At 38.5% G+C, this 144,179-nt stretch overlaps 3 protein-coding genes, 1 non-coding gene and 1 pseudogene across 4 annotated transcripts; 2 read left to right on the top strand and 3 right to left on the bottom strand.

The window, feature by feature from the left end:
• Window positions 1–37,096: 37,096 nt before the first annotated feature.
• Window positions 37,097–40,567, bottom strand: LOC111882699 (ERBB-3 BINDING PROTEIN 1). The gene is made up of 10 exons (XM_023879063.2): window positions 40,399–40,567; window positions 40,173–40,277; window positions 39,632–39,716; window positions 39,386–39,535; window positions 39,119–39,272; window positions 38,110–38,325; window positions 37,864–38,000; window positions 37,683–37,774; window positions 37,432–37,611; window positions 37,097–37,347 (listed from the first exon to the last, which is right to left on the bottom strand). Exons 2-10 carry the CDS (start codon window positions 40,264–40,266, stop codon window positions 37,277–37,279), a joined length of 1,179 nt encoding a protein of 392 aa, XP_023734831.1. The 5' UTR covers window positions 40,267–40,277; window positions 40,399–40,567; the 3' UTR covers window positions 37,097–37,276.
• Window positions 40,568–57,734: 17,167 nt separating this feature from the next.
• Window positions 57,735–61,962, bottom strand: LOC111882710 (wall-associated receptor kinase 2-like; annotated as a pseudogene).
• Window positions 61,963–73,895: 11,933 nt separating this feature from the next.
• Window positions 73,896–74,002, top strand: LOC111882758 (small nucleolar RNA R71). The gene has a single exon (XR_002847231.1). It is a non-coding gene; the product is annotated as a small nucleolar RNA R71 (small nucleolar RNA).
• Window positions 74,003–93,637: 19,635 nt separating this feature from the next.
• On the bottom strand, window positions 93,638–98,865 carry LOC111882685 (wall-associated receptor kinase 2). Its single transcript, XM_023879051.3, has 3 exons — window positions 97,930–98,865; window positions 95,508–95,675; window positions 93,638–95,158 (listed from the first exon to the last, which is right to left on the bottom strand). Exons 1-3 carry the CDS (start codon window positions 98,822–98,824, stop codon window positions 93,945–93,947), a joined length of 2,277 nt encoding a protein of 758 aa, XP_023734819.1. The 5' UTR covers window positions 98,825–98,865; the 3' UTR covers window positions 93,638–93,944.
• Window positions 98,866–123,345: 24,480 nt separating this feature from the next.
• Window positions 123,346–126,134, top strand: LOC111882721 (receptor-like protein 7). Its single transcript, XM_042898107.2, has 2 exons — window positions 123,346–124,842; window positions 124,918–126,134. Exons 1-2 carry the CDS (start codon window positions 123,534–123,536, stop codon window positions 125,817–125,819), a joined length of 2,211 nt encoding a protein of 736 aa, XP_042754041.1. The 5' UTR covers window positions 123,346–123,533; the 3' UTR covers window positions 125,820–126,134.
• Window positions 126,135–144,179: the final 18,045 nt, after the last annotated feature.

Genomic DNA, 144,179 nt, shown 5'->3' with positions numbered 1-144,179 from the left:
AGTGTTTGTGTTCTCAACTAGAAAGATGTGTAGGGAAATCCAAATGTAAAGATTTATCCCACAGAGTAGGTAGTTGTCAATAATACTGGTATTACAGATGTAACGAGTTCAATGAAAATTGACCTAACAGTAGGTCTTACATCATACCGTACGGAAAGTTTGACAGTTCCTAGATTCCTAATTAGAGTACTGAAAGTTAGGAATATTTTACAGATAAGTGCTACTTAGAGCACGGATGTTAAAAGACTAATCCTTAACCCAAAAGATAATGATGTACTAGACATCATCTAACGGCGATGAGTATTCCTCGGGAGAACCCTGAGGTCTCTCATTTGGCGTACCACCTCTTGAAGGTGTCGTTCATGAGCCCTTTGACGAGCTCGAATTCCATGACCTCAGCTTGAGAGGCAACTAGACGTTGCTGCAGAGTTTCATTGGTTCTCCGGGTCCGTTCCATATCTTCTTCGAGACGGCGAATGCGGACTGTGTTGACACCAGAGTTGGCATCAATCTCCACGACCCGGTCGATGGCTGCTCGACCTTGCTCGACATTACGAGCTATTCTACGGATAAGGACAGGTAGAGCTCGGTCAGCAGAGCTGCCATCGCTGACGTTGTAAAAGGTTCGGTCCCCAAAGTATGGTAAGGGTTGACCCTGTTCGCCACTCCAGCGATTCAAGTTATCTACCCACAAGGGAGTGGGACCTAGAAAAGCTGGTCGAGGGTTGTTGTTCGCGGCTTGACCTACAGGAGGTAGGTTGTTGACTTCAGGCTCAGAGTCTGATCCATCTGAGAAGCCTTCAGCTTGATGATCATCCAACGGGATTGGGTGTTCATCGTCAGACTCTGCTTCGAGCCATCCTGCGTTGCCTTCATTTGGAAAGTACGGGTCGCCGTGATGGAATCCAGCCATTTAAATCTACGCGAGAAGAGAGGTATAAAGATATAGTATACAAGTAGTTGGTAGTACAAAATACACCTATAGTATTTTTAAGTTTAAGTTCTATTGAATCTTCTTGTGGTATTGTTGGTAAGTTTTTAGACTTGTTAACACATCACAACCATTCTAGGGCATATGCTAATCACTCCTCGGACCAGCATAGTTGATCAGGCTATGCCATTCCCAGGACTGACCATATATCCCCGAGCTTACCTGTGATATTTAACAAACGTAATACTTTTGTCCTTGTCGTTGTGACACTGGTTTTAGTATGAATGTAGACTAGTATACTTAATTAAATATTTTAGTATTTTAAGTATAGACTCTTGGTCAGAGTGTTTTAATCCCAAATGGGTTTATAGTTTAGTATATCTTTTATGGGTTGATATACTTGATTCACTATAAACAATGCTCTGATACCAATCTGTCACACCCCAAAACCAAGAACGGCGGAAACGTTCTGGGGCGGAGGACGTCATTATGTATCACAACACAGTAAATGTAAATAAGCAAACAACATCATCCATTGCATTAAATATATAATTTTAATACAAGTGTGTTCTGTACATTGTAGACACCAAAAATAACGTATATCAAAATAATAAGATGAGTCTTGAATGCGCTCCATCTTCTCAAAAGCTGGCCTCGGTACCTGTCTACTGATGACCTGAGAATACAAGTTATTTTGAAAGAGTTTATCAGCATTAAGCTGGTGAGTTCATAAGTATTTTAGTGTCTGTATTTGTCATTCAAAAATGTTTGAACATGTATCAAGTATAAGTTTGTAAAATGTATGTAAAAGTTTGCAATTGTTTGTAAAAGTTTGAATCTCTCAGAAAAACCTATATTTTCTATTAAAGACGCCTTCTACCAAGGCTTAACTGTTTTGGTATGTTCGTTTGATGTAAAAGTGTGTAATTTCCCAAATGTAACTATCATTTAACAAAATATAGTTTGTACATAAACGTTTAAATGAGGTTATCACTAAAAATATGTAATGGGTAAATTAATGTAGTACTGTAGCCTTGTATTATAAGAACTACTGTGGTACTAACTACCTTAAACCGGATTTATATTAAGGCATTACGTGATAAATTGCACCATACTATCGACTAGTAATAACGACAAATGAATGGTCGTAATAACGGAATGACGTTTGGCACCCGCAGACCTGCAGGTCCGGCTGTAGCTAGCAGTAAGGTGTAGGATTGTCAATCCAGTATAGATCTATACGCAAACTCACGCTCTCCCTTCAAGAGAATTCTGGCTACAACTCGAGCCATGACAGTTAAGTCATGCTCCGATTTAAATCACAATAATAAAGTATTCATGTATATGTACTGTTTCTTGTTCTAGTATATGTATATGTACTGTTTCTAGCATCATTGTATATGTATTGTTTCTAGTATATGTATATGTATTGTTTCTAGCATCATTGTATATGTATTGTTTCTAGTATATGTATATGTATTGTTTCTAGCATCATTGTATATGTATTGTTTCTAGTATATGTATATGTATTGTTTCTAGCATCATTGTATATGTATTGTTTCTAGTATATGTATATGTATTGTGTTACCCCGATGGTAACTAACTATTGATGTACTGATAAATATGAATATGGAAGTACTTTTATGTCTATACATGTATATATGATATATAACTAATGTTAAAACGACCTTCGGATGGTCACCCGAAGTCCCACCAGACCCCATCTCAGTGCGCGAAAAGGAAATAGGGCGGATGGCCTTCCTAAGCCTTTTAAACATTACTTATATATATATATATATACATATATGGGCATGCAATTTATAAGAAGTAAAACAAAGTTATATAAAAGCATTTGATAAGTAAAAAGAGTTTGTAAAACATTTGAAGTGAAACAGTTTGATAAACAGTTTGAACATTGGTAAAAATCGTTGTTTTCCTAGTTATTAATCACATGTGATTAAATGAAATCACATGTGACTGAAGCAATAACTATAAGTATTTGACTTGTATCCCCCCCCCCCATAAAGTGTTTAAAACATTTAAAATCATTTCAAAGGTTGATTCAAGGGGTAATGAACTCACTTGTGGTGAGTCGTTTGAATTGATGTATCGGGTACCGTGCTAAGTGTCAAACGGAGACTTGTTCACACGTTCGAGCCTAGTTATCATATAATAAGCATATATATAACTAATTAGACAAATAATAACTTAAATTAATAAGTTAAGACACTTAGGAAACATGTAAACACTTTTATGAGTGTTTAGGGTTCAAATGGTTGCATCTAAGTGGCTACGGGACAAGGCAAAAGGGTTTGAAACATCAAATGGCCTTGCATAGGAGTTCACCACCCAACAAACCCCACACCTTGGAGTTTACGGCCGTAAACTCATGGGTTTATGGCCGTGAACTCCTCAAAGGGTGGTTTTGGTTGTTTTAGGGTGCTGTCTTGATCCTAGAACACTCCTAGCTTTGTTGGAATAACACATGAAGTAGTTTAAGGCTCTAGTATACTCCATAGTGGAGTTTTCGGCCTAAAGTCCTCTCACACTAGAGTTTACAGCCGTAAACTCTTGGATTTTAATTGATTTGAGGCTCTTAAACATCAAGGATGGCTTCCATGAATTTATCTAAGGCTAATGGGGACAAGATGCACACATTTAGGGCATCACTTGGAGTTTACGGCCCAAGATATGTTCATTGGCCGTAAACTCCTTTCAAGGAGTGGTTTTGATGTGTTCTACTCTCCATTCTAGTCCCAAGTATGCAAGGTAAATTGTCTTAAGGCCTAAGGTGTGCTTGGAATGATTTTTAACATAAGAAAGAGGGGTTTACGGCCCAAGATCCTTTCCTTGGCCGTAAACTCCTAAAAGTCTATCATTTTGAAGTGTTTTCAAGTCCAAAACAAGCACAAGTACTAGTGGTTAAAGTCCTAAGGCTCAAGGAGGCAAGTTAGGGCATGTTTGTCCATTTGAAAGGGGTTTACGGCCCAAGAGTTCTTTGGCCGTAAACTCCTCTAATCTTGTGTTTTTGGACATATAAATGATGTTATAAAGCACATAGCAAGTATTAAAACATGTTTAGGAAAGCAGACTCACAATCCGGGATGAAAACCCGAAGATCCGTCAGAGAGAATTGGCTTTTCTCTAGTTGGAATTGTAAATAATGAATTAATTTAGTTCAGAAAACTATTTATAGTCCTGGAATATTTTGACAGAAAATATTTTTATTCCAGAAGTCGGACTATAACATTGTGAAACTTACAATGTTCAAGTTTCACGATCACAGGAGCATCCATTCTCCGGATATGTCCAGAAACGTAAACCCTAATGTACACAAACTTGTTCGGACAAGTCTGAAATTTACAGAAATTGAACTAGCTTGTATTGAATAGATGATGTTCGTACAAATGAAAATTTCGGGTTGTCACATTAATCATATGTTACACACTACAAATACATATGATTACCTATAAATTAATACGTATAATCAGTACAGTATATGATTAATCATATAAGACAATGTACAAACATATATGATTTAACATCTAATAATATATTAATATTTATAATCATATATGATTTTTCAAACTAAAATATAATTAATAATATATTACACTATATAAATACATATTGTTAATCACATATGATTGTTACATCATAAAATTGTATAATAACATATTCGTCATTTCCTTTTGTATCAGGTGAAAGTTCCAATTCAACAAATGAATCGTATTGCAGTAACATAATTGAAGAATCTGAATATAAACCAGAAGTCCCTCCGAAATTTGTACCAGTTGTAAACAATGTTTTCAAATCACTAAATTTGGCAGTAAAAATGTATACTGATTATGCAGAAATGGCAGGTTTTCATACAAAACAAAGTAGCCAATCAAAATACAATAGCCAATAAATAAAAGAAAAATATATTATACGCAATAGGGGTGGCAAGGATAAACCAAAACCTTGTGATACATTGGCTACAAGTTCTATCATGAGGAAACCAAATTCGAACAAGATAATTACTAGGTGTACAACAAAGATTATATTTGAAAATGTTTATGGAACAACATATTACAAAGTTAAGAAATTCTTTGAATTACACAACCACCCACTGGAAAGTATTGAGGAAAGACCTTACACAAAAAATGCAAGAAATATGTCATATTCTGAAAAAGAGTTTGTAGTAAGTGTATCAAAAGCTAAAACTGGTCCAACAATGGCTCACAAAATACGAGCAGTTTTGAAAGGAGGATATGAATATGTAGGGGTGAATGTAACAGAATACAAACACTTGAGGAGAAGAGTAAATAGAATCTTATGTTACAAGGATGCTCAAATAATGATAAACAAAATGAATGATCATAGAGATCATTACCCAAATTATTCATTTGAGTTCCTACGTGATGGAGATATGTTGGTTGTTATGTTTTGGGTATATAAAAGACAAAAAGGCTTTTTATGCAGAGTTTGGAGAAGTTATATCTTTTGATGCAACTTTTAGAACAAACAAGTAAGTTGACGTATATACTTTACATAATTTATACATTTATGATTAAAATAAAAAAACATACTATTAATCAAATATGATTGTACTAAAAAAATTTCTTTATATAGGTATAAAATGGTATTTGTTCCATTCACAACAGTTGACCACCACAAGAAATCAGTTATTGTTGGCATTGGGTTGATTAGTAAAGAGACAATTGAGTCATATGAATGACTAATTAAAGCTTTTCTTAGAGCTCATGAATGGAAAGCACCAAAAATTGTTCTAACTGATCAAGATCCAGCAATAAAACAAGCAGTGGAATCTATCTTACCAAATTCAAGACACATAGGTAAGTACTTGTCCCAGTTACCACCGAACTCCAAAATGCATGCACGAAGCATATCTTCTATTGTTTGGATTGATCTCTCCGTATGACTGTCTGTCTGAGGATGATAAGTTGTGCTGAGAGCGACTCGAGATCCCAATTCACGTTGCATACTCGTCCAAAAGTGAGAAGTGAAGCGAGTATCACGATCAGAAATGATCTTTAATGGCACACTATGTCTCGCAACAATTTCATCAAAGTATACTTGTGTGTATTTCTCTATTGTAGCCGTTTCATGCATGGTAAGAAAATGAGTGCTTTTATTCAGGCGGTCGACGATTACCCAAATGCTATCATGTTGTCTAGCAGTTTTTGGAAATTTGGTAATAAAATCCATGGACAGTTCTTCCCATTTCCATACAGGAACATTAAGACTTTCTAGAGTTCCGTAAGGCTTTTGGTGATCTGCTTTGACTTGTAAGCATACTAGACACTCTTGCACATATTTTCCAATGTCTCTTTTTAATCCAGACCACCAATAATCAGCTCTTACATCATAGTACATTTTACTTGTACCTGGATGTATTGATAGTTTTGATTTATGGGCTTCATCTAAAATCTTATGTCTTAATCCGCCGGTCTTTGGAATCCATAGTCGATTCTTAAATACCTTCAGTCCTCATGGATCATCAAGTAAAACATCAGTATAATATATCATCCCTTCTTTCTTCACATTTTTGGCTTTAAGGCCTCTTTTTGCCATTTCTGTAGTGTGAGTAATAGTATAACACATACTGTTAAGATAAAATTTCCTGCTAAGTGCATCGGCAAATACATTGGCTTTTCCAGGATGATACAGGATTTCACAGTCATAATCTTTGATCAGCTCCATGGCTCGTTATTGTCTCATATTCAAAGTTTGCTGACTGAATACGTACTTGAGACTTTTGAGGTCGGTAAGCAATTGGCATTTTGTACCAAAAAGATAATGTCTCCAAAGTTTTAGGGCAAATGCCACTACAACAAGTTTAAGATCATGGGTGGGATAATTCTTTTCATACTCTTTCAGTTGTCTTGAGTCATAGGCTATCACTTTACCACGCTGCATCAACACGCAACTGAGACCCAATCTTGAAGCATTGTTATACACAGAGAAATCATTATCACCTTCTAGAATTGATAAGCTTGGAGAATGAGTCAAAAGATCTTTTAGAGTTGAGAAAGCTTTTTCTTGAGTTTCACCCCATTCACACTTTGATTTATTACGTGTAAGACTAGTGAGAGGTACATCTATACGAGAATAATCTTTTATGAACCTCCGATAATAACCCGTGAGACCCAAGAAACTGCGAATTTCAGAAGCATTATGAGGTGCTTCCCAATTCTGAATGGCTTTGATATTGGTAGGATCTACGGATATACCGTCACCAGAAATCACATGGCCGAGAAATTGAACTTGGCGAAGCCAAAATTCACATTTCGAGAATTTAGCATACAGTTTCTCCTTTTGAAGAAGTTCTAATACCACGCGAATATGAACGACATGATCAACTTCAGATTTAGAATAGATTAGAATATCGTCAATGAATACGATGACCGATTTATTGAGCATTAAGTGGCATACCCGATTCATCATCTTCATGAATACGACAGGGGCATTTGTTAAGCCGAATGGCATGAAAAGGAATTCATAATGCCTATATCGAGTAGGAAAGGCAGTCTTCGGTACATCCTGCTCATGTACTTTCAACTGATGATAGTCAAATCTCAAATCAATCTTCGAGAAATAACTAACACCCTGAAGTTGATCGAACAAACTGTCGATGCGAGGTAGTGGATACTTGTTCTTGATAATGACCTTATTTAGCTCACGGTAATCAATGAACATTCGCACCGATCCATCCTTCTTCTTGAAAAACAATACTGGAGCACCCCAAGGAGAGGTACTTGGTCAAATGAAGCCTTTGTCAATAATTCCCGCAGTTGGATCATCATTTCCTTCATTTCGGCGGGTGCAAGACGATAAGGAGTCTTTGCAATTGGAGTAGCATCAGGTACAAGGTCAATTCGGAATTCTACTTGCTTGTCAGGAGGAAGTCCAGGAAAATCTTCAGGAAAAACATAAGGATATTCGTTAGCAACGGGAACATCATCTACCGTTTTCTTTTCCTCTTTTGCTATATTGACGGTGTAAGCTAGATAGATAGAACACCCCTTCGCTATGAATTTACGAGCTTTTAGGAAAGAGATTATTTTTAAGTTTCTTTGTTCACCGTAGACATAAATAGGATTCTCCCCTTCAATAGGAATACGTGTTATCTTTTCATAGCATAAGAGTTTTGTGTGGTTCTTTGACAACCAATCCATGCCGAGAATAATATCAAAGTTGGGCAAGGAGACAGGAATCAAGTTAGCAAGGAAATTATTGCCTTAAATTTCTACGACACAATCCTTATAGATTTTATCAGCAAGTAATGATATACTTCCCGCAGTATTTACGTGAAATGGTTGCGCGAGTGCATAACAAGCAGTTTGAAAAGAATGGGAAAATTCATGATACACAAAAGAATCTGAGGCACTAGAATCAAATAAGATGTGAGCAGGTCTAGAGTTGATAAGAAATGTACCGTTCACAACATTCGGGTCCTCGCATGCCTCCTCCGTGGTAATATGGAATGCACGACCCTTAGCTTTTGGCACCTCCTCCTTTTTAGGTTGAGTACTCTTTGATTGTTGAATAGGAGCTTGACTTCTCGTTGGTTATTGAACAGAAGCTTGACTCCCCGTCACCTGACTAGTAAGAGTAGGATAGAAGTGTTATATGTGGCCACAAGCAAAACATGTAACATCCTTCATGGGACAAACGGGCTTCTTGTGGCCTATTTCTCCACATCCAAAACAGACCACTGATCCTTTTTCTAGTCTGCATTCGCCCGGATGATTCTTTCCACAATTTTGACACAATGGTGATTGAAGAGAAAAAGATTGTGATCTACCACGACCACGAAAACCACTCTGAGATTGTGCTTGCTTGTTATGTTCAAATCGAACAAATTGAGCTGGTGGAATAGAGGGAACAGAAACAGTTTTTTCAGTACGTGGATGCTTTGGAACAGTAAGAGTGGCACCACGTATCTCCAAATCATGTTTGCGTCTTCGAGCATACTCGATAGCTTTATCAAAAGATAGAACATCCCGATTACTCACAAAATTGTGGATTTCATATCGTAATCCTTCCATGAATAACTGAATTTTATCATCTTCAGTTGGAATATATTTTGTAGCAAACCGTGCTTTTTGATTGAATAGCGTTTCATATTCATTCACGGTCATTCCTCCTTGCTTAAGTTCAAGGAACTCCTTCTCCAATCTTCTTCTCATATCTATAGGAAAATACTTCTCTAGTAAGCAGTTTTTGAACATTCCCCAAGACAAATTCTCCTAATCATATTCTTTAAGAGCTTCAAATGTTGCTTCCCACCAGTCCATAGCTTCTCCGGTGAATATTGCGGAGGCATAATTGACTTTGTCTTCATTTATTACATGAGAGATACATAATACTTTTTCCATATTCTGGATCCAGGTAAGTGATGGGTTTTATACAAACAATCTTATGTGTGCATGCAACCCTAGATACGGATCTATGTTTTCACTACTAGTCATACAACTTTAAGAACACAAAAGGATACCTAGCATGCATCTACTATTGACATAGGAGAATAGAATACATACCTTTTGTTGTTATATAGTAATAACAACTAATTTCTTGAGTTTCCTTAGCTCTTGAAAGAAAGTACCACAAGTGTAGTACCTCTAATGGCTCACAACACACTTTGATTGAGAGGATGAATATGAGAGAGAGGAGGAAGGATAATAAGCTCCAAAATTCGGCCCTAGTAGGGTTTTTCCAAGGGATAGCCGAATTCTAGTGCCTTAGGGTGCTATTTATATTTGAGGCTAGCTAGGGTTTCAAGGTGGAAACCCTAATCCTTTAGCTTAGGGCCTAAGCAAGTCCATGGACTCCTTTCCTTAATCCCTTGGATGAAAACTCCTAGATCCTTCTAGGATTTTCGTTCAAGCTTTAATAAAGGTGATCCAATAGCCCAAAGTCTCAACTATCAAATAATTACAAAACAACCCCTGTACTTTTAATTAAATCCTTTAATCCCAAAATTAATTCCTAATTAATTTATGATTAAATACTAATCAATAATATGATTCCAATTTAATATATTATTCATCAAATAATTACAAAACAACCCCTGTACTTTTTAGTTGTTTACTGTTATACCGAAACTTGTAAAAATCATAACTTCCTCATACGAAGTCAGATTTTGACATTCTTTTTATGGAAATTATTGGTTTAACGAATACTACGCCTTTAATTTAGATCATATAGGCTAAAAAGTAGTTTATCAAAAACTCACTTTTTACGTCATCCGGTGTCGTATCGGTTTTGTCGCGAAACTTTAAATAGTTATAACTTCTTCGTTATAACTCGGATTTCGATGAGGTTTTCGCTTAAACATTTCTAACGAGATTCTTTACAACTTTCAATAATAAAATTTTACTTATTTCAAATTTTATATTTTCGTTAAATTTCAATATTATATTGGAATCTCATAAGACTTCCAATATTTTCCGAGTGATTCTAAACATAGTTTTACTTTAATTCAAGTAATAAACTATCTGTTAGAACTCAATACTCAATATCACATAATATTTCATAATATTATTTATTACAAAACGATGATTTCAAAACGTGTATGTTACAGCTGAAGTTGGATGGTTTAATGTACCAGATGATTTATTAATCAATAGAATCGTGTGCATTGAAAGTTATTTTCGTGAAATTGGTTTTGGTATTCATTGTGTTTATCGGAAATTCAAATATCCAATGCACGAATATTAAGGGAGTTGGATAAAATTTAGATTTTTTTTTCTGTTAAAGATTAGCATGAAGGGTTTATGGAATTTACGGAATTTACTGTCAAATTTGGAGTTCAAGGTCAAACATTTAAGGTTAACGGATTCTCTTTTGTCAAAGCCTTAGTTTACGGTCAAATTTGGATTTCACGATCAAACATTTAAGTTTTACGGATTCTTTTTGGTCAAAGCCTTAATTTACGGTCAAATTTGGTGTTTACGGTCCAACGCTAAGCCTAAGGGATTTTCAGATTCGTTTAGAGTCAATCCTTAATTATTTTTTGGACGTTTTCAAAGTCATTAATTTCAAAATGGAATCTCAATTCACAAGCTCAATGCATCAAGAGTTGGACTCTTTCATGGGAACTACCACTCGTATTCCTCGATTTTTTTCAGCTGATGGATTTCCGGAATGGAAATTCAGACTTAAGAAATACATCAAGATGAAGGATCCTAAGATATGGAGGAACATTCTCAGAGGTCCAGTCAAGATTACAAATGTGGATGAAAAGGCTAAAACTATGATAAAAAGAAGATAGAGGACTACACAGATGAGGACTTTGAAAAACTTGAAGAACATGACAGAGATCTTATTACTATTTCTATGGCTTTGTCTCCTGAAATTGCTCAAGGCTTTAGGGAATACACATCTGCAAAGGATTTATGGGAAGCTTTGATTGAGGTTTATAAGGGAAATGAGTACATAAGACAGAGCAGACATGACTTACTTTGACAGAAGTTTAACATGTTTAATCACATTCTAGGAGAGTCTCTGGAAGTTCAACTGCAACAATTTATTACCCTAACTACTGAGATGAGCACCGCTGGAATTAATCTATCTCACTTAGAAATTAATAAGAAGCTACTGAAATCTCTTCCACGAAGTTGGGACATGAATGTGGCAGTGATCAAGAAGACTAGAGATTTGAGCAGTCTTACCCTTACTGAAGTTATGGCCATTATCAAGGCATATGGCATAGATGATAAACAACGTGAAATCAACCATGTGAATTCCTACTCTACTGCAAATCTAGGAATCTCATCAAATAATGCCTTCTCAGCTCAAAAAACATATATTGCTCATCTTGTTGTGCCAACTCAACAAACGTATATTGTCTTCCTCTTGTGCCAGCTCAAACTTTGATACCCTCAAGTCCTTCTGGTTCAAATTCTAAAGTCACAGCTACAACTCAAACCTCATCAATTCATAAGGAACCTGAAAAGAACTTAGCCCTAATGGCTGGGTTTATAAACTGTTACAATGCTCTTCTGGCAGGGGATTTGGCCCCTCCAATCATGGTTGGAGAACTTTATCAGATTCACCTTGAGGACGCGGAGGAAATAGCCATCACATGGAAACTAGCTATGGCCGTGTTCAGGGCAAAGAAATTTACTCAGCGTACAGGAAAGAACAATTGGGGAATGAATGTAATAAGAAGGTAGGATTCAACATGAGCAAGCTTTGGTGTTTCAACTGTCATGAGCCAGGTCACTTTGCTCGTGAATGCACCAAGCCAAATACCATAAACAATTCTGATAGGCCACTGCTGCCTACAGGGAACAGTAGATCAACTGCAGTTAACGTTGAAACCGCTAACTTGGTAATGGTAGCACAAAGCTTCAACTGGGAGGATCAAATGCAGGTGTTGAATTTGACAGGACATGAAGCAACAAACTTGGCTCAGATCGGTGAGAATTTAAAGGTGGACGAAGCTGAAGAAGAGATGATGGAACTGCAATTTGCTTTCATGATCTCCACCACACCTGCCACAAAAGAGGTTAGTGAAACTCCTTGTTCTCAAGAATGTAGTGATAAAATTAAACTTTATTGTGATCAAATTGATTTATTAATTAGGCAAATTAAGGACCTTAAATATGAATGATACAATCTAAGAAAGGCCCAAAATCCATTAAAAGAAAAATTAGAAGCTCAAACCAAAGACCTGAAAAGAATTAAGGAAGAATATAGTAATAAATGTGAAAAATATAATTATGCTCAAGTAGAGATTGCCAATCTCACTGCCGAGCTTGAGACATTAAAAAATAAGTTTGAAAATGCATATTTTAATTTTAAAAATTTGATGTGTCAAGTAAGAAGGTTGAGACAATGATTGAGAAACAACTTAGATGGAAAGGTAAAAAGAATGTAAGTCTTGGTTATGATAGTGTTCCTCCCCCATTTAATGATAATTACAACTTCTTCCCCTTGACTGAGGAAGAAATAGCAAGGGAAGCACACATGCAATATGGCAAACCAATTGTTTTTGAGACAGTGGATATTGATAGGATGAACAATACTAACGTTTCTACCTCACATGCAGATGCATCCCTAGTGCAATACGAGAAGGAAGATGGAAATAGTACTTGTGTTTTAAAAAATGATACTGCTTTTAAAACTAATGTTTTAACAACTGATACTGCTATTTCCATTGACTCTGTTGATTGTTTAGACAATATCTTTTGAAACCTGATGTTTCTTTTATTTCTAATGTGTGTGATGATGTGGTTATTAATCCAAATTTGAATGGGCCTATCCTTAGTAAATGTAGTCCACCAAGACAAGTCAAACAGACTACCAATTATAGGTGTACTTATAGACATAATCAGGAATCACAACCAAGTAAAAATCACTTCTATGTGAGGAGGAAAACATGTTTACACTATGGAACCCCTGGACACATTGCCAGAAACTGTCTGAATCATGCTTATAATCCTCATTATACACAAAGTAGGCAAGATGTATCGCGAGGAAGATCTTTTAAAAAAAATCCCTCGAGGTCATGTTCTAGTGATGATGATTGAAATGCAAACAAGGATAGAAAACAGGTTGTAAAGGAAAATAAAAACAAAACGATTTTGAAAAAGAAGTCAAGAGATAACTTGATGAAACCGAAATTGATAAAATCAAGATTGGTGTCACCAAAGTCATCTCATGGGCCTCCATCTAGATATAGATGGATACCTAAAAGGTCCAACATAAAAGACCAAAAGACTTCAAAATCAAATGTTAAATCTTCCATCTACGTCAGCAATAAATTCTTTAAACCTAACTATAGATGGGTGCCCAAAGGTAATGCAGACCAATCATCTCACAATCCTTTAAATTCTTCATGTACAATATTTGATGCAAAGGATATGGTATGGAAGGAAGTTAAATACATGGATGGACATGGTTAACCCAGTGTCTCTATGCACTAGGTTCCCAAATATAATTAATCCTGCACATTGTGCAGGAACAACTATGGAGGAATATCATCAGACCTTGGTATGTTGATAGTGGTTGTTCCAGGCACATGACTGGAGACATCTCTCAGTTGCATGGCATTCAAAAATTTAATGGAGGGTATGTTTCCTTTGCGGGAGGAGAAGGAGGAAAAATTACTCAAAAGGGTACGGTAACTAATGGAGTCTTGAGTTTTGAAACTGTTAATTATGCTCAAGAGTTGAAGCACAGTTTGTTGAGCGTCTCTCAGATATGTGACAAAGGTTTTTCAACTCATTTCACAAACAACGAATGCTTAATCTTAAAACCTGGTATCATCATACTAGAGGATTGGATTCTGGTGAGTTCTAAGCGTGAAGGAAATGCATACATTATCGACATGAACCATAATGTTCCTGAGCAAGTAACATGTCTATTCTCAAAAGTATCATAACACAATACTATGCTTTGGCATCGTCGTCTCGGTCATGCAAATGATAAGAACCTAAATCGTCTTGCTAAGAATGATATTATTTGTGGACTACCAATAAAGGATTTTATCTCCTTTGAGAAATGTGTGGCATGTGCTTAATCAAAACATCATTGTAAGCCACACAAGCCCAAACTGATTAACACAATCAGCAAAACTCTCCAACTACTACACATAGATTTATTTGGACCTACGAACGTTCTGAGCATTAGTAGAAATTCTTACTGTTTGGTGATAACAGATGACTGCTCACGTTTCACCTGGGTCTTCTTCTTGTCAAATAAAAGTGAAACTGCTGAACTTATCAAGATTTTTGTAGTGCTCATTAAAAATCAAACTAACAAGAGGGTGAAGGGGATTCGAAGTGACAATGAGACAGAATTCAAGAATGTTGTCCTGGATCATTTCTATGCTGAAAAGGATATATTGTGTCAGTACAGTGCTGCTAGGACACCTTAACAAAATGGTGTAGCAGAGCAGCAAAATCGCACTCTGGTTGATGTAGCAAGGACTATGCTTTGTGACTCCAAATTACCAGTCTTCTTCTGGACTGAAGCCATAAGCACAGCTTATTATGTTCAGAATCGTGTTCTAATTAACAAACAGCAGATGAAGACTCCTAATGAAATTCTATATGGTCACAAGCCAAATGTAGCTCATTTTAGGATATTAGGATGCCCATGCACACTACTTCACGTGCAATCAACTCCCAAGTTTAACTCAAAAGCTGGTGATTGTTATTTTGTAGGATATGTTGGACGCATTGCTTATAGGGTATACAACAAGTCCACTAAACAGATTATGGAGTCATTCGGTGTGCACTGGCTTGAAGAAAACACGACGGACGCTCGAGTTGGACTAGATTGGTTATCTGATTACACTTCATTATTTAAATCATTTAATGTTTTTTCAGATGATATTTCAGGAAGATGCTCAGGTTCACGTGCATTTTTTGGAGATGATGAAGAAGAAGTTGTAATTGGTTCATTCAAACCATCTGTAGTGGTTCCTGAATCCTCCACTATGGATGCAACTATACCCAACATATCTTCTTCATCACTAGTCCAAAAGTCTATATCTGTCTCTGAAAATACCATCATTACTCCTGGAGAAGTTGAGGTTCACTCAAAGGACTCCTTACCATCAAGTGAATCCGCATCATCAAGCGATTGTGTGCCTTCCACACAAACTTACATGGAAATTCTCTTTCCAGAGTCGTTCGCAAGTGAATTTGTGGCAAGTACTTCTCATGATCACAGACAGTCTGAGGGAGGCAATACGACAGCAGGAATATTTGACAACATCATAAATCTTCCAATCACAATAAATGATATCAGTAATCCAATTCCAACTAGTGTTCAACGCGGTCATCTTATCCACAACATTATCGGTCCACTAGAAAGCGGGGTTCGGACTAGAAGTCAAAGTGGAGATGTAAATAAGTGTCTTTATTCGTGCTTCATATCCCAAATTGAAATTAAAAATGTGGAAGTGGCTTTGAATGAACCAAGTTGGGTAGATGCAATACATGAGGAGTTAAACTAGTTTGAGAAACTGAAAGTATGGCAGTTAGTGGAGCTACCGAAGGGCAAGAAATCTTTGGATACACATTGGGTGTTTAAAAATAAGCAAGATGATAGCGGGGTGATTGTGCACAACAAAGCTCGTTTGGTCGTTCGTGGCTTCAGGAAAATAGAGGGTCTTAAATACACTGAAGTCTTTGCTCCTGTGGCTCGTTTGGAAGCTATTTGTATATTTCTTGCTTATGCTTCCTACATGGGATTTATAGTTTATCAGATGGATGTCAAGATAGCCTTCTTGTATGGTGTACTAAAGGAGGAGATTTATGTTAATTATCCCCCAGGTTTTATCAATCCAAAATTTCCTCATCATATTTACAAGCTGGACAAGGCTTTATATTGTAACGACCCAATTTTCACATCCAAAAATTTCGTTTTTAAAACATTACTTAGAAAACATTAATAATTGAAACATTGTTTAATTAAACCATTTCACATCAAAAAATCAAATTTGAAATCCACAACATGTAAACGACCAAAATATCAGAGTATCAGACCCAGAATAAACTCATATCTGCGGAAACAAGAGTGTGTGTGAGATGCTGCTACCGCGCCGGCTCCTTTCCCTTAGCTGAAGAGGTACCTGAAACCAAAACTGAAAATTGTAAGCACGAAGCTTAGTGAGTTCCCCCACTATACCACATACCATAAACCACATAACATACATATATTGTCAGGCATATCTGGGTGCCCGACCTACCCCTTCGGTCCTCTCGACCGGACATTGCCTAGCATACCTGGGTGCTGGCCTCCCCTTCAATCCTCTCGACCGGATATTGGCTAGCATATCTGGGTGATGGCCTCCTCTTTGGTCCTCTCAAGCGGATACTGGGGAACTATTTCTCCCCTCTACTACTACCACATAACATGTGTCACAATATCAGAATCTATCTAGCATGGCTGGGTATGACTACCCCTTCGGCCCTACCGACCGGATATCTTGGGGACTATCTCCCCCCTACTGTCACAAGCACATAGCATCATATCATACTAGCACATAAACATAACACAGGTAGTAGCAACCCTAGATGAATATCATAGAGAAAATCATCTATCATAGATATCCTACTGGTGAGCCGACATTGTGGCCTTAGACCCACCGCTACTGGAAGGTAACTCACCTCAAAGTAGCTGCTGATCTGATTGGGAACTGACTGCCTACTGCTGCTGCTCCGGACGTCCTCTGGCTACAAATCCCACAAAACGATCAGTTAAACACTGCTAGATGTTCTTAGGGTAAAATGACCCTTTTACCTTTGACCAAGTCGAAATCCAAGTCAAAGTCAACTTCCAGTTGACTAGACTCGCCGAGTCCACGAGCAACTCGCTGAGTTCCTCGAGCGGATCCCCTACTTGCTTCCAATCCACACCAGAACACCCCATAAGAGGGTTTGGGGGTTTTGGGGACTTCGCTACACGGTTAATTCCGCGTGCAGGTACGAAGGGTTGACCTTTCAACGCTTAAACCCTTCTTGCTCTGTGAAAGTTCATATGACTCTCCGAGTTTGAAGAACAACTCGGCGAGCTCCAGGCAATCTTCATAGGACTCGCCGAGTTGTTCATCCAACTCGCCGAGTCTAAGACCATCTTCATGGAACTCGCCGAGTTCAACTTTGGGACTCGCCGAGTCCCTCGACCCATTTCCCGAGTAGGCCAGATCTGAGACATGCAATGCTTCAAAACCATAGATCTATGGTCCTAGGGCATGTTTACCACGTAAAGTTGCAAACTTTACGTGCATGCACGGCCCTATGAGCTCAAACACGCAATTCCAAGCTCTTTAAGAGGTCCTACACTCAATAGGGACCTCAATCACCTCAACCACATAGACTTTATGCTACTAGGATGTCCTAAAGGTCCAAATCCAAAGTCCTTGCAGAACATTAACCATAAACACATAGAGATTTAGGTTCTTAGGGCTTAAAACCTCTTTTTAGGGACAGGAAGGGGGGTTCAATGAACTAATGATCAAGGTAGGAACTTTTCTTCCTGAATAGAAGCCCCTCACAGAGTAGATTCCGGATCTTCTTCTCTTCTTGAACTCTTCAACCTTCTCCTTCTTCTCTCAAGCTCCAAACCACCTTCACAAAGCTAAAAAAATCACCCACAAGGACACAAAGAGCTAGGGTTTCGTTCTACAGATCTTTGGGAGTGCTAGGGGAAATGGAGGTTGGGTTAGATCGTTTAAATAGGGTGAAAACACCCGGGTTAGGGTTTTAGTCCAGACAGGGTCTACTCGTCGAGTCCCACGAGCCTACTCGCCGAGTAGACAGAGTTGATCCCACGTCTAGTCCTGCTTCTACTCGGCGAGTTAATCCTTCAACTCGCCGAGTCCAAGATTAAAATGCAATACATAAGGAGAGTTAATAATCAAGAATACATACCAAGAACCATGTGCTACAAATCTCCCCCACTTATTTTAGACTTCGTCCTCGAAGTCTGTTGCTTGCTCCAAAAATAGCTCATGGTAGTGCTCCATCATCTCTTCCTCCGGCTCCCAAGTCCACTCCGAACCCTTCCGGTGTTGCCACTGCACCTTCACGAGTTCCACCTTTTTGTTCCTCAGATCCTTCGACTTCCTGTCGAGGATTGCCACAGGCCGCTCGATGTAAGTTAGACTGTCATCGACCTGAATATCTTCCAAAGGCACCACTGCCGAGTCATCCACCAAACACTTCCGCAACTGAGAGACATGGAAAGTGATGTGGATCTGGCTGAGCTCGGCTGGCAGATCCAGCCTATATGCCACCTTGCCCACCCGGGCTACAACCCTGAACGGTCCAATGAATCTCGGGCCCAACTTGCCTCGCTTCCTGAATCGAATGATGCCTTTCCAAGGCAACACCTTCAGGAGAACCATATCCCCAACTTGAAATTCCAAGTCAGATCGGCGCTTGTCGGCGTAACTTTTCTGCCGACTCTACGCGGTCTGCAACCTACTCCGAACCTGCTGAATCCTCTCGGTAGTCTTGAGCACCACTTCGGTGCTCCCCATAACTCTCTGACCAACCTCTCCCCAGCATATCGGGGTCCTGCACCTCCGTCCGTACAACATCTCGAATGGAGGGCGGTCGATACTCACGTGCTAGCTGTTGTTGTATGAGAACTCAGCCAAGGGAAGATAAGTATCCTAGCTACCACCGAAGTCTAGCACGCACGCCCGCCACATATCCTCCAGAGTCTGGATGGTCCGCTCGCTTTGACCATCTGTCTGCGGGTGAAAGGCGGTGCTAAAATGCAAACGAGTACCCAACTCGTCATGAAACCTCTTTCAAAACCTGGAAGTAAAACGCACATCCCTGTCCGAGATAACAGATACTGGCACCCCGTGCCGCGCCACAATCTCCCTAATATAGATGTCGGCCAATTTCTCGGCCGAAATGCTCTCCTGAATCGGAATAAAATGAGCACTCTTGGTCAATCGATCTACGATGACCCAAATTGAATCTACTCCACGCGCGGTCCTAGGAAGCTTCGTGATAAAATCCATCGTAATATCTTCCCATTTCCACAACGGAATATCCAACGGCTGCATCTTGCCGTGCGGTCTCTGATGCTCGGTCTTGACCTTCCTGCAGGTCAAACACCGGTCGACGTACCACGCCACGTCCTGCTTCATGCAGGGCCACCAATAGTCTAGGCGAAGATCCCGATACATCTTCGTCGCCCCTGGATGAATAGAGAATCGGGATTTGTGCGCCTCCTCCATCAAGATCTGGTGCACGCCTCCATGATACAGCACCCACACCCTATGGTGTAGTGTCAATAATCCCCGACTATCATAATCGAAGGAGGTGACTTGACCCACTATTCGCTCACTCTTCCGATGCTCCTCCTTCATAGCCTCCTGTTGAGCCTCTCGAATCTGCTCCAATAGAGGAGTCACCACGGTCATCCTCATGCAAACATCCCTGATTGGCATCGCCTTGTGGCTAAGCGCATCGGCCACCACATTGGCCTTCCCCGGGTGGTAAAGGATCTCGCAATCATAATCCTTTACCACGCCCAACCACCGACACTGCCTCATGTTCAGATTTGGCTGATCCATGAGGTACCTCAAACTCTTGTGGTCCGTGTAAATGGTACAACGAACCCCGTAGAGGTAATGTCACCAAATCTTGAGAGCGAAAACCACCGCCCCCAACTCCAAATTATGTGTTGCGTAATTCACCTCGTGAGGCTTCAGCTGCCTCGAGGCATAAGCAATGACATGCCCCCTCTGCATCAATACTGCGCCCAGGCCTGAGATCGACGCATCACAATATACCATAAAATCCTCTACGCCCTCGGGCAGGGCTAAGATTGGGGCCTCACAAAATCTCTGTCTCAGCATCTCAAATGCAGCCTGCTGCTCGGGTCACCACCGAAAGACCACGGCTTTTCTTCGTCAGCTGCATCAGGGGTACGGCTATCTTGGAGAAATCCTGAATGAATCTCCGATAGTAGCCTGCTAATCCTAAGAAGCTCCCAATCTCAGATGGAGACTTAGGAACCTCCCATCTCATCACGGCCTCGACCTTGGTCGGGTCGACTAGAATCCCGTTCTGGTTGACAAGGTGTCCGAGAAATTGCACCTCGCGCAACCAAAACTCGCACTTGGAGAACTTGGCATACAAGCTCTCCCTCCTCAGGGTCTCCAAAACCTCTTTTAGATGCTCCTCATGCTCGTCCCGTGTCTTGGAATAAACCAAGATGTCGTCAATGAAAACTATCACAGACTGATCCAACATCGGTCTGCATACGCGGTTTATGAGGTCCATGAACGCGGCAGGAGCATTGGTGAGCCCAAACGGCATCACCACGAACTCATAATGGCCATAGCGCATGCGAAACGCGGTCTTCTGCGCATCCTCCTCTCTAACCCTCATCTGATGATAACCCGAACGCAAATCGATCTTGGAAAACCAAGATGCTCCCTGAAGCTGGTCAAAGAGATCATCAATCCTCGGGAGTGGGTATCGGTTATTCACCGTTACCTTGTTCAACTCCCGGTAATCTATACACATCCGATGCTAACCGTCCTTCTTTTTCACGAACAAAATCGGGGCTCCCCAGGGTGAACTTCTCGGTCGAATGAATCCCTTGTCTAACAGCTCCTGTAGCTATGTAGACAACTCCTGCATCTCAGGAGGAGCCAACCGATACGGTGCCTTGGCTATTGGGGCCGCACCAGGAACGAGGTCAATCCTGAACTCCACCTGTCGCTCCGGAGGTATCCCAGGAAGCTCCTCTGGAAAAACATCTGCGAAATCTCGCACCACCGGAACCTCGCTCACCGTCACCTTACCCGCCTCCCGGGTATCCATCACATACGCGACATAACTTGCGCATCCCTGCTGAAGGTATCATCTAGCCCTCGCTGCTGAACAGACTGAGGGTCCACACTGTGGCCTCTCGCCATGAATCACTAACTCTCCCCCACCTGGGGTCCTGACTCGCACCAGCTGTTGTGCGCAATCTATCACCGCCCCATTGGGGCTCAACCAATCCATGCCTATAATCACCTTGTTCCCACGCAACGGAATGGGAACCAAGTCTACTAGGTAGTACTCCTCGAACAAACGCAATACGCAATCCCGAAACACCATCGATGCTCGCACCGATCAATCATCAACAATTTTTACCTCTAAAGGGCAATCCAACATGCCCGATGACTCAGCGAACTTCTTGCTAAGCGCAAGGGAAACAAACGCTTGGGTAGCACCCGAGTCGAACAACACCTGGACTGGGATACCGTTCACATGGAAAGATCCTAACACATATAGATACATAAACCGAGCACATATCAATATCATAACATCATATGAATACATGAGAAGGAAAGAATCATACCCGTCACCACATCGGGTGCAGCGCGTGCCTCCTCGTCAGTCAGCTGAAGTGCCCGGCTCCTCACCACTGGAGCCTCTGCCTTGCCCTGCTGGCCATCTATGATCCGTAGGGTTGCTGGACCTGGCGCCTTTACCGGCGCTGAAACTGTCAACTGGGGGCAATTGGCCTTCTTGTGGCCCCTCTGGTTGCAATGGAAACATAGCAACTCAGACGTTTGAATAATTGCTGCTGGAGAAGTGCAATCCCTGCTATAGTGCCCAGACTTGTCGCACTTGTAGCAGCCTGATGATCCCAACCTGCACGCCCCCTCGTGTGTCTTGCCGCATTTCCTGCAGCGGCCCCGACCCTGTTGGCCTTTCGGCCCCACATCTGATCCCTTGGGCTTCTTCCCCGAAGCCCCTCCTGACTATCCCTCCTCCACCTTCCGTTTCCGGATGTGCTCCAAATCTATCTCCCTCTCCCTCGCCCTAGGAATCATGGAGTCCAAGGTGGGGCAAGCTGAAAAAATAATGTGCTCCCGGATATCAGCACGGAGCATGTCATGATAGCGGGTCCTCCTCATGTCCTCATCGCCCGCATATTGGGGCACCAACAGTGCCCTCTCCCGGAACATGGCGGTGATTTCTGCCACAGTCTCCGTCGTCTGTCTCATGTCCAAAAACTCCCTGGCCAGCTGTTGAAGCTCGACAGCCGGTGCAAACTCTGCCCTGAATCTGGTCACAAAATCTGACCAAGTCATAGCCTTGATCGTTGAGGCTCCCAACGAGTCACCGACTGACTCCCACCAGTCTCGAGCTCAGTCTGGTAAGCACCCTGCTGCATACCTCACCTTCGACCCCTCGGGGCAGAAGCTAGTCAGCTGTGCAAACTCGATGTCTACAATCCATCGTCTGGCGGCAATGGGGTCTTTCACCCTGTGGAAATCCGGCGCACCACTGCCCTGAAGTCCTTAAAGGACAGTGTGCGAGATCTCGACTGGCCAGATGCCATGTTGCTCCTGAACGCCCGGAGGCGATCTTCCATCAACTCGATGATCCCCTCCTTGATCGACCCGAAGATAATGGGGGTCGACTCAAGGATACCCCTGGTGATCTCTAACGCGATGAACTCGCGTAGTCCGTCATCCACTGGCTCGGAACCTGATCCCGAACCTGACCCTTCACCTGAACTGCCATCTATCAGCCTCGATCGTAGTACCACCATTCTGCAATACATAAATAACAATCATTAGTTATACTGATACTTCTTGAGGGATCACAACCACTTACAAGTTCCCTGGTCTTATCTTAGCTTTCCTTGGTTCGGGTACGGATCCTCTGCTTTTAGTAGTACGGGCCCATACTACCTTCCACATCTATCCGTACCTTCTTCAAGGACTGCCTCGACTCCACCAGATTCCTTCCAGTGCTGCTGATCACCGCTATACTCATCCTAGGCTTGCCCTGGGAAATCTCGGGATCCACCCTACCAGGTCCTCACCTGCTGAAGGCCTCCTAGTAATGCCAGTTAACCATTACCTGAATACCATCACACGTGGTGAGGCTCGAATAATCCTTCGAGTAACAGAATCGTCCCTACAACTGTTAGACTCAAACGAGAGCTACGCAATAGGGCTAAATCCAGCACTCTAAGATTATTCAACCTTGATCACATTTGACGTGACGTATTCACCTAATGGCTAACCCCCACCACTCAGAGTCCCACAAAGCACAAAGCAGGCATCATTCGAACTAAGGGAACAATCTCAAGCAAATCCGCTCTCATAGAGAGAAGCTGATCTAACATACAGAGCTAATACTGATACTATCAGGCATAACCTAACAGTCTATCCTACTGCTGTCTACTCAATTCTAGCATGCGATTTTCATACACTGGAGCACATAAAGCAGGCACATAAGGCATCACTACTAGATCCTTAGTCCTATTCTAGCATGTTGTTCTACTGAAACTGATAAACACAACATAAGCTTGTATGGGTACTTTGGGGAATACTTACTTGAGCTCGGTCGGTTGCGCACATCACACACTTCATTTCTTCTCAAACCCTTTTCTTAATTCTTAGAAAACATTTCTTTTTGGAAAATCTTTTACTCCCTCGATTTGAGTTCAGACACCCCCGAAGGTGAGTCCGAATCCATTAAACCAGGGCTCTGATACCAACTTGTAACGACCCAATTTTCACGTCCAAAAATTTCATTTTTAAAACATTACTTAGAAAACATTAATAATTGAAACATTGTTAAATTAAACCATTTCACATCAAAAAACCAAATTTGAAATCCACAACATGTAAACGACCAAAATATCAGAGTATGAGTCCCGGAATAAACTCATATCTGCGGAAACAAGAGTGTGTGTGAGATGCTGCTACCGCGCCGGCTCCTTTCCCTTAGTTGAAGAGGTACCTGAAACCAAAACTGAAAACTGTAAGAACGAAGCTTAGTGAGTTCCCCCACTGTACCACATACCATAAACCACATAACATACATATATTGTCAGGCATATCTGGGTGCCCAACCTACCCCTTCGGTCCTCTCGACCGGACGTTGCCTAGCATACCTGGGTGCTGGCCTCCCCTTCGATCCTCTCGACCGGATACTGGCTAGCATATCTGGGTGATGGCCTCCCCTTCGGTCCTCTCGATCGGATATTGGGGAACTATTTCTCCCCTCTACTACTACCACATAACATGTGTCACAATATCAGAATCTATCTAGCATGGCTGGGTATGACTACCCCTTCGGCCCTACCGACCGGATATCTTGGGGACTATCTCCCCCCTACTGTCACAAGCACATAACATCATATCATACTAGCACATAAACATAACACAGGTAGTAGCAACCCTAGATGAATATCGTAGAGAAAATCATCTATCATAGATATCCTACTGGTGGGCCGGCATTGTGGCCTTAGACCCACCGCTACTGGAAGGTAACTCACCTCAAAGTAGCTGCTGATCTGATTGGGAACTGACTGCCTACTGCTGCTGCTCCGGACGTCCTCCGGCTACAAATCCCACAAAACGATCAGTTAAACACTACCAGATGTTCTTAGGGTAAAATGACCCTTTTACCCTTAACCAAGTCGAAATCCAAGTCAAAGTCAACTTCCAGTTGACTGGACTCGCCGAGTCCACGAGCAACTCGCCGAGTTCCTCGACCCATTTCCCGAGTAGGCCAGATCAGAGACATGCAATGCTTCAAAACCACAGATCTATGGTCCTAGGGCATGTTTACCACGTAAAGTTGCAAACTTTACATGCATGCACGACCCTATGAGCTCAAACATGCAATTCCAAGCTCTTTAAGAGGTCCTACACTCAATAGGGACCTCAATCACCTCAACCACAGCGACTTTATGCTACTAGGATGTCCTAAAGGTCCAAATCCGAAGTCCTTGCATAACATTAACCATAAACACATAGAGATTTAGGTTCTTAGGGCTTAAAACCTCTTTTTAGGGACAAGAAGGGGGGTTCAATGAACTAAAGATCAAGGTAGGAACTTTTCTACCTGAATTGAAGCCCCTCATAGAGTAGATTCCGGATCTTCTTCTCTTCTTGCACTCTTCAACCTTCTCCTTCTTCTCCCAAGCTCCAAACCACCTTCATAAAGCTAAAAAAATCACCCACAAGGACACAAAGGGCTAGGGTTTCATTCTACAGATCTTTAGGAGTGCTAGGGGAAATGGAGGCTGGGTTAGATCATTTAAATAGGGTGCAAATACCCGGGTTAGGGTTTTAGTCCAGACAGGGTCTACTCGCTGAGTCCCACGAGCCTACTCGTCGAGTAGACAGAGTTGATCCCGCGTCTAGTCCTGCTTCTACTCGGCGAGTTAGTCCTTCAATTCGCCGAGTCCAAGATTAAAATGCAATACATAAGGAGAGTTAATAATCAAGAATACATACCAGGAACCAGGTGCTACATATATGGTTTGCATCAGGCTTCTAGAGCCTGGTATGCTACCCTAACTGAACATCTGCTTAAATACGGATACACAAAGGGAACGATCGATCAGAACTTATTCATTAAAAACTTGGATGCAGACTTGATTATCGTCCAATATATGTAGACGAAATTATCTTTGGGTTTACCAGTTCAAAGCTATACAAAGAGTTAGAGGATGTAATGAAGAAAATATTTAAGATGAGCTCGCTAGGGGAGATGACAATGTTCCTAGGGTTATAGGTTCGACAGGATTGGACCAAAATCTTATTGCATCAAGGCAAATATGTGGAAGACATGCTAGAAAAGTTTGGTTTTAAAGACTCAAAAATTATTTTGACTCCAATGGTAGAAAGACCACTATTGGCTCCAGTTCCAGATAGGGAACCCGTAGATCAAAAAGAATATCGATCGATGATCGGATCTTTGATGTATCTGACTGCCAGCATACCTGACATCATGTTTGTTGTTTGTCAATGCGCTCGTTATCAGGCTAATCCTAAACTTTCTCATTTAATTGTTGTTAAAAGAATTTTTAGGTATATTAAAGGTAGCACTAAACTAGGTCTTTGGTATCAAAAAAAATTCCGATTTCGATTTATATGCTTTTGCTGACAGCAATTATGGAGGATGTGATCTTGATAGGAAATCTACGTCTAGTGGATATCAGTTTTTGGGGTACAAATTGGTGTCATGGCAATGCAAGAAACAACAAACAGTGTCAAACTCAACGGATGACACTGAATTTGTTGTTGCGTCAGCCTGCTGCTATCTGGATTCAACACCAATTGTTGGATTACGGTTTGAGCTTTCTTGAAACTTTCATTTTTTTATGATAATGATGCATCCATTCATATTGCTAAAAATCCGGTTCAACATTCCAAAACCAAGCACATTGACATTAAAATTCATTTTATTCGAGACTGTTATGATTGTAAACTCATTCGTTTGGAACAAATCGACACTGATATTAACATGTAGGATTTGTTTACCAAACCCTTCAGTAAATCTCATTTCGATGTGCCTGTGGGCTTTCTAAAAATGATTCGTTTCGAAGATTAAGTTAATAATTATTTGTTTACAAATTAAAAAAAAAACTTTTTCGTAATTATTTTTGGGAAGTGATATAAAGTTTAGTGCTAAAGGTCAATACGAGAGATGTGTGATGCACTAATAGCTAAATTGTTTAGATTCTGTGTCCAATGCACTGGTAGCCACGAAAGATTCAAAGGGACTAGATGGAGATTGACAATGCAGGCAGTTGACAAATAGACTTAGATAGCTCTGCATGGTCTGACAATACGACGCTCGGGTAGATGGAGGAGTGAGATAAACATGGGAACCTGCAGGATACATTAAAGTCATATGCATCTAGAACTATGGCTTAACATTTCCTCTATGTATGGATTCGTGTCCTTAATTCTCGTACTAATAGGGAAACCGAGGGGTTCTGATAAAGTAAGTCTATAGGAAATTATCTTCTTGCTTTCTATCTGTCAGTCATATGTTTCCTCCTCTGCGTGATTGGAACATATCTGACCTGGACTGCAACATATAGAACTCTATATTTATGTATCTTATTATCTATGGAATTCTTTCTATCTGTTAGCCATATGTTGTCTCCTTTGTGTGATTGGGAGACATCTGACCTAGAACACATCATATTCATCATTCTACCTCTCAATCCCTCTATTATGGTTAGTCATATGTTATTCCCTCTACGTGATTGGAAGAGATCCGGCCTAGGTATACAACATATGCATTCTGAATCTGACTTCTCCCTAAATAATTGTCTGCACACTTAAAGTAAGGTTCTTTGGAAGTTTTTGATTACCGGGGTATATCGGGAAGTAGGGAACATGTTTTAGTGCATCTAAAGTTGAACCATTTAATAGGTTGTATGTAGATCTCGCTGCTAAATTCAAGTGGACTACAATATCCTTGGTCGTCGTCAGCTAAGTGGTATGTTTAGGAATATAATAGCAAATGTCTTGTCATTTATAATCTGTCTAATTTGTCAATATTTTTTGTGTTTAAGTGGACCACAATACCAATGATTGACCAGATCTAAACATGCAGGTGTGTGTCTGTCATCAAACGATATTAAAGTGCTTGACAACTTTGATCCCAAAAGTTTAAATTTAGTCATAAATTTTTGTTTTTATAAAATTTGTTCATATTTTATTTTTTTTCCTCTATGCACAAATTTAGGGGGAGAATTAAATAAAATTAAAAATTAAAATTAATTAAAAAAATATAAATAAATGCCTATTTGTTCAATTTATCTTTGAATCAATCATTTTAAGCTTATTGGAGTTATTTTAATTTGAGCCTAATGGACTATATGGACCGAGAAACCTATTTGTTCAAGTATAAAAGCCTTATTTTTTCTCTTATTTACTTCACTTTCAAAGTTTTTCACCGTAAACACAAAAACCCCAAACCCTTGACGAAAACTGTTTGTATTCTCCGCATCTCTTTGTTTTCAAAAAATATTCAGTTGATTCAACATTTTTCCTCGAGGTATGTCTTCATCGAGCATCATATTCCAAGCTTTTTTGTGTTTTGAGGTATTTTCAGGTTGTTAATGGAGGGTTTTGATTCTTGACAGTGGTTTCCGACTAAGGCTCTGACAAAATGTAGACGATGAATCGTCAGGTTAATTTAGGGTTTACGCCTTGATGCGGATTCAGATAGAAACCCATATACCTAACCGTAAACAAGGAAAAACCTTTACCTGACCGTAAATGAGGACATCCATTGACTGTAAACGATTAAAGTTTGACTTCACCGTAAATAGTTAAAGTTGAACTTTGACCATAAACGTTTAATTCAAGGAAATTATTAAGTTTAATAAGAAGTTATTATTCTTATTACTCTTAATAATTAAATTTTAATTTGTAATTAATATTGTTTAGACAATTATTTTTCCTTGAATCATTCTTACTTGACTCGTTTGGTGCAGATAAATGGCAAATCAATTAAAGTTCAATGAAAATCACAATGTTGTTGGATTTCTTATGGATCCTCCTGCTGCTCATTGAGAATTCAAATCCATGATTATGGGCTTGAATAATTGTAGAATTTCACATGTGTTACGTTCTAATCCATTCGTTTTCAAGGACCTAATTGTTGATTTCTGGAAAAATGCCTCTGTTAATAACAAGGGTGAGGGTGGAGTTGGCAATATTGAATCAGTGATAAAGGGAATTAACATAGTTATCTCTGAACAAATTATTCGAGATGTGCTTGAATTTGGTGATGCTCTTAAATTACCAACTAAATATCCTTCTAGTAAAGTAAAGGAGGTGCTTGAGAAAATGTGTTATGAAGGAACTTATCCTCCAACTATCAAGAAGCAGCAACCACCTTATTGGAGGTTTCTAGCACATTACTTTATAATTTGTATTTCTGGAAGGAAGTCAGGTTTTGATGAGATTTCTCAGACTGCGACCTCGGCTATTGTCGCTCTATCTATGAACTGGGATTACAACTTTTCAAAGTTTGGCTTTGAAGAAATGAACAGAAATCATCAGGGGATGAAAAAGGACCAATTCTTAATGTATCCCAGGTTTCTTCAAATGATCCTAAATGAAAAATATTCCCAAATTGAGAGGTCATCTAACACATTGGAGATGAAAGCTTTAGGTCCCAGCACTTTTGGACTCATGAAGCAGTCTAGAAAAACAACTAAGATCACTTTTCAAGGAGCAAGAGAGTTGGTTTAATTTGGAAAGTTTGTTGAAAAGGAAGATACTCAGACTGCTAGTACTCCAATTGTAATAGTAGCTAAAGAACATACAGCTCCAACAAAACCAAATCTCAGTTCCTCGTTTGAGATTTCTAATGATGACAATGACAATGATATTGATGATGATGTTGGTGATTTTGACAATGATGATGATAGTGATAGTGATTATGGAGATTTTCGTATGCATGTACCACTGCAGAAGTTTGATAGTAAAGTTTTGGATACTCCAGTTGAAACTTAAAAGGATGTAAATATTTTCAAGCAATCGAACGATCCCACACCCGATCGGATGGATGCTCTCATTGCTCAACTACAATCAACTGCAAGGAAGCCTCCCTAAGCGGTTCCTGTTATTTCTGCTTCTCCATCTGAGAATGATAAAATTGATTCAGACGTCTCCTTATTTCCAAGAAAGCAAAGCCGCAAAGATTCAAGGCCGGGAGTATTTGTTTCTGAACTAGTACAACCATCAAGCCCTAATGAAGTACTGACCCTAGTTTCTCAATATAATCAAATTCTTTCTATAGGACTAGCCCAATTGGCTCAAGATGATCAAAGCCCTATTGTAGAACTAGTTTAGGTTTCTCAAGATGATCAAGGTCCCTCTATGGATCAAGCCCAAGTTGTTCAAGAAGATGCTCAGAGCCCGATTGTTGAACCATCCCAGGTTCAGGATAATGTTCAAAGTCCAGTTTTTGGCAAAGGTTTCAACTTTCTAGCTGAAGAAACGTTTGCCTCAGGAAGTTCCTCTGCTCCATCACTTCTAGAGCATTATGTCTCATCTGGCAAGCTAGCCATGATACTTGCTTTTCAAGATTCTATTTCTCAATCCAAAGGAAAAGGAATATCTATCGGCTCTAGACAAGGGAGTGATGAAGATTCTCATCAAATTATCTTTGAGGTTAAACAGGAGATGGTGTCTTTGAGGTAGGAATCAATGGAGAAGGACTTTCTAATTGGTAATTTGGATGTAAGAATATCTAGTCTTGAAAAAGAGAACTCTATTAAATATGCGAAGATTTATGAACTTCAAGCAAATCTTGGTGGTATAAATGATTTACTCTTTGACTTGAAACAGCATTTATATCAAAAGTTTGGTGATGATTTCCAACCTTTGAGCTCTGAAGACGAAAAGATTACAGCTTCTACTTCTAATCCAGTTAATCCATCTTCTCAAGGTGTAAGTGAGAGGTTTGTTAGACCTGCTCTGGATGCAAATCTTGACACTTTTTTATCTTCTGGTCCTTCTTCTGCTCAAGAAAGGAGAGAGAAGCAAGCACGAATTGAGGAGCTAAAGGGGAAGATGTTAGTTATAAAGCATTCAGATCAGAATGTTTTGGGTGATCACCATGAAATGTTTTTGAGGGAAATAGGAAAGGATTAGACTGACAAGATGGAGATCGATCTGGCATTTTGATGTGGGGATATGATGCTGACACGAAAATGTGGGTGGTAAAGCGAAAGAGCAAGCGAGTTGAGTACTATGAGAAGTCAGTTGACTTTATGTCCTGGACTAAAGTTGATCTTGCTGAACTTAATCATGCTCCCTTCCACAATCCAACCAATAATTATGTGGCCTGGGATTTTAAGAGATTTCTTAAGACTCAAGTTAAAAATAAATTTGAGGGCATGAAGACTGCTTCATCATTCACGAGAAAGGCTAAATATGTCATTGATCCTCGAAATAATAAAACCTTGGTGAACGTCATGTGGCCACCCACAAAGAAAGTTAAAAGGATTCCAGTTCCTAAACGTGTTCCAGAAGGCTCTTTGGACTCGATGTAGTTTTGGGTTTATGATGAAGCTACCGCATCGGCAGTAATCAAGCTAAAGAAGGGCCAATATCGCATTTTCGATCCAAGAGATCTGTTAAAGTTTGGAAAACATGATATTCATACTTTGTCACATTTTCAGCTTATTGTTGAGAATGAATTATTTGAAGCTGCTGGAAAACGTTTCACTGGAATGGTTGCCACTATAATTAAGAAGAAGTTGTGGGTTGGGGCACTTAATCAGTCTGATGTTCATCTTATAGACAAGCTTTAAAAGCAGCCAGCAATAAAACCAAGGGGGGGGGGGGGGGGGTTGGGTTATATATTTTGGTTTATGTTGGGCTCATAATTCCTTAGTGGGTCTAGATTGTTTTTTGTTTATTAGGCTTAGGTTGTTACTACTTTAATGGGTCTGTATGTGTTCACGGCTAGTTTAACCATGAACACTTAGTATTTATATGGTGTTTACGGTCTTGATGGGTTGGGCTTTTGAGGCCTTGGACTGATATATATATATATATATAGTGTTCTCAGCCGTGACTTAGCTAGCAATTTTTGCCCATTGGTTGTTCACGGCTAAAGTTAGAAGGTTTAATGTACCAGACGATTTATTAATCAATAGAATCGTGTGCATTGAATGTTATTTTCGTATGCTTGAATCTCTATTTAGTTTATATTCCGCATTCTCTAAATAGATTGATTGATATTGCGTAAGATTCATAGTTTTGGGACTTACAGCCTGGATTACCCTAAAATCATACTAACCATGGTCAAAGCATAAGACACATCAGGGATATTACATGTCATATCACACATGATCGATCCTATAGCTGAAGCATATGGAACTCGACTCATGTCATCTATTTCCTCATTGGTATTGGGACTTTGATTCTTACTTAATTTGACAGTACAGTGAATGGGCAAATCCACTTTCTTAGAGTTCTCCATATTGAAACGCATCATAATTTATTCTAAGTATGTACTCTAGCTAAGTCCAATAATGTGATTCTTTCTATCCCTCAAAATTCTTATCCTAAGAATATAGGCCGCTTCCCCTAGATCCTTCATAGAAAAACACTTCTCAATCTAATATTTCACTTCTTGTAAGGTTGGAATCTCATTTCCTATAAGGATTATGTCATCAACATACAACACTAGGAAAGTTACTATACTCCCACTAGCTTTGACATACACACATGGCTCATCCTTATTCCTAGTGAATCCAAACTCTTTGACTTTCTTGTGGAAGCTAAGATTCCTACTATGAGATGTTTGTTTCAATCCACAAATGGATTTCTCAGGCTTACACACTCTCTCAGGAAATTTGGCATGTACAAAACCTGGTTGACTCATGTCGACATACTCATTTAACTTCCCATTTTGGAAAGTGTTTTTAACATCAGTTTTCCATACCTCATAATCATAAAAGGCAACAATGGAAAGCATTATCCGGATCGATTTGATCTTAGCCACTTGCGAGAAGGTCTCATCATATTTAACCCCTTAGGTTTGAGTAAAGCCTATCGCAACCAGTTGAGCTTTGAATATGTGTACCCTTCCATCCATGTCGGTCTTCTTCTTAACGATCCATTTGAAACCTAATGTCTTTCGGTTGGGTTCATGATTAACCAATTGCCACACTTGGTTATCATACATGGACTGGATCTTGATATCCATATCCTCTTTCCATTTTGCAGCCTCAGGGCCTTCAATCGCTTCCTTGTAGTTAGCAGGTTCATCCAAATTCACCAGTGTGTTATCACTAATGAACATATCTCCATTTGCAGTTATATGAAAACCATAGAACTCAGGTGGCATGCTAACTCTACTGAATCGATGAAGAGGTAATAAATTGTCAGTCGGCTCAACATGTTTCTCACATTTAAGGTTCCTTTATTGGATGACTCTGTAATTTCTTCCAGATCAATAACACTCTTACTATCCACTTTGAATATGGTCTCTCTCTCTCGCGTAAGACTTATCTTCGAGCTACAAAGACCACGTTCTAACTAGGTTTATAGAATAATTATCTTAAGGAATTTTATGGGTAGCCAATGAAAATACACTTCTCAGCTCTGGGCTTAAGTTTGTAATGAGTTTCTCTTTTTACGAGAGACTCACAACCCTAGACCTTGATATGTACGAGCGATGGTACCTTCTTTATCTGCATCTAATGAGGTGTTTTGGCAACCTTATTATTAGGAACAGGATTCAGGATATTGGTGGTTGTCTCTAACCCATACCCCCAAAAGGATATTGGAAGAGAAGCCTAACTCATCATGAAACGAACCATATCAAGTAAGGTCTGATTACGCCTCTTAGCCACACCATTAAGTTATGGTATTCTGGGAGGAGTCGATTTTGAAACAAATCCACATTCCTTAAGACGTGGAACTCAATACTAATATACTCTCCACCTCTGTCAGATCGAAGCATCTTTATCTTCCTTTCCAATTGATTCTCTACTCCATGTTGAAATTCTTTAAACTTTTTAAAGGTTTCAGATTTATGCTTGATTAAGTAGATATACCCATATCTAATATATAATCATCAGTAAATGTCATATAGTAGCGATTAGCATCCCTTGTAGTAGATATGAAGGTCCAACACACATTCGTATGGATAAGGTCCAATAATTCTTCACCTTTTTCACATGTTCCAATGAAAGGTGATTTTTTCATCTTGCCAAATAGACAAGACTTGCATTCATCATTTGACCTTAAGTCAAATGATTCCAACACTCCATCATTTTGGAGTTGGACGATGTATTTCTTGTTAATGTGCCCAAGATGATAATGCCACAGGCATGTTTTATCTACACCGTTAGACGAATCGATATGGAATATACTACTACCTAAGTTATCAACACTTATCATTGTTTCATACACACCATTACAACATAAATCTTTGAATATAAAAACACTATTTTATAAACCAAAATCGAACCATCATCATTATCAAATGAATATTAAAAACCTTGTCTAAACAATGCATGAAATTAAATAATGTTTCTAATCATTTATGACGAATAAGAGCAATTAATCAAATCAACCCTAACACCACCATCGAGCACAAGTCCATAAGTCCCAATCTTGGTAATAGATGAAGAATGCTTATTTCCCATGACCAGGTTCCACCTTTCATTAGGGGTGTTATTCGGTTCAGTTTTTCAATTTCGGTTAAATCGGTTCATTTTATCGGTTTTTTTATATTTTAAATCTAACCATAACCAACCAAATAAGGTTCAGTTTAATCGATTTTGGTTTATTCGATTACGATTTATTCGGTTTGGTTAACGGATTAATCTAAATAAAATTCCACACGTAAAAATAAATATTAAACTAAATGAAAAAAAATAGTTATTAAACTATTACCACATAAAGAAAATACACAAATATATAACATATTATATTTAACCTTTCGTGATGTGTTGTCTTGAAAAGTCGATGCAGATACACAAGTTGTAGAGATATGTTAATATAACTTTAGTCGTATATTAGTCATATTTGAAGATGAGAGAAATTATTGAAGGTTAAATGGCATTTGGTTAATTTGTTTTTGCTTTTTAATATAAAATATAAACAATTATAAATTTATAAAGGTTAATAACTAAATAATAAGTTATAAAAATCTTAGTAACTAATATATATATATATATATATATATATATATATATATATATATATATATATATATATATATAATGTTAATTCATAGATATAAACTATATATCTTATAATCTATTATAAATCATATTAGTCATATCTTGAATTTTAAGAGATACAAGATACAAAGCTTTTTGTACAGCTTCTTCTCCGGTGCCATATCAGGGCCCTAAAATGAGAAAGTTGTGTCTTATTGATATGAATAGTGTATGTACTTGCTGAGGAGTTAGATGGCTTGATCTTTCCCTCTTTCAACACTTGAAGGTACTTTAGGGCAGCTTCTTCTCTAATGTCATTTTCCTCCACAATGAAAGCAAGTGGCCTCATTTGGATCACTAGTAGCTGGAACATCAAAGTTGGTCTTCCCCTTCGACCCACTACATGACCCTCCAACATGGGACTTACCCTTCCAATTAGGTTGGGAGGTGGCCTTCTTCTTCTTTCCTATGTTATGACCAATAGCTAGGACAAGAACACTTTTCGCAAAAGGAACATGATTTTTCTTCATTTTCGATTAAGCCGTCTACAACAAGTTGTGGACTTGGGTTAAATGTTGTCTTCGTTTTGATTAAATGATAAGTCAAGATGAAATGGTCATAACTAGGAGGTACAAAATTAAGGACCGTATCAATGGCTAATTCTTATCAAACGACACATTATGAAATGGTCATAACTAGGAGGTACGGAATTAAGCAACATCACATTCCGTGTAGTTTAAGGTGAAAGATTTTGGGGTGAAAATTTTCTTCCTTGCTCCTCTCCTTTCTTGATTTGCGGGAGCAATTTAAATGAAATTTTATTAAATTATATATGCTAAAAACTATATATATATATATATATATATATATATATATATATATATATATATATATATATATATATATATATATATATATATATATATATATATATATATTAAAATTTAAGGCTTTTAATTCTCTACAAAAAGATAGTATACTATATTTATAGTTTTTAATTTTTATTAAATATATTTAGAAAAAATAAAAGAAAATGAAAATGTGACCATTTCCTCAATCTTGATTTTTGAAGAGTGAAATGAAAAATAAAAAACTGACGCAACATTAAAATAATAATATTAATAATAATAATATTAATAAAAAAGTAAAAGGTAAATAAACCTTATGGCCTAAAATATTGTACCATCATTTTGTTGTGGCTTAAATTTTCTAAGTTTAACTGTTTTTTCTTCAATTTGCTTTAATAAATAGATATACATAAATGCACGCATCTTAATTTTTTTGAGGATGTCCTACTAAAAATACGATATAATCTGAAAAAAAATCAAAAAGTGTACACGGACATCTTTTCTAAAAGTGTAGCATCACCCTTGTCCTCATCGGATTTGTATTATAGCATTTGTAATTATGTCCAATAATGTTTTACCACATATCCACTGTTAGGCTCGAGGAAGTTGTGTTACAAGAGTCACTTCCTATTAGGCTCGAGTGAGTTGTGTCACAATAGTCTCACTTCCTCCTCTGCCACATAAACACAATATAAGTATCATGTTAATTTTACCGCACAAAATATAATTCTTTGCCGCACACTAAGTGTGGTATACCACAGGGCACAGGGAGGGGACGGTGTTTTGGGTGATGATGTGGCGAAACCGCACCCACTCCCCCTTGATCTTACATTCTTAGTACTTTGGCTACTTCCATCTTCCTCTCAAACCAACATTTTCATATAGCATAATTTAACCCCTTCTCTTCCAACATTGTACTCTGTGTCCACATGGACATTGGATCATGTCCAGAGTTGAAATTTTTAATCCATCTCAACTTGTTATATTGGTTGATAATTGATATCAAGTTTGAAATTTCAATCCCATCTCAACTCATTTATATAAATAGATTAAACAAATCGACTTATTTAACTAGAGTTTGACTAATTATTGGATCGGATTTATAAATAACAGATTGTATCGCTTTTTGTCAATCCTAACATAAACATGGTCGCCCATGGCATACAATTCCCATCTCCCTGGCTTAAAATAGGTGATATTATTATCGAACATAAAGAAAGAAGATGATACAAAAAGAGTCATGATATTCTAATTTAAAACTCTTTAGATATTCTAATATATGTATACTTATATATTTGTTTAAAAGTAATTATCTAAATGTCTCGCTAAAGGGACGAAAGTAACAAAAACAACACAAAGATTGATCCTCCAACAAAACATGCCAATATGTTATATCAAGAAAGACTTGGTTTTATGGGTTGTATTTCCCATCAAAGAAAACAACTCAAATGAAATGCTCTCATCATATCCTTCAAGAAAAACCAACTCTGGAGGAACCAAAATTTCATTCAAATTCTCAAAATTACACAAATCAAAATATTCAGCTTTCGCCATTTGTTGTTTCCTCCATTGCCACCGCTTCATCACCTTCTCCCTTTTCACCTTTCTTACCTTCATATTTATTAAAAAAAAAAAAAAAAAAAAAAACATGTCACACTTTCATTATATAAATTATAAAAAAGATTAAATTATTACCTTTCTTCTTCTTGCCACCACCTTTCTTCTTGCTCTTAACAGCTAAAGCTAACCAAGCTTTAATTTCAGGATCATCAACGGTTTTTGTAGGCTGCAACTCCTGCAGACTATGTGAAGTGATACGATCCGATCCATTTGGCATCAGTAGAACCGTGAATTTGATATGTGCAACAAAATCACCTGACATAATTTATTAATTATTATTATTATATATCCTCAAAATAATAAAAATTTCCTTCCTACAATCCTACCAGGCTTTTCATGAAGAACAGGGTATGGCTGCAAAAGCTCATGATTCACACATTCAACCAATCCTAATCGAGCACGCTTCTCTTCCAAAGCCCTATCACAAATTAAACACATAATATATATGCAATTTTGAAAATTATAAAATTAAAACATAAAATAAAAAAAAAAAAAAAAAATACAAACCTAGCAGAAAATGGCATGATTGGGAACTTTTGACTGATTTCACTGAATATGAAACGTGATGCTTTCATTTTCAAGTGATAGTTTTTGTCAACTGCTCTTTTATAAATAGTCGTCTGTTTCTCATCCAACAACTTTGGCTACAAAACAGATATGGATACATGTAAATATATTATTACGGATTGTGGATTCCGACGGATTTGGAATTTGAGATTCCATTCCGGAGTTGAGTGAGAATTAATTAATTACCTTGGCATCTCCTGTGGTTGTGACTATATCGATTGCATAGACTTCATTCTCCTCAAATTCAGCATCATCAACTCTTGTATCAGGATTTGAGACACTTAAAACCACTTTGTTTCCATCAATCACAAATTGCTTCATTTGATGACTTAAAACCCCTTCAACGATTTTGCAGTCGTATGCAGCTGCAACCTTTTGAATGGCTTCTGTCACGTCTTGGTTCTGCATTAAAAAAAAAAAAAAAAAAAGGAATAAATACATGAATTTTCTTTAAAAAAAACTTCAAGAACAGGTTTATTTCATATAAAAATATGAAAGAGGAGGCCTTATAGAGATCAGAAACAACTTAAAGAGTGTATATTTGGAAATATACAAAATGACTATGAAGGATTAGAAAGGGAAAAGGAAACATGATTCACTATCAGTGTAACTATGACTATTAAAAGCATCATAGGAGGAAACTCCATAGCCTATAAATAAATACATCACATAGAGAAATCATGTGGTATATACACCATAGGAGACCTTACAAAAGCCAAAAACAAAATAAAAGGTGTATTAGACTAATGAGAACAAATAGAAAAGAACAAAACAGCTTTTAAAAAAGAAATAACCGAGTCATTTTAATATAAGATACAGATAGTAATCAGATGGAATCCTTAAAAAGCTTAAAAAGGCAAAAAGAAATCATTTAGAAAAAACCATGTCATCCGTAAAAAGAGAGACGATTTTATATTTGAAACTGCTAAATAACAGGAAAAAGAGATCCATAGAGTTATTGGAAGACAAAAAAAATTTAAAACATGGTAAAAGTCATGATGCTCTCTATCAGTGTAACTATGACTATAAAAAGCATCACAGGAGGAAGTACTCCATAGCCCAATAAACACTGCATCATTTAGAGAAATCATGGCTTATGAAAAACATAAAAGTAAAACAAAAAGATACACTTTATTACTTTCACAACACAATAAAGAGAAATAAATGTGGTAATGAAAAACATCAAATAAATTACCTTTTTTCCAGGTCTCACAAGCCTTAGTGCAACCTCAGCAGCAGTATTTGCAGCAGCAATAACATCAGCTGCTCTTCCTGTGACTGGACCTTGCTGAAGAACATGTGTATGCCCCACAACAGCTATGAAACCATCAATATGGCACCCCATGTCACTGAAACCAAAAAAAAACAATCATCTGATTCCATTTTTTATACTAATAAATAACAATAACAATAGCCTCAAATCATCTCATTAACTTTTTATATAAACAGTATAAAAACTTACATTTTCAATATGTCGCCTTCTTTTAAGACTGTCTCATCGCTTGCAAGAGGAGAGTAATGGCAGACTGTGTTGTTCACAGACAGACATGTTGGAAATGCAACACCTCTTTCAATCTTCTTCTTTACATTCTTGTACATACTCCCAGTTTGCCTGTGTTAAAAGATAATGCAACTATCAGGTCAAGGTAAATTAATATAAATCTCTAGTAGCATATTTAGGTAGAAAATGAACAAGATAAAAGCTTACTCTCTGATATATGAATCTCCTTTCTCACAAATGTCAACAATCTTGGTGTTGGGCTTGCATTCTGACAATACCAACTGCAACGCCTCTGAAAAATTGATCAAGGTGTATCGTATTTAGCATCGAGAATAAAAAGACTATTTTGTATGATGGAAGGGAAGAACCATTCATGTAGAAAATCACATTTGATTAAAGCATCGTATATGTAGATAACATGATCTCAATAATAAACCTTACTATTAAGGACCTGGTTTATCAAATTTGATTCTGTCGACCCTAAATACCCAATTTGATTGTTTCGACCCTATAACAGTACATTTCCCTAATTGCATTGTAAATTTGGTCCTTTTCTGATCCTAATTAGCAAAAAGAAACATGATTGAAGTGAAGATAAGTTGCCTGCTTTCTTGAACATTTCTCAAATGACTCAAAAATTATTAAAAAATGCGTAGACACGAAAAATGACACTTGTAGAGCAGAAAATCAAGATAAATGGCATAATCAAAATCGGACATGTGAAAATTAAGCGATGAATGGTATTTACTGTTAACAATCTCGGCCGCCGATTTGTATTTGGTTACAACTTCAGGAGAGGAAAGATCCAACTCCTTCTCTTCCCCTCTTTCATCGTCCGACATGTTTCTTCAAACTACAATTACCGTTACAAAAGCCAATAATCAGGTAAAGAAGTTACAAAGAAAAACAAAGGGGATCATTGAAATTGTGAATTGGGAAGAAAAACGAATTGCAATTTGTAGAAGATAGCTTACCAGAATAAATCCGCAGAGAAAATATGATAGGGTTTAAGGAAAGAGAAATGAACGACAGAGAGTGGCTCGGTGTTGTGTTTGCACTTGAGGTTAGGGTTTGGGGATCGGCCGCGGTTTTGCTTTTATACTGGGTGTCCTATGTTAGGTTGCACTGTTTTTTAGGGTTTTTGCCTGGTTCACGTTCATTGTGCAACTATTTACATCTATAAGGTATTAAATCACTACAAGATCCTAAGTTATGAGGAATGAGTATGTGGGTATCCTACGTACATGGTACATGGTTGATAACTGATCGGTTTTAGTGTAAAATCGAATCCAAATCTTCATTTTTTTTTAATCACAAAGAAACGGCAAGTAAACGGTTTTTTCGGTTTGAAATTTAGTTTTTTTTTTTTTTTTCGAAAACCGTGGCGCGACTCCGACTATGGATAACATGAGCGACTGCCGAGAGTCCATTTTCTTAAGAGGGTTATAAAGTTTTATATGTTATGCACGGTGATAGATATAGCCACGTTGAGTCTGGTGCGTAAATAATCGAATTTGAATATGATATGAATTCGAAATTATCCGAATTTTTTGGATATCCAAAATCCAGATTTGGATAATCATTTTGTAAATATTTCGGATATTTCTTGTTGTCTTATGAGAGTAGGACTGATTGTGGAAGTTTGAATAATAAAATATTATTATAAAGGGTTTAGTTCATTTTTGGTCACTTAACTTTTGGCTTTGTGCTCATTTGGTCACTTAACTATTTTTAAGTTTTAAAAGGTCATCAAACTTTTGACTTTAGGCTCATTTAGTCACTTAACTTGTGGTTTGGTCACTTAACTTTTAGATTTGTGCTCATTTAGTCACCTAACTTTTAAAATTGTGTTCATTTAGTCACTAAAGTTTTGAAAAAATTTAAAAGTTTAGTGACTAAATGAGCACAATTTTAAAAGTTAGGTGACTAAATGTAACCAAACCAAAAGTTAAGTGATTAAATGAGCACAAAGCCAAAAGTTTGATGACCTTTTAAAACTTAAAAATAGTTAAGTGACCAAATGAGCACAAAACCAAAAGTTAAGTGACCAAAAATGAACTAAACCCTAAAAGGTGGTTCTAAACATACAAAAGTATGAATACAATAATATATAGCAACTTATTATTAGTAATCACCAAATCAAAATATCTAAAATGTTCCAAATGAACAAACCACAAATTATGTAATCAAACCGGTTCACTAGAAAATCTAATGTCAATAAAAACTAGTATGAGCATCATGTTTGATCTATGACAGTGGTTTGGCGAGCGGGTCTGCCAAATTATCTTTTGACAGAACTCAGCTTATAATAATGTATTCATCTTCAACTAGTTTCCTGATATAGTAAAACTTTTTATGTGTATGTCTTGTGTGCTTGTGATCTCGAGGTTCTTTAACTAAAGCAACTGCACCCTCATTATCGTATAATATCTCAATTGGTATGCTTCTTTGGCTGCAACATACTCTTACTTTGTAGTTAAGTCAACCATAGCCTCCTACTTGGAACTTCTCCAGGTCCCCGCTCCTCCATTTAACATGAACACAAAACTAAATTATGATCTAAAATCATCCCTATCAGTTTGGAAACTTGCATCCACATAACATTTGATGCTTAACTCTTCTTTGCCACCATAAACCAAGAAGATATATTTAGTCCTCCTAAGATAGTTCATAATGTTCTTGATTGCGGTCTAAGGACTTTCTCCTAAACTGACTTAATAATGACTCGCCATACTAATGATGTATGAAACATCTGGCCTTGTACATATCATGGTGTACATGATCGATCATATCGCCGAAACATATGAGACTTGACTCGTTTTATCTAGTTCTTCAGTACTATTGGGACATTGGGTTTTATTAAAAACCAAGTCGTGTTTCATAGGTAAAATCCCTTCTTAGATTCTTCCATCTTGAATCTCTTCATGATTTTATCTAAATATGTGTTTTGGGAAAGTCCTATTAGTCGTGTAGATCTATCCCTATAGATCTTAATACCAAGTACATAAGTAGCTTCTCCCAAGTCCTTCAGAATGAAACTCTTCCCAAGCTATGCTTTTACACTATTCAGTGTTGGGATATCGCTTCCTATTAGAAGAATGTCATTGACATATAAGATAAGGAAGACAACTACTCTAGTACTAGATCTAATATGCAATTCAACTTTATTTCTTAAGAAACGTACCAAACTCCTTGATTTTCTATTTGAAACAGATGTTCCACTTGCGAGGTGCTTGTTTGAGTCCATAAATGGACTTTTCAAGCTTACATGCCATATTATGAGACTTGGAATGTAGAAAACCTTTTGGTTAAGCCATGTAAACATCCTCAATCAGTTTCCCGTTAAGGAAAGAAGTTTTTACATTCATCTAACATATTTCATAATCATGAAATGCAACTATGGCAAATAGTATCCTACTAGACCTAATCATAGCTACTAGTGAGAAAGTTTCCTCATAATAAACTCCTTGAGCCTAAGTATAACCTTTCATGACCAATCAAGCTTTATAAGTCTATACATTCCCATCATAGTGAAATCAGTTAACTTATTCACCTAATTTAGGATTAATTATATAATATTAAGACAAATAACCAAAGCATAAATTATAATCAACTTATGCTCTCTATCATAGTCAAATCAACTAACTTATTCACATAATCTAGGATTTGGTCAATCACTATTTCTATCAATTTAAGGTTCATAAATAACTAGACAACAAGTATATGCAATCAAAGTAGTCATCTAACTACACAAAACTTGAATGATAAGCGATAAAGATAGAAACTTTAACATACTAGGTAGCGATTTATCAAACATCAGCTATACCAACTTCAATAATCCATGTAAATATAAATTAACACAAAGTATTAGGGATCATCTAGTCTAAATGAAAGTTAGAGGGTTTTAGCCTATAAGAGTATAATCTTAGTAGAAAAACATGTAACACCATAAATTTTCAAACAAAAATTTTATTTTTTTTATAACACACAAATATCAATATTAATTTTCTCAAAAATCACAAGTATATCAACTATCAAAACACAAATCAACAAAATGACTGATAATATATCAGAATCCTCAAACAAAATCCTGGAAAAATATGTACAATCAAGCTGACGCCTTCCCACGGTCCTAAGAAGTACCTGAAACACATAACAAACAACACGGTAAACACAAAGCTTAGTAATTTCCCCAAAATACCGCATACACATATAATTAGCCTCTCATGGCTATATCTCGATAAGGACCCTCCAGTCAATGTGTCTCAGTGAAGACCCTCTAGTCTCACAACTCGGGTTGGACCCTCCGGTCCTAACTCAATATAGCATAGGAATATATACAACATAAATCACAAAGACATAATAAATGATATCACATAACTCGGTATAAGCATATAAGACCCTCCAGTCATATAGTATTACCACTCAGGTAAGTATAGTGAGAAGACTCACTTCGTAAGCAGAACCGAAATATCTCGGACTCAACGGTAGGTCTAGACTCCGCCTACATTTATCATGATCATCTCTAATTAACAATTTGTAATAGCCGCCCTAAAATGTTAAGCTAACTCTTCTACTAAGTCACAACAGGGTAAAAAGACCATTTTACCCCTCCATGGTTTCCAAAGTCCACAATTGACTAAACCCTAAAAGTCAACACTCAAGTCAACAGTCCATGTTGACTCAACTCGTTGAGTGCATCTATGCAACTCGTCGAGTCCCCTCTGTTCTTCAGAGTGATCGATAAAACTCAACTCAACTCACCGACTTGTCTCACAAACTCGTCGAGTTATAACGCGTCCAGACTATCGGGGAAAACCATAGCCAACTCGTCGAGTCGGCTCACCAACTCTTCGAGTCCCTTTAATCTATTTTCTCATTCAGACGAATTTAAGCAGAACTAAGGCCTCATAATCTAGATCTATCCATGCATGGCATCTAGGGCTCAAAATGCCAAAACAAGCTCTATAGAGGGCTTAATGAATGGAAGCTTGCCAATAACTTGATAAAGCTTGGATCTTTGGGCTCATGGGACTTCATATTGCTCATTTGGAATCTCAACTCCATGACAAGCTCAAAAAACTCAAAAACCAAAAGATGGATGGAAAAGGGCCCTAAAACTCCCTAAAAAGAGATCCAACAAAAGAAATGATCAGGCGGTAGCTTTTTACCTTCAAACAGAAGCTAACACTGAAGAACTATGGATCCAAAAGTCCCTTCTTGTTCCATACCTTGTTGCTCTCCAACCTCCGTCCAAATGTGTACTAGAATACCCAAAACTATTCTCTCTCTCTCTCTTACTCTCTCACTCACTCATACACTCTCTCTCTCCGCCTCTCTTTCTCTTTCTCTCTCTCTCTCTCTCTCTCTCTCTTTCTCTCTCTCTCTTTCTATCACAACGAATGAAGCTTGATTAGGGTTTCTCACAGAGTTTAGGGGTGATAAGGGAGGTGAAAATGAAGGTTTAAGGTCCTTTAAATATGACACAAACCCTGAAAATTATGGTTTCCACACTCAGCTCCCACTTGTCGAGTTAGGGACCTCCACCTCGTCGAGGAGACTCCAAAAGTCACGCGGCCATTAACTCCTTTACTCGGTGAGTTGGGGCATCCAACTTGTCAAGTTGCTCTGACATCATGAATGCAAATTGATTAAAGATTATACCTGGGATTCGGGATGTTACAACTCCCCCCACTAGAATCATACTTCGCCCTCGAAGTCATCCTCCGGAAACAACTCCGGGTACTGCTCCCACATCTCGGGCTCCGGCTCCCAAGTCCACTCAAATCCTTTCTGATGTTGCCACTGAACCTGAACCATTGGCACCTATTTATTCCTCAAGACCTTCACTTTCCTATCCAAGATCGCTATCGGGCTCTCAATGTAGTTCAGGCGTTCATCAAGCTGAATGTCCTCTAAAGGGACCACTACCGTCTCATCGGCTACATACTTCCTCAGTTGGGACACGTGGAAGGTGTTATGAATCTAGCTCAAATCTGTAGGCAGCTCCAACCGATAAGCTATCGTACCCACTCGGGCAATCACATGGAAAGGGCCAATGTATTTAGGGTCTAGCTTGCCCCGCTTCCTAAATCGGATCACCCCTTTCCATGGGGATACCTTCAGGAGGACAAAATCTCCGACTTGAAACTCTAGCTCTGAATGGTGCCGATCGGCGTTACTCTTCTGACGACTCTAGGCCGTCAGTAACCTCTATCTGACATGCTGAATCTGCTATGTTGTCTTGAGCACTATCTCAGTGCCCCCCCTCACTCTCTACTCTACCTCTCTGGCACCTCCTACCATATAAGAGCTCAAAGGGAGGCATACCGATACTGGAATGATGGATGTTGCTGTATGAAAACTCAACCAAGGGCAAGTAAGTGTCCCAATTCCCTTCGAAGTCCATAACACATGCACGTGGCATGTCCTCGAGCATCTGAATCGTCCACTCGTTCTGCCCGTCTATCTGTGGGTGATATGCGGTACTGAAGTGCAACCGGGTACCCAACTCCTCATGAAATTTCTTCCAAAACCTGGGAAGTAAAACGCACATCTTGATCTGACACTATCGGTGTCGGCACCCCATGTCGTGCCACCACCTCTCGAAAGTAGATCTCAGCAAATTTTTCTGCAGAAGAGCTCTCACTGATAGCTAAAAAGTGAGCACTCTTCGTTAACTGATCTATAATCACCCATATCGTATCGACACCTTGTGCGGTCGTCGATAATTTGGTGATAAAATCCATGTAAATCTGTTCCCACTTCCACTGGGGAATCTCTAAAGGCTGCAATGGGCCATGTGGACGTTGGTGCTCCGCCTTGACATGGCGACATGTCAAACATCTCTCGACTACCCATGCCACATCTCTCTTCATACAGGGACACCAATAATCCCTTTTCAACTACAAATACATCTTGGTGGCTCCCGAATGGATCGAGAACCTTGACCTATGGGCCTCCTCCATTAAAATACGTCGAGCTCCACCCGTATATGGCACCCATATCCGCCCACGGAAGGTCATAAGCCCCAGACTATCCATCCCAGACTCAGAAATCTGCCTGATCACCCTATCTCTTATGGTTCTCTGGTCTCACGACCACCACATGGGTCTCTAGGATGGTATCTAAGACTGGAGTCATCACCGTCATCCGCATGCACACGTCTCGGATTGGAGCACTCACTGCTCGACAACTCAGGGTGTCGGCTACCACATTAGCCTTGCCAGGGTGATACAAAAACTCATAGTTATAGTCTTTCACTACATCCAACCATATCCTATGTCTCATATTCAGGTTGGGCTGATCCATAAGGTACTTCAAGCTCTTATGGTCTGTGTATATGGTACACTGGACACCATAAAGTTAGTGATGTCAAATCTTAAGGGCAAACACCACCGACCCCAGCTCTAAATCATGGTTGGGATACCTCGTCTCGTGAGGCTTTAACTACCTCGATGTATATGCTATCATGTGTCCCCTCTGCATTAGCATTGCTCCCATCCCTGATATAGATGCATCATAGTAAACTACAAAGTTATCCACTCCCTCGGGAAGGGATAACACTGGATCTTCGCATAATCTCTGGCGAAGAGTCTCGAATGAGGCCTGCTGCTTGCCCCCCAAGCAAAAGTAACACCCTTCCTGGTCAATCTTGTAACGACCCAATTTTTTTTTTTACGTCCGAAAATTTCATTTTTAAGGTATTACTTTAGAAAACATTAATAAATAAAAACATTGTTTGTTCACACCATAACACATCGCAACCATGTTCTAAAAAGTCAAACCATACATCCCATCAAAATATCAGAGTACAATCCCAGTAAATCTCACAAATGCGGAAACCGAAGAGTGTGTGTATGACGTGCCGCTACCGCGCCGGCTCCTTCCCCTTCGATGCAGAGGTACCTAAAAACAAAACTGTAAACGTAAGCACAAAGCTTAGTGAGTTCCCCCAACGTACCGCATACCATACAAACACATAACATACGTACTGCCAGACTATTCTGGGGTGCCTAACTACCCGGTACGGCCATTCTGGGGTGCCGACCTACCCATACGGCCATTCTGGGGTGTCGTCTGACCCGTGTCAAGCCGTTCTGGGGTGCTGACTACCCATGTCAAGCCATTCTGGGGTGCTGACTACCCATCGGTCCTAACAACCGATCCTCGGGGACTATTTCACCCCCTACTACTACGATCACATATAACATAACAAGCCAGCATGCAAACATATCATCACATACTGTCAGACGTATCTGGGGTGTCTGACTACCCTTCGGTCCTAACAACCGAACTCTACTACTATCACATACAACATATCATGCTAGCATATAACATATCAGGTAATAGCAAACTTAGATGATATCACAAAGACAATCATCTACCATACATCTCCTACTGGTGGGTCGGCATTGTGGCCTTAGACCCACTGCTACTGGAAGGTAACTCACCTCAAAGTAGCTGCTGAACTGATCGGGAACTAACTGACTGCTGCTGCTCCGGGAGTCCTCCGGCTGCAATTCCCACAACATACTCAATCAAACACTGCTAACTGTCCTTTAGGTAAAATGACCATTTTACCCCTGGTTTAGCTCTAAGCCAATGCTAGGGTCAACTTTCAGTTGACCCGACTCGCCGAGTGGATCACCACTCGCCGAGTCCCTAGCAAACCAATGTCCTGGGTCCCTGGTTCTACTCGTCGAGTCGGGCTATGACTCGACGAGTTCACCTTCAAACTGTCATTCAACTCCTTCATCCTACTCGCCGAGTTGTATGAACAACTCGTCGAGTTCATCTTCATCCGATGAACACTTTATGCTAAGACTCGCCGAGTTGTATGAACAACTCGCCGAGTCTGTTCTTGATCTACGAAGATTGCCTTGGACTCGCCGAGTCAGGGCATTGACTCGCCGAGTCCTAACATGGGTGAGTTCAGCTCCCAACTCACCGAGTCACCCCCTGTGACTCATGGCTCAACTCGACACATGATGAAGGAACCAAATCGGTGACTCGCGACCAGACTCGCCGAGTCACCTATGCGACCCGCCGAGTCGTCGCCATGCACTCCTTAAATATACCGATTTGCTCGATTCCAGTCCATGCCATTCATAGATCTGGACTTCTAGGACACGAATCACACGTAAAGTTTCCAACTTTACGTGTGGATATTCACCAATATGGATTATAGGGCTCAAAATGTCTCAAAAGGGTAGATCTAGGGCTAACAAGCCTCATGGGGCCAAAAAGCTAACAGATCTGAGCTCCTGGAGCTCAATCTTGCATAGATCCAAAGGCCAAACGCCTTATTACGACATATAATGCACATACAAACTTGGGGAATTGACCAAGAAGGACCCAAATGAAGTTTTAAGCATAGAATCAAGGGGAAAACGGGTTATACCTCAAAGGAAATGTTGAAATAACACAAAGATGGCTGATCTCCTTCTCCTCTTCTTGATCTACTCCTCTTACTCCTCAAAACCTTCAAGAACACACCAAGAACACCTCAAACTCTCAAAGAAACAAGGGAAAACGATGTAGGGGGAGTTCTGGGGGTGAATGGGGACGAGTTGGGGCGGAATGAGAGTTTAAATAGGGTGCAAACCCTTGAAACTTAGGGTTTCATCCAGCAGCGGTGACTCGCCGAGTCCAGGATGTGGACTCGCCGAGTCGCCTACTTAAAACGTGTCCTGAGTCTCGTCCCTACTCGGCGAGTCGGACCCTATGACTCGCCGAGTCCAAGGTTAAATTAGGGCAATGCTCAAATAAAATTCACATACCGGAAACCAGGCGCTACAAATCTCCCCCACTTATTTTAGACTTCGTCCTCGAAGTCTGCTGTCTGGTCCTGAAACAGCTCGGGGTAGTGCTCCATCATCTCGTCCATCGGTTCCCAAGTCCACTCTGAACCCTTGCGGTGCTGCCATTGCACCTTCACTAGCTCCACCCTCTTGTTCCTTAAATCCTTCGACTTCCTGTCGAGGATTGCGACTGGGCGCTCAATGTAGTTCAGGCTGTCATCAACCTAAATATCCTCCAAAGGTACTACTGCAGAATCGTCCACTAGGCACTTCCGCAACTGCGAAACATGGAAAGTGCTGTGGATCTGGCTAAGCTCGGCTGGCAGATCCAGCCTATATGCTACCTTGCCCACCCGGGCTAAGACCCTGAACGGTCCGATGAATCGCGGGCCCAACTTGCCCCGCTTCCTGAATCGGATGACGCCTTTCCACGGCGACACCTTCAGGAGGACCATATCCCCGACCTGGAACTCTAAATCGGATCGACGCTTGTCGGCATAACTTTTCTGCCGACTCTGAGCAGTCTGAAGCCTGCTCCGGACCTGCTGGATCCTCTCAGTCGTCTTGAGCACCACTTCGGTGCTTCCCATGACTCTCTGGCCAACCTCACCCCAGCATATCGGGGTCCTACACCTCCGTCCGTACAACATCTCGAAGGGAGGGCGGTCGATACTCGTGTGATAGCTGTTGTTGTAGGAGAACTCAGCCAAAGGAAGATAGGTATCCCAGCTACCACCGAAATCCAGAACACACGCCCGCAACATGTCCTCCAAAGTCTGGATGGTCCGCTCACTCTGACCATCTGTCTGCGGGTGAAAGGCGGTGCTGAAATGCAGGCGAGTGCCTAACTCGTCATGGAATCTATTCCAAAACCTGGAAGTAAAACGCACATCCCTGTCCGAGATCACCGATACCGGCACCCCATGCCGTGCCACAATCTCCCTGATATAGATGTCGGCCAATTTCTCGGCCGATATGCTCTCCTGAATCGGAATAAAGTGAACACTCTTGGTCAATCTATCCACGATGACCCAAATCGAATCCACTCCCCGTGCGGTCCTGGGAAGCTTTGTGATAAAATCCATCGTGATATCTTCCCATTTCCACAACGGAATGTCCAACGGCTACATCTTGCCATGCGGCCTCTGATGTTCGGCCTTGACCTTCCTGCAGGTCAAGCACCGCTCGACGTACCATGCCACATCCCGCTTCATGCAAGGCCACCAATAATCCGGACGAAGATCCCTATACATCTTCGTCGCCCCGGGATGAATAGAAAATCGGGACTTGTGCGCCTCCTCCATCAAAATCTGACGCACACCACCGTGATACGGCACCCACACCCTACGGTGTAATGTCAAAAGTCCTCTGCCATCATAATCAAAGGAGGAAACCTGACCCACCACACGCTCGTTCTTCCGATGCTCCTCCTTGATAGCCTCCTGTTGAGCCTCCTGAATCTGCTCCAACAGGGGAGTCACCACAGTCATCCTCAAACAGACGTCCCTGATCGGCACCGTCTTGCGGCTAAGCGCATCGGCCACCACATTGGCCTTCCCCGGGTGGTAAAGGATCTCGCAATCATAATCCTTCACCACATCCAACCACCGACGCTGCCTCATGTTCAGATTCGGCTGATCCATGAGGTACCTCAAGCTCTTGTGGTCCGTGTAGATGGTACACCGAACCCCATAGAGGTAATGTCGCCAAATCTTGAGGGCAAATACCACCGCCCCCAACTCCAAATCGTGCGTCGGGTAGTTCGCCTCGTGAGGCTTGAGCTGCCTCGAAGCGTACGCAATGACATGCCCCCTTTGCATCAGCACCGCGCCCAACCCAGAAATGGACGCATCACAATAAACCACGAAATCCTCTACGCCCTCTGGCAGGGCTAAGATCGGCGCCTCACACAATCGCTGCCTCAGCGTCTCAAATGCAGCCTGCTGCTCGGGTCCCCACCGAAAGACCACGGCTTTCTTCGTCAGCCGCGTCAGGGGCACGACTATCTTGGAGAAATCCTGGATAAATCTCCGATAGTAGCCTGCCAATCCCAGGAAGCTCCGAATCTCAGATGGAGACTTCGGAACCTCCCATCTCATCACGGCCTCGACCTTGGCCGGATCGACCAGAATCCCGTTCTGGTTGACGAGGTGTCCCAGAAATTGCACCTCGCGCAACCAAAACTCACACTTGGAGAACTTGGCATACAAGCTCTCCCTCCTCGGGGTCTCTAACACCTCTCTCAAATGCTCCTCATGTTCCTCCCGGGTCTTGGAATAAACCAAGATATCATCGATAAAGACTATCACAGACCGGTCCAGCATCGGTCTGCATACACGGTTCATGAGGTCCATGAACGCGGCAGGAGCATTGGTGAGCCCAAACAGCATCACCACGAACTCGTAATGGCCATAGCGCGTCCGAAACGCGGTCTTCTGCATATCTTCCTCCCTGACCCTCATCTGATGATAACCCGAACGCAAATCAATCTTGGAGAACCAAGATGCGCCCTGAAGCTGGTCAAAGAGGTCATCAATCCTCGGAAGCGGGTAACGGTTCTTCACCGTTACCTTGTTCAGCTCCCGATAATCTATACACATCCGATGCGACCCATCCTTCTTCTTCACAAACAGAATCGGGGCTCCCCAGGGCGAACTGCTCGGCCGAATAAATCCCTTGTCCAGCAGCTCCTGCAGCTGCGTAGACAACTCCTGCATCTCGGGAGGAGCCAACCGATATGGTGCTTTAGCTATCGGAGCCGCACCGGGAATGAGGTCAATCCTGAACTCCACCTGTCGCTCCGGAGGTATCCCAGGTAGTTCCTCCGGGAAAACATCAGCAAAATCTCGAACCACCGGGACCTCGCTCACGGTCGCCTTACCCGCCTCCCGGGTGTCCATCACGTACGCGACACAACCCGCGCATCCCTGCTGAAGGTAGCGCCTAGCCCTCGCTGCTGAACATACAGTGGGTCCACACTGCGGCCGCTCTCCATGAATCACTAACTCTCCCCCGCTTGGGGTCCTGACTCGCACTAGCTGCTGTGCGCAATCTATCACTGCCCCATTAGGGCTCAACCAATCCATACCAATAATCACCTTGTTCCCACGCAATGGAATGGGAACCAAGTCTACCAGGTAACACTCCTCAAACAGTCGCAGAACACAATCTCGAAACACCATCGATGCTCGCACCGATCGATCGTCAGCAATCTCTACCTCTAACGGGCAATCTAACTCGCCTGAAGTCTCATGAAATCTCTTGCTAAGAGCAAGAGAAACGAACGATCGGGATGCACTCGAGTCGAACAATACCTGAACCGGGATGCCGTTCACATGGAACGATCCTATTACACATGTATACACACGGAGCACATATCAATATCATAACAACGAAAAAATAAAAGATAGAAGGAAGGAATCATACCCGTCACCACATCGGGCGCGGCGCGTGCCTCCTCAGCAGTCAACTTAAATGCCCGACTCCTCACCACTGGAGCCTCTGCCTTGCCCTGACGGCCATCCGTGATCCGCAGGGTCGCCGGAGCTGGCGCCTTCACTGGCGCTGAAACTGTCAACATGGGGCAATTGGCCTTCTTGTGGCCCCTCTGGTTGCAGTGGAAACACAGCAACTCCGATGTCTGAATAACTGTCGCAGGAGCAGTGCAATCCCTGCTGATATGCCCAAACTTGCCGCACTTGTAGCAACCTGACGATCCCATCCTGCACGCCCCCTCGTGCGGCCTGCCGCACCTCCTGCAGCGGCTCGGTCCCGACTGGCCTTTTGGCCTCCCATCTGATCCCTTGGGCTTCTTCCCCGAAGCCCCTGATGCCTGACCATCCTCAAGTTTCCGTTTCCGGATGTGCTCCAAATCTATATCTCTCTCTCTAGCCCTGGCAATCATGGAGTCCAGGGTAGGGCAAGCCGAAAAGCTAACATGCTCCCGAATGTCAGCTCGTAGCATATCATGGTAACGAGTCCTCCTCATATCCTCGTCACCTGCATACTGGGGCACCAATAAAGCCCTCTCCCGAAACTTGGCGGTGATCTCCGCCACGGTCTCTGTCGTCTGCCTCATGTCTAGAAACTCCCTGGCCAGCTGTTGAAGCTCGACAGCTGGCGCAAACTCTGCCCTGAACCTAGCCACAAAGTCCGACCAGGTCATTGCCTCGATAGCCGAGGCTCCCAACGAGTCACCCACTGACTCCCACCAATCTCGGGCCCGGTCCCGTAAACACCCTGCTGCGTACCTCACCTTCGACCCCTCGGGGCAGAAGCTGGTCAACTGGGCGGACTCGATATCCGCAATCCACCGCCTGGCGACAATGGGGTCCTTCACCCCATGGAAATCCGGCGCACCACTGCCCCTGAAGTCCTTGAAGGACAGTGTGCGAGATCCCGACTGGCTAGAGGCCAAGTCGCTCCTGAATGCCCGTAGGCGATCCTCCATCAACTCCACGATCCCTTCGTTGATCGACCCAAAGATGATGGGGGTCGACTCAAGGATGCCCCTAGTGATCTCCGACGTGATGAACTCACGTAGCCTCTCCTCAATCGGCTCGGTGCCAGATCCCGAACCTGACCCCTCTCCTGACCCGCCATCTGTCGGTCTCGGTCGAAGTACCACCATTCTGCAAAACATCATAATAATCATTAGTGGTACTGCTACTTTCTGAGGGATCTCAATTACTTACAGGTTCCTTGGTCTCGTCTTGGCCTTCCTCGGCTCGGGTACGGATCCTCTACTTTCAGTAGTACGGGCCCATACTACCTTCCACATCTATCCGTACCTTCTCCGAGGAATTCCTCGACTCCACCAACTCCCCTTTACTACTGCTACTCTCTGTTATTCTCATCCTAGGCTTGCCCTAGGGAAAACTCAAGTTCAACACAACTGGTCCTCAACTGCTGTAGGTCTCCTCATAATGCCAGTTAGCCACCACCTAAACACCATCACATGTGATGAGGATTAGATAATCCTTCAAGTAAAAGGTCCGTCCCTACAACGGTTGGACTCAAACAAGAGCTGCGCAATAGGGCCAGTTCCAACACTTTGGGATTATTCAACCCTGATTACATGTGGTGTGACGTGTTTACCTAGTGGCTCACTCCCATTACTCAGAATCCCACCAAGCACGAAGCAAGCAGCATTCGGATAAGGAAAAACAGACTCAAGCCAAAACTGTTCTTAGAACAAGAAATGACACTTAACATAGGATGCTAAGCTCATACTATCAGGCATAACCTAAACAGGCTATCCTACTGCTGTCTACTCAATTCTAGCATGCAATATTCAATAAGCTGTAGCAAATAAACAGGCACATAAGGCATCACTCCTAGATCCTTAGCCTATTCTAGCATGCAATATTCATAAAGCTGATAAACATAACATAAACTTGTATGGGTACTATGGGGAATACTTACTTGAGCTCGGCCGGTCGCGCACGTCACACACTTTACTCTTTCTTGTGACTCTTTTCCGGGTTTTAAAGAACAATTTCTTTTGGAAAAATCTTTCAATCCCTCGATTTGAGTCCAAACACTCCCGAAGGCGTGTCCGAATCCCTCAAACCAGGGCTCTGATACCAACTTGTAACGACCCAATTTTTTTTTTTTTACGTCCGAAAATTTCATTTTTAAGGTATTACTTTAGAAAACATTAATAAATAAAAACATTGTTTGTTCACACCATAACACATCGCAACCATGTTCTAAAAAGTCAAACCATACATCCCATCAAAATATCAGAGTACAATCCCAGTAAATCTCACAAATGCGGAAACCGAAGAGTGTGTGTATGACGTGCCGCTACCGTGCCGGCTCCTTCCCCTTCGATGCAGAGGTACCTGAAAACAAAACTGTAAACGTAAGCACAAAGCTTAGTGAGTTCCCCCAACGTACCGCATACCATACAAACACATAACATACGTACTGCCAGACTATTCTGGGGTGCCTGACTACCCGGTACGGCCATTTTGGGGTGCCGAACTACCCATACGGCCATTCTGGGGTGCCGTCTGACCCGTGTCAAGCCGTTCTGGGGTGCTGACTACCCATGTCAAGCCATTCTGGGGTGCTGACTACCCATCGGTCCTAACAACCGATCCTCGGGGACTATTTCACCCCCTACTACTACGATCACATATAACATAACAAGCCAGCATGCAAACATATCATCACATACTGTCAGACGTATCTGGGGTGTCTGACTACCCTTCGGTCCTAACAACCGAACTCTACTACTATCACATACAACATATCATGCTAGCATATAACATATCAGGTAATAGCAAACTTAGATGATATCACAAAGACAATCATCTACCATACATCTCCTACTGGTGGGTCGGCATTGTGGCCTTAGACCCACTGCTACTGGAAGGTAACTCACCTCAAAGTAGCTGCTGAACTGATCGGGAACTAACTGACTGCTGCTGCTCCGGGAGTCCTCCGGCTGCAATTCCCACAACATACTCAATCAAACACTGCTAACTGTCCTTTAGGTAAAATGACCATTTTACCCCTGGTTTAGCTCTAAGCCAATGCTAGGGTCAACTTTCAGTTGACCCGACTCGCCGAGTGGATCACCACTCGCCGAGTCCCTAGCAAACCAATGTCCTGGGTCCCTGGTTCTACTCGTCGAGTCGGGCTATGACTCGACGAGTTCACCTTCAAACTGTCATTTAACTCCTTCATCCTACTCGCCGAGTTGTATGAACAACTCGTCGAGTTCATCTTCATCCGATGAACACTTTATGCTAAGACTCGCCGAGTTGTATGAACAACTCGCCGAGTCTGTTCTTGATCTACGAAGATTGCCTTGGACTCGCCGAGTCAGGGCATTGACTCGCCGAGTCCTAACATGGGTGAGTTCAGCTCCCAACTCACCGAGTCACCCCCTGTGACTCATGGCTCAACTCGACACATGATGAAGGAACCAAATCGGTGACTCGCGACCAGACTCGCCGAGTCACCTATGCGACTCGCCGAGTCGTCGCCATGCACTCCTTAAATATACCGATTTGCTCGATTCCAGTCCATGCCATTCATAGATCTGGACTTCTAGGACACGAATCACACGTAAAGTTTCCAACTTTACGTGTGGATATTCACCAATATGGATTATAGGGCTCAAAATGTCTCAAAAGGGTAGATCTAGGGCTAACAAGCCTCATGGGGCCAAAAAGCTAACAGATCTGAGCTCCTAGAGCTCAATCTTGCATAGATCCAAAGGCCAAACGCCTTATTACGACATATAATGCACATACAAACTTGGGGAATTGACCAAGAAGGACCCAAATGAAGTTTTAAGCATAGAATCAAGGGGAAAACGGGTTATACCTCAAAGGAAATGTTGAAATAACACAAAGATGGCTGATCTCCTTCTCCTCTTCTTGATCTACTCCTCTTACTCCTCAAAACCTTCAAGAACACACCAAGAACACCTCAAACTCTCAAGGAAACAAGGGAAAACGATGTAGGGGGAGTTCTGGGGGTGAATGGGGACGAGTTGGGGCGGAATGAGAGTTTAAATAGGGTGCAAACCCTTGAAACTTAGGGTTTCATCCAGCAGCGGTGACTCGCCGAGTCCAGGATGTGGACTCGCCGAGTCGCCTACTTAAAACGTGTCCTGAGTCTCGTCCCTACTCGGCGAGTCGGACCCTATGACTCGCCGAGTCCAAGGTTAAATTAGGGCAATGCTCAAATAAAATTCACATACCGGAAACCAGGCACTACAAATCTGGTATGAGGAATGAAAATCTTAGAGAAATCCCTGATAAATCTCTGGTAATAGCCTGCAAGACCAAGAAAACTCCTGATATCGGATGGGGACCTCGGCACCTCCCATCGCATAATTGCCTTAATCTTGTGGGCCCTTGTGTTAGGCTTGTCACTTGGACTTGAGAGTTCGGCCTCAAGAGAGCCCATTCATTATTGGGCCTTGGTGGGCCCAATGAGTTTTAGGTTATTGATGGGATAGTTAGTGGACTACCTTTAGACCTAAATAGTGAGGATTTAGACTTAGATCTTAATGGGATAATTGTGGATTTTGGTCCAGTGTTAGAGGTCAGTGCAGCAGCAACATCTATAGGAATTGTTCATCATCTGAGGTGAGTCTTCTCACTATACATACCTAGAGTGGTAATATGAGTTGTGTGACCGGATGGTCTTATGTGTTTATATTGAGTATTGTGATATCCTGCATTATGTCTTTGTGATTTATGTTGTGTATTATTTTGAGCTTACTGAGTTAGGACCGGAGGGTCTACCCGAGCTGTAGGACCGGAGGGTCCTACTAAGACACATTAACTAGAGGGTCTTATTGAGTTATAACCTCGAGTGGCTAATGAGCTGTGTGTGGTATTTTGGGGAACTCACTACGCTTCGTGCTTACCGTGTTATGTATTATGTGTTTCAGGTTCTTCATAGGATCGCGAGAAGGCACCGGTTTGATTGTACACACGATAGAAAGAGTTATGTTTTGAGGATCTTGGGTTATTAATCAAACAATTGTGGTGTTGCGTTTTGTTAATGAGATAATTGGGATTTTTGTGAAATGTGTTATGAGAATTTTTGTGATCTTAAAAATGAAAATTTTGTTTGAAAATTTACGGTGTTACATGAAAATAAAATAATGCTTGAATCCACTAAGACTTGTGACTGGGAAGTTGAGAGGTCATAGTGAACAAGTTCAAACACACAACTAGTTTTGGTACTTTATAAGCTAAAAATAAATGATAGTATTTTTATAATTGACATACATGAAATAAGAAAAAAAATATGACTTGAATTAGAAATAAAGTTTTGCATCATAGTTTTCTTTGTAATTCATAATTGTAAGCAATCTACAAATGCAGTTAAACAACTTTCATCACGTACTTAATAATACATTTTTTTAACGGAAAATCTAGTCTAGTATAAATTTTACCTATGAACCAGACAAGACTTGAACCCCCACCTCAATGAGGGAGGCAACATTGGTCTCATGGAAAAAGGATTTTTACAAAATTCAAGAGTGAGGTGCATATTAATTTATACTTGGTCTAAGAGATCGTGGACAAATATTTTACAAACTATTACATGACTTAAACTCGAGCAAACTACAAATGTTCACAACAAGAGTTAATAAGGAAGAACCTGACAAACTCACTTAAACTACATATGAACAACTTTTCTGAAGACAAAGAAGAAACTGGAACTTAAAAAAAAAAAAAAAAAAAAAAAAAAAAGTATAGACTCAGACCACGCACAATGAAGACAACAAATGAAATGTTAATAACATTTTTATGAGAAATCATGCTGATTTCAAACAACTGAGACTATAAGAAGCACCATCCAGGTGGCCTAACGGTGATCACTTGAGAGAAAACACTTCAAAAGGAGGAGTTTCCCCATATTCGACTTCAACTTTGGGGTGACCTACTATTATAAAAAAAAAAAAAAGAGAAAAAAGAAGCACCTTACAAACTTAGCGTGGTTCGTTTTCTTGAAAAGCCATTTCTGTAATACCCGAGTAAGATTCCCATTCGTTAGTACTATATGGAATTAACGGGACATCATAAAGATCAGATTGCTCCCCTTCTATGATTAAGCTTCTTGATTCTTCGGGTGTTTGTTGTTTAACCCATGGATGAGTAGTAAACTTCCTCAGGCCCTCTAGCTCCATTGCCACCTCTCTCATAGTAGGTCTATTTTCTCCTAGTAAGTCGAGGCATCTCTTTATGAGCTCAGCTACTGCTTGCAACTGGTCAAGAGTCCCTTCACTTAATACTCGTGGCTCAACAATCTGAAAGAAACGGTTTTCTTTCATGGACTTGATAAAGTAGGTTGCTAAATTCTTCTCCTCATTGATTCTACTTACACAAAGGGGTTTTTTCCCAGTAAATAGTTCCGCAAGGACCATACCAAAGCTATAAACGTCACTCTTGTCGGTTAATTGGCTTGTATGGAAGTATTCAGGATCCAAGTACCCAAGTGTGCCCTGAACAAGAGTAGTGACTTGATCGTGATCTAAAGGGACCAATCTTGAAGCACCAAAATCTGATATTTTTGTGGTGTAGTTTTCATCTAATAGTATATTGGCAGACTTGACATCTCTATGTATGATAGGCATTGTAGCTTGTGAATGAAGGTATGCAAGTGCAGATGCAGCTTCAGAAGCAACTCTCAATCGATTCTCCCATGATAACCAACTCATTCCACCTGATTTATGATGAATGTGATAGAAAAGCGTGTTATTGGATATGAACTCATAAACTAGTACTGGTACCTCCTCTTCCAAACAACAGCCTAACAACTTAACAACGTTTCGATGGATGACTTGTGTAAGGATCAAGACCTCATTAATGAATTGCTCTGATTGACTCCCATCCACTATTTTCGACTTCTTTATTGCAACAACACGATTATCTGGTAAGAATCCTTTATATACTACACCATAACCACCTCAGCCAACAATTCGCTCCTCTGAATAGTTGTTAGTTGCTCTTCGGAGCTGTTCAGTGGTGAACATAGTCACGACTTCACTAGTCCCTGTTGCCTTGAGCTTTTGTTTCATAAACACACCCCCATTTTGCTCAAAAAACTTTTCTCGTAGCTTTATGAGTTTCCTTTTCCTTATGCCAAGGAAAATCCCGGTTATCCCAGATAATATAGCTAGCAAGCCAAGCACCAGAGCTACATTTGAAAATAAAGGAAAACTCTTCAACTAATAATTATGTTAACTAGCTTATAGAAGAAAAGTGAATTTGAATGAGAATAAGAGAACAAGCTTCATAAGGAACTGTAAAATAAATCTTCACATTAGAAGTAGTCTTAAGACATTAGATTGCAAAAATGGATTATATATATACAAAGACATTTATATACACTGGTTGTACGTAGTTATTATATGTGACATACCTACAGAGAATATGACAGTTGGAAACTTTGAATCTTTAGCATCAGGTCGACAATCATCTTTTATTTTTCCATCACCAGTGTATCCTTTCAAACAAGTACAGTTGTAGCTCCCTGGAGTATTGATACAAATACCATAACAGGTGATGTTGCTTTTATCCTCACACTCATTGATGTCTAGCAAGAGATATATATTCACATATTAAAAAAAAGACAAATACCATAACAGGTGGGTTGTGTGTTTTTTTGACTTTTTCTTTGGAGAGAGAGAGAGAGAGAGAGAGAGAGAGAGAGAGAGAGAGAGAGAGAGAGAGAGAGAGAGAGAGAGAGAGAGAGAGAGAGAGAGAGAGAGAGAGAGAGAGAGAGAGAGAGAGAGAGAGAGAGAGAGAGAGTATTATTTTTTTAATTGTTAAAATAAATAAACAAATATTAAACTATAAAATAAATGAAAGAAAAATGAAAAATAAATACCACATTTTAATTTTCGGAGGGATTATTTTTACATACAAACAACTCCAAAAAGACCATGAATCCAAAAAACTCGAGGTTTGAGCTAAAACCCCAAAAATTTGCCTACCAAACCATTTTTGCAATTTTGTCTAAAAAAAAAAAAAGAGATATAAAAAATGACACTTGCTTCTGTATTTGAAGATTAAAACTGAAACTGACCTTCGCAGCCTGGATCAAGATAAGGATTTCCCTGGTAGCCATTGTTACAGATGCAGCGATACCCACCAGTGTCTTCATCTTCGCAGAAGCTATTTCCCTTACATTCTGTAGCTTGTGTGCAATTCCTATTGTCTCCAATCACCCAATCAACAACTATGGGAAGATTGTTATCTATCTTAATATCAAGATCCATATTAGACAAATCAGGTACACCACCAAACGTAAAGCTCTCTTCCTCACCAAGAAATGCAAAACCACAAGGATTGAATGAAAACACTCTTGCATGATTATAGAATGAGCCCAGTGAAACATTGTAAAATTTGAGACCTTTTGGTATTGATGTCTGACAACACCCATTTCCTGAACAGTACCCAACAGGTACATCACCTGCTTTTGCTACATAACCCTAAACACCCACTAGTGAAATCGACTCCATTCCTCCCTGTGATTAAAGCAGAATCATCGCACCCAATGACAGTGAACTTGTTCTTCTGTGAAAAAGTGAAAGGTGTGGTCTCCAAGTTAGTCCATGCAATAAGTTCATAAGTTGCTCTTCCAGATTCGTTGTAGCATCTGAAAGCAATCGAATTGGAAATTTTCATCTCGTGTCCTGACATACTGTATATTTCAATGTTCCCTGATCCGATGAAAAGCTTTGGGGGGTTAGAAGTCAAGTTGCAGGTCAGGTCAAATGATTCGTCTATGGAGCACCCTTTGTCTATGCCGAAAGGGTATTCAATTGTCAAGTTCCCGCACTGTGTTCGGCAACCTGGATTTGCTGTCTTCGCCATGGCTGTAGGGGTGAAACGTAAAGCAAAAAGAACAAGGATGATAAGAAGAAGCATGTTCCTATTTTCTTGCGTATGTATGAGCGATCGAGCAGATATCTTTTTTTGTTTGTGTTTGAAACGATTTATCGGAGTATCTAGCAAAAGGTTTTATAAAACTCCCTTTGACATTGCACATATAAAATTCCCATTGACATTGAACAGTAACAAGGTAAGAAATTAGCGACGAAGATGCAGCCAACGATATCGATCCTTTTCAGAGTCCACAATGGCTGCTAGCAAACGTATTAATGGTTACATGGTTTAGATGATATAGATAGGTGAAGTATACAAACAATCATTAAAAGAAGAAGCATCATTTTGCTACTACACCAATGTATTCAATTTATGAATCATACTTGCAACTAGGATGGACAAAGACTAGTAAACAGTCCAGTTTTTGAACAAAAAAAAAAGTTTTTTTTTTTTTTTTTTTTTTTTTTTGGACCGGGCTGATCCGGTCCAGCTTTTCTCAAATTTTCCTGTCTTTGTAGGACGGCAGTCTAGTTAATTTCAGGTGACTTCCAATTCAGTTCAACTTTTTTCTTCAACATACAAGTTTTTCTGTTTAAGGTTCAAAATTTTGATCATTCTATAGAAAAAATATAATCATTTAGTAAATCATAAAATAATAAAATTTAAGAGACACCACAATAAGTTTTTATATAACTAACAGTTACCAATTACAACATAACTTGATCAGAACATGTAAAATGTTATTCAATATCTGATCGTAAATGTGTTTTAATTAAAGAATCCTATGAGCAATATATGTGCTTGACTCAACGATTGGAGTCGAAATTAAAACTATTTATTAAAAGTCGTGTTCAATATATATATATATATATATATATATATATATATATATATATATATATATATATATATATATATATATATATATATATATATATTGTAAAAGCACCACCTTATCGCCGATTGATGCGTTATAATTTAAAAAAAAGTAGTCGATTGATGCCTTATAATGTTAGTGTATGTTTTGTTGTTTCTTTTGTCTATGATATAAATGTACTTTGTTAAATGTTTCATTTAGAAAATCTTGAAAGTTCTATATATTCAAATACTAGGTGTGATAATGAGTTTATTTTAAAAAAAAATTAAATATGAAATTTTAATAATTTGAAAAGTTTGAATTTATATAAAAAATAAGAAAAATTTTGAATTATTAAAATTAATGAGACTTTAATGTATTGCATACATTACATATATAAACTCTTTCTAATAAATACTTTACATATATATTACCTTATATATTAAATGTGGAATTTTCATTTAATAAAATGAAAAATACAATAAAATGACAAGTAGAAAATAGAAAATTTAAAAATTATAGAAAATATCAAGTGTCCAAATGAAGGAGAAGATGACATGTGACAAATAAAACCTTCATTTATTAGAGTAGATGATGTATAATGTATTTGTATTGATCTATACTTTCGTTATGGTATTTGAACCTGTTAATACGAATGAATTACAATATTCTCTTACATGTTATTAGAACATTCTTTACATCGATCCTAAAAAATTTACAATGCAATAAACTCTTTAGAGTTTAATTGATTGCCACATCCTCTATCTATTCTTCATACATTATTACTATTTTCTTTTTCATGCAATGCATTAAACTTTATAAAGTTCAACGAGACATATTTAAATGATGAAATCATTTATTAGAAAACATCTATTTTTCCATTGAAGAGTTCAATGATCATTAAACTCTATATCCATTAGTAAACGCCAACTTGGCATACTACTGGTATAGTTTAATCTATTGAATGTTAATTATGCGTGTCATCTCATTCGATCCCCCCGCTAAATATGCACTGTGGAAGCTCTAGGCCTTCATTGTCAGCCCTCTTTTCCTCCCCTTCTCTTATCTTGTTGACCAAGGCAAGACTCTCAACCTTTTTCTTTATCTCCAGGTCGACTACCTCTTATGTCGATTTCTCTTCTCCAAATTACCTCCCTCCTCATATTTTTTCTTCCTTTTCCTTACCTACACGTCTTTCTTCTTCCTTTCTTCTTAAAAACTATGACTACCTGATGTGTGCAAAAGATATCACCTCTCCAACTTCCCAACTCGAATGAGTAAAGGGATATATATAGTTTTCGAAAATCCATCCTCACGTTGTGATAATTAGAGTCTCATGTCGTGATATCAGTGTAATCCGTGTCCGTCAAGGAAACTAGCTTCCGCGTGTCTATCTTCTAGAATATTTGTAACACCCCAAAATTCAAGGCCAAAATTTCATTTTTAAATGAGTTATTATAAAACCAACAGTATAAGAGAACATCCATAATAACATCCCATGCCAAAACCAATATGTCAATAATCAAAACATGTCATCATAAAATCCTATCATAGTATAATCCCAAAGATCTATTGTGCGGAAAACATAGTGTGATGCGCTGCAATCGAGCCGACTCCTTTCTTTCGAAAACGAAGTACCTGAAACCAAAACTGAAAACCGTAAGCACAAAGCTTAGTGAGATCCCCAGATACCACATACCACACATATCAACTGATCCATACATGCCATACATAACAAACATATCCATAATCAAGTAAGGTGCTATGTGCCAAACATAGTCTTGCTAAGGTGCTATGTGCCAAACATAGTCTTGCTGTTATGCCACGGGCCGCACGTGGTCTTCCTAGTCAAGCTTGGGGCCACTCCTTGGGTCTTACAGACAAGTGCCAAGTACCACCCCTGGTCTTCCATACAAGCATCACAAAGACAACTATACATGCTACTATACTAGGCTACTCAGTATATAGGGTGCCAGGAGCCACCTCCTAGTCTTTCATTCATGTTGCCTAAGGCTAACCCCTGGGTCTTCCTACCAGACATAATGGCATGTTCTGTGCCAGGAGCCGTCTCCTGGTCTTTCATGTATATTGCCTAGGGCTAACCCCCGGGTCTTCCTATCATACATAAACTAAATAGGTCGGCATTGTGGTCGTAGACCCATACAAATAGTGAGGAGACTCACCTCACACTGCCAAAGATTCGCTGAACACTTCTAATTGCTAACCGACACTTCTGAACCGCTGACCCTTCGGCTTCCCGAACTATCAATACCCAAAACAACATTTAGACCATAATAATCCAAAAGTCAACCCTAGTCAAACGTGGTCAAAGTCAACGGTCAAAGTCAACATCCAGTTGACCTGACTCATCGAGTTGGTCTACCAACTCGTCGAGTTCATACTCCGAAAAACAACCCCGACTCCACTCGTCGAGTCTAGCAAGAACTTGACGGGTTCTCCTTCAACCATACAATCGGGACCAACATCAACCGACTCACCGAGTTGTATGAACAACTCGCCGAGTCCATCTTCATAGACTAAGGAGATTGTCTTGGACTCGCTGAGTTCTTCTTTGAACTCATCGAGTACGATGAACTTCATGACCATTATGGACTCAGACTGGCTGGGTCCCTTTCTAATCTCATCTATCACCCTTAACAGAAGCGGTTTAGGGGCAAGAACTGGCCTGACTCGCCGAGTCCCACAACTGACTTGCCGAGTCTCTCTATGTCCAACACTATTCAGACGATTCCATACAAGCTCTAGGCATCCAAGACCCAGATCTAGCCTCCTAGGGTCGGGATGTCACACAAAGTTGCTACCTTTGCACCCTTACATGGCCCTTTTTGCTCAAAAGGCCATAATAACCACTTAATCTTTGCACAGGGAGGTTTGATGGCATAAAACTCACACCTTTATGCCTTTACTTCACTAAACACCCCTAGATCTGAAAGGATCTAGCTTGGGGACGTCTAAATACCACAAGGTATCATTCTTGGTCCATAACTTCATAAAAGGGACAAAAGGAGATCTAACAAACCACAAGGCAAGAAAGGAACTTGATTACTAATATGAGCAGCAAATGAGATGGATCTTCTGGATCTACTCCCCCTCCTTGGATCACCAATCTCCTTCTTCACCTTCCAAGCTCCAAGAACGCTTCAAGACTCACAAAATGGCTCACAAGCTCAAAGGAGACTTTAGGGTTTTGCTCTGGACGTGAGAGAGTATCAAGGGGGCTGGTGGAAGGTCATAATGTTCCTTAAATAGGGTACACGTTCCGCAATTAGGTTTTTTCCCAAACCTGGCCAACTCGCCGAGTTAGTCTTCTGACTCGTCGAGTAGGTCACTAAACCTACGACCAAATCGCTTCCCAACTCGTTGAGTCACCTATTTACTCGACGAGTCACCCTCCTCCTTTGAGATTCCTTCCCTTTCTAAGCCTTTTGAATTCAGGGTGTTACAATATTGCTCTTCGCATCGTGATAATAGATGTTTCACGATGTGACTTTGTTTTTTTTACTAGAATCTTCTTCTTTTAAGATCTACTAAACTCTCGTTTTAGCTCTAGTCCTTCCAAGCTCCAATATTTGTCACTTCTAATCCTTATTCTTCAAGAGTGTCCTATTTGGCTACAAAATGTAAATTAATTCAATAAGTATAACATATCTTTCCAATTAACCAAAATATAACTTAAAATGTATTAAAATATTGCCTAAATACTTGTATAAATATGGAAATATCAAAATACCCCACACTTATCTTTTGCTTATCCTCAAGCAAAACTAATCTTTTAAGTTAAACTTTCATCAACAACATCACATAAGACAATCCATTTAGAACCCAACCATTATACTAAAACCTCAATATGCATATTTTTGTCTAAATTCCTAAATACTTCTCAGTCCTAAATACTCACAATCCTTATAAACCTTCACCCCTTAGTTTATACAACACTTATTTTGCAACCCTCTGAATCCATCCTCAGAAATCTTTCTTAACCTCTAGGTATTTTTAGTTAAGCTACACAAGCATACATAATATATAGAAAGAATTACAACTTTGATACCACAATGGAGCTCTTTGAATTCATCTCTTCTTTGATATTTGCTTTTCAATTTATTTGAATTCAACACCTTTTTGTTTAATTTTTGGTATCTTCAATTTTTGATTCTTCAGAATTTTTGATCTTTCGATCTTCATACTTTAACAGCTCCAAAATTCTTTCGATTTTTTCGTAATCTCTATCTCTCTCTCTCTCTCTCTCTCTCTCTCATATATATATATATATATATATATATATATATATATATATATATATATATATCACTTTTTTCGCTCAAATCCTACATGCTTAAGCAAGGGAGCTTATATATATATATATATATATATATATATATATATATATATATATATATATATATATATCACTTTTTTCGCTCAAATCCTACATGCTTAAGCAAGGGAGCTTAACTTCAACCTTTATTGGTTAGAGACATTAGTCTAAGTGTAATGACTACATAAGTTCTCCTAGTTACATTTCACGTACACGTTGCAAAGCTTATTACACTGTACAAACTACTAGATTATCTTTCATATCTCATGACTTTTCACTAGAAATGGAAAGTCACAAATATACTATAACACATTTTGGCTTAGTTAAACATTTGATCTCGTATTGGATCATCCCACACAATAATAACAACTTAAGTTTTTAATTATTACTAGATTTAATTCTTAGATTATTATTTCAGACCTTTAAAATTTCTTAAATTTTCTAGCAATTTTTAATTTAAATTCCTCTTTCGACCTCGTAGCACACACTTATTTCATACAATGCATTCATTGTATGCATAAAACTATAAAAACAATAAAATGGGAGAAAAAAGAACAGACTCCCTTGAGGTAGCAGTGGCGAGATCAATTTATGATAGTGTGTGAGAAACTCGAACATCTTGAATAGATAACTGGAACTTGGACTTCATTGGTACTCATGAATGTGCCGGAAAGACATGAATCATGAACTTGCATCTTCAAAAAGTGTGGTGCATAAAATCTTCAAAGTAATGCATCTCAATGTGGGAAAGCATACGCCACATTGTAAGTTGAAAGAAGAGAAAGTAAAATGCCATTTGTGATTTCTCACGACGTAAGAAGTAATTTCTCATGATGTGATATTGGTTCAGGTCGTTCTTGAAATCCCGATGGTGCTGGCCCCACGACGTTAGAATTATATACTCACTTCGTGAGAACTGGGGGCTTACAGATTAGATTTCCTCTATAAGTCTTTTATGCATGTAATCTTCACGTGTCTTCTTAATTCATTAAGACCCACTTTTAGTGAACTCTTTGATGGAACTATTTCTTCTCTCTACTCTACCTTCTCTCATATGGATGTCACCCCACACTAATAAAAAATTATGGGCTTCGATTCTTTTCTCTAAAGCTCACGGCTTTTTTCGCTCATTTTTTTTCTTTTCTCTATCGTTACTCTAAGAATTAAGCGAACAAAACAAACCATTGGTGGAAAATAGAAAACAAATACCACACATTTGGTTACATGTTTTAAGACATACCATACAAAACAAAAATAAAAACACACAAAATTAAACGCACCAAAATAATTATAAAAAGAAAATGACTAAAAATGAAAATGATTAATATCAATAATTGTCCCCATCGTCTCTTATCCCACTCGGCCCGACTCCATCTCCTTGTTGCGACCAAACCTCCTTTCATGTCGGTATGTATGGATAATGAGGTGGCATGGTGGGTGGTCTCTCGATGTGAAAGTGCGAAAATAAAACATCCATGGATTGATTGTGATAATTCACACCACTGCGAAGATTATCCAAATATGTACCAACCCAACTTTGAAACGAGTCGGTTGGTACATCACCCTTAAAAGGATGAGCTTGTTATTGTTGTGGCCCCTTTCTCCTCGTGCTCTCACATTCCTTCGCCCCCGCGGTCTGGGCTGCTCCTCGGCACGCTCCAGTGGTTCTTCTTCATCATCTAGAGGTATGACATATCCCCCACCCATATTAACCACAACCCACATAAGACCCAAAATTGAGTCGTTAGATCAGAATCATTGAAGCGCATCAAATTTCAAACAAAAGATAGACTCAAAATTCCATATGAACGTACGAGTCGTGTAACCAAATGGCCTCGCATGATTGGACTACCGACCCTAGAATTTACCGCCTTAGTGCCCAACAATCTCACTAAAATATAAGGGAGATACAAAATATTCCTGGTGTGATAATGCTCCAAAGGTAGAAAAGATTTTGGGATGACACTTTTTCACCATAGTGCTTGTGATTGATGGTGAATATGATCAAAAAATGCAAAAATCTATGAACAGGTGATCGAATATACCCTTCGCGAAAATCCCGAGGACTATATTCAAAATTTGCAATAGTTCTCCAAAATTGCACATCAATCATCCCGATAGTGAAGTCCCGAACACAATACTGTAAAAATAAAATGAAATTTGGTGATTATGTTTCAGCTTCCGTGTATAATCCCATCCTCTAAGCAAACTCAAGTAGGCTGTATTCTCTATAAATGCCTCCTAGCCAAAATGCAAGAGCCCGGTTGAATGTTGGGTCAGTTGTCCGTTCTTCAAAATTAACTATAGCAAAGAAATCCATGGACAATTCCCTAAAAACCGGCTTCTGAATCGAGAAAAGATTTCGCCACCCTTACATTGAAAAGTAGACCCATCTCCTACATATTGTTTTTGCCAAAATCTTTCCAATTCTGCCACTATTCCAACCCTATTAAGCCAGGACAAATCAACAATGGGTGCTAGAGCGAATTCACTATTATATAGCCAACCAAATTTATTTGAGTAGTTGTTCAACATCGATTGTGAAATGTTTTGTGGGAATCGATAAAGCGGGTGGAGGCTAAGAACATCAACATGTTCTTTCTCTTAGGGAAATGCATGTATTGGTCCCATATTACCTGTAAAATAAGCAACAAAAAAATCCATCAAAGTACCACAAATTAAGGAGTTAACCAAAATTCAGAATTTTTTTTGCCTAGTTTTCACGTCATGATGCTGGGACCTCATCGTAATTTGGGTTCGGCAGCAAGGTTAAAATTAAACATCATCTAGGCAAAATCGAACCAAAACAAGCATTAGGTTTCCCAAGGCAGTGATTCTAAGTCCTTTTAACTAACATGCATCAACAATTTCACTGAGAATCGACCCAATTTCGGCAATTACACTTCAAGAACAAACCCTAACTTCTCAATAATATAAATATAAGGAAATTAAAGGTTAATGAATATATAAATCATACCTTTGATGATGCTAACATAAGAGATAATTTGGAAAAGTAGATTGGTGGTCAGAATCGAAGTAAGGGGGATAAAATCTGAAGTCACGACATAATGTTTGAAAAGAAGTGGTCCAACGAAAATGATTACTGATCTTTAAGTTGCACCCGTGTTTTTAAAGCTCACATTGTGAGGTTTTTAACCATCACGTTGTGATTTCTAATGTATCATTTTTATTGGGTTTCTGTAATTGGGCCACAACGTGGTATAATTAGGCCACGTCGTGGTTTAATTTCCAAAAATCAAATTTAATTTTTTTTAATTTAACATATGAATGGGACCCACATTTGATTTTTTTTACTATCTATTGAAATTAAGATAACTATGATGATGACTTATCGTAAAACTTAAATGAAAATGAAAAAACTAATAGAAGAATGAAAATGAAAACTGAGCTCGGGTTGCCTCCCGAGAAGCGCTTCTTTTCATGGAGTCATGAACCAGACTCTGTGCCGCCCTATGTTGTCCCGGTTAGGGTGCGACTTCCCTTTGCGTTTTTTGCTCCTTCCACCTTCTTTTGTAAGCTTGTACCCTTCTTATATATGCTTTTTTAGAATTTTATTTCTTTGTTTTGGTAGTGCCTTTCTCGTGTTTCCGCTTCAACCCTTTACTCCTTTCAGCAAGTTGGGATTCTCGTTCTTCCTTTTGTTGTTCCTTTGCTTCAATATCCATCTTCTCTAAAGTTGTCTTGCTCAAGTTTTGTGTCATTTTTTTTGACTTATTTCTTTGTCATCACTTGAGACCAAAGATTCTTCACATTCTTCATTCACTTGGGACCTTGGTGTTGTAAAGGCGAAAACATCAAAGAACATTGGAATTAATGCTCTTGGCTTGGTACGTTTGATTTCTTCTCTTGTATGAATTTCCTCTTCTATTAATTTTTCTAACTCTTCAAACTCTTTATCTTCATCCATATAGAACACTTTGTTTTGAGCCTTATCCTTCTTGAATTCGTCTTCAACTCCAAATGTCATCTCCTTTTTTGCCACTCGCATGGTAAGCTTTGATTCACGAATATCTACCCAAAGCTCACAAAATATTAAGTAATGGACGTCCAAGGATAATAGGAACATCTTCATCCTCTTACATGTATAGCACCAAAAAGTTGATTGGACAATTAAATTTTCCAATTTTTACTAATATATCATCAATTATGCCTCGAGGATGAGTTACCAAACGATTTGCCATATGAATTGTCATCCTTGTGGCCTTCAATTATGGGATATTAATCTTTTGGTAAAACGAATATGGCATTAAATTAATACTCGCTCCAGAATTGACTAAGGCAAATGTCTTCGTATCATTCCCAAACTCATAAGGAAGTGTAAGGCGTCTGGGATTTCCCATTTTCTTTAGTATTCCCTCCATAATCATCGTTGAACTTTGTTCACTAAGAAATACCTTGGATTTCTTCTCTAATTGTTGGCGAGTGTCTAGTAAATCTTGAAGGAATTTTTCATATTCGGGAACTTTGGCTAAGGATTCATTAAATGGGTTATTGATTAGAATACCCTTGAATTGTTGCATAAAATTTTTATGTTCTTGTTCCAATCGGTGAACTCTAGCTCAAGAAGGAAACGGTAAAGGAGGTTGATATGCTTTGACAAAATAAGATTTTTTTTCCTGACAAGGCCTAGCCTACGACGTGGGGGAAGGATCCTCACGTCGTGAGAACTGGGTATCAGCAACTTCATTTTTTTCTTCCATTTTCTTCCGCTTCGACTGTGGATTGAGCTGCTTTCTGTCTTCTTCTAATGCCTACAAAACCCAGAAATAGTTTCTTCTTCAGTGGATATGGCCATGACATGTGGTTGCTTCTTTTGATCGTGAAATTTATGTGGTAACCGTTCGTGAACTGGAGTGGTCAATTTCTCGAGTTGAGTCTCAATATTTTTTATGGAAGCTTATTGGTTTCTAATTGTAACATCAGTTACATCATGTCGTTTTTCAGAAGCCTCGATGAACCTAGTAAGCATTGAATTTAAATCCACTTTCTTCTCGGGTTGTGGTTGTTATTTTTGGTAGAAGCCTCGTCCGATTTGCCTATAATTTTCTTCTTTTTGTTTCTTGTACTCTTCAATGGGAAATCATTATTTCTTTGGCTTTCTTCGATCTTCATCATATCGGTCTTCACTAGAGTATCAAACTTGCGCTTTCCTATTCCCACTTTTGTCTAAATGGAAATCCTTAGTCAAATGTGGCCCATTGAAATTTTCACAACCCACACATATTGCTTGTTTGGATTAGTCCATCTTCTTTGTTCTTCGATCCATGTTACTCAACATTTCCAAAATAGCCGCCATGTCTTCCGAAGCACCATTTCCGATTCCTGGTGGTTGTCGAGGCCAACACAAATAATAACCCTAAATATTACACACTAAAATAGTGTATAGTGGTAAAGGGATCGAATCCACGGAGATTGGTTCAATTTATGACTCTATGAAAAATCTCTTTGTAAAAATACTTGTAAAATGACAATAAAAATAAAATGGGGGGGGGGGGTTGGTGTTTTGAAATACTTGAAACAAACTAGAGTTAACTATGATTTAAATAGACAAATGCAACAAAAATAAGAGTTTGATGTAAAATCAATAAGGGAGAGATGGTTGACTTAAAGTTTCCTCACTTTGACTTTTGATGAACATATCATTAGAATCCAATGGTGCAATACTTTGATTTAAATCCTTAATTTGGCTATAGTAATCCAAGAAGCTTGAGATTACCTAGACTTTTCTTAATTGTTGAAATGGCTAGAGAAGCTCATAACAATTTCCTTAGTCAAAGTCACTAATCCAAATAGCATGTAATTAGTGAAAGTCAACTAGCATTAAGAACCAAAAGTCACCAAATCCAAGAGGAGTCAATTGCTTTCACTACCATGTTGGAGGAAATGTTTTTATGATTGTGTGAAGCAAAAACAACACAAAACTCACTTGTTGCTTGCTAATTTGAGGATCATTTACTTAATCAAGAAATTAGCCAACTAATCACCACAAACATATTTAAACTCATGAATAAAAACATACTAGTAGTGATAATATGATGAAACACAAAACATTTCCATAAAGATTCAAGAACAAGTTCATAGTTTCTTCAACATCCAACAAAAGTTCAAAGGATTCAACAAAAAGTCAACCAAGATTTGTTTAGCCAAGCATGGCTAAACTCAAAGAAGAAAAGTTAGATGAGATTGTACCAAACATTTTACAATAATCAAGAGATGAAATCAAGATGTTCTTGAGGTGTTCTTGGCCTTCAAAAGCACTCCAAACTCCAGAGAGAAAGTATGAAAATCAGACCTCCAAGATTAGGATGAAGAGGCACACCAACCTTCCCAATATAGAGCTCTAAGTAAAATCCCAAAATTGCCCTTGTCAGGAATCCACGCGGGCCGCGGGGAATCTTACGCGGGCCGCGGGCTCTGACGGGAATTTTGGGCTTCTCAAAGTCTTGGGCCCCCACAGCTAATCCATTGGCCCAGTTCGAGTCCAATCAGCTTCTATCCCATTTTTCTTCAATATTTCTTCAATTTGAGCCCAATTTGTCTTTCCACATCACTCAAAACTTCCGCAAACTCCTAAACATCGATCTTGCTCACTCAAGAATTTTACCGTGCCTTTCAAATTTAAAGTTCAACACTTTCAAGCCTTCAAGCAATTGACAAGTCCACTCCATGAATCACCTCCATAGCCATCAAGCATGAAATCCCCGTTTCCTTTCAAGCCCAATCGCCTCCCAAGAATCCCGCTCAGCTAGTCTCCAAGAAAATCTGCAATAATGCTCAAGAAACTAGAAAGTACCCGAAATGGTCATAAAAATAACAAAAAGGAAAATATGCATGGAAATTAACTAAAATGTGAATGAAATGTGCTAAAAAAACTATAAAAAGAAGTAAATAAAATGAAGCTATCAATTCCCCTTGCTCCTTCTTGTCTAGGGTTGTGGTATTCTCTTGAATGCTTTGAAAATTCTTCAGTTAGCTCCTTAATTTCATCAGGAGTCTTCTTCGTTAATGATCCTTGATAACTAAGGAGTTGCCTTGTTGTTAAGTTTACCCTATCGTAAACATCGAGACTTCTTTTTGCTCATTTAGATCATTTTGGGGACAATTCCTTAGTAGCCCCTTATACCTCACCCATGCGTCATATAAAGATTCCACCGCTTGTTGCTCGGAATTGGCTATGGCTTTCTTGAGTTTCGAAAACTTTGATGGCGGGAAAAATTATTAGAGAAATTCTTCACGCATTTGTGCCCAAGTAGTGATTGTACCGGTTGGGTGTGCCTTCATCCAATCTTTTGCTGCTCCTTTAAAGGTAACTGGAAGCATTCTTAGCAAGACCATTTCTTGTGGTACATTCGGAATATTGAAATAATCGAAAATGTCATTGACTTCATCGAGGTGCTTGTATGAATCTTCACGATCTTTCCTGGAGAATGAAATATCCTTTAGCGCGTAAATGATGTGTCCCTATAGCTCGAAGGTGACGGTAGCGGGAATTTCGGGTTGCACAAGCTTTGGACCGGTGTCCTCACGTTTTCTCTTCTTGTATGCCTCCAAATTCATGTCATCAATGTTCTTCATGTTGTTTTTGGGCTCACTACTTTTGTCTGTTTCTGTTTCGTGATCGTAACCAACTTCCTTTTTTTAGGAGTCTTCTCAAAACTTTCGAGCGTGCTTTCGTTTTGCGGCTTGTTACTTCATCCTCTTACATACTTGTCCTTATTTTTATGAAATGCTGACTTCGGATTGTCAAATGGTGGTGTCAGTGGTGTTTTTGATCCGCGGGTCATATACTACTGAAACAAAAACAAAAACAAAAGTGTAAAGATGAACTAAAACTGATCAAAAGAGTAAAAACGAAATAAAATTATGAGATATTAGATTTCACATCATGAGCTTTGAGAGCTCACGTTGTGAGTTCAGTATTTCAGGAAAATTAACTAATGCTAAAAAGTAACTTTTTGCAGGTTTTACCCCACACAAATGATCGATTAACCTAAAGCAATTAAACTAATAACTGAAATAGACATTCCCCGAAAAAGGTTCCAAAAACTTGATGTGTGCAAAAGATATCATCCCTCCAACCTCCCAACTCGAATGAGCAAAGGGATATATATATATAGTTTTCGAAAATCCATCCTCATGTCGTGAGAATTAGAGTCTCACATCGTGATCTCGGTATAATCTGTGTTTGGCAAGGAAACTCGCTTCTGCATGTCTATCTTCTAGAATATTGATCCTCATGTCATGATAATAGATGTATCACGACATGAATTTGGTTTTTTTTTTTACTAGAATCTTCTTCTTTTAAGCTCCAATCCTTCCAAGCTCTAATATTTGTCACTTCTAGTCCTTATTCTTCAAAGACTGTCCTATTTGGCTGAAAAATGTAAATTTATTCAGTAAGTATCACATATCTTTGCAATTAACCAAAATATTACTTATAATGTATTAAAATATTTCCTAAATACTTGTATAAATGTGACAATATTACTACCAATCTTTCTAAGAGAAGTTTCACCCTATAGTGACAGTTTTAAACATCAAAAATCTTAAACCAATCACCTTAGAGATTAAGAGAAGTTAATGTAGTTCATGGTCTCTGACTGTTTAAAATCCATTGTCGTGATTGTACTTGTAAAGTAACAAAGCACATCATCCCTCCTAATCAATCACCATATTTGCTACCAACACTATATACTACTATCTCCATTGTTGCTAATCCAGAGCAATGATCTCGTCTTGATGCGATCGTATTGTAGTAAATCTATAATACTATATCTAATGAGTTGCTTCATAAAATTCTCTATATGGATTCCACATAACAAGTCGCTTGGGAACACCTTCAAATATTTTCCAGGATAATAAAAACTCATGTGTTGTATATCATGAGCATGCATTTTCAAACACACATCTTGATAACGTCCTAAATGTGTTTGCTTATTGCCAAGTACTAAAGACTTTGGTTGATCACTTATCCATCGTAGGTGTTTCGTGTAAGAACCATGGTTCTAAAAGGCACATAAGGACATGCCATGGCATAAGGTGTGGTTATGTAGTCTTGAAAACCTTCACGACGGTGCTGTTAGGTGTGACGCATGCCAAGGTGAGTAAAGGCATGTGTTATACATGTCAAAACCCACACAAATAATATAATTTCATTTTTTGGTTGCACTAAAGGATAGCACATGGAAGCATGCTTGAATCCTCGGGGACACAACCTAAAAGCCAATGCCTCTTTGCATAAGGCACATACTAGTCAAAAATAGAAAAATTAAAAAGTAGGATATTGGTTTAAAACTAAAAATAAAATTGTAGTGAATCAATGTGCATAAACATAACTTAAGAAAATTCAATAATAAAAGATGTTTAAGTTCTTTTGCAACTCTTATAATTATGTAATTAATCCTGATATATTATGTAACAAATGTTTTATCTAAGTTGGTACTAAAAATTATTAACAAGCTCTAGATAGAAACATAAGTTAAAAACGAAATCTATTGATTATTCGTATAAGTAGTTGAAGCAATTGCAGCTGTGAAAACTAGGGTTTTAGCCAGAGATGAATAAAAACAAGCCAAAACAATAAATAAGAAAACTAAATAGTAAATCTAAATAAAAGAAATTGATTGGTCGAATCATGTTTATCAGATCTTCATAAATTGTTGGAAAATGAAAACACATGGTTGTCATTATTTTTTTTTTCAAATTACATAGACTTTTGAAGAATAATTTCTTTTTTCAAATTACACAGATTTCAACTTGAAGAATGTGATTGTCGCTATCAATATTAACTATTAAATATTGTAATTTAAGCAACTTTAGTCTTGATGCTCATGAGAATTATACTCTATAAAAGCATTCTTTAAGAATGCTCGCAAAACTCACCATCTAAAAACATTCTTTATGTCTCTGTATTCTTGCAAAAACAAGAACATTAATGAAAGAATAAAAACTGATGAAGTTTAAAGCTGGTGATGAAGACAATGGAGGCTTGTGATATGGGGCTATTTATGGTGATGATGCCAATGGTCGCAGTAATATATGGTGGCGTAGAGAACTGCTAGAATAAGCAGTTGATGATGGTGATTGCAAGCTACTGGAATGGTGGAGGCGGCAGAGAAGATGATCACATGCGGTGGTGTAGAAGGCATACAAAGGATTTAATTTTGAATTGCATAAATTAATGGATATTAAATTGATGAGAATGAATTAACTTTCCTAAACTATAGGATTTTAAATATGGTTATCTAATTAATTGGTCAATGAAGTAGAGTTGGCAATGGGTTGACCTAGGTTGGGTTCGGGTGCAACCCATTTATTAAATGGGTTGAAGATTTTAACCCAACCAAACTTTTTATTTAAATGGGTAGATATTTCTAAACCAACCCAACCTTTCAGATAAATGGGTTGTCACCGGGTTGACCCATTTATGTAGTTCTCAACCCAACCTATTAAATAAATAGGAAAACATGAGTTAGCATGCCCTAGAGCTATCAGCATCTCAGTATCACATAAAAACAATTAGAAAATAAGACCCAACTGGTCAACATGCACACACAATGGCGTAAGTAATATAGTAAGAATACTCACCTGAACAAAGATCATAAATCCTCTACTCAAAGTCTCATAGAATCAGCAACACGAATATCCTAAACCAAACACATGCTAAACCTTAGACTACAACTTAACACCCCTCAAAGTTTGACAAAAAGTCAAACAGTTCAAAAGTCAATGGTCAAAGTCAAGGCCAGTTGATAGCTACGTTTCGACTACCTATTGGTCATATTGTGTCAACTTCTCGACAAAACAGTCTGGTAACCACCAGCCGCTACGTTGTGGCGAGTAGACGACCACGTCATGGAAACTAGGTTTTCACAGCCTAATGGATTAAGCTCCCAATCTATTAAGCCACTCATTCATATTTTCCTCACGACTTTCTTACTTCTATTCCAACATAAAAATCATAGCTTTATAGACATGCATGTCCAATGCATGTATAAAACTCATTATGGATCAAAATGGTGAAATGATACCAATATCTCATGAATAGAACTCATTACATAATCAAACATCAAATCCAAAAGATATTGAGACCAAAGGACCAAGGAGAGCCATATGGATGCAGACTTTATCTCATATAACCAACTGAAACTTGAAGATGAGCTAAGAAATGTAATAAATCCTAGATCTATGAATAGAGAGCCAAAAAGGTGGAAGCTTTATACCTTCCCAATCTTTATAAGATTTAGGAAATGCAAGATTTGGAGTGATACATTCTTCCAACTAGCAAGCACACCTTCTCATTCTTCTTCAAGGGCTAAGAACACCACCCTAAGCATCATAATGTTAAAATGGAGGCTAGGATTTCTTGGAGGGTGAAAAAGGAGAGATGGAGACTGAGGGTGTGCAAACCTTATCCCTCACTTCACTTAAATAGGGGCATAAAACCAAGAATTAGGGTTAAACCTTCAGGAAGCCGCCACGTTGTGACCATAAGCTTGTTACAATGTGGCACACGAAACTGATGCACGCTTATACAACTATTGCCACGTCGTGGTAACCCATGTCCCATGTCGTGGCATAGGGGTTTTCCCAAAAACCCCATATTTGATCCCATTAAGTCTTTAGTTGATCCAATATGGAAAACTGGTGTACACAATTTTTTCTTAAACAAACAATCATGCAATACACATTCACATCCTAAATGAGATAAAGTATTCAAAAAACAGTCCCAAGATGGGGACAACATGAAATTAATTTCTAAATCAATTTCAGGCGGAATTAGGGTTAAGCCTTCAGTCGGCCGCCACGTTGTGACCATAATCTTGTTACGACATAACGCACAAAATTGATGCACACTTATACAACTATTTCCACGTCGTGGTAACCCATGTCCCATGTCGTGGCATAGGGGTTTTCCCCAAAACCCCATATTTGATCTTATTAAGTCCTTAGTTGATCCAATATGGAAAACAGGTGTTACATAATTTTTTCTTAAACAAACAATCATGCAATACACATTCATATCCTATATGAGATAAAGTATTCAAAAAGCTGTCCCAAGACAAGGACAACCTGACATTAATTTCTAAATCAATTTCAGGCGGGTATTTCTAAGCTCTCGATGATTATAAAGAAGAGACTTAAACTTAAAATCGATGATTCAACATGTTTTAATAAGAAAATCAAATTAAGCGGTACATTATTTAAACCATAATATTATATAATATAATACTAAAAGTATGATGTTATGATAGAAAATAAACAAAAGTATGATGTTATAATCAACAAAAGATAATACTTTTGTTAAGTATAATATTATACTTTTGTTTATTTTCTATCATAACATCGTACTTTTAATATTATATTACATAATATTATGATTTAAATAATGTACAGTTTAATTTTATTTTCTAATTAGTTTAATACTTTTATTAATTAAAGTCATACCTTTGCAAACAGTTAGATTTTCTTTAGTAGCAAAGTACTTTTCTAATTTTCACTTATTTATTTATTTTTTATTTTTTTTATTTTAAATCTTCCTCTTTCTTAAAGCATTAAGCACTTATCAATGTACCATTTTTTTCATTTCATATTCAGTTATATCATTGTACTTTTCTTAAAGTTTGATGTTATTACTAAGCACCTATTAATGTAACACTTTTTTCATTTCATATTCAATTATAACATTCTACTTTTCTTAAAGTATGATATACATTTTGGACATCCAATTCTGGTTTTAGCAATTAAGCATTTAATTCGATCAAAAAATCAAACAAATTAAGCACTTCATTTTAGCACTTCTAAAACATCCCAAAACACAGTCTGAAAATTTCGTTTAATTTAGTAATAAAAACCATAATCGATAAACCTCATATAAAAATCATAAGCTGTGTATCTCAAAATATTATAACAATTGTCAAGTATATCAAAATATTAGAGTCTAACTCCTAGGCTAAACTGTGGTGTGTGCCATGCCATCATCCCGAGCCCTTCCCTTTTCTAGCTGAAGTACCTGAAACCAAAACTGAAATTGTAAGCACAAAGCTTAGTAAGCTCCCCCAAACTACCATATACCATAAAATAACATATAAGCACATACTGGGCCTTGCCCACTACAACGGACCGAAGTCCGGAACTAACTAGGGCCTCGCCCATTGCATCGGACCGAAGTCCGGAACTAACTAGAGCCTTGCCCATTGCACCGGACGAAAGTTCGGAACTGCATCGGACCGAAGTTCGGTGAAACGACCCAAAAACACGACCCAAAAGTTTTCGTTTTTCCATATAATCAAACCATAATATAAGTATCATAACAGAAAACATACGCGATGTATTCCCAAAACATAATAAAATATTGTGCGGAAAACTGTATCATACTACATCAATCCAAAACATCAAGAGACATCCCCAGGATAAAAGCTATGCTGCGGTGTGTGCGATGCTGTCACCCCGAGCTCTTCCCTTTGCTTGCAGAAGTACCTGAAACCAAAACTGAAACTGTAAGCACGAAGCTTAGTGAGCTCCCCAAAACTACCACATACCATACAATAACATATAAACACATATTGGGCCTTGCCCACTGCATCGGGCCGAAGCCCGGAAACTGCATCGGACCGAGTCCGGAACTGACTGGGACCTTGTCCCCTGCATCGGACCGAAGTACGGAACTAACTGCATCGGACCGAAGTCCGGAACTGACTGGGACCTTGTCCCCTGCATCGGACCGAAGTCCGGAACTAACTACATCGGACCGAAGCCCGGAACTGACTGGGACCTTGTCCCCTGCATCGGACCGAAGTCCGGAACTAACTGCATCGGACCGAAGTCCGGAACTGACTGATTGAACATGGCATCGCATAACACATCAAATAGCTTAACACATATACGACATGCTACATCGGGCCGTGGCCCAGAACACATAATACTTAACACATAAAACATAGCACACAAATCTTGTTCGAACCACGAAGGCATCGAACATACCTACTACTGCATCGGACCTAAATCCGGAAACTACTGCTAACTGAACGGGCCGGCATTGTGGCCTTAGACCCGTTCCTACTGGAAGGAAACTCACCTCGTAAGCTGGCTGCTGAGTGTGTGGCTCGGAGAGCTAACGGCGGCTGCTCCTGAATCTCCTCGGCTACAAGTCCATAAACACACTCAATCAAATACTAAACACTGCGCTTGGGGTAAAATGACTCTTTTACCCCCGGCCAAGTCAATTATCTTTTGGGCTGACTCGCCGAGTTGGGCCACCCAACTCGCCGAGTCCCACTCTTACTTTTCACTCTTCCTCATTGCTACTCGTCGAGTCTGGCATCGACTCGACGAGTACCCTCTTGATCCAAGAACTCAGACAATCTTCATCCGACTCGCCGAGTCGGATGAACAGACTCGACGAGTTGTTCTTGATCCCAAGAAGATTGCCTTGGACTCGCCGAGTTGTATGAACAAACTCGTCGAGTCCCTCCATCACTGAGTCTACTCTCAACTCGCTGAGTCCACTTCCTGAATCACCTCGCCACTCGCCACTGATAAAACTGAAGGACTCGGGACTCGCGACCCGACTCGTCGAGTCGTTCTTCCGACTCGCCTAGTCGCCGCCATGCAACTGATTTTTACTTGATTTTGTTTGAATCCAAAGCATACAATTGATAGATCTGAGTCCAATAAGCTGTTTTACCACGTAAAGTTTCCAACTTTACGTGCACAACCTCATGAATAAGGGAAATAAGGCTAAAAGATGCATAAAATGGGTAGATCTATGGTTATCATGCAATATAACTCCAAAAAGACAGTAGATCTGGGCTCTACAACACCCCAACATTCAGATCCATAGATATATCGACTCAATAAGACGTTCATGCAAGTGTAAGGCTTGAAACAAGCACCAACTAGCTCTTAGGAGAGCCCTAATGGAAGTTTAAAGCATATAATAAGATGGAACTCCGAAAATACCTCAATAAACTCTGATTTGGCCTTGGATCTTTGCACTACAACCCTTCTCCTTGCTTCTTGCTTCTTCTCCTTCTTCACACCTTCACAAAGAGGGCACCAAAACACATATAAGCTCTTCAATGGAGGTTTGGGGCTCTATCACTGAGTTCTCAGGGTGAGGGAGGCGAGAATGGGGGCTATAAGGTGGTATAAATAGTGGTCAACCCGGGGATATTAGGGTTTCACCCAGACAGATGGACTCGCCGAGTCGGGGATATGGACTCGTCGAGTCCCTGGCTCACGCGTGCCCTCAGACGCGACCCTACTCGGCGAGTCAGGCTAGAACTCGCTGAGTCCCTCTTGAAAAACTCACTATAATTACCAATAAATCAACATACCGGGAACGGGTCGTTACAATTCTCCCCCACTTGTTTCAGACTTCGTCCTCGAAGTCTGCTACGGCTGGATCTGCAAATATCTCCAGGTAGTGCGCTCTCATCTCCTCCTCAGCCTCCCACGTCCATTCAGACCCCTTCCGGTGCTGCCACCACACCTTTACTAGCTGAATTACCTTGTTCCTCAAGGTCTTGGTCTTCCGTTCCAGAATCGCGACCGGCTTCTCGATATAATTTAGGCCGCTATCAACCTGAATGTCCTCTAAGGGAACGACTGTTGTCTCATCCACCAAACACTTCCTCAACTGCGACACGTGGAAGGTGTTGTGTATCAGACTAAGCTCCTCAGGAAGATCTAACCGATAAGCAACCTGACCCACCCGGGCCGAAACCCTGAAGGGACCAATAAATCTGGGGCCCAATTTGCCCCTCTTCCGGAACCTGATGACACCTTTCCAAGGTGAGACTTTCAGAAGAACCATACCTCCCACCTGGAACTCCAAGTCCGAACGCCTCCTGTCGGCGTAGCTCTTCTGCCGACTCTGCGCAGTCTGCAGCCTACTACGGACCTGCTCGATCAATTCCGTCGTCTTGAGCACCACTTCGGTGCTCCCTATGACTCGCTGACCGACCTCGCCCCAACAAATCGGGGTCCTGCACTTCCTGCCGTATAACATCTCAAAAGGAGGTCGATCAATGCTCGCATGATAACTGTTGTTATACGAGAATTCCGCTAATGGAAGATACGTATCCCAACTGCCCCCAAAATCTAGAACACATGCCCTAAGCATGTCCTCGAGAGTCTGAATCGTCCTCTCGCTCTGCCCGTCAGTCTGAGGATGAAAAGCGGTGCTGAAATGGAGACGAGTACCCATCTCGTCGTGGAATCGCTTCCAAAATCTGGACGTGAAACGAACATCTCGGTCCGATACCACCGATACCGGCACTCCATGACGTGCCACAATCTCTCGCACATAGATATCGGCTAACTTTTCCGCCGATATACTCTCCTGAATCGGAATAAAATGGGCACTCTTCGTCAATCGATCCACTACTACCCATATCGAGTCCACCCCGCGTGCGGTCCTAGGGAGTTTGGTGACAAAATCCATGGTGATGTCCTCCCATTTCCACACGGGAATGTCTAATGGCTGCATCTTGCCGTGAGGTCTTTGGTGCTCCGCCTTGACCTTCCGACAGGTCAAACATCTCTCCACATACCAAGCGACATCTCGCTTCATGCAGGGCCACCAATAATCAGATCGAAGATCTCGATACATCTTTGTCGCTCCTGGGTGGATAGAAAACCGAGACTTATGAGCCTCGTCCATCAATACTTGCCGTACCCCACCCCAGTACGGTACCCATATCCTACCATGAAGTGTCAACAAACCCCGACTGTCGTAATCAAATGAAGCTACTCGGCCCACTATCCTCTCACACTTCTGCCTCTCCTCCTTGAGGCCCTCCATCTGAGCCTCCTTGATCCGCTCCAACAACGGAGTGATCACTATCATCCTCATACACAGATCTCTGATAGGGGCCGTCGACACCTTGCGGCTCAGGGCGTCGGCCACCACATTGGCCTTCCCTGGATGATAAAGGATCTCACAGTCATAGTCCTTCAGCACGTCTAACCATCTCCTCTGTCTCATGTTCAAACTCGGCTGATCCATAAGATATCGCAAACTCTTGTGATCCATGTAAATAGTACAGCGGACCCTATAAAGGTAATGTCTCCAAATCTTGAGGGCAAACACAACTGCCCCCAGCTCCAAATCGTGGGTAGGATAATTAGCCTCGTGAGGCTTCAACTGTCTCGAGGCATAAGCTACTACATGGCCTCGCTGCATCAATACTGCTCCCATACCTGTGATCGAAGCATCACAATAGACTGCGAAATCCTCTACTCCCTCTGGCAAGGTAAGGATCGGAGCCTCGCACAATCTCTGCCTGAGAGTCTCGAACGCCGCCTGCTTCTCAGGCCCCCAACGAAAAACCACCGACTTCTTGGTTAGTCGGGTGAGCGGCACTGCTATCTTGGAGAAGTCCTGAATAAATCTCCGATAATACCCTGCCAACCCCAGGAAGCTCCGAATCTCAGATGGAGACCTCGGGACCTCCCACTGCATCACGGCCTCAATCTTGGCCGGATCTACCAAAATACCCTCCTGGTTGACGAGATGACCAAGAAACTGCACCTCGCGCAACCAGAACTCACACTTGGAGAACTTTGCGAAAAGTCTCTCCCTCCTCAAAGTCTAAAACACCTCCCGCAGGTGCTCCTCGTGCTGTCCCTGTGTCTTGGAATACACCAAGATGTCATCTATAAACACAATCACCGACCGATCCAGCATCGGTCTGCACACGCGGTTCATGAGATCCATGAACGCGGCTGGGGCATTGGTGAGCCCAAATGGCATCACCACGAACTCATAATGACCATACCGGGTCCTGAAAGCAGTCTTCTGTACATCCTCATCTCTAACCCTCATCTGATGATAACCGGAGCGTAGATCGATCTTGGAGAACCAAGACGCTCCCTGAAGCTGATCAAACAAGTCATCTATCCTCGGAAGTGGGTAACGGTTCTTCACCGTTACTTTGTTCAACTCCCGATAATCAATGCACATACGATGCGACCCATCCTTCTTCCTCACAAATAAGATCGACGCTCCCCAAGGCGAACTGCTCGGCCGAATGAAACCCTTGTCTAACAGCTCCTGAAGCTGTGTAGACAACTCCTGCATCTCAGGGGGAGCAAGTCGATACGGTGCTTTGGCTATCGGAGCCGCACCAGGAACTAGGTCGATCCTGAACTCAACCTGCCTCTCTGGAGGTATCCCTGGCAAATCCTCGGGAAACACATCCGGGTAGTCACGAACAACAGGAACATCATCAATCGCCGTCTTGCCCTTCTCCCGGGCATCCAAGACGTAAGCTACAAAACCGACGCAACCCTGCTGAACATAGCGCCTCGCCCTCGCGACGGAACAAAAGATCGGTCCTCGCTGGGGCCTCTCGCCCTGAATCACTATCTCTCCCCCACTGGGAGTGCGAACCCTCACTAGCTGTAGCTCACAATCAATCACCGCCCCATTGGGGCTCAGCCAATCCATGCCCACAATAACTTTATTCCCACGCAGGGGAATAGGAACCAGGTCCACTGAAAACTACTCACCAAATATCTGAAGGGAACACCCTCTATGTACTCTGCCGACCCTCACGGTCCTATCATCTGCTATCTCAACCTCTAGTGGACAATCCAGCTCCCCTGGAGCTCTGCTGAATCTCTTGCTAAGCGCAAGCGATACAAATGATCGGGTAGCCCCCGAATCGAACAATACCAAAGCAGGGATGCCGTTCACCGAGAACGACCCTAAATAAAACATATCATCAAGTAATATTCCAACGATATAATATCAATTAAAGATGAAGGAAAGATTCATACCCGTCACCACATCAGGAGTCGCTCGCGCCTCCTCTGCTGTCATCTGAAATGCCCTGCTCTTCGCCACCGGCGCATCAGCTCGACCCTGCCGGCCATCCGTAATCCTCAGGGTGGCAGGGGCAGGTGCAACCACCTTCCCTGCTGCAGCTAAATTGGGACACTGGGACCTTTTATGTCCCCTCTGATTGCACTGAAAGCAAATCAGATCTGATGCTGTAACCGTAGTAGCAGGGGCCGTACAATCCCTACTCAAATGCCCAGTCCGACCGCACTTGAAGCAGCCGGAACTCCCTGCCTTGCACGCCCCCTCGTGCAACCTCCCACACTTGCCACACCGACCGTGGCTCTGCTGACCCCTGGACCTGTGATCTGAAACCTTGGGCTTTTTGCCCACACTGCCTAAACCCGAAACCGCCTCCGGTTTCCTCTTCTTCTCCATCTCGAGATCAATCTCCCTTTCCCTGGCTCTAGCAATCATGTCGTCCAGCGTTTTACAACTGGACCGGCTCACAAACATGCGAATGTCACTCCGCAGCATCTCATGATACCGGGTCTTCTTCATCTCCTCATCGGCTGCATACTGAGGAACAAGAAGGGCCCTCTCCCTGAACTTGGCGGTGATCTCCGCCACTGTCTCGGTAGTCTGGGTAAGATCCTGGAACTCCCTAGCTAACTGTTGCACCTAGATGACCGGTGCAAACTCCGCTCTGAACCTGGTAGAGAAATCAGCCCAGGTCATGGAATCCAGTGCCGCATCATCCCCGATGGCATGTCCGACCTCCTCCCACCAGTCTCGTGCCCTGTCCTTCAGAAGACAGGACGCCAATCTGACCTTGTCCCCCTCGGGACATCTGCTAGTGCGGAATGCGTTGGCCACATCCGCCAACCACCTGGTACTCGCTATGGGGTCCCGTGCCCCATGATAGTCTGGAGCCCCGCATGCCCGGAACTCCCTGAACGTAAGTGTGCGCGACCCCATCACGGCCGCCATCTCAGCACGGAAAGTACTCAATCTCTCATCCATCAGCTCTAAAATACCCTCCTTGATCGAACCGAAGATCACAGGAGTCTGCTCTAGTATGATGCGGGTAACCTCAGAAGAAAGGAACTCCCTAGTCTGCTCATCCATCTGCCCGGCCTCCGGGCCTGATCCCGATCCTGATCCCCCTCCGGCATCTGAACTGCCGGCTGCTGGCCTCGGACGCAAAACTACCATTCTGAAACATATCATAACAACATCAGAACACTGAAATATCTCAAGGGACCATGATACTACTACTAGCTTCCTGGTCTTGTCTTGGCCTTCCTTAATTCGAGTACGGATCCTCTGCTTTCAGTAGTATGGGCCCCTACTACCTTCCACATCTATCCGTACTTTCCTCAAGAACTGCCTTGACTCCACCAAGTCACTTCTACTACTGCCATTCTCTGCTACTCTCATCCTAGGCTTGCCCTAGGGAAACTTCAAGCTCAACACGACTGGTCCTCAGCTGCTGTAGGTCTCCTCATAATGCCAGTTAGCCACCACCTAAACACCATCACATGTGATGAGGATCATATAATCCTTCAAGTAAAAGATCCGTCCCTACAACGGTTGGACTCAAACAAGAGCTGCGTAGTAGAGCCAGTTCCAGCACTCTGGGATTATTCAAACCTGATCACATGTGGTGTGACGTGTTCACCTAATGGCTAACTCCCACTACTCAGAACCCCACTAAGCACGAAGCAAGCAGCATTCGGACACGGGAAATAGACTCAGGCAAAACTATTCTTATAACAAGAAACTGCACTAGCATAGGATGCTAAGCTCATACTATCAGGCATAACCTAAACAGGCTATCCTACTGCTGTCTACTCAATTCTAGCATGCAATACTCATAAAGCTGTAACACATAAGCAGGCACATAAGGCATTCTCCTAGATCCTTAGCCCTATACTAGCATGCTGTTCTACTGAAACTGAAACTGAACAAATAACTTGTATGGGTAATTTGGGAGTACTTACTTGAGCTCGGCTGACCGCATGCACACACCTCTATCTTGTTAAAAACAATTCTTTCTTTCCAAGTGCTTTCAAAATTCTTTTTGTAAAACATTTTTATTTTACTAAAATCTTTTATTTCCCTTAGTTTGAGTTCAGATACACCCGGAAGTGTATCCGAATCCCTCAAACCAGGGCTCTGATACCAACTTGAAACGACCCAAAAACACGACCCAAAAATTTTCGTTTTTCCATATAATCAAACCATAATATAAGTATCATAACAGAAAACATACGCGATGTATTCCCAAAACATAATAAAATATTGTGCGGAAAACTGTATCATACTACATCAATCCAAAACATCAAGAGACATCCCCAGGATAAAAGCTATGCTGCGGTGTGTGCGATGCTGTCACCCCGAGCTCTTCCCTTTGCTTGCAGAAGTACCTGAAACCAAAACTGAAACTGTAAGCACGAAGCTTAGTGAGCTCCCCAAAACTACCACATACCATACAATAACATATAAACACATATTGGGCCTTGCCCACTGCATCGGGCCGAAGCCCGGAAACTGCATCGGACCGAGTCCGGAACTGACTGGGACCTTGTCCCCTGCATCGGACCGAAGTACGGAACTAACTGCATCAGACCGAAGTCCGGAACTGACTGGGACCTTGTCCCCTGCATCGGACCGAAGTCCGGAACTAACTGCATCGGACCGAAGCCCGGAACTGACTGGGACCTTGTCCCCTGCATCGGACCGAAGTCCGGAACTAACTGCATCGGACCGAAGTCCGGAACTGACTGACTGAACATGGCATCGCATAACACATCAAATAGCATAACACATATACGACATGCTACATCGGGCCGTGGCCCGGAACACATAATACTTAACACATAAAACATAGCACACAAATCCTGTTCGAACCACGAAGGCATCGAACATACCTACTACTGCATCGGACCTAAATCCGGAAACTACTGATAACTGAACGGGCCGGCATTGTGGCCTTAGACCCGTTCCTACTGGAAGGAAACTCACCTCGTAAGCTGGCTGCTGAGTGTGTGGCTCGGAGAGCTAACGGCGGCTGCTCCTGAATTTCCTCGGCTACAAGTCCATAAACACACTCAATCAAATACTAAACACTGCGCTTGGGGTAAAATGACTCTTTTACCCCCGGCCAAGTCAATTATCTTTTGGGCTGACTCGCCGAGTTGGGCCACCCAACTCGCCGAGTCCCACTCTTACTTTTCACTCTTCCTCACTGCTACTCGTCGAGTCTGGCATCGACTCGACGAGTACCCTCTTGATCCAAGAACTCAGACAATCTTCATCCGACTCGCCGAGTCGGATGAACAGACTCGACGAGTTGTTCTTGATCCCAAGAAGATTGCCTTGGACTTGCCGAGTTGTATGAACAAACTCGTCGAGTCCCTCCATCACTGAGTCTACTCTCAACTCGCTGAGTCCACTTCCTGAATCACCTCGCCACTCGACACTGATAAAACTGAAGGACTCGGGACTCGCGCCCCGACTCGTCGAGTCGTTCTTCCGACTCGCCGAGTCGCCGCCATGCAACTGATTTTTACTTGATTTTGTTTGAATCCAAAGCATACAATTGATAGATCTGAGTCCAATAAGCTGTTTTACCACGTAAAGTTTCCAACTTTACGTGCACAACCTCATGAATAAGGGAAATAAGGCTAAAAGATGCATAAAATGGGTAGATCTATGGTTATCATGCAATATAACTCCAAAAAGACAGTAGATCTGGGCTCTACAACACCCCAACATTCAGATCCATAGATATATCGACTCAATAAGACGTTCATGCAAGTGTAAGGCTTGAAACAAGCACCAACTAGCTCTTAGGAGAGCCCTAATGGAAGTTTAAAGCATATAATAAGATGGAACTCCGAAAATACCTCAATAAACTCTGATTTGGCCTTGGATCTTTGCACTACAACCCTTCTCCTTGCTTCTTGCTTCTTCTCCTTCTTCACACCTTCACAAAGAGGGCACCAAAACACATATAAGCTCTTCAATGGAGGTTTGGGGCTCTATCACTGAGTTCTCAGGGTGAGGGAGGCGAGAATGGGGGCTATAAGGTGGTATAAATAGTGGTCAACCCGGGGATATTAGGGTTTCACCCAGATAGATGGACTCGCCGAGTCGGGGATATGGACTCGTCGAGTCCCCGGCTCACGCGTGCCCTCAGACGCGACCCTACTCGGCGAGTCAGGCTAGAACTCGCCGAGTCCCTCTTGAAAAACTCACTATAATTACCAATAAATCAACATACCGGGAACGGGTCGTTACATTCGGAACTAACTAGGGCCTTGCCGTCTGCATCAAACCGAAGTCCGAAAGCTGCATCGGACCAAAGTCCGTAACTAACTAGGGCCTTGCCCTCTACATTGGACCGAAGTCCGGAAACTGCATCGGACCGAAGTCCAGAAACTAACTGAACATAGCATAGCATAAACATAACTACCACCATAAACACATATACTGCATATTGCAGCAGACCAAAGTCCGGAACACATAACACAAAGACATGCTTGAATCACAAAGACATCAAGCACACTGAACTACTGCATCGGAACGAAGTCTGGAACTACTACTAAATAAGCGGGCCGACATTGTGGCCGTAGACCCGTTCCTACTGGAAGGAAAACTCATCTCATACTGCTGAAGTCCTACTGACAAACCATAGCTGCTGGATGACAGATTCCCGATCAGTCAATATCAAAATAACACCCAATTAATAATTGGGTTCCAATACATAACCATAAGTCCATGCTTAGGGGTAAAAGACTACACTACCCCTAACTTGTCTTGATTCAAGCCCAAGGCCCAATCCAAAGGCCCAAAAGTCCAACTATGGCTCAAAGCCCAACATATGGCCCAATTTTCCAAATTGGGCCCAAACTTTACAAGGTCTTACCATACGGCCCAACCATTTAGTCCAGTCCAACATTCAACATTCTAATAGCCCAATATCACATAATCATATAGGCCCAAACTATGGCCCATCTATGGCCTAATTTTCCAAATTGGGCCCAACTCCTTATATGGGCCTCACCTCAAAGCCCATTAATTATTCTAGTCCATTTGCTTGATCTTGGATGGTCCATTAATAACCCAATAATTAAGGCCCAAAAGAAAGGCCCAACATTAAACCCTAGTGAAATAGGGTTTCTCATTAAATGATGATTAGGGTTAAGTTTCCTACTTAACCCATTAAGGACTTAATCCACTAAGGACTTAATCCATTAAGTCTAATATTTCTTAGATTAATCTTTGCTAATGATTATTAATTATTAATTTAAGTTCATTGAACAATTCTCATGCGGTCCCGATAATCCCAAATTATGGTTTTATGGCTATAGGGTTTTCCAAACCCTAATTAGGGTTTCCAACCCATATTAGCCCAATAGGCCCAATAACTAGATCCTTAAGCCCATTAGGGTTTTCCTTAGGTCAAATAGGCTCTATTAGACCCATTTGGGTTTTCACTAAGCCCATTAGGTTTCAATGGGCTTGTTAGGGCTTACAAGGCCCATTAGGGTTTCAAGCACCCTAAACTAATCAAACTCAACGAGGCAAGCACACCGCTACCTGACACGGCGGCCAGTGGTGGCAGGAGGCGACAGCCACCACCCTACGATGGTGGTTTTGAAATTTCTATTATTATTTCGACATGATTACAAATTACAATGAAAAATCTCCAAACACACGCGCACACACACACACACACTCACTAATATAAGCACACACGCTCACACACAAAACACACACTCACACACATAGCCACCCTTCACGGTGGCTGGTGGCGGCGACAGGGGCGACAATAAGGTAATGGCCACCATGGTGGGCTGCCATGGTGGTTTCCATGCTTTCTGGTCGACAGAGAACACGCATGCAAAAATTCAAACACCAGCTAAGCGCTAGAAACACCTACCATTAAAGCCACCCTCGTGGCGACGCATGGCAGTCGAAGGGAAAGCGTCGACTGCAACCGATGCTCGGAGTGACGGCGCTCAACATCTCTAATGACATCGACGACCAAGGCTGAAGGCGAAACAGGGGGAGGAGAAGAGAGGGAACGTCCGAGAGCGACAACGACTCAACCCCGATGTCCACAAGCAACGTTCATCTTCAACGAGGTGAACGCACGGTGGTTCTCGGCTAGGACGTTGGCGGTGGAGCAACTATTCACAACGAGAACCTTCGTCGGCGGCCATAATCCGTCGTGCATAGCGACGAACACAGGGCGGTTCACCTGAGGAGAGTAGCGACAGTCGTCTGCCGGCTTCTTTGTGTTGCACTTCGTCGCTAGCAGCAGCTTCGCCGATCATGTGGTTGCGGAGGACTCCAACTTCAATGACAAGGAGGCAGTTGGCGATGGTGCTCCGGTGAACTTGGAAGACGATATATATGGCGGCTGGAGAGAGAGATAGAGTGAGGGTGGCGGCCGAATGAACCATCTAGGGTTAGGGTTTGGCTGGTGGTGACGTTTTATAGCCGGCTCCACAAAAGATTGCCATAATGTCAAGATCGACCCTCCCTTTCTCTTTTCTTTCAAAGTAAATCCAAAAATTACCTTCTAACCCTGCCCTCTAAAATTCTTCTCAAATCAAGCCCAAACTTACGCTTTAGCCCCTGACCCATAAAATCTTTTCAACTTTAATCTCATCTTTACCAAACAGCCCCTTAACCTCTAAAATCTTTTCAAAAGAAGTCCCATAAATTACCATTTAGTCCCCGCCTTCTAAAATACTTACAATACTAATGTGGAACTTACACTTTTTAACCCCCAATCTCTTAAAGTGTGACAATTAGCTCCTCAAGCTAAACCTTTGAAATATAATTATTTATTTTAGGGCTACTATTCATTCATTAATTTATTTATTTATCTAATAAATAAACAGGGTGTTACAACTTCGTTCTAATTTAAGCAATCAAGCACTTAACTATAGACAAACAATACCACTTTCATACAATCATACATTACATCTAAACACAAAATCAAATACATTATACCTAAAATTAGTGAACCTTAATCAGAAAACATGAGCAAAATCAGACTTAGATTAGCAAAATCAGCTAGATACAACCAAAATCAGTTTCATACAACCCAAATTAGAAAACAGAAGAAAAAAATTTTAGGACTGAAATTTGACTTACCTTGGGTGAGGAAAAGTCGACGGTGGCCAGTGATTGTGATGATGGCAGGTTTGATAGTGATGGCTAGCCCCTCAAAACCCCCAAATCTTTCTATAAAATTACACCCAAAATCCTCAAAAACCTACCTAAAACATTAGAAATCATCAAAAAAAAAATGGAGGAATGAAGAAATTACCGGTTAAAAACCGGCCGTATTCGTCAAAGTTATGATTATGTCGAGAGAGAATATGGCTCTCAAGAGGCGACTGTGAATGGGGTCGATTAGGGTAGTAAAAAATATGAAACCCTATACCGACGACATGTCATCGTCGGTATAGAGTAAATAAACACGACGTTGTGTAGTATTTTTTATCGTAATTTAAAAAAATAAAAATAATAAACCTATTCTAATGACATGTCTTCAACATACATTTCACACGGATTGAGACCTACCTGTATACGTCGGTGGGTGGTATAGAGGTCAAAAAAACGATATCGTTGTATTTTATCTTCAACATTACAATTAAAAAATAGAAATTATTTTTATTTTTTTTCTATACTAACAACTTGTCTTCGGAATAGATTTTAAGAAAAGCAGGATTTTTTATTACTTTCGCGCCCTACCTACCCGACGACTTGTCAAGAAATTGGTCAACATGGCATTTGGTCAACTTTGACAAAATGTGGTATGTATATCCCTGACTTTTACACACGACACACATCGTCGGCATAGATGTTTGCATAGGTGTGGATTCTTGTAGTGTTTGTGCTATATATGCTAATTAGCTTACGTGGCTTTAAAAAAACTAAAAAAATCCTACATGGCAACGTGCTAAGAGTGCTACTACTTCCTCTAGTCTAAAACGTCATCTTGAAATTAAAAATTCTAAAATCACCGGGAGTCATGTCCAATTATTTAAAAGCAATTACAAGAAATCAAGAACGAGTAGTTAATTTTCCTGATACACAGAAGTTCAATAGGACAACCAGACAAACTCATTGAAACTACCAGACTAGCGGTAAACAACTCAACAACTCTGGAAGACACACCATGCAAAAGAACTAAAACAAATAAAGCATAGATTTGACATAGCAGAATGAAGACAACAATTGAAATGGTAATGACAGTTTTGGGAGAAAGCATGATGCAAGATCATCAAACAACAGGGACTACAACCAACACCCCCAAACTTAGCGTGGTTTGTTTTCTTGAAATGCCATTTCTGTTATTCCTGAGTACGATTCCCATTCGTTACTACTATATGGGATTAACGGGACACCATAAAGATCAGATTGTTCAACTTCAAGGATTAAGCTTCTAGATTCTTCAGGCGCTTGTTCATGTTGTTGATTCCAAGGATGAGTTGTGAACTTCCTCAAGCCCTCTAGCTCCATTGCCACCTCTTTCATAGTAGGTCTTTCATCTCCTAGTAAGTTAAGGCATCTCTTGACTAGCTCAGCTACTGTTTGTAGCTGCTCAAGAGTCCCTTCTTGTAATAATCGTGGTTCAACAATTTGAAAAAGGCGGTTCTCTTTCATTGACTTGACAAAGTAGGTCGCTAAATTTTTTTCTTCATTGGTTCTAGCTGCACAAATTGGCAATCTCCCAGTTATGAGTTCTGCTAGGACCATGCCAAAGCTATAAACGTCACTCTTGTCGGTTAATTGGCTTGTGTGGAAGTATTCAGGATCCAAGTAACCAAGTGTGCCCTGAACAAGAGTCGTGACTTGATCATGATCTAAAGGGACCAATCTTGAAGCACCAAAATCTGATATTTTTGTGGTGAAGTTTTCATCTAATAATATGTTGGCGGACTTGACATCTCTGTGTATAATAGGCATAGTAGCTTGTGAATGAAGATATGCAAGTGCAGATGCAGCTTCAGCAGCAACTCTCAATCGATTCTCCCATGATAACCAACTCATTCCACCAGGTTTATGATGAATGTGATAGAAAAGCGTGTTATTGGATATGAACTCATAAACTAGTATTGGTACCTCCTCTTCCAAACAACAGCCTAACAACTTAACCACATTTCGATGGATAACTTGTGAAAGGATCCAGATTTCATTGATGAATTGCTCAGATTGACTCCCATCCACTATTTTAGACTTCTTTATTGCGACAACACGATTATCTGGTAAGAATCCTTTATACACTACACCATAACCACCTCGGCCAACAATTCGCTCCTCAGAATAGTTATCAGTTGCTTTTCGAAGCTGATCTGTGCTAAACATAGTCACAGCGTCATTAGCCCCTGTTGCCTTGAGCTTTTGTTTCATAAACTCACCCCCATTTTGCTCAAAAAACTTTTCTCGTAGCTTTATGAGTTTCCTCTTCCTTACGCCAAGGAAAATCCCACTTATCCCAGAAAATATGGCAAGTAAGCCAAAGACCAGAGCTACATGTGAAAATAAAAGAAAAACAGTTAGTACTCATTGCGATATAATATTAAAATATACATGCATGTGATCAAAAGAACCAGAAGGAAATTTAAAAGATAATATGGCTTCAGAAGGAACTGTAGAACGTATAGAAAAGGCTCAATGTTTAATTATGGGGTTTAGTTTTGTACTCATAAATTACACCACTCGTTTGGGTATACGCCTTTTGGTGGGTTATGGTTTAGTAAGAAGTTATATACAAGATATTCTGAAATTGTAAAATGGATAATTTAGTAAAGACAAATGGAGCAGTGATTTCTCTTTCAACCTTGATGTTTCAAAAAAAAGAAAAAAAAATACACATACCTAAAGATAATGCAATCACTGGAAACTTTGAAGCTTTACGTTGACACCCATTTTTAGTTTTCCCATCACCCTCGTATCCAACTAAACAAGTACAGGTGTAATCCCCTGGAGTATTATTGCAATTCCCATAACAAGGGTATGTACTATTATCCATGCACTCGTCGATGTCTAACAAATAAAGATATCCACATATATATTAAAAGAGATCAAAAAAAATGTGACATATTCTGCTTTACTAATACTAATTAGGAACATCCATACTCATTTATTATATTTTAATAGATTGATATATTATTATTTTACATTCTATGCAAATCTATATTAATTTTTATACAATACATCAAACTTTATAAATTTCAATGAAATATATTTTTAATAATTGAAAGGTTTCTTTTTTCCTACGATAGATTTCAATAGATTTCAATGACCGTTGAACTTCATATCAATTAGATGCCAACATGGAATCTAACAATGGTTGAGTTTAATCCGCCAAGTCAGCTCATGACATCTATATTCAACTCTCCAATTGAACTATGTATTATAGATATTCTAATAAGAGATGAAATACATACACAATCATTGTTGAGTCTCATCACAAATGAAGAAGAAGATATAGAAAAAATGAACAACAAGAACATTAATAGATAACAATGATTTACAATTTTATGCAAGCTCTATTTACTGCATATATAGTATGCCCGTGTAAAATTAAACAAATTATATGACCTCGTAAAATTTAAGATGGGAGATTAAAAAAAAAAAAAAATCAAGTATTCAAAAAGTAATCAATTAAGATTTGAGAGTAAAATATTACTCGAGAATAAAATCAATATTATTGAACAATATATATTAGCAGGAAACTCAAAATAAACTAGCCCTGTCGAAAATACCTGATACCCGAATTATCCGCCCGATTTTTTCGGACATCGAGTAAATCGGGTCGGGTATATCTGGTATTAGGTAAATTCTTTCGGGTAATTGGGTAACCCGATTTTTTCGGGTCGGGTAAAGGGTATATTTTTTTGGTTTCGGGTATACCCGAATTATTAAAATTATTTATTTATTTATTTATTTTTTTATTTTTAGAGCTTGTACTATATAACAAATATTTGACCACGCTTAAACTAACTATCATTATTGTAAAACATGAATCTATTTATTATGACAATATGACACTAACAATATCAAAAGTAATTGTTTATATATCATCATGTTCTTTAAAACTTAACTGTTTTTTACATTATAGTTTTTAATTTTTTATTGCAACTAACAAACTCATTATCTTGATGAAATTTCAGAACATGGTAAAACATATGGCTATAATTATTTTAAAAATTTTAAACTTTTAAATTAAGATATTTAACGGGGTGTTTGGGATAACTTTTCAGACCAAAAAGTCCTTTTTAGAAAAGACCTTTTTGATTCATATCTTTTTCCAAAAAATGGTTTTAAAATGTATTTGTTTAAACTTTTGAGAGGGGAAAATGAAAAAATGCAAAAGTTGTCAAAAGTCACATAGTGACTTCTTAAAAGCCTTCTTTTTCTTCTTTTTAAAAAGCTATTTTAAAAGATCTTTTTTAATTACCAAACAACTTTTTAAACTTTTGACTTTTTGGAAAAGCCAAAAGTCTCAAAAATCATTTTAAATGCAAAGTCAAACACCCTCTTAAGTATTTGTTTTTTTAACATTTTATTAGATTAGATTAACTTGTTAAAAAATTACTTGATATTTCAGGTATTATTGACTAAAAAATCTCAATGTTCAAAACTTGAGTAACTTCGTTTATGTCTCATTTGTTTATATAAACAAGACTAATAAAGCACAACGTATTTATTTCATTAAATTTATTTTCAGGTGAAATTAAAAAAAAAAATTATATATTTCGGGTAATACCCGAATTACGCAAACCCGACTCGATACACAAATTACCCAAACCCGAATTACTCGAATTTAGTTTGGATATGGTAACGAGTATTTTTTCTAACACGAGAAACCCGAATTATCCGAAACCCGAAAAAATTATCCGATCAACACCCCTAAAAGAAACCATTTAATAAAATCTAAGTTGTTGGTAATATATATTTTTTTAAGTGCTAGTTAGTAGTTAAAGTTAAATTCACCGGAGAGTTAATCCGCCTACGGTCGGATTTGAACCCGAGGCCTCCAAAGAGACTTCCACCTCAACAAAATAGGTTAGTCCACATTCGCAATTTTTTGCAATGGATGATTCTATATTATTGGTATTATATTATGAAGATCTTTGACGAAAAATTTTAAGACAAAGTTAGATATTTTTCTAGCTACCATTTGCAAACTTATTGTAGAATGATGAAGAAAAGTAAAAATAAATAAATAAATATATAAACATGTTATTCATGTTCTATTTACTGGAATTGATTCTGTTTTAAAATTGAAACTGACCTTCGCAGCCGGGTTCAAGATAAGGATTGCCCTGGTAACCTTCCTTGCAGCTGCAGTGATACCCACTAATACTGACATTCTTACGGAGGCTATTTCCCTTGCATACCGTAGGCTCTAAGATATTCGGGTTGTCTCTAATTTCCCAATCCAGAACCCTGCGGACATTGGACCTTGTCTTTATATAAAACTCTGTAGCATTAGACATATCACGAGCACCACCAAACTTAAAGCTCTCTTCCTCACCAAGAAATGCAAAACCGCAACGATTTGAGGACACCACACTGCCATGGTTATTGAAAGAGCCAAGTGTAATATTGAAATATTGGAGACCCTGTGGTATTGATGTCTGACAACACCCACTTCCTGAGCATGTCCCATTATCAGGCACACGACTTGGGTTGTTACATATCCCCATGCAGCCGCTAGCATAGTCGGATCCTGGTGGCCCTCTTATCCATGCATAATCATCGCATCCGATGAGAGTGAACTTGTTCTTCTGGGAAAATGTGAGGGGGAACCTCTCTGGAATGTCAGTCCAGGAAGTTCTATTCTCACTTATATTCCCATAACTGTCGTAGCATCTGAAGGCAATTGAAACGGAAATTCTCATCTCTGTGTCTGAAATATTGTAGACCTTGAGGTTCCCCCTCCCAATAAAAAGCTCTGGAGCTTTTGAAGTCAAGTTGCAGGTCAGCTCAAATGTATCTTCTAAGGCACAGTTTTGCGTTATGTTGCGTCCCGGCATTACTACGTAGTTGATGCCAAAAGGGTATGGAACTGTCACTTCCCCACATTTTGTTAGGCAACCTGGCTTTGCTATAGCTGTAGCACCTACAAAATTGCCCTCAGGTAATGGCGACATCCAGGTTAGAACAAGGATGAAAAGAAGAAGCATGTTTTCTTGTAAGTTTATGAAATTGCAATATTTTGTTTATTATAATAGATACTCGTCTTGTTATATAGTTTTTAAACATTCCTCTACTTATTTTATTATTTATTAAAAATATATTTATATTATAGTTTGAAACATTCTTCCAGTTATTTGATTTTTATATTTTGAAACATTCTTCTACGTATTTTTATCATTATTGAAAGGGAAAATATATTGAGACTAGTTGACCATTGACTTTTATTGTAAGGCTAATATTTAAACGAATGGCTCACCGTTAACCACAAAAGAATTTATAACGAACGGCTTAGGAAACCACCAACGATTTTCCATCGGTATCTGCATTAAATTTCTAGCCAACCATGACTAAAGTTTTTCTTGTGAATTTGTCGTTGAATGAGAAGACCATAAGGAGTGGTCTATAAAGATATTATTTAAAAACATTTTAAAAATTGATTAGGGTTGTCTAAATGGTAAAATAGGATGTCTTTTTAATCAACCTCTATTTAAAAGTATCCCTATTTAAAAGTATGAGCTTTGTTGTATTTTCACTATGTCATACTAGCTAACCTTAAGTAGAAAATACCTACAATTCCATACATCTATATATGTTTATTTTTTATTTATTTTAATTAAATAATCTTTAATAAAATACAACATTTTCTAAAACAAAATAATTTTTTCATTAAAAAAAAAAATTACATTACTAAAAAGGAAAATATAAAAATTACATTAAAAAACTAAAAAATATGAAGAAAAACATTATGCTAAAATTAAAAATTATATTAAAATGTAAAACTTATACTCCTCATACTTATGTTTCATTTTGCGTTGGAGCTTGTTAAAAACCTAAATTTGATCGGATAGAAGATCCGTATGGGAAACATGTTTATAATTTTAAAGTCGTAAATTATTTGTTTCTCCTCTCATGCGAGTGGAAGTTTTTAAATCTATCTTTTTTTGAAAAAAAAAAAAAGATGATTGTCAAGCTTTTGTGAAAGCACATGCACGGCATCTGTTTCAACGGCACTTTTTTCCTTTGCCCATGTGTTGATGGTGATGTTGTTCTTTTCGGTTTGTACGTTCCAATCGGGCGTCAAAGGGTGACATCATGTGGCTCCTCGTCGTTAACATCATCATTGAGATCAAATCCCAAAACCCGCATCCGACTCTGAAGTTATCACTCGTTTGTTGGAGTCGGTGGATTGCGAGTGACTTAGCAAGCTCAGATGTCATTAAAACGTATAAAAGTAGATCCTAGATCGTGTCATTTTCCATTGATACCATTGTAAGTCCAGTATTCACCCTCTCACATTTTATGAATGGAAGTGTGCTAGAACACAGTTCCAACATGTCGTCCCGTTTTGGGTGTTCCATGCCATCCCATCCAAAAATATTGAAATCCAAGCTTTTGCAAACGCTGCTTCCTCATCTTCGTCCTAATATTTTTGAGTTTTTTTCTTTTTCTTTTATTTTCCTTCTTGATGATTTTAGTTGAGTTTCTAGCATCCTTCGATATCATCATTTTGGGGATATTGGGGTTAGGAATGGCAACAGGGAGGGGTATGGTATCCCACCCCCGAACTCGATAACAAAATTTTTCCAATCCTTGACCTGATACTTGATAGGTTTCTTAACGTGGCTGAAAATTTTTCCGAACCCAACCCTAAACACGAAACCTGATATAGACTTGAAAACCTGACCCAAAACTCAAAATCTATGCCAAAAAAATTAAAATTGTTTGGAAAAAAAACTACAATGAAACAATGAGAAATTAAAACCTTAAATAGATCTACAACACTAAATAAGTTCATAACATCACTTAATCAAGTAGAAATTAATAGTATTCTAATATTGCAACAAAAGCAAACCAAATGATCCAAACTTGTTATCCATCACAAGAATACATTACATTTAAACATTAAAACAAACTCAAAATCAAACCAAATTATCCAAAATTGTTATCCCACTTTCGTTAGTGCCTTCATACAAAATGTTAAACAAACCCAAAATCAAACCAAATCATCCAAACTATATAAAAAGTACATTGTCATTAAACAACCATTAAGAACTCGATTAAGACATCAAACATTGAAAAGAAGTACATTGTCGTTAAGCTACCATTAAACATCAGGCATTAAAAAACAATTATTTAGATCAGACGTTAACATTTTAATGTAACTAGGTGATGACCCGTCCGAGCGTTTCGCTGGGATAACCATGTAGTTTTCAATAACACGAAATAATCCATCAGATTAAGTGTATACATAAGTTTACATGATACAAAATTTGGTTAGGATTTCACTACAAAGAAAGTAATATGCAAGTCAAGTAATTGTATACATCACCTAAAATAAAAGGAATAAAAGTTGACCAAAAACTTAAAACCCAATTATGTTGTTTAACAAAAAAAAAAGTAATACACTATTTATGCAAAAAATAATAAGGATAAGTCAAGAACTACACAAAACCTACTAAAGTCTAATAAAAAATAACAACAAGCACTTAGACATGGTATTCACCAAGCTTCCCTTTGTGAATGTTAGTTTCGAGTATGATGGCTACATATAACAAAGAACATAGTTTCGTTACTATTAGTCAGCGAATAATTTAATACAATTCTCCTAATAAGAAAGGAAAATGTTTTAATTGGGTGGATTAGTTAAAGAACCAGATTCCTAGTTATTCCAAAGAACGTAAGTGGCCTTAACGCTTTTGTTCTGGCAATCCCAATCCCTAGGGTACCCAAGAATCATTAATAAACATAATACATATAATATTAAATTTAATCGTGTATTATTAAGAATTTAAAGTAAAGAGCATGACAAAAAAAAACATAAACAACATAATGCTCACTGGGAATCAACATATCATATATAATGTAGCACCTGTTTTCTAGATTGATTAACTTAAGGTCATGGGGGAAAATCTCCGACCACGACATGGTGGTTTGGTGTACGCAGTGCGACCATATCATTAAATGAGGAACGAGTCTGCCATAACCCAAAACACTAGTCCTCGGGTCTTGGGCTCTATTTAAGGATGTAAGGATTAGGGTTGTTCATTTCTCCAGCCTCCGTTTCCTCAGTTGAAGCCCTAGCATCCCTAAGCATCTCCTATCTACCTCCTTTGAGTTCTTTGTATTCTTGAAGCTTTGGAAGGAAGATCCAACTCTCTTGGAGCTTGTGAAGTGTATTGTGATTCTAATTCTTTAGTGTTAGTTACTCCTGGAACATTGTAAGTTGTCAAGATTTAATCTTTATGCGTATTACTTCTTGGATCTTGAGTTTTATGCTTGTTCTTGTCACGTTTTATAGATTTTGAATGGTATTTTGGAGAACTCTATGATAAAGGTTGCTACTATGTTGTTTCTTAAGGCCCTAGGAGTGTTTTGTATTATGTAAATGGTCTTTAATCTCCATTTGGTTCCATGATTGAAGTTATGATCTTATTTTCCACCATTTTTTATCGAGAATAGTGTGAGACATGCATGCCAATAAAGTTTTGGTATTTATGGACCATAAGATAGTATTGATGTATACTAGAAAGTATGGGACTTTAACTCGACGAATTAAGTGCTTAATGGAAGTTTTAACCTCCTAGACCAGACCACGACACGGTGGACGATTGACCGTTGATCATTGACTTTTTGACCAGTTTAACTTTTATTCAAAAGTTCATGAAAGTGCATCTCATGCCTTTAAGGAATGGAAAAAATTGTATTTTTCCTCAAGATAAAGACTAAGTGAGGACAAACTCATTTACAGTAAAAAGTTAAGTATGTTCCTTAATTTCTAAATTAGAGCTAATCGTTGTGTAATTGTTTCAGGAAGTTTTCAGTGCTACCCTTGACGTGTGGATTAGCTAGTTAGTTACCTAGGTGAATTCTCATGAACTTGCTTAATATGTAGATTAGATGTTGTATGTCATGCAGACAAAAGATAGGTCTATCGAAGGGAATCTAGAGGAATCAAGACCACGATAAAGCTCTCGAAGGGAAGTGGTCAATACCATGTCCACTAAAGATAGACCTCTAAGAAAGAATCTAGGTAAGTGGTTAATAGTTATATATGTTTAATTATATGTGTGTATATATATGTATATACATACATACATACACACACAGATATATATATATATATATATATATATATATATATATATAGTCAATTATATAGTGATTGAGCTGGTGAGTGTGTTAGGGTGCGAGACCCTGAATGATATGGATCTCAGAACCGAGGACGGAAGATTGATTAGGAGTACCTCAATGAGAGGGGTTCAGGTCAGGTGATTTTATTGGAGGGTCTTGGGTGGAGATGTAACATCCTGTTTAAAGTAGAATAATTAAATAATAGACATGGAGCCCCAAGAAGTGATTTTTATTATTATTTTATATTGTTATAGTCCAAAATCAAATAATAGTTATCATGATGTTACTTTCGGGGGTTAAAGTATAATGTCAGGATTTATTTTGTAAAGATTTTCAGTAGTCAGTGGGTTTTTGGTATCATTCGGACATAAAATAAAAGGGTTTTGGATGGCTGGGGTTAAAAGAGTAAATTCTATACCTTTGGTGAAAAGAATTTGTCATGAAGGGGCCATATGGTAACTTCTAAGACTTAAATTGTTGTGAATCTTGGATACTTGGGGCTGATTGGTAATTTTTGGACTGGTGTTGAAAGGAATTTTGTAGAGCAGGGGCTGTAGTGTAAATATTGAACTTTATCTGAATTAAATTGTGAAGTCAGGGGCAAACTTGTAAAATGTGACAAACTTTCTTATGGGATCGGGACTTAAGCAGCTACCTTCCCTCGTCCCATTCATTTTGAACGCAACCATTCCCAAACCCTAACCCTAGTAATCTCTTAGCCGCCACTACCTTATCCCTCCAATTTCCAGCCACCGCCAACCCCTTTGTCGCCGCCTTGAAACCACCACCGTGAGGTGGTGGCTGCCGCCACCGACCGCCGTGTCAAGTGGCGGTGTGCCTTGTTTGGTTTGTAATGCGTTTGGATGTTGGTTAAGGGTCTAATAAACCCTAATGGGCCAAAAGAAACACTAGTGGACCCAATGAGACCTTAATGAGCCCAATAAAGCCCTAATGGACCTAAAGCCCAACCATTTGACAAATGGGTTAATATTTGGCTTGGCATGAAACCCTACTATTGGGAAATATCAGGACCCGTACTTGGATTAATTAACAAAGTTAAAATGTTAATAAACAATCATTGCTAATCAACCTAAGATAACATTGGACTTAATAGATTAAGTCCTTAATGGATTAAGACTTAATGGGTTAAGTAAGAAACACTTAACCCTAATCGTTATTTCATGTGGAAATCCTAATTCCACTTGGGCCTTAAGTTGGGCCTTCCTATTGGGCTTTGGTGGTTGAACTATTAATGGATTTCCAAGAATAAGCAAATAGGCTAGAATAATTAAATGGGCTTTAAGGTATGGTCATGTGAAGAGTTGGGCCCAATTCGGAAAATTGGGCCATATGTTAGGCTTTGGCCCATTACTTGACTATAGGCCTGTGTAGTATGAGTTGGGCCTTGGGCTTGGAATCCAATTATTAATTGGGTGTTGTTTGATGATTGACAGTTCGAGAAGCTGTCAACTAGCAGCTTGAGTTTATTCTGCGGGACTTCAGCGGTGCCAAGTGAGTTATCCTCACTATATCAACAGGGTCTACGACACCAAGGCCGGCCCTTTATGATTTACATCTTGGGTTAGGATGGTCGTTATGCTATTGCTATGTTAGATTTCATCCTGGTTTAGGATGGTTGCTATGTTAGATTACATCCTGGCTTAGGATGGTTGCTATGTTATTTCCATGCTAGATTTCATCCTGCTTTAGGATATTTGTTATGTTAGATTTCATCCAGGTTTAGGACGGTTGCTATGTTAGAGATCAGTTAGATCGGTATCCTGGTTATAGGATGGTTGCCATGTTAGTGATCTGTGAGATCTGCATGTTTACTTGTTTATATGTATGTGCACATGTTTGTTGTTTTGGGGAAAGGGTTGAGGTAGGTCCCGCTGTGTGCAGTAGGCCAAGATACCCTGGGTGGACTGTATAGATTGTAGGCCCGAGCTGGGCAAATCTAGTTAGACCGAAGGCCCAACGAGTGGTCCGGATAGGCTGAAGGCCCCGAGGAGGGCATACCAGACGTGCTGAGGGCTCGGAGAGCGGTCCAGATAGATTGTGGACCAGGATTCGGTCCAGTCAGACTGATGGTTCATAATGCATGTTGTTTACTATTTGCTTATATGTTTATATGATATGGTTATATCTGTATGGCGTTGGTATTTTGGGGGTAACTCACTAAGACTTCGAGCTTACATATATCAATTATTGTTTCAGGTATTATGATGATCGCGGGAAGGCGAAGGCGTGATCGTGCACCTCCTTACATTTTCATGATTTATTCTGGGGATACTCTGATGTTTAAATTATTTTGAAAGTAAACAGTAATAACTTAATGGTTTTAAATGTTTTAAAAAGTTTTAAATTGACTTGAATTTTATGGGTGTTACAAGTTGGTATCAGAGCCTTGGTTTGAGTGAATTGGAGGGAACACTCATGTGTCTCCAGTCTCAAACTGAGGACAAGGTTATAAAGTGATTTTCTTAAAATGTTTTCAAAATAATAAACGGAGGATGCAGGTGTACGATCAGCCGGAGCTTGCGGATAGACCCCAAAATACCTTACAGATTATTTGATTATGAGATATGATTAGAATAACATGCTAGTACTAGGCAAGAGATCTTCAGGAATTGCATGATAGAATTACCTGATTATATGATGCCGGATAGCCTAGAGTTATTTTTTTCCTTATATGAAATTGACATCATTACTGTAGTTGCTTAGTGTATGCATCATGGTTGTACATAATTAAGATCTTATAGCCTGAGAATGTTTGGTTTTGCCTTATTTCCTGTTCTTATTTGATGAAGGGCTTAGGGTAGGATCATGTATTCGAAAGTCTATAGGGTCCAGCATTATGTATGTTGGATATAGTTTCTAAGTCCATAACTATATTTGGTATGTAGTTGACCTGACCCGGCATGGTCCATTTGGGTTGCACTTCACCCAAACAATTTATGGATAATCTTTTGAGAATAGTATAAGTTATTTTATTAATATATTACAAGTTCTAATATATTAATATAAAATCATATTATTTAATTAGTGTTGATCTACAATTAATCTAGGATTAATTTAGAGACAAAAAGTATGACTAGTTAAATATGGACTCTTGTATTTATATAGTGTGGGCTAATGCTTATTTGGAATGGGCTAGGCTTGCATGGAAAGTCCATGGATACTCCATGGATCTTTAACCCATGGATATCATGGAAATGAAATGACATAGGTATTAGGGTTTACATGGATGTAACCCTAATCCACCACACTATATAAAGGAGGCTTTGGTTATTGAAAGCACACTAGTTGTAGTGAGTATACTAAGAGGGCCGATTTCAAGAAGGTTGTTACTATTCTCTCAAAGTTCCAAAGTTCGTGGTGATTTGTGATTTCTATTTGAGGCATCCACACTATTGGTGCTAGGTGCTCAAACTCCAAGCAATCAACTACAACGGAAAGGTAAGTAATTCTACTAGCTTTATTTGATTCAAGTTCCCCATGCCATGCTAAATAGGATAAGAACCTTGGAAAAATAATTATTTGCATGTATCTTAGTCAAAAATAGATCCAAGGTTTCTAGGGTTGCATGTACACTATAAGAGTGTTAGAATGCTCAAAACCCATCAATGTATGGTTAGCATACATGAGTGTTGTAGGGTTGGTGGAAGTTTCGTGGGTGGGTTGTGAGAGGCCGGGAGGCCAGCTATGAGGTGTTTAGCATTCCTCTAGGAGTGAGGATTAAGCGTTTGCTATGTTTATGTATATTGTTAGGGTGTTGTGGTGATACTTGAGACAAATATGGGTAGGTGTGGAAGGTAGTATGGGCACGTACTACTGAAAGCATAGGACCCATACGCGTAGCAAGGAAGTCACAACCCCTAGGGTTGGGTTTGGGAGTTGGTCCCTTATTATTATATGGGTTATCAGAGATCCTTCTGGTATCTTACCAGAGTGGTGGTTACGAGATGTCTTGAGACCGGATCCGGATCAGGACCAGGAGCTGGTAGCTAGGATAGGCCAGTATTGGCAGAGGATCGTGTCAGGGAGATCATTCGGGAGGAGGTGATTGAGATTGTCCGGGGATAGTACCCACCAAAGGTATTCATGGAAGTCCTGTTTTATAACCAGAGTCTCCTCCCAGAGAGCGTGATACTTGTGTATAGATCTATACGAGATTAATGACCCCACACCCAGGCTGTTAGCTACAACACGACCGACATGTTATGGGTGACAAATCTCAAATCAGTTCGACGCCTGAAGAACGTCGCGACAAGCAAATCATTTGTTAGAACAGTTATAAAAACTCACATAAAAATGACAATACGTTATTTTACGTGAAATCGATAATACACTTATTTTACGTAAAAACACTTCGCTTGAAATAGTTCTTATTTACGAATAAAAACTACACAATTCTAAACTAACTATGACATATATACTTGTACTTTTCGGTCTTGCAAAGTTTAAGACTATAATCCAGCTTTATTGGAAAATATAGGATTTTCCGAGATAAACTCTTTCGATTACAACAAACGGATTACAACTCATTTTTATTGAAAATATCAGATTTTCTGGAAACAAACATAACTTCATAACATATACTCATACAAATACATATGAACTCACCAACTTAATTGTTGACACTCTTTCAAATAACTTGTATTCTCATGAAATCGGTAATACAAGTAACCACAACTTTTGAGGACGGAGCGCTAAGTCGTTAGTTCAAAACATCTTTTTTCATCATATGATAATTTATTTGGAAACATGTAAAATTTATAACAATGTAACCTTTTAACATTATATCTATGATGTTTGTGTTTGCTTTCTTTACTATAAAATTGTTATGATACCGCACATAACGTCCTCCGCCCCCGAATGTTTCCGCCGTTCTGGTTTGGGGGTGTGACAATTATGATTTATGGACATCTCCAATTACTAGTCTAAGTGGTTTCAAATACTACATTCTTTTCTTGGATGATTTCTATCACTTTCAATGGATTTCTCCTCTTCTAAACAAATGTTAAGGTGTTTTTTTTTTTTGTTTTTAAATCTTTTCGTGCTTATGTTGTTAATCAAAATAAAAACTGATATCTAACTTTTTCAATGTAACAATGGACGTAAATTCAACAACAAACCCCTATTGGATTTCTTCCAAGATCATGGCACAAAAGTTCATTTTTCTTGTTCGTATACCTCCCAAAAAAATGGGAAAGTTGAACGCACCATACGAACTCTCAACAACATCATTCATACCCATCTTATCTAAGCATCTCTTCCACCTAGGTCTTGGGATGAAGCGCTATTTATATTTACTCACACGTTCAACATCCTTTCGTCGACCACCATTAATCTTAAGACCCCATTTGAAATTATCTTTGCAGTTTCTCCTTCCCATGACCATCTTTGCATATTTGGGTTTCTTTTCTACCCCAATCTCTCTTCCATTTCTCCTCACAAGCTATCTTATCGATCTTCCGCTTGTGTATATCTTGGCCCATCAATCGATCATCGTGGTTATCAAAGCCTTGATCTCATCACTCAAAAATTTATTATCACTTGTTATGTCACATTTGATAAAACTCACCTTCCATACTCTAAATTTAATTCCCCCTCTTCCACCAAAGACTATGACACCCTCTTTCATGAAGATCCATCCACTTTTGTTCCAATATATTAGCCTTCCTCCTCCCTAGTAACCACCTCCTCTGGGTCTAACATGGATCCTTGTATATATTCATTGGTTATATCATCACAAATTTGACAGTGAAGGTCGCTTGGATCGTTTGAAAGGTTACCTTGTTGAATAAGGATTCTCTCAACAACCAGACCTTGATTTTGATGATACTTTCAGTCACGTTGTAAAACCTGCCACCATTCGTATTATTCTCAACATCTTAGTTTTCAGAAACTGGCCTATACATCATCTTGATGTGAAAAATGGTTTTCTTCACAGTGATCTTGTTGAAACCATCTACACGTGTCAACCCCTAGGCTACCTCAACCCTAGATTTCCTGATCATTTTTGTTGCCTCCATAAGGCTCTTTATGGCCTCAAGCAAGCCCTAGAGCCTAGAAACAACAATTTGTCGTGTTTTTATTCTTCTCTTGGCTTTACAGTAGCAAGTCTGATAGCTCCCTCTTTACCTATCATTGTGGAAAGGATGCGATCTGTCTTCTCCTATATATAGATGATATCATTCTCACTGCCTCTTCCACAATCGTAATCAATTTACCTATTCGTAACTATGAGCAATCCCCTTACACAAGTCATTGTGTCTAATTCATAGTTAAGCATCTAGAACAATCTCAATAGTTTTCTCTATATATCAGTTTTGGGATGCATATCCAGTGGGGATTGTGGCCATGGATAACATGATACGAACACACATTAATAAGGGAATCGTTTTTGAGGATCCTACATCATTGTATACTTACATGCATGATGATCAAATCATGTTTACCTATTTAACAACATTATACCTATATATGCATTTGGAATAAGACCTTTATATATATATCTCAGAATAAGTTTTCAAGATTTTGAATAAGACCATTATATATCCTTCTATAATTAAGTTTAATCCATGCATGCCAAATAGACATTATATCCCATTCAACCATTTCATTAAACTATGCCTTCTGGATGCTCTAATGAAAATTCTAATTACATTCCATCCTTAATTACACTAGAATGTGCACAAAACTATAAACTTTACCCTAATCAAAGGACCATGAGGATCTCCTTAATGACGTTCGAAAGGGCCATGAGGGTCATCTTAAATGTTAAAAAGTATGATAAGCATTGCAAAGATAAGTTTTGTAATTAATTTCATCAATATGTCCTTAATTTCAAATATAAATTTGTATTTTAACATGTTTATACGTATTAAAACATATTTTTACATATAAATATAGTATTTTTGTATTTAAATATGTATATTTTTTTTCATATGAGACACAAATGACTGGTGCATTTGATCCCTAAATTATATTTGTTGCTTTATGAGGGAACCAACTTATGTGCAACCTAACTTCTTACTCCCATAGTCCCCTAGACTTATTTTACCCGGTTTGAGTGCCACATCCACAACATTAGCCACATCAGCCATAAGATGGCAACCAACTTACTGTTACACGATGAGGGAATGTCGCATTGTGTATGACTCGTAGGGCCGAAGTCTTGACTTTTCAATACCCGCCTCCGTGTATATATACACATGTTGGCGCCCTAAAATGGCAAAAGCCCTAAGATTCTTACCATTCTTCGCACATAACTTCATACCCTAATCTCTAAGAAGATGTCATCACCTCCATCTCCGGCTCATGAATGGTCCTTTAGAGACCGACATGACATGGAAGAGAACGGTTCCAATGGTTTATGGGAACAAACATGGCCATCACCCTCTTTCAAACACAATTGGAGGTCTCATTGATCCGTGGGGATGTTGTTCCTGACTTACTAAAATGGAAGCTCTAAGACGTCATGGCAGGCCGAATCGATGTGTTCAATATGGTGGTTGACCTGAAGAATCACTTCTAATCTCTTCAATCTGTGTATATCAAGAGGATGGTCAACAACAACAACGTGATGAAACTAAAATGTGTTATGGGTTTTTTGGATGTGGTTGGGGTCGGGATTCTAGGGTACAAGTCCCTCCACTAATGGATGAAAATTAGCTTATATGATTTATTTCTTAGGTTTATGCTTTTGGTGGTCTAAAGATTGGTTATTTTAGTAGTCCTTTTTATGGTGAATGACGTTGCTGATAAGATGTAGTAACGTTTTTTTGTATATCCTATTTTCTATGTAAGTTAATGGTACTGTATGAAACAAACTTGAAGAAATGAAATTGTTTATGTTTAAGTATACCATTTATGTTATAATCTTGTATGTGCATGAACTCTGTAAACAAACACAAAATAGGTGCATATAAGTAACTCACAAATATTTCGATTTCAAAGATGGAACCATATGGCAAAGTCAAACAAGTTTATAACTAAAAATATAGGTACAAAAAGGTCCGGTTAACAAAGGGGACAAAAAGGAACATTTAACCCAACGATGTACATTATGGGACCATTGTAAACCCTTTTTGTCTTTAACCCAAAAGTGGAAAAAAATAGAAAAATAACTTTCTTTTGTTTATGTCCGGTGAGCAATTGGATGATGTTTTTTTATGTAAATAAATAACAACATACTATGATGTTAATTAATACCAAAGTACTTTCATGTAAAGTAATAGTAATAGAATTTATGTCAATTAATAGTATGCTACTTTGATGTATATCATACCAAAACTTTTTATTTACTTTAATAGCCCTCTACTTTGATAAGGTTAACATGATAATAAAAAAACTAGTTTCATGTAAAACTTATACTAATCTAATAATATGTCCATTAATAGTATTTAACTTTCATGCAAATTGTTACCAATACAATTTTATGTCAATTAATTTTACTAATCTAATTTAATGCCATGCAAACGATTACCTAAAATCCCCCTAATTGCTACAATGTCTAAAATTCCCTAAGGGATAGATCATTACCATTCTGTTACACCTCAACTTCTAGACCTAAAGAATTTTGTACCTAAAATGCCTAAAATGCTCTTAGGTCGTATATGGGTAAAATGACTGAAATACCCTTAAGGTCTAAATTACCAAAAATGCCTAAAATACCCTTATCGGCTAAATTGCCTAAACTGTCTCAAATTCATAATATTCCCTTAATAACAATGTATTATAATGTATAATGAAACAAAATAGACTTTCAAATACAAAACCAAATACCATATGTAAACAGTACCCTAAAATAAATTCAAAATTACAACCATCATTCCCATTGTTTACAAATCTCATGTCTGTGAAACACCATAAAAACTCCTACCCCCAAACACAAATTAATTCAACTCCATTTTTGTTGCAACACTACTACCTTCACCTTCAACTCTTTTTTTCAAGCTTTATTATAAGGTTTCTCTTAGACTTTTTCTCTTACTTGGTTGACACACACTATCAACATGGACAATGTCTTCACTAACCCTTAACTCTTCCCCACCTTCATTATCAAGAACAAGTTGTTGCTCACCTTCATGAGCCATAAGATCATCTTCCCCATCATTTTTCATATTTAGTGACTCTTGTGTTTTCCTTACCTTTTGTTTCTTTCGCACATTAATTTTGGGTAGCCTTCCACTTTAGTACAAGTGTTGATGTTGTGTCCTGCCCATTTCCATATGCGATAATATACCTTTTTCCCTACCTTGAAACAGTGTGCATTCGAGGCCTTTCAGAAGTATCCCTTCATCTATTCATGGTTAGCTTGCCTGATTCTTCTATTCAATGGAGGCAAATAATGGATGTACTTTGTAGTATGCTACATATTGCTTCCATTCATCCATGTATGGCATTTTTGTAAGTATTATGGAAGAAGTCTCCCAAGTATAAATACAGTGATAGAGCTTCTCATATTTTATTAAATGAATCTTTCCACGAACACACATTGTTAGATTAGGTGTCTAAGCTCATAACTATATTTGGTATGTACTTGACCCGATTGTACCATGGTCCTTTTGGGTTGCCTTCACCAAAGCAACTTGACTGGATGAATAATGGAGAAAGAGGATAAATGTGATTTATTAATATATTATTTGAATAATATATTAAAAGAGAAATCATATTATTGAATTTACATTGGTGAAGAATTAATTAACAATTAACTTTGTGGTAAAAAAAGGTTAATTGAATTAAGGGGACTAATGTTGCAGTTATAAGATAACTGAATAATGGGCTGAGGACCTCTTAGAAAGGAGGTGGACGAAATCTTATGGGAGCCCATAAGGATTTCATCCTAGGCTAGGGATCTGAAATGTTCCGATGGGCTGCTTAGAGCCTAAGCAACCAGATTAGGTCCTTGACTGAAACCCTAATTCCTCATCTATATATTGTACCCCTTGGCATCACATTTCGGCTACCTGAAACCCTAGAAGGATTCCTAGAGCCGAAATAATCCCTCATCTGTCTCTCTCTCTCTCTCTCTCTCTCTCATATTTCCAATTGTTTGTGGTGTTTGTGATCGATTAGAGGTATTAGATTTGTGATACTAAGCTCTCAAGGAAAGGATCTTCAAGCTTCAATTGAAAGGTAACATTATTACTAGTTTATTTATGTTGATTTTGATTTTTGTGTGCTAGATTTAGGGTTTACAAGCTTTGGATGATTATTGCATGTACAATTAGAAAAACCTAGATTGTTGTTTTGCTGATAACACAACAGTGGTATCAGAGCATAGGTCATTTTTCTATTGTATTTGATGTATAACTTAATTGTTCAAAGCTAAAAAAGTCGAAAAACTGCTTCTGCTGACAGATGAACTCGTCGAGTCACATGATGAACTCAACGAGTCCAGTTTGTGACTGGGCAAGTCGGCTCGTCTATTAGCAGATTTTTTGGGATTTTGACTAGAATTGAGTTGGGATAATTACCATAAGCATTTTAACTGATAAAAATCGATTTTTTCAATATGGTATTGATTATCCTCATTCAATTGAAAGATAATTGTTAAATAATTACATAATTACTTGTTTATATGATAAAATAAATTATTTGTATTATTTAATATGAATTATCTTGCCATAAAATGAATTAGGTCAAATTTAGATAATCACAAATTATTTGATTAATTGAATTATTTGAAATTTGATCTAAAAGGTTTTCAAAAGTTTCAAAACTTGCCCTCAAGTTTTGGAATTTAAACTTTTTTATTAATAGTTTTAATTTTGAAATATTTAAATTCTAAACCCTAGAATTTTACAAGTTTAAAATTCAACCCTTATACAATAATATTATAAGATATATATATATATATATATATATATATATATGTGTGTGTGTGTGTGTGTGTGTGTGTGTGTGTGTGTCTATAAGATATGCTAGTCTTACCGTTAGTAGGTCTCATCCACGAAGCCGATCTATAAGGGTGTATAAGGAAAATGCCTATAAAATGGCGGTTGAATGGGTGTTCACTCTCACCCACCGCTTCCTTGATTGGTAGAGGGTTGTTAGCCGAATGGGTAGGATATGGCAACTAACCCTCATTAATAAGTATAATGATCTATAAAGTAACTAAATGTTTTTATAAAATTCTCAATCTTAGTTACTTTAGGGAAAATGTGAAAATGATGCTATACCATGAAATTACACTTTGCATCTTGCCAAGTCCTTAGCGGAGCGTGCGTGGATAACCGGCACACTAATTTTGGACTAGCAAGGGTGGAAAAGGGTATCTCGATGTTTATCATAGATCAATGGAGCGTGTGTGGTTAACTGTCACATTGATAAGGTGGTAAATGACATCGAGAGTACCAAGTACATTTGCATGGTTATTCACACCTTGTTTGTGATCCTCGGTATCCCAGTCACAAACTTGAAGGGCATATCGAGATTTAAACAAGCCATTGAAAAGCTCAATGAATCTCAAAAGAATCTAGGAATTTCAATTCATTTAAAACTTAATTGTCTTTTTCATTTTTCATGGTCGAAATTGGTAAATCGTCATTTACCTACCTTCAAATTATTGAGACCAACACTGCTACTCCTGAAGAAATTGAAGCGTAAGAAACTCATGAGATAGATGCTACGAAAGTTCATTGCATCATGCTCGCAACAATGACTGGTGAACTCCAAAAGTCCTACGAGGACTACTATCCGTTCGAGATGCACCAAGATTTGATGGAAATGTACCATCAAAGTGCTAGGCAGGAAAGGTACGAGATCATTGCTGCAATGATCACTACCAAAATGAAGGATGGAGAGTCCATCACGGTCCACTTGCAAAAAATGCAAAGGTATGTGGACCGCTTATGGAAGTTAAATGTCAACTTCGATGAGGAGCTGGCCATAGATATCATTTTACACTCCTTGCCTCCTTACTACGACCAATTTCGTATGACCTACCAGATGAACAAGGAGGAGGTCACTCTAAGCAAGTTCAAGGCTTGCTAAGGACTATAGATAATGGGTTGATGACCTCTTGGAAAGTAGCTGGACGAAATCTTATGGGAGCCCATAAGGATTTCGTCCAAGGCTAGGGTTCTAGAATGTTCCTATGGGTTGCTTAGAGCCTAAGCAACTGGATTAGGTCTTTGACTAAAACCCTAATTCCTCACCTATATATTGTACCCCTTGGCATCACATTTTTGGCTACCTGAAACCCTAGAAGCTAGGGTTCCTAGAGCCGAAATCATCCCTTGTCTCTCTCTCTCTCTCTCATATTCTCCAATTTCTTGTGGTCTTTGTGATCGATTAGAGGTATTAGAATTATCCAAGTGGGAGACTGTTGGATAAGGTGTCTAAGTCCATAACTATATTTGGTATGTACTTGACCTGACCCGACATGGTCCATTTGGGTTGCATGACATCATGCGTTTGGACAGACTTAATGAGAGAAATAACACTTGTGGTTTATTAATATATTATAAGTTCTAATATATTACTAGTATTATTTAATTAGTATTGATCAAGAATTAATTTGGAATTAATCAAGTGATCAAAAGATAACTAATTAAATATAGGGTTTAGGTCATTTTTGGTCACTTAACTTTTGGTTTTGTGCTCATTTGGTCACTTAACTCTTTTTAAGTTTTAAAAGGTCATCAAACTTTTGGCTTTGTGCTCATTTAGTCATTTAACTTTTGTTTTGGTCACATTTAGTCACCTAACTTTTAAAATTGTGCTCATTTAGTCACTAAACTTTTTTTTTTTTTTTTTTTTTTTTTTAAATTTTAGTGACTAAAGGAGCATAGTTTTAAAAGTTAGGTGACTAAATGAGCACAAATCTAAAAGTTAAGTGACTAAATGTGACCAAACCAAAAGTTAAGTGACTAAATGAGCACAAAGTCGAAAGTTTGATGACCTATTAAAACTTAAAAATAGTTAAGTGACCAAATGAGCACAAAACCAAAAGTTAAGTGACCAAAAATGACCTAAACCCTTAAATATATGGGTTGATTATGTAAATCATCCATAACTTGTATAGCGGGCTAAAGGCTCCATGGATTGTCAAGTTAGGTTAAACCCATAGGATGCTCCATGGGAGTTACAAACCCATAGGTCACGGAAATGAAGAGTCATGTCACATTAGGGTTTACATGGTGTAACCCTAGATGTGATACACTATATAAGGAACATAATACTCACCAAAATCGGCTAGACACTAAGAACAAGAGAGGGCAAGCCGATTTATACAAGTGTTATACTACTCTAAAGTTATTCCAAAGCATTTGGTGTTTTGTGAAGCATTTGAGGCATCACACTTGGGGGTGCCAGGCTCTCAAGGTTTTCAAGGAATCAAATCAACTACAAGGTATGTAATTTTAGCCATCTTTTAGATTAAAAGTTCCCCATGTATGCTAGATGGGATTATGAACCTTGGAAATCATATTTTGCATGTATTTTAGACAAACATAGATCCAAGGTTTTCTAGGGTTGCATGTACACTTAGGGTGTTAGAATGCTCAAAACCAATCATATATATATATATATATATATATATATATATATATATATATATATATATATATATATATATATATATATATATATATATATATATATATATATATATATATATGTCCTATATACACCAAGTAATCATAAGGAGTATCAGGTATGAGTCAGGTCATAGCATACAAATTTAGTATACCGCTTTCTAGTACAAAAACATACGTTTTAGATAGAACATTTAGTAGGCTAAACTAAAAACTTTTCAGTAAAAGGTTTAATTCATTTTATTAAATGAGTACAACTTAAAGGACCTTTAGTGGTTAATTCTATAATACCTTAGTTTATATATCAGAGTTACATATAATTAATATCCGATAGGCAGTTGGATGTGTGCTTTCCGCCTTACTTCCTGTTCCTTGTTTGGTTGTGGGCTTAGGGCAGATTCATCCATTTAACTGTCCGTTCGACATTAGATTATATATAGCTAGTATAAACTAAGTGATTATAGAAGGAACTATTGTGGTTACCATTTTTACAAAAGGAAATATGTGATTTTCTTAAAGAATGTTTTCATTAAATATAAAGAACTATTACAGTTAACTCCGTAAGCACCAAATGAATACGCCAGGGTTGTATACAATGAAGATCTAACAAACAATGGTATGTGTGCTTTCAGCCTCATTTCCTGTTCCTTGTTTGGTTGTGGGCTTAGGGCAGATTCACACAATCGATTGTCTGTTTACTCTGGATTGGATATAACTTGTATCCATTTAATACTCATAGAAGGAATATTGTAGAGTCATTTTTACTTATCATCCATCACATCAGAAAATATAGGATTTTCTGGAGGAACAGATGAACTTTTCTAAAGAACTTACTTTTCATCACTTAAATACTTATGAACTCACCAGCTTAAATACTGATATACTTTTTCAAAATAACTTGTATTGTCAGGAAACTAGTAGACAAGTATGCGCACTGGGATTCAGAAGATGGAGTATAGTAGCTTCATGTCTTTTTTTGTTATTTACTTTTAGAGTCAATCTTTTGTGAATCACATACTTTGTAAACACTTTAATATTAATGTAATGATTGTTTTTTACTTTGATTACTATGATGCATGTGTTGTGATACTAAACATGACGTCCTCCGCCCCCGAACGTTTCTGCCGTTCCGGTTTGGGGGTGTGACATAACAATACAATCATTTATATAGAGTTATTTTTAACTATTTTCATTGTAAGTTATTTTAAGCTACTTATTTGAAAAAACTATAACAATTATAAAAATATATTTATGAAATATTTTTGTTAAATTGAGATTACAATTTAGTTTTTGCATTTATCACTACAATTTATCATTTTCAACTATTTATAGAACATTCTTTGGTTTTTTAAGTGGAACTGAAATTTATTTTTAAGTTGACAGTGTAATGTTATCTGTAATGTTATATTAAAAGTAACCATTGAAGTATTTTGTCCAAACTATTCAAAAGTTATAGCTTTAAACTGATAATGGTTTACATAACAACATTTTGAATCTAATAAATTAATTATAATATGTTAAAAGTTAAAGACACAACTTTATAAGTAAAAGTAAAGATATTATTTTAAAAATGAAATTTAGTTTATTTATGATTACACTTTATATTTGATATTTATTTAATCTTATTAATCAACTTATAATTATTGTTAGAAAGACACTACAATTTATTACTTTAAACGATTTACAAAATATTTTTTGGGTTGTTTAAGTTAAACTATAATTTATATTTAAGTTGACCCAATAATATTATATTTAAATTAATAATTTAAGTATTTTATACAAATTGCTCCAAAATTATATCTTTAAAATGATAATGTTTTACGTCCAACAATATATTAAAATTATTAAATTAAGTATAATATGTTAAAAATTAAAAAAACATATCTTTATCAGTAGAAGTAAAAATATTATTTTAACATTGGAATTTAGTTTATATATGATTACTCTTTAGGTTTGATATTTACTTAACCTTATTAACCAACTTAAAATTATTATTAGAAAGAAATTGAAAAGTCATGAGAGTTTCAAATAATTGTGATGAAATGAAAAATGCATAAGAGTTTCAAATGAATGTGGTGAAAGAAAAAAGGCTTCCTTTATAAGTTTACTAGGCGTAACCTTGCGCGTTGCGCAAGAATGCATTTAAGTGGTTAAAATAATTATGGTAAAAAATAGAAATATGTTGAAATTTACGTTTTTAGTCATGTTTGGGCATTAAACGAATTATCAAATAACATAAAAATCCATCAATTTATATTTTGATACTATCTAATATAGTCTATACCTTATAAACTTTACTTTTACTTTTATAATGTCCAATATATTTTATAAGTTTTTGTATAACATTAATATAATCTACTTTTCTTATGTCCGATAATATTTTTTTGATAAAATAAGAAATAAGTTGTTTTGAATGAGCTATTAATAAACAATATTGAACTACTAAACTTTGTATTACAGTATTTATATTACACCAAAACATCCAAGGTTTCATATATGAACTTTCAAATATTAAACATTGAAATTAAGAATGAAGTGATACAAAATATATCATTATACATAAATATCATCAAGAGTTTTAAAATAAGTCGATTAGTAAATATGATATTTAATTTTAATTACATATTTTGGAAGACTTACGTTTGACTTTATGTTGGTGCGCCGATAATCATCTTCCTTAATTTGTACCTAAAAAATTAAGGTGAATAGGAATATAAAATTGATATTACTAAGCATTAATATAAATAATTAAAAAGGGTATGTGGATCTTCTACCACCAGTTAAAGACAACATACCTCTCTAGTGGTATCGATTCCTATGTGAAATTGAAGTAGTCATTTTATGTACACCTTGTTTTCTAATTACATAAACAAATATGAGTAACCAAACACAAAAATGTTATCTTAATTTAGGAAAAATATTTTAGTTAACTAACAAATTAAATAATATAAGTTTAAGAGTTAATAGTTTCAAAACATTAATTTTTTTATTAATCAATCAATTAAGTAACACATGTTGAAATTTTTACAATCATTATTAAAAAGCATTTGAAATATTATATTTTAAATGAAATTTGGTTGAGGTGTTTTGACCTCTATTATAATATATATATATTATATATATATATATATATATATATATATATATATATATAGACACACACACACACACACACATATATATATATATATATATATATATATATATATATATATATAGAGAGAGAGAGAGAGAGAGAGAGAGAGAAAGATAGAAAGTATAACATATGTATGAGTTGTGATTAATTATCTTTTTGAAACGGTACAATTACAAAACAAAAAGAACATATTGAAAATATTTAATTAAATACTTTTGACATCACCCTATATAACATATGATTAATATATTAATGATTAAACCACAATATACAACAACTGTATTACAATAATCCAAAAACGAAGAAAATATAAAAACAAATTAATATAACAAACTTACAAATTAAAAGCTCTAATATAATAGCATATCACCAAAAGTGGTCATAAGACCTCAACCCAACACAAAAATCTTTAAGTTTGTTTTCTTTCTAAAATTTGTATATGATTTGTATTCATGTCTTCCCAAAAGATTCGCCTTTTTATATTAAACTTTTCACTAAATGCTAATTAAACATAATATAAGTTATAAAATTTTTGAGTGTTAAATCATAATTAAGAAAACTTTTGAGTTGCATTAATTAAAAAAGAGGGTTTCAAATGAATGTGGTTTGAAGAAGTTAAAAAATGGGGTTTCAAATGCATGAGATTCAAGAAAAAATCATAGATTATAAGTATGTATGATATAAATAAAAATTTGATTGTAAATGTGTTTTAATTAAATAATCCTATGAACAATATATATGTGCTTAACTCAATGATTGGAGTAGAAATTAAACTATTTATTAAGAGTCGTTTTCAATAGAATATGTCATTTGTAGCATATTTTTTTTTGTAGAAACACCATCTTATCCAACTTCAGTAGCCGATTGATGTCCGTTCAAAAAAAAGTAGCCAATTGTTGCCTTACAACATTATTGTATGTTTTGTTGTTTCTGTTATCTATGATATAAATGTACATTGGTAAATGTTTCATTTAGAAAATATTGAAAATTCTATATATTCAAATATGATGTATTTGTATTGATCTATACTTTCCTTATGGTATTTGAACCTATATAATTAATACAAATGAATTATAATATTCTCTTACATGGTATTAGAACATTCTTCACACCGATTCTAAAGACATTACAATGCAATGAACTCTTTAGAGTTTAACTGACTGCCACATCATCTATCTATTTTTCATACAATATTACCATTTTTTTTTTCATACAATGCATTGAACTATAAAGTTCAATGGGAAATATTTAAATGAATAAATCATTTATTATAAAACATTCATTTTCCCATTGAATAGTTTAATGATCATTAAACATCATATCCATTAAACGCCAACATGTATAGTTTAATCCATTGAATGCTAATTATGCTTGACATTTCATTCAATTCTCCTACTAAACATGCAATATGGAAGCTCTAAGCCTTGATTGCCAACCCTCTTTTTCTCCCCTTCTCTTATCTTGTCGACCAAGGCAAGACTCACAACCTTTTTCTTTTTCTCTAAGTCGACTACCTATTGTGTCGAGTTCTCTTCTCCAAGTTACCTTCCTCCCCATGTTTTTTTCTTCTTTTTCCTTATCTACATGTCTTTCTTTTTCCTTCCTTCTAAAAAACTAAGACTACCAATCTCTAAGAGAACAAGTTTCACCCTATGGTGACAATTTCAAAGATAAAAAATCTTATACTAATCACCTTAGAGATTGAGAGAAGTTAATGTAGTTCATGGTCTGACTGTTTAAGATCCATTTTCGTGCTTGTAAAGTAACAGTGCACATCATCCCTCCAAATCAACCACCACATATGTTACCAACACTACCTACTACCATCGCCATTGTTGCTACTAAGAGAAATGGTCTCGTCTTGATGCGGTCGTATAGTGGTGGATCTATGATGCTGTATCTACTGAGTTGCTTCATAAAAGTTTCTCTATTGATTCCACAACAAAAGTCGCTTGGGAACACCTTTCAAATATTTTCCAGGATAAGAAAAACTCATGCACTGTATATCTTGAGCATGCATTCTCAAATGCACACCTTATAACTTCTTGAATGTTTTTGCTTATCGCCAAGTACTGAAGACTTTGGTTGATCACTTATCCACCGTAGGTGTTTTTGTGTAAGAACCATGGTTCTAAAAGGCACATCATGACATGCCATGGAGTAAGGCATGGTTATGTAGTCTTGAAAACCTGCACAACGGTGATTTTAGGCGTGACACATGCCAATGTAAGTAAAGGCATGTGTTAGAAGTGTCAAACCCGAACAAATAATATAATTTCTTTAGTTGTACTAAAGGATAACGCATGGAAGCATGGTTGAATCCTCAGAGACACGACCTAAAAGTCAATGCCTCTTTGCATAAGGCACATACTAGTAAAAAAAAGAAGTGGGATATTGGTTTAAAACTAAAAATAAAATTGCAGTGAATCAATGTGCATAAACATAACTTAAGAAAATTCAATAACAAAAGATGTTTTAGTTCTGTTGCGACTCTTCTAATTATGTAATTAATCCATATATGGTTATGTAACAAACGTGTTATCTAAGTTGGTACTGAAAATTATTAACAAACTCTAAATAGAAACAGAAGTTAAAAACGAAACCTATTGATTATTCGTATAAAAAGTTGAATTCATTGTAGAATTGAAAACTAGGGATTTTAGCCGGAGATGACAAAAAACAAACCAAAACAATAAATAAGAAAAACTAAACAGTAAATCTAAATAAACGAAATTGACCGGTTGAATGTAAATCTAAATACACGAAATTGACCGGTTGAATCATGTTCTCCAGATCTGCATAAATTGTCGGAAAACGTAAACAAATGGTTGTCATCAATTTTTTTTATAAATTACATAGACTTCAACGTGAAGAATATTTTTTTTTCAAATAACATAGACTTCAACTTGAAGAATGTGATTTTCTCTATCAATATTAACTTTTAAATATTGTAATTTAAGCAAAATTTAGTCTTGATGATCATGAGAATTATACTCTAAAAAAACATCCTGCAAGAATGCTTGAAGAACTCGCCATCTAAAAACATTCTTTATGTCAGAAACAAGAACATTAATGCAAGAATAAAAATCAATGAAGTTTAAAGATGGTGATGAAGACAATGGAAGCTTGTGATATGGGGCTATTTATGGTGGTGATGAAAATGGTGGCGGTAATGTATTCGTATAACATAGTGGCGACCTTCATTTATTACAAACTTAGTGACGGCACAATTTGTCACAATATAGTGACCATTACACTTTAGTAACTATTTAGTGACCAATTATATATGTTGGTCACTAATCAGATTGACAGACCTACAGTGACCAAAAATGACCACCAATATTGTAGTCACTAAATCATTTTAGTACGCTTCTACTCTTTAGTAGATAAGAAGGAAGTGGAGTGTTTGTAGTGGATAAGGTGGTGTAGACTGTTTTAGGCTTTTAGCACTATTAAAATGGTTTTCCCACTTATTCTTTATAATGGAAAACAAAAAGATGCACTTGTGCGTCGACATAGAGTATTAAGTAGGAATATATCATATTTATTCAATTTATAAACGTGGAGACTCGAATATATTAAAAAAAAAAAATAGATAACTTAAAATAATTGAAGTGAAATGAGCACAAACACACGTATCCTCATTCCCCTCCTGTGTATTATACGATAGTGTCAAAGATCGCCAGCAAACAGTCCATAATGTTAAGCTTGTTCACATCGGTATTCCGACCTTCAAACCAATTTTATATAGTTTTTATAATTAGAAACAATTCCACGTTCACAATTTTTTTTTTAAAAGAAATGCGCGTTTTTAATTGCATTTTTTTTTTCTGTACTTAAGTAGGAAAGAAACTCTCTGAATTCCCACCATTGAATCAAATGAGAATTCAAATTTCATCCTGGCTTTTGTTGGTATGCTTTTGCTCAAGCTTTTTTGGGTTGCATCCAATACTGGTTTCAGGACGATGTCTTGATAACCAGAAAGTTTTGCTTTTGGCTTTGAAAAATGAAGTCCAATTTGACTCTTCACTCTCAACGAAGCTCGTCGGGTGGAACCAAAGTGTTGACTGCTGCGATTGGGGTGGTGTGGCATGTGACAAAACCGGCCATGTCATCGGACTTGATCTTAGTAACGAAAGCATATCGGGTGGGTTTAATGGCTCCTCAAGTGTTTTTAGTCTTGGATTTCTCAAATCCTTCAACTTGGCGTATAACAGCTTCAATTCTGCTCAGCTGCCATTGGGATTTGGAAAGCTTACTCAGGTGAGCTATCTGAATTTATCAAACGCAAATTTCGTAGGTCAGATTCCTGGAGATTTTTCATCAATGAAGAGGTTGGTTACCCTTGATCTTTCTTCAAGTCCTTATTACACTCTCGTTCTCGAAAACCCAGATCTCAAAATGCTCATTCAGAACCTTAAGGAAGTAAGAGAGCTCCATCTTGACAATATGAAAATCAGTACCCATGGGTATCATTGGTCAGGGGTCATATCTTCTTCCCTACCCAATTTGCAGGTTTTAAGCTTGAAAAGCTGTGGTCTTTCAGGTCCTCTTGACTCTTCACTTTCTATGCTTAAAAACCTTTCGGTCATTCTTCTAGACGAAAATACCTTTTCATCTGATATCCCCGAGTCCTTTGGTAGCCTCCAGAATTTAAGAGTTTTGAGCCTTCGTGCATGTAATCTTAGTGGTTCACTTCCGAAAAAAATCTTCCAAATACCCACTCTAAAGACGATCGATCTTTCTAGCAATGTAATTCTCAAAGGTCCTCTCCCGGAATTTCCAGAGAACGGGGCTCTTGAGAATCTGCTTCTCAGTTACACAGAGGTTGGAGGGAAACTACCAGATTCTATTGGTAATCTTCCATTGTTGTCCAGGATAGAGCTTAGAGGCTGCAAATTCACTGGGCCGATTCCAGATTCGATGAAAGATCTTACCCATATTGTCTATTTGGATCTATCTTCTAATCATTTAACCGGTTCAATCCCATCGTTTCGGTTGTCTAAGAATCTAGCCTATCTAAATTTCTACCTAAACAATTTAACCGGTGGAATTCCTTCTTTTCAAGGTCTGAACAGTCTCCAGTTTCTTGATTTGAGTTATAACTCCTTGAATGGGGATTTCCCAGAGTCTTTGTTAGCATTGCCATCGCTCGAGTATGTATACCTTTCCAACAACAGGTTATCAGGTCAATTTCGTAAAGATATTGATGTTTCTTCTTATAAACTACGTATTCTGGATCTGAGTAGTAACAAATTTGTAGGACCAATACCTGGATTCATCTTCAAACTTCCAGTCCTTTCAACCCTCACCCTTTCTGAAAATAACTTTAATGGCGTTGTAGACTTAGAGATGTTTGGAAAGTTTAAGGAGCTATACGCACTTGATCTTTCCTATAATGATCTTACAATCAAGGTAAATATTGGAAGCAAATCATCGTTTTCGTCTGAGCTCAACACGTTGAAATTAGCTTCATGCAAGATGCAAGAGCTTCCGAATTTAAAGAACCAATCAAGGCTGATGATGATAGATCTTTCTGATAATGAACTTAGGGGTGAAATACCCAACTGGATTTGGGAAGTTGGCAATGGTTACCTTCGGTTTCTTAATTTGTCGAGCAATAAGTTTTCAAGTCTCCAAAAGCCTTACACGTTTCCTTTTCTACTCGATGTTCTTGACCTGCATTCTAATGTTCTTGAAGGAGATATCCCGATTCCTCCAAGAAGAGTTTATCATCTGGATTACTCCAACAACAACTTTGGATCTTCGATCCCAGTTAATTTCGGGAATGTCCTTACATCGACCTTGTTCTTCTCTATGTCCAACAGCAAACTGGTTGGAGTCATTCCTCAATCGATACGCAATGCCACTTCTCTCCGAGTTCTTGACTTATCCCACAATACACTTACAGGTCCGATTCCATCAATTGGAAACTCGAAAGATCTGCAATCCTTGGACCTTTCAGTCAACAAGCTAAATGGAAGCATCCCTGTGGAGCTAGCAAATCTTAGCTTACTTTCATTCCTAAATCTCTCTTATAATCATCTTTCTGGAAAGATCCCACAAGGCTCACGGTTTCAAACATTTACAGAGTTGTCCTTTAAGGGAAACAAAGAGCTATGTGGCCCCCCTTTGAAGAAGAGTTGTGATAAAAAGAGAATATGACCACAAATCATTGAAGTTGCATACTAGAGATCCAGTCCCTGGATCAGTTTTGGGATGCATATCCAGTGGGGATTGTGGTCATGGATAACATGATACAAACACACATTAATAAGGGAATCGTTTTCGAGGATCCTACAGCATTGTATACTTACATGCATGCTGATCAGAGCATGTTATCTATCTAACAGCACTGTACCTATATATATGCATTTTGAATAAGACCGTTATATATCTCACAAGAAGTTTTCATGATTTTGAATAAGACCATTGTATATCCTTCTATAATTAAGTTTAATCCATTGCATGCCAAATAGACATTCTATCCCATTCAACCATTTCATTAAACTATGCCTTGTGGATGCTCTAATGAAAATTCTAATTACATCACATCCTTAATTATACTAGAATGTGCACAAAACTATAAACTTTACCCTAATCAAAGGGCCATGAGGATCTCCTTAATGACCTTTGAAAGGGTCATGAGGGTCATCTTAAATGTTAAAAAGCATGATAAGCATTGCAAAGACAAGTTTTGTAATTAATTTCATCAATATGTCCTTAATTTCAAATATAAATTTGTATTTTAACATGTTTATACATATTAAAACATATTTTTACATATAAATAATATAACACCCTGAGATTTAGGTGCATTTCTTTTATCCTTATTCTTTGTCAATTAGTCATGATTAGCCCTTGTGTGGAGGGGACTTAGCAAGTGAGTATGTTGGGCATACCAGAGGGGTACGCTGCGCGTACTCGTGTGCTTAGTTTGGACGCGGAGTTGCCAAGGTACGCTGGGCGTACCCAGAGTTACGCCGGGCGTACCCGGCCCAGGTGAAAAACCCTAATCCGTCTTGTGCACTATTTAAAGGATGCTAAGGCTCATTTCTCAGCCTCCATATCAGTGAGTGAAACCCTAAAAGAAAGCTTCCCATCGTCCTTAGTGTGTGTGAGTGTTATTGGAGCTAATTGTGCTTTGGTGACTTAGTGAAGAATAAGGAAATGAGCTCTTGGAAGCTAAAGCTTGAGGTGCCATTTTGGATCTGAGATCTACATAGCAAGGGGCTATACTTAGAGGTATAAAGTTCAAAACTTTCCTCTTCTTTTGATTTGTTGTTGCATGTACCATTTCTAGGGCTAAAAACCCCAAAGGTGGAGACTTTATGAGTGTAAAGTGCTCCATGGTCCGAGATCTGTCCCTATTCAGTGGTATTAGTGATTCAGAACCATAAAGTTTCCATTTTGGTTGTTAGTTTGAGGTCATGCTTGAGTAATAAGCATTCTAGAGTTAGAGGATGGAATATTATGGGAGTTGGTGGCTTGTTCAGCCATGCAAAGGCATAAAGTCATTAACGTTATGGATTAAGAGGCTTAGATGTGGTCAGATCTAGAAATTGGAAGTGGGTCTTAACTATTTAAGACCTCAAGAGCTAAGGGGCTGAAGTTGGGGAGTACGCCGGGCGTAATCCCAGTACGCGCCGCGTACTGGGTGGCGTTCCCCGATTCTAGCCTTTGAGAGTTATAATAATTAGGGTATGGTCTATTGTGGGGCCTTTTGAGTTATGAGAGGGGTAAAATGGTCTTTTACCCTTCTGAGAGTGTCATAAGAGGACATAGTCTAGCCTTTGAGAGTTATAATAATTAGGGTATTTATTTTATATGATTAGGTGGAGGCTAGACCAGCGTTTACCGAGTCAGAGATTTACCGAGACACCCGAAGTGAGTCTTCTCACTATACTTTACCTAGTGTGGTAACAGAGTTATGTGATAGAGTATTTTAGAGTTATATACCAGTGTAATTGCATGTTATTTATGTGTTGTGATTTATTGTGATAAGTGATATGCATGATTCAGAGTTACAGAGTTAGGACCTTCGGGTCCACAGAGTTAGGGCCAGAGGGCCCATAGAGAGGTGGGGCTGGAGGGCCCCACTGAGACACATTGACCTGAGGATCAACAGAGTTACAGCCTCGAGTGGCTATTATGTGTTAGAGTGGTATTTTGGGGAACTCACTAAGCATTTATGCTTACAGTGTTATGTGTTATGTGTTTCAGGTACCAGTGATGATCGCGGGAAGGCGCCGGCATGATTCGTACACACGCACACTGGAGTTTATGTATTTTGATCCTGGGTTTTGTAATGATACAATGTTGACACAATGTTTTTATTTATGATTACAAATGATATTTTATGGATTTCAAAAGTGAAAAATTGTTCAAATTTTTACGGTGTTACAAATAAAGTATTTTTATATTTAAATATGTATATTTTTTTCATATGACACAAATGTCTGGTGCATTTGGTCCCTAAATTATATTTGTTTCTTTATGAGGGAACCAACTTATGGGCAACCTGACTTTTTAGTCCCATAGTCCCTAGATTTATCCCATAGTCCCCTAGACTTATTTTACCCGGTTTGAGTGCCACATCCACCATATTAGCCATATCAACCATGAGATGGAAACCAACTTACTGTTACACGATGAGGGAATGTCGCATTATGTATGACTCGTAGGGCCTAAGTCTTGACTTTTCATTACCCGCCTCCGTGTATATATACACATGTTGGCCCCTAAAATGGCAAAAGCCCTAAGATTCTTACCATTCTTCGCACATAACTTCATACCCTAATCTATAAGAAGATATCGTCACCTCCATCTCCCGCTCATGGTTGGTCCTTTAGCGACCGACATCACATGGAAGAGAACGGTTCCAATGGATTGTGGGAACAAACATGGCCATCACCCTCTTTCAAACACAGTTGGAGGTCTCATTGATCCGTGAGGATGTTGTTGCTGACTTTCTGAAATGGATGCTCTAAGACGTCATGGCAGGCCAAATTGATGTGTTCAATATGGTGGTTGACCTGAAGAATCACTTCTACTCTCTTTAATATGTGTATATCAAGAGGATGGTCAACAACAACGTGATGAAACTCAAATGTGTTATGGGTTTTCTGGATGTGGTTGGGGTCCGGTTTTTAGGCTACAAGTCCCTCCACTGATGGATGAACTTTAGCTTATATGATTTATTTCTTGGGTTTATGCTTTTAGTGGTCTAAAGATTGGTTATTTTGGTAGTCCTTTTTTGTGGTGGATGACGTTGTTGATAAGATGTAGTAACGTTTTTTTTGTGTATCTTATTTTGTATGTAAGTTAATGGTATTGTATGAAACAAACCTGAAGAAATGAAATTGTTTATGTTTAAGTATACCATTTATGTTATAATCTTGTATGTGCATGAACTTTTTAAACAAACACAAAATAGGTGCATATAAGTAACTCCAAAATATTTCGACTTCAAAGATGGGACCACACGGCGAAGTCAAACAAGTTTATAACTAAAAATAGAGGTACAAAAAGGTTCGGTTAACAACGGGGACAAAAAGGAACATTCAAACCCACGATGTACATTATGGTAGCACTATAAACCCTTTTTATCTTTAGCCCAAAAGTGGAAAAAAAATAGAAAAATAACTTTCTTTTGTTTATGTCTGGTGAGCAATTGGATGACGTTTTTTTTATGTAAATAAATAACATAGTATGATGTTAGTTAATACCAAAGTACTTTCATGTAAAGTAATAGTAATATAATTTAAGTCAATTAATAGTATGCTAATTTGATGTATATCATACCAAAACTTTTTATTTACTTTAATAGCCCTCTACTTTGATAAGGTTAACATGTTAATAAAAAAACGAGTTTTATGTAAAACTTATACTAATCTAATAGTATGTCCATTAAATAGTATTCCACTTTCATGCAAATTGTTACCAATACAATTTTATGTCAATTAATTTTACAAATCTAATTTAATGCCATGCAAACTATTAACTAAAATTCCCATAATTGCTAAAATGTCTAAAATTCCCCTAAGTGCTAAATCATTACCATTCTGTTATGCCTCAACTTCTAGCCCTAAGGAATTTTGTACCTAAAATGCCTAAAATGCTCTTAGGTCATATATAGGTAAAATGACTAAAATACCCTTAAGGTCTAAAATACCCCTATCGGCTAAATTGCCTAAAATGACTCAAATTCCTAATATTCCCTTAATAACAATGTAGTATAATGTATAATGAAACAAAATAGACTTTCAAATACAAAACCAAATACCATATGTAAACATTACCCTAAAATAAATTCAAAATTATAATCATCATTTCCATTGTTTACAAATCTCATGTCTGTGAAACACCATAAATACTCCTCCTTTCATTAACTCTTAACTCTTCCCCACCTTCATTATCAAGAACAAGTTGTTGCTCACCTTCATGAGCCATAACATCATCTTCCCCACCATTTTTCATATTTAGTGACTCTTGTGTTTTTCTTACTTATTGTTTCTTTCACACATTAATTTTTGGTAGCCTTCCACTTTAGTACAAGTGTTGCTGTTGCGTCTTGCCCGTTTCTATATGCGATAATATACCTTTTTCCCTACCTTGAAACAGTGTGCCTTCGAGGCCTTTCAGAAGTATCCCTTAATCTATTCATGGTTGGCCTGCCTGATTCTTCTATTCAATGGAGGCAAATAAGGGATGTACTTTGTAGTAGGCTACATATTGCTTCCATTCATCCATGAATGGCGTTCTTGTAAGTATTATGGAAGAAGTCTCCCAAGTACAAATACAATGATAGAGCTTCTCATATTTTATTCAGTGAATCTTTCCACGAACACATATTGTTGGATTAGGTGTCTAAGCCCATAACTATATTTGGTATGTACTTGACCCGATTATAGCATGGTCCTTTTGGGTTGCCTTCACCAAAGCAACTTGACTGGATGAATAATGGAGAAAGAGGATAAATGTGATTTATTAATATATTATTTGAATAATATATTAAAATAGAAATCATATTCTTTAATTAACATTGGTCAAGAATTAATTTAGAATTAATTTTGTGGTCAAAAGAGGTTAACTGAATTAAGGGGACTAATGTTGCAATTATAAGATAACTGAATAATGGGCTGAGGACCTCTTAGAAAGGAGGTGGACGAATTCTTATAGGAGCCCATAAGAATTTCATCCAAGGCTAGGGTTCTGGAATGTTCCTATGGGTTGCTTAGAGCCTAAGCAACCGGATTAGGTCTTTGACTGAAACTCTAATTCCTCACCTATATATTGAACCCCTTAGCATCACATTTTCGGCTACCTGAAACCCTAGAAGGATTCCTAGAGCCAAAATCATCTCTCATCTCTCTCTCTCTCTCTCTCTCTCTCTCATATTCTCCAATTGCTTGTGGTGTTTGTGATCGATTAGAGGTATTAGATGTGTGATACTAAGCTCTCAAGGCTAGGATCTTCAAGCTTCAATTGGAAGGTCACATTCTTACTAGTTTATTTACGTTGATTTCGATTTTGGTATGCTAGATTTAGGGTTTACAAGCTTTAGATGCTTATTGCATGTACAATTAGAAAAACCTAGATTGTTGTTTTGCTGATAACACAACAGTGGTATCAGAGCCTAGGTCATTTTTCTATTGTATTTGATGCATAACTTAATTGTTCAAAGCTGAAAAAGTAGAAAAAATTGCTTCTGACAGATGAACTCGTCGAGTCACCTGATGGAGTGTTGGAGTCATTTGACCTTAGGGACAATAACACGTGCGAGTCTTGTTTACTTGGAAAGATGACAAAGTCACCCTTCACTAGTAATTGTGAAAGGGGTGAGGGTTTATTGGATCTCATACATACCAATGTAAGTGGGCCCTTTAGATCCACCACAAGGGATGCGAACCGCTTCTATGTGACTTTTACCGATGATTATAGCATATATGGGTATATCTACTTAATCAAGCATAAGTCAGAAACTTTTGAAAAGTTCAAAAAGTTTAAGCAAGGAGTGGATAATTAGTTGGGCTGGAGGATAAAGATGCTCTGATCCGATCGAGGTGGTGAGTATCTTAGTATTGAGTTCCACGACTACCTCAAGGAATGCAGAAGTGTTTTGCAATTGACGCAACCTAGGACACCGCAGTTGAATGGTGTGGCTAAGAGGTGCAATCGAACCTTGTTGGACATGATTCGTTCCATGATGAGTCAAGCTTCGTTACCTAACTTATTTTGGGGGTATGCCTTAGAGACTGCTGCCCATATCCTTAATCCAGCCCTAACTAAGAAGGTTGCCAAAACACCTCACGAGATGTGGACAGGGAAAGCTCCCTCATTGGCACATATCAAGGTTTGGGGTTGCGAGGCTTTTGTAAGACGAGAGACTCACGACAATCTTGAGCCTCGTAGTGAGCAGTGTATTTTCATCGGCTATCCACAGAAGTCCTTTGGATATCTCTTCTATAGATCGAGTGACAATGTTGTCTTCGTTGCGATGAGAGGGGTTTTCCGAGAGTGAGAACTCATATGACAAGAGGACAATGGGAGAAATATTGATCTTGAAGAGCTTCAAGAATCAAGTGATGAAGGAACTTCTAACACTGGCACTCAACCCGAGGAGGAAACTCCTGTTGAACAGATTGACAAGTCCTTATCTCTTAGATGTTCTAGTAGAGTTAGTGTTCCACCCATATTATACGGCTTCCAAATAACTGTTGAGGGTGATACAGTTATTAGTGATAGTACACTAATAAATTTGGATGAACCTAACAACTACAAGGAAGCCATGGATAGCTCAGAGTCTGCAAAGTGGAAAGAGGCTATGGACAGCGAGATTCAGTTCATGTATGACAATCAAGTTGGGAACTTGGTTAACAATGTGCCAGCTCATAAGACGATCGGGTACAAGTGGATCTTCAAGAAGAAGACCGACATGGATGGGAAAGTACACACGTATAAGGCGCGATTGGTTGCGAAGGGCTTTACTCAAACTCCTGGAGTTGACTTTTATGAGACCTTCTCACTAGTGGCGAAGATTAAATCTATAAGGGTTATGCTAGCCATAGCTGCATTTCATGATTACGAAATATGGCAGATGGATGTGAAAACTGTTTTCCTTAATGGGAAGTTGGCTGAAGATGTTTACATGAGTCAGCCAAAGGGTTTTGTCGATGCAAAGTACCCTAATAGAGTGTGTAAGCTTGAGAAATCCATCTATGGATTGAAACAAGCATCTCGCAGATGGAATCTTTGTTTTGATGAGAAAGTCAAAGAGTTTGGTTTTTCGAGAAGCGAGGATGAGTCCAGTGTATATGTCAAAGTTAGTGGAAGTATAGTTTGCTTTCTCGTATTGTATGTGGATGACATACTGCTCATAGGAAGCGACATGCCAACCTTGCAGGAGGTTAAGTCCTAGTTTGGGAAGTGCTTCGCTATGAAGGACCTCAGAGAAGCTGCTTATATTCTATGGATAAGGATATTGAGAAATAGGAGTAAAAGACTAATAGGACTTAGTCAAAGTACTTACTTGGATAAAAGTGTTAAAACGTTTTAGCATGGAGAATTCCAAGAAAGGGGAGTTATCAATCCAAAGCAATACCAAGTTGAGTAAGACTCAAAGCCCGAGTACTAAGTCGAGTGTCTTATGCTTCTGCTGTTGGTTCGATCATGTATGCTATGATGTGTACTCGCCCTGATGTGGTCTTCACTTTGAGCATGGTCAGCTGATATCAAAGGATCCATGGTAGAGCACATTGGACCGCAGTAAAGAACAGTCTCAAGTACCTATGAAGGACCAAGGGATGATTTCTTATCCTCGGTGGGAGTGATGACTTAAGGGTATGAGGGTATAGTGACACCAGTTTTCAGACCGACCAAGATAATTTCCGCTCTCAGTCAGGCTTGGTCTTTACCTTGAATGGAGGAGCAGTGACTTAGAAAAGTTCCAAGCAGGAGACCGTAGCTGACTCAACGTGCGAATCATAGTACATTGCAGCGACCAAAGCGTTAAAGGAGGCAATATGGCTAAAGAACTTCATTGGATACCTTGAATTTGTATGTGCCATAAACGAGCATGTGGAGATTTTCTGTGATAACGAAGGTGAGGTTGCGTTAACCAAGGAACCGAATGATCATGGTAGATCCAGGCATATCAATAGAAAATATCATTTTATTAGAAATTGGGTAGAAGAGGGACTCCTTGTAGTAGAGAGGGTATCGTCGGAGGAGAAACCAACAAATCCCCTTATGAAGGGACTGAGTAGGGTTAAGCACTTGCAGCACGCTAGGAGCATTGGGCTGAAGGACGATATTAGTGTTAGTGATTAGATAGTTTTTCGAAACTTGTAATAGATAAATTGTAATTAACATTTGATGATTAAATAAAGGAGTATTATTTATAAGTAAAGTTATTGTCTTGTGTTAATTATTTACTATTGTTTCGCTTTGCATGTTTTGACTTCCTAAATAATAAGATTATTTAAATTATCCACAATCGATCATATGTTGGAAGTAATTATGAAAGAAGACTGTCATGAATTGGCTTGTAGATTGTCTAAAGTGTTTTAGACATAGCAAAGGTTTGTTGCAACGTTCATGAGTGCTCCTGAAATAAGATTTGAGTATTGGATTAAACTCGCGCTCACATGAATCACTTCATGGAATTTAATCATGAGTGATTGTGAGATGATAATATCATATAGTCTTAAAACCTAGATATATGAGTTGTTGTTTACGAGTTGGTTGTGCATTGATAATGCGTAAATGCATCAGTAACTTGATGTTATAAAACGTATTTTTGTGTAAGATTTTATGAGTAAATAGTAAAAGCATATAAGTCAAATTTTATTTGTTCCTTTCATCCTATGAGGTTACAAGCGATATCTTGGGCCCCTCGATGATTTGGTTTGACTTATGTGTCGGGCCCGGTCAGGACTAAATTGATGTGTTTGATTAAGTTCTATGTCAGAAAAATCAGAGATCGAGAAACAAACTGCTAGACAATAAGTATGAATATGTTCCATGTATTTGTCCACACGATATCTTGATAATGGAGGAGTATACAATCTCTTATCTAAAGGACATGTTAGAGTTTGACAACGGCTTTTGAGAGCTACAATTACTAATTGGATTTTGAAGTTGTACTTGCATTTATAGTTATTAGACTTATCCAAGTAGGAGACTGTTGGATTAGGTGTCTAAGCCCATAACTATATATGGTATGTACTTGACCCGATTGTAGCATGGTCCTTTTGGGTTGCCTTCACCAAAGCAACTTGACGGGATGAATAATGGAGAAAGAGGATAAATGTGGTTTATTAATATATTATTTGAATAATATATTAAAAGAGAAATCATATTATTTAATTAACATTGGTCAAGAATTAACTTAGAATTAATTTTGTGGTCAACAGAGGTTAATTGAATTAAGGGGACTGATATTGCAATTATAAGATAATTGAATAATGGGTTGAGGGCCTTTTGGAAAGGAGGTGGATGAAATCTTATGGGAGCCCATAAGGATTTCGTCCAAGGCTAGGGTTCTGGAATGTTCCTATGGGTTGCTTATAGCATAAGCAACCGGATTAGGTCTTTGACTGAAACCCTAATTCCTCACCTATATATTGTGTGACAACCCGAAACTTCCACCTGGTACATCTAGTCAGTTAATCTAAGTTAAACTCGTTTCTTTTAACTCCTAACGTTGATTAAGGGTTCATTTAAGCATTCTAAACTTGAGTAGAACCAAGCTCGAGATTAGGAACGAGTCAGCAAGTCAAATAGTGACGAAATTGGGCCATACACCCCTTTTGGAGGAGTGTGTGGCCGCACACATGGGTGTACGGCCGTACACACCCATCATGGCCACACACCCACCCTATATAAAGGGTAGACCCCTTTCCTTTCATTCCTTTCACTCCTTGGCAGCACACTACTCCTTTTCTCACAAGATTCTTCAACCACAAACGATCTCAAGGCCTAAAAACGTGAGTTTTCCATCACCTAGCTTATCATACATGAAGGACCTATTGATCTAAGCCTTGAATCATCATGTTCTTCACTCTTTGAAGGAGTACGGTCTCACACCTTCACAAGGTGGGTGGCACACTCCTAAAAGACCCTCCAAAGTGAGAGTTGGACTTCCATATTCAAGTTGGACATGAACCTAGTTTTACTGCACCTTGGAATTGACATTTTGGGATCTTCATATGGGTTGTACGACTGCACACACATGTGTACGGCCGCACACACCCTTGTGCGGCAGCACACTCCTTATGTGTGGCAGAGTAGCACTTGTGACCAGAATCTCTTGTAGGGAGAGTGTGACTGTTGTGTATAGATCTATACGAGACTGACAACCCCACACTTGGCTGCTAGCTACAGTCAAACCGGCAGGTCTACGGGTGACAAAGTCATAAAGGATACCGGCCATTGCGGGACGTATCCCGTCAGTTATGGTTATGAAACTCGCAACCTAGATAGCAGAAATTTACTTTTGTAATAATGAATCAAGTGAACTAACCTCATAGTAATAACCGATTTGATTAATGGAGGGTATTAACAGTACCTTAAGGATTTAGTTCTTCAAGTTTTCTATTATTAGTTTTATTTATGTAATAGGGCTAATATACCTCAATGGGAGTAACCAGGGTTTTTAAAATGAAAACTACGTTTATCGATATAAGTATGGTAAATACTTGTACACCTCAGTTTAGAACGGATAACCAACCATCAACTTTTAGGGAAAATATAGGATTTTCCCGGGATAACTCGGCTTTTCATAAACAAATTGTTTAACATGCAACTAACGGATATTGATATCCATTCCACGACTCCTTGGATTGTACGTACCTTGTATGAATTTGGAAGTCATGGAAGGAATGGGCTTTCAAACACGCTTTTCATAAGAAAATATAGGATTTTCTTGAGTAACACTTTTCAAAAAGATCAAAGAGACATTTTCCCACCAAAACTAAATGCTTATGAACTCACCAGCTTTATGTTGATATCCTTTCAAAACTGCTTGTATTCTCAGGAAATTAGTAGATAGGTACTTCAAGGACTTTTGGAGAAGTCGGCGTGCTAGAGTCACGTCTTTCTATTTTATTTTCGATAAGAACAAAACTTTGTATTAAGACAGTGTAAACCTTTTTCATATATGTATTCAATTTTGGTTGTGTTTACTATGCTTGCTATGATACAACTGTTGTGATACTATGCATGACGTCAACCACCCCTGAACGTTTCCGCCATTCCGGTTTGGGGGTGTGATAGATTGGTATCAGAGCCCTTGTTTATAGCAAACTAAGTATACCGAACCTTACATGGTATACAACTATAAATACTAAGGGACCAAAGTGCTCTGAACTAAAAGCATACTTTCCAAAAAAATATAAGTATTTTTATAACAAAGTATATAAATATACCCGAGTACCAAAATCTGTGTCATAAGTAGAACAAAACAAAAGTATTTGGATGTTGGATATCGCAGTTAAACCTAGGCAGTTATGTAATCATGTCTAGGGTCAATATAGCCTGATCAACTATATTCATTCGAGACATGACCAGCATGTGCTTGGGAGTGATTGTGGTGTTGCAGCAAGCCTAAAACTTACCTAGATACCAGAAGAGTTCTAGAATATTTTAGGATGCTATAACTTTCGAACCGGAAACTTACCTAAGGATCCATTCTTCAAGAATCAAGCATGTAGGTATAATACATTGGAAGTATTATTAGATTCAATGCCTATTAACTATCCCTTTACCACCATCTCGCGTAGATAGCATGGCCGGATTCCATCTCCCTGGCGACCCGTACTTTCCCAACCAAGGAGATGATGGATGGATCAAACCAGCACTAGAATAGAACCATGAGATTCCTTTGGACGATGACTTCGCCGAACCATTTGCTGAGGAGACTGACTCAGAACCCGAAGTCAAGAACCTACCTCAAGTAGCCCCGATACCAAATCCTAACCCCCGACCTGAGTTCGAAGGCCCAAAGCCTGTGTGGGTCGGAAGCCTGGATAGGTGGAGTCACGAACAAGGCCAACCTCACCCGTATAATGGGGATCGCCGCTTCTACAATTTGAACGAGAGAGGCTCCGCAGACAGAGCCCTTCCAATCATAGTCCGAGTGGCCCGCAACGTTGAACTAAATGTGGCAGCCATTCAGTGAGCTATGGAGCTTGAGGCAGACTCAGATGCCAACACAAACCGCATTCGCAATCTTGAAGTTGCTCACGGGAGAACTATGAGGGACAATGAAGCTCTGCAACAAGAGCTAGCTACCACTCGAGCTGAGGTCATAGAGCTCCGAGCACGCCAGACAGTATAAGAGAGTCGTCTGCTTGACATGGAGCACCAGCTGGCTAACTTAAGGATCCGTCCGAGGAGTACCCGTCGCTGATAGGAGAATAATCTACTCATCCTTCCTTTTTGGTCTAAGGAATAACTTTCATTTTATGTTCTAAGTAACTCTTTTCCGTAAACATCTATGTCCTTCATGTTGCCCAGATTCTTTCCTTGTTAGAATGACTTAGACATATTTTTAGGTCAAGAGTTCTGAAATATGTGTAATCTCAGTTTCAGTTATGATGGCAACAATCATATTTCAGTTAAGGATTATCTTTGTCAAAAGTATACCTTAGATCGATAGCATGCAAATTAAGAAACTTTATCAAGGTCCTTTCACTGCTTTGGCCTCAAGACATGCCTCATAGGATGTACTTAGACAATCATTCCTTTTCCCCATCAGTTTCATATCAGTCTCTGTGACATCCCCAAAATCTCGGCCAGAAAAGACCGATTTCATTTATGCTTTTTAAAACATTTTCAGAGTAAATCCGTTTGATTTTAAAAGAGATGCGGAATTTGTTCCCAAAAAAACAAAACATGATAAAATAGATATTTATCAAAACATTTCATATAGAAATATGATTTCATTTCATAATCAAAAGTCGGGATGTCATGTTCCGATATAGATCATAAAGCATAAACGATGATATTACAAGTCGTTCAACAAATATATACATATGCAGACTTGTAAACAAAAATGACTTGATGATTCGCCCATCTTAAGCTCTTGCGCCACTTCCTGTAATACAAATCAACTGAGTGGGTCAGGCTTGGGAGCCTGGTGAGCATATAGGGTTTTCAAACCCACAATAATTATATTTAATTTCATCAATCAACAATAAACCCGATTACCCATTCCCGTTATCCTCACCTTACGTTCCTAAAAATAACGTCTATTATAAGGAACTTATATTCAGGATTTTCATCGGGACGGACATTACTGCAGAGGGGCTTCCTCAACAATAAGTGTCCTAAAGGCAACCATGTGGGGGATAGAGTACACCGGTGAACACGTCGTTCACAACACCTACAGGTAATGAGCCTGCTAGTGTTCCACAGGACAGTCTAGAATAGTCCGTGGTCGTCATCCATACTCTGCTGAATGACTAGAATAACACCAATAACACCGAGGCCTCTCATCTGTTTATTTCACACCAATTATCTACCCATGTTCTACCCAACATATTAGTAGATAAAAATATACATTTTTATACATTGTTTTAAAAAAAAAAAACTGTATAGCATGCTTTAATCAATACATATTCCACATAACAGATGAGGCATACACACATAACACGTATTTCATAGAGAATATACATTCACGCATATAACCACAAAATATATACACGTAGCACGTATTTTATATTAAATACTTCATAATATTGCGTTGGAGAGAAAATAACTACACACTCACTTGATCAGAAGATGATCCGACAGCACTACGGCTTATAGAAGTAGCGTCTCTCCGCAGATCTGGAAGATCTTCACAAAAACCGGTTCCTCGCGGGCAGGGCTTCGGCTCGGGAATAACGCTCTTCGGGATTCTCGGGGCTTCGGATCTCGCTTCGGGGCTCGGGAATAATACCGGGGCTTCGGGGTATAGTCGGCACGCAAATCGAGGCAAAAAGGCTAGAGAGAATGAGGAATTTGCAAAAGAAAAGAAGCTGCTTCGGACCTCCTTTTATAGGCTGATCCTCGGGGTTACGCGGGGCGTAACTTCGGGGGTACGCGGGGCGTAGTGCTTCGCAGATCGTCAGCGCTTACGTCACCGGGCCCTCTTCGTCATCGCTTACGACTCGCTACTCCGCAGGACTCGAGTGCCCTACGCTGTACGCGGGGCGTACAGCAGTACGCGCTGCGTACTTCGGATAGACCGCCTCTCCTTCTCTTCGGATAATATCGGAGGTTAAATAAAAATAAATATTAAATATTTATTAATCTTCAAAAATTCATATCTCCTTCATATGAACTCCGTTTTCGTCGTTCTTTATATCCACGCGAAGGTGAGACTACGCTCAACAACTTTCGTTTAGATTCCGTCGGCTAATTTTGACTTTTATTTTTATTAATTATTTTTAGAAGGCTCGGACAGGAAAACTTCGTTATAAAATCATAACTTCTTCGTCCGACGTCCGTTATCGCCTATCTTTTCATCGTTTCGTTACTAACAACGAGATCTTCGATTCTCATTTAGATTGTTCCGGCTAAAAACCGCTCGATCTCAAATCGAGTATTCGGGCTGCATACTGCCACGTCGAAACTTAGAAAAATCATAACTTCCTCATGCGAAGTCAGATTTGGGCGTTCCTTTTATGCACGCTCTCGGTTTAACGAAATCTACGACTTTCGTTTAGATCGCTAAGGCTAAATATCGCTCTATCTTAAATTCATATTTTACGTCACTCGACGTCGTGCCGGTTCCATCGCGAAACTTCGACAGGTCATAACTTCTTCGTTATAACTCGGATTTTGGCATTCCTTATATTTCCGGAATCCTTGTTTCAACCACTACAACTTTATGCAAAGATATCGGGCATATCTCACACTTTAATTTTGACGCTTATTTCATTCTTAATTTAATTACATCACATAATTAAGCAAATAAACACATAACTCACACAATACACAAATTCACAAATAATACATTTTATTATTTCAAATTGGGGTTACAAAGGTTAACCTAGACTATTACATTGCTAAAATGGCAAGCCTAGAAACACGGGCGTTACAGTCTCCATAAAAGCTACGATGTCATAATCGGCATGAGATAGTTGAGCCCAAAATCGTGCTGATGTTCTTTGCATTTGAAAGAGCGACTCGTCTTAAGTGGAGCTACCAAGTCATATATGTATGTATGTATATATATATATATATATATATATATATATATATATATATATATATATATATATACATATATATATATATATATATATATATATGTATAAGATAAGCTAGTGTTACCGTTAATAGGCCTCATTCGCGAAGCCGATCTATAAGGAGTATAAGGAAACTGTCTATAAAATGCCGGTTGAATGAGTGCTCACTCTCACTCACCGCTTCCTTGATTGGTGGAGGTTTGTTAGCCGAACGGGTAGGATAGGGCAACTAATCCCTCATTAATGAGTATAATGATCTATAAAGTAACTAAATGTTTTTATAAAATCTCAATCTTAGTTACTTTAGGAAAAATGTGAAAATGATGTTATTCCATGAAATTACACTTTGCAGGTTGCCAAGTCGTTAGTGGAGCGTGCGTGGATAACCGAAACACTAATTTTGGACTAGCAAGGGTGGCAAATGGTAGCTCGATGTTATGCATTAACATTTCGGAGGATAATGTCGTCGGTATTGCATAAAATGATGACACATCTTGGAAATGCATTACAAAACTTTTTCACATTACGATTGGTCATAACGTATATTGTAGCCACCACCAACTCAACTCAAATTTAAGGAATTATAGCGTGAGTTGGTATAGTTCAATGCAATGTTCAACAACTTCAAAAATTAACATAAAAGTGGTTGGAATGACTCAGACATCTTGAAGGAGGAAATGACGCAGTATTGGGATGATTCAAACGGAATGGTTTTTATCCAAAAACATGTTTCAAACATTCTAAAAAATTCCCAAAATAGGCATTAGTAACTGTAATACCTATTTTGTAAATTTATGGTGTAATAGATATATGTCTATGTGGTAAGATTTGTTATAATGTTTTTCTAGAATAATAATAAGCATTTGTAATATAAAGTTACAAGTGGCAGAAGCTACACATGAAAATCACAAAGAAAACATAATCCGACAAAAGCACGACACGACAAGGCTAGGTCGCGACCGTTTCCGAGATGGTAATCAAGTTACATAAGTTGAATAGTGAAGGCAATGTACTTTGGAGAAAACATGAAACAAAGGAGGTTGCCTAATAATATTTTTGATGGTTAATTATTGACGGGATAAGAATTATCGTGAAAAGCCAAAAGCAAGATGCAACACGAAAATGACGCAAGGATAAAAATCATAACATAACTTAAGTCGGCTATTTTACATCCTTCACTCCAAAAAAGACACTTAAGTGAGATTGCATACACAAGGCCATGAAAGGTGTTAGTGTTCAAGGATTTGAAGATTTGAGCTTCTTAATCCTTGAATTGATGTCAGATATCTTCACCTTTCCATCTTGATTACTATTTAATTGATGAAATTGAAGGTTTTGAATGAAACCATAAGAGTAATTCGAAAATTTATGGATGAAATCTGTCTAGATATGGGAATACATTCAAGAAACTCCTTTGTTATACTTGTGTGTGAATGATATGATGAACCAAAGGATTTTAGGATGAACCTTAATTTGGTAAATATTAGTATCACGGCTTAACGAATTAAGTTCTTTGAAGTGATTTAGAATGAGTAATAACTACTATTGATGGATTATTTAATTTATATGAAGAAGTTAAATATCTTTAGATTTTATTAGCATCAATACACTATCTTAAGGTAACAGAACATATATACCTAAGTGTACATGCACCCTAGATCTATGTTTTAATAGTTATAGCAACAAACTTTAAAAATCAAATAGAAAGAAAAATACTAACCTTTTGATTCCTCGATTAGGATCTCGTATGTGTCAGTGCTAGCAATAGATGAAGGATCCAAGGTACATTCACTCTAATGTATCCATACTCATAAACACCAAAAGCAAAAAGGACAAACCCTAATCTAGGGTTTAGTCAAAATTCCTAACCATAGGAGAAAGGTTGGAATTTCGTGTGTGTGTGTGTGTGTGTATATATATATATATATATATATATATATATATATATATATATAGAGAGAGAGAGAGAGAGAGAAAGGAAGAAAGGTTGTACAAAAATAATGAGAGGATTCAACACTTAGGGTTTGACCCCTAGCAGTCTATTTATAGACAACTGATGAAACTCTAAAGGATATAAACTCTTTGGGTTTATCCTTACCTTATTTGAAACATGCCTTATCCTTATCAATGACATCACCAACAATATTCACTCCTATGCTCTAGGAGCTTCTGAAATATTCTAATTAATCTCTTAGATTAATTAATATTCAAGCTATTTAATTAATTAAAATAATTTAATTAATTCCAAAATAATTTCCAATTAATTTATTAATTCCATAATAAATTTATAACTTATTTATCTCCATTTCCTTCATGTTATTTGGTTCATGACCCAAAAGGACTCTATTATTATTAAAAATTGCTAAGTCAAATGTTGTGATGATATCGAAGTGTTGAAGTCTTCATAGGTAGTAGTCGAAGTTTTAGCATAACTATCTATATCGAAGGGTTGAGCACCTTCGATATAGCTATGTATTTTATCAAGCATGTTTTTTTGTAACACTTTGATAGTCGAGGTCTTGATATACTTTTTATATCTATGTGTGTTATACATTGTACTAGAGTCGATGTTATTAGTAACGCACTTTCACTTGTACTTTCTCTCAAATATTGTAACCTTGATATCGAGATAATCAGAGCTTAATAGAATTATTTATATCTTGTGTTCTTACATTTTTACATATTTATACAATTGATTGATTTCTTGACTCATCAAGTGGTATTAGATAATGAATCATCAAATTGTTTGAAGAAAATATTTCTCATTTTCGTTTTGTTGATTCATTCTTTCCGATTTAATTTTTTCCACGCCTGAAAACGTTATTCTTCGAGTGATCTATGAGATTAATCGATTCTACAATTGACAATCATCAATTGAATATGAATTTGTTCTTATTTAAGCTTTTCTTCATTTTTAGAAAATCAATGACAAATATGAATGTGAATACAATGATGAATTATGCAAATCTACTAGGTTTTACTACGAAAACCCCAATGTTACTTCCGTAGTATTATGATTAATGGGAAGAACGAATGTAAGATTATCTCAGTGGTATTGATGAAGACTTATAGCGTCCAATCAAAAGTAGACCATATCGAGCCGATCTTATTCAAGCAGTAGGAACATCAACACAAAGTGAAGATAGGATGGTGGATCGATTGAAAAAAGAAGCAAATGATAGAAGGTGTGTTCATGAATTACGATGAGCCTTACCATCGGTGGACTATAATTACATTTGAGGATGCAAGACTGCATATGAGATTTGGAATACTATGAAGGAGAAGT

Source organism: Lactuca sativa, chromosome 9 (genome assembly GCF_002870075.4).
Source record: "Lactuca sativa cultivar Salinas chromosome 9, Lsat_Salinas_v11, whole genome shotgun sequence".
Lineage (NCBI taxonomy): Eukaryota > Viridiplantae > Streptophyta > Magnoliopsida > Asterales > Asteraceae > Lactuca > Lactuca sativa.
Note: the sequence above shows the minus strand (reverse complement) of the source record. Positions and strands in the feature narration are given on the sequence as shown.

Excerpts from the sequence above, each read along its gene's own strand:
- LOC111882699 (XM_023879063.2), bottom strand. The coding sequence starts at position 40,266 with ATGTCGGACGATGAAAGAGGGGAAGAGAAGGAGTTGGATCTTTCCTCT. Across the intron at positions 39,536-39,631 it reads GGAGATTCATATATCAGAGA|GCAAACTGGGAGTATGTACA; the intron begins GTAAGCTTTTAT and ends CTTTTAACACAG. Across the intron at positions 37,612-37,682 it reads TGTTCTTCATGAAAAGCCTG|GTGATTTTGTTGCACATATC; the intron begins GTAGGATTGTAG and ends AAATTATGTCAG.
- LOC111882685 (XM_023879051.3), bottom strand. The coding sequence starts at position 98,824 with ATGCTTCTTCTTTTCATCCTTGTTCTAACCTGGATGTCGCCATTACCT. Across the intron at positions 95,676-97,929 it reads TCTTGAACCCGGCTGCGAAG|ACATCGACGAGTGCATGGAT; the intron begins GTCAGTTTCAAT and ends TTTATTTGTTAG. Across the intron at positions 95,159-95,507 it reads AGTGATTGCATTATCTTTAG|CTCTGGTCTTTGGCTTACTT; the intron begins GTATGTGTATTT and ends TTTCACATGTAG.
- LOC111882721 (XM_042898107.2), top strand. The coding sequence starts at position 123,534 with ATGAGAATTCAAATTTCATCCTGGCTTTTGTTGGTATGCTTTTGCTCA. Across the intron at positions 124,843-124,917 it reads TTCCAACAACAGGTTATCAG|GACCAATACCTGGATTCATC; the intron begins GTCAATTTCGTA and ends ACAAATTTGTAG.